The sequence below is a fragment of the Nycticebus coucang genome, chromosome 22 (genome assembly GCF_027406575.1).
Source record: "Nycticebus coucang isolate mNycCou1 chromosome 22, mNycCou1.pri, whole genome shotgun sequence".
Lineage (NCBI taxonomy): Eukaryota > Metazoa > Chordata > Mammalia > Primates > Lorisidae > Nycticebus > Nycticebus coucang.
Window position 1 is genome coordinate 51,530,671 of NC_069801.1, and position 118,275 is coordinate 51,648,945.

Genomic DNA, 118,275 nt, shown 5'->3' on the forward strand with positions numbered 1-118,275 from the left:
TATGGGGTGCACGGCCAGGAAAGGGGATGGATACAGCAGTGAAATGTTTTTCAAAAAAAAATATTTATTTTCAGTTTAAAAAAATTTCATAATGGGGCGGCGCCTGTGGCTCAGTCGGTAAGGCGCCGGCCCCATATACAGAGGGTGGTGGGTTCAAACCCGGCCCCGGCCAAACTGCAACCAAAAAAATAGCCAGGCGTTGTAGTGGGCGCCTGTAGTCCCAGCTACTCGGGAGGCTGAGGCAGGAGAATCGCCTAAGCCCAGGAGTTGGAGGTTGCTGTGAGCTGTGTGAGGCCATGGCACTCTACCGAGGGCCATAAAGTGAGACTGTCTCTACAAAAAAAAAAAGAAAAAAAAAAAATTTCATAATGGCTTGGCACCTGTGGCTCAAGCAGCTAAAGTGCCAGCCACATACACCTGAGCTGCAGGTTCCAATCCGGCCTGGGCCAGCCAAACAACAATGACGGCTGCAACCAAAAAATAGCTGGGCATTGTGGCAGGCACCTGTAGTTCCAGCTACTAGGGAGGCGGAGGCAGGAGAATCACTTGAGCCCAGGAGTTGGAGGTTGCTGTGAGCTGTGATGCCACAGCACTCTACCCAGGGTGACAGCTTGAGGCTCTGTCTCAAAAAAAAAAAAAAAATTTATAATGTTGTAGGGCTACAAACATTTTGTAGCCCTACATGAATTGCTTTTGTACAGTTTGAGGGGAAGTTATAAGCATGCTTATCACCCAGATGGTGTGCATTGTAGACATTAGGTGTGAATTTGCCCATCCCTCTTCCCCTTCCAACCTGCTTGATTTCTTTCTTTTTTAAAGAAAATTTTTTTATTTTTATTTTTATTTTATTTATTTATTCTTTTTTTGGCTGGGGCTGGGTTTGAACCCACTACCTCTGGCATATGGGACCAGCACCCTACTCCTTTGAGCCATAGGCTACCCTTTAAAGAAATTTTTAGTTTTTTGGGCGGCGCCTGTGGCTCAGTGAGCAGGGCGCCGGCCCCATACACCGAGGGTGGCGGGTTCAAACCCAGCCCCGCCCAAACTGCAACCAAAAAATAGCCGGGCGTTGTGGCGGGCGCCTGTAGTCCCAGCTGCTCGGGAGGCTGAGGCAGGAGAATTGCCTAAGCCCAGGAGTTGGAGGTTGCTGTGAGCTGTGTGAGGCCACGGCACTCTACCAAGGGCCATAAAGTGAGACCCTGTCTCTACAAAAAAAAAAAAAAAGAAATTTTTAGTTTTTTATTTGTTTCAAGTAGATTTTTAATTGCTTGTTAAAGCATTTTTGTGATGACTGTTTTAAAATTCTTATTTAAATCAATCTCAGCTCAGCACCTGTAGCACTGGCCACATGCACTGAGGCTGGTGGGTTTGAACCCAGCCTGGGCCTGCTAAACAACAACGACAACTGCAACAACAACATAAAAAATAGTGGTCCCAGCTACTTGGGAGGCTGAGGCAAGAGAATCGCTTAAGCCCAAGAGTTTGAGGTTGCTGTGGGCTGTGATGCCACAGCACTCTATCATGGGCCATATAGTGAGACTCTGTCTCAAAAAAAAAAAAAATTCCAATCTCTGATTCATCTCAGTTTTTTTTTTTTTTTTTGTAGAGACAGAGTCTCTCACTTTATGGCCCTCGGTAGAGTGCCATGGCCTCACACAGCTCACAGCAACCTCCAACTCCTGGGCTTACACGATTCTCTTGCCTCAGCCTCCCGAGCAGCTGGGACAACAGGCACCTGCCACAATGCCCAGCTATTTTTTGTTGCAGTTTGGCCAGGACCAGTTTCAAACTGACCACCCTCGTTATATGGGGCCACTGAGCCACAGGTGCCGCCTATGATGAGTAATTTTTATTGCATTCTTGGATTTTAGGTATTAAGATACTCTTGATCTTAAATCTTCTATTTTAGCAGGTAGTCAGCTGTTAATGTTTAGTGTGAACTTCCTTGTCTACTTTTGTAGACCGTAGTTCCAATAATAATTTTCAGAGTCCTGGTCTGCTTCATTTTGCTGGCATTGCTGGGGCTCCTGTCCATTCCTGGTAGTGCTCCTTCTGGGGAAGAAGGTACTTCCCCGGGACACCTCTTATTGGGGGCAGGAGCTCTGAGGTCTACTAAGATCTCTGATGCTGGGCAGAGGGCCCAGAGGTTCAGGGCTTTGTTGACATTGCTTATTCTTTTTTTTTTTTTGAGACAGGGTCTCACTATGTCACCCTTGGTAGAGTGCCATGACATCACAGCTCACAGCAACCTCAAACTCTTGGGCTTAAGGGATTCTCTTGCCTCAGCCTCCCAAGTAGCTGGAACTACAGGTGTTCACCACAACACCTGGCTATTTTTTTTGCAGTTGTTTAGCTGGCCCGGGCCAGGTTCAAACCTGCCACCCTTGGTTTATGTGGCTGGCACCGTAACCACTGTGCTATGGGCGCCGAGCCAGACATTGCCTTTTCTTGAGGCTGGTGGGTTTGCCTACACTGGCCCGGGTATGAAGTAGGGATTAAGATTCCACTTCGGAGGTTCCTCTCTTTGGGCTTCCCCTTTTCCTAGTCCTTTGGCTGAAGAGAGCAAGCTTTTCTTCTATTTTTGAATATACATTTAGGTGCTTGGAAAATCTGTGCTATAGGCCTCCCTGGCACCTAGCTTGGAATATTTGGAATATAAAAAAAAAAATCCCAGGGAACTCACCATCGTGTCCCCCCTCAAGTCCTGAGGTGGCCTAAATATCTATCCTAATGCCAGTATCACACTGTTTCATGCAATTTTATTTGAGACAGGGTCTCATTCTGTTGCCCTAGAGTACAGAGATGTCACCATAGCTCACTCTAATCTCTAAATAACTCCAGGCTCAAACGATCCTCCTACCCCAGCCTCCTGAGTAGCTGGGACTGTAGGCATGCATCACCATGCCTGGATAATTTTTCTGTTGTTTATAGAGACTGGGTCTCTTTATGTTGCCTAGGTTGATCTTGAACTCCTGGCCTAAAGCAATCCTACCTTAGGCTCCTAAAGTGCTAGGATTACAGGTACGAGGCACCGTGCCACGCCTCATGCAGTTTTAAAAGAAGATCCTTATGGCTTATTTCAAAAAATATTTTGAAGGGGAGCTGGCCCAGGCAGAAGAATCCCTGCTGAGCAGGCAGTTCTTCAGATCCAACCCTGAGGCAATGGGAAGTGGCCCGGACTCTGGTAGTGGCGATGGAGAGGTAGGGAGAGATTTGGGAGCTGTTCTGGATCCAGAATTTGAAGAATTTGGCCAAAATTGGGTGCCGCAAGTAAGAAGGAAAGGAGTCAAGGATAATACTGTTTCTAGCTTGGATGGTGCCAGTTCCTTGTAATGGAGAAGAATGGAGGGGTCTTGTTTGGGGGGAAAACGGATAGTTCTGTTTTGGATTCTCTGTTAGATGTTGCGTGTGTACGAATGTGTGTATTTACACAACTGCCTAATACTTTCTGGGCCCATACATCTGATGAACATGTCCTCAATGAAGAACTGGCTGCTGTTTTCAGTTCCACACCCTGAAGGCTTTAGCAACCCATCCAGGGCCTGGAAGGGTTCATTGAGATGGCGGAGGGAGGATTGGACAGGACTAGCTGTTTTGTGGCCAGACTCTGCTCTCCGTTTGGGAGCCCAGGATTTAGGGGTAAAGGCCACTAAGTGGTCTATGGTTGACTATAGTAAGTAGTGAGCTCTTTAACTTCCTTGGGTCCCACCCAAGCCCCTGAACAGCCATTGCTCCTCCCAACTCACAATGTCCACTTGGTGGAGGGCAAGCCGGGGGCTGCCCAGTACCAGCAGGCACTTCTGAAACCCTGAATGTCTGTTGTAGGAGGAAGAGGATGGGGAAACAGGAGAATAGGGGGCGATGTGATCTTTTCTTATAGAAAAGGAAGGGTCAGCCAGGGTCAAGACCTATGGCCTTCTGCCCAATGACCTGGTATTGTGTGTGCATCTGTTGAGTTGTGTGGTAATAAATATTACTCTCTTCCTCAGCCCACACAAGTTAGGTCCTTGAAAATCCTACTCACTGTATTGTGGGCTGCACAAATGCATATTTGTTCCCTGGTTGCCTCCCTTTGGTAGCTGCAGTCTGGGTGTATGTGCGTGTGTGCGTGTGTATAGGCGGGTGCTCATGCCCGGGAGCACGTGCGCAGGTGGTAGGGATGATAGAGGGAAGATCCAAGCATCTCCTTAAGTTAAAAAAGGCAAAATTATAAACATATAAATAAGTACCAGACTTTGGAAAGGGACTTTGAAATCAGGGGCTTTCCACAAATAAATTATTAGCTTCAGGGTAAAACCATTTCTGGTGCTGGTGGTAAGGGGACACTTCCCGCTTCTGAGGCAGTGCAAAATGGTGCGGGAATCACTTGCTTGGAATGAAGGCAGCTCCCTCTGGGTGCTGAGAGCCTCAGCACTCTGCCCACAGTGCCTAGCAGACAGTAAAAAGCAGCTACCATTTAGGTAAGGCCTTCCGTGAGCTGTGTGCTCTGTGCCAGGCACTGTAGCTATAGCCACCCAAGGGCAGAGGGAGGGCAATGGAAGGTTCTATGTTCCCAGTCTTAGAGATCAGGGCCAGAGGGGAAAAGTCACTTGCCCAAGTTCACCCAGACTAGCAAGAGAATAAGCTGGGGTTTGAACTCAGGGTTATGTGACTCCAACTCTGTGGTCTTTTCAAAGCCAAGCTGTAAAGATGTACAGCCAAATTTATGGAGTGAGTAAATGATTTAGTGAATGAGTTAGCATATGAATGAATAACAATAAATGATGAAATGAGCTAGTGAAAGAATGATCAGATGAAGAAGAGAGAAAAGTAAATAATGAAATAATGAACTCAAACCTGCATCGAGCGATTACTGTGTTCCAGGTGCTAAGCCAGCCATCAGAGTCGGCAGACAGCTAGGCAGACGCCGCCTCTGCTCTTCTGGGGCTTGTTGGCTAGTGGGGGAGCCAGATACTATGTGTCAGGAAAGGGGATATGAACAAGGTGGCCCCAGAACTTACAGGTGGCACTCACCTGTCTAGGGGACCCAGAAGGCTTCTAACATTTGAACTGAAATCTGAAAGGCTGGAGCTGTAGGCACCAGCTGGGGAAGGGGAGTGGAGAAGATGTGCCCAGTCTGTGGCCATAGAAGGGGCAACAGTGTGAAAAGGGGGCTGGGACCAGACACAGGAGGGCCTTTTATACCTGCTAACAACTGGGGACTCTGTGCTGAAGGCAACGGGAAGCCATGGAGGGGTTTAAGCAGGGGGCTGGTATACAGATGGTATTAGCTGCCTGGAAATCACGTGGGGTGAGTGACCTTTTTCTCCTTGACCTTCACGTCCTCATGTATACAATGGGGCAATGATATTTAACTTCCAGGAGTAGGCTGGGCAGTAGGTGTCGAAAAGACAGTCTTCCCCTGACTTGGTTTCCCTCTGCCTCTCCTCCCAGGGGCCCGCTCCTGCTTAAGAACACCATGCACGCAGGTGAGCTGTCCCTACGGTTCCATGGGGAGGGTGGCCAGCATGGGGGTAGGGGAGGATTGGGGGGTTCATCCAGCAGCTCTGGGTTGTGGCAGGCTGTGCTTTTGATAACTGGCTCCCTGCTCTCCTCCGCATAGCCTGTTTCTCCCAGAACAGGCAAACTATGAAGGGCTGTAGGCAGCTCTGCCAGTGTTTATCTGGGAAGCTACTGCCACACCCACTTGCAGAGTAGTTCTAGCAACGTAGGGGTTTGTCTCTGTCTTGGAACAACCCAGTCTCTGAAGGCTCAGGGCTCCTTGCTGATGAATTTAGGTCCCAAGTCACATGCAGCCACCTGGAAGTAAGGTAGCGCATAGGAGGGTCTTCCTTCTCTTTTTCCGCCTTAAAGTGGAAGAGGTTCCTCATTGGTCTGTGGACTTCTAGCTGTGTACGACCCTATGCTAGGAGCTGGGGACACCCAGGGATTAAGATAGACACAATTTTTGCCGTCACAAAGATTGTCTCTAGCAAATGCTAGAACACTAAATGAATCATTAGAGCAAAGTGTGATGAGCATTTTGCTAAAAGGAGTGGGACTGGCAAAGGATAATGGGAGGAGGTTCCAAGCCAAGGGAATTGTGTTTGTTCAGGGCCCTGATCTGAGAGGAGGCAGGTTGTGGTCAAAGAAGGGAAATTCATGGGTTATGGCTGGAACTGAGAGAGCAAGAAAGGAAGTGAGGAGGGATAGCTGGAAAGGGGGGCTGGGCACAGCCACCAAGGCCCTTGGAAGTCACAGCAAGGATTAAAGATACTGGGACCCCTAGAAAGGCTTTAAGGGGAGCGGCATGGCTGCATTCGTCTTTTCTCTCTCCCAGGAGTACCGCAGGGAACACAACAGCTGGCTGTTGAAGAAAAGAGGGCAGTGGCATTGAGAGATCTTCAGACCAGACATGGCTCTGTATCCAGGGGCTAACCTGGTCCTCCCTGAGGACCCAAAGATGACCCCAAGTCTCAACCTCTGTGGGTCCCCAGGTGTAGGCCCTGGTACCATCCCTGGGCCCAACCCAGACATGGGTGTTGTTCCTGTGTTGAACCCACCCCTAAGACCAGGCTTAGCTCCCGTGCCAGATCTTAACACAGCTCTGAACCCTGCCTCAGGGACCAATAATAACACCCCCAGGCCTGATGACAGCAGGGCCATGGCTCCTGACTCTGACCAGGTCACCAGTTCTTGCTCTGGTGAAGCCCTGGACCTGGATTCGAGTCACATCTTGGGGGCTGACTCACAGGGGGCTCTCTGTCCAGCCTCAAATCCCACTCTGAGCCCTGGATCCACTGAGGCCACCACTCAGAGCTCAGAGAACCACCCTGGGTCAAATTCTGAAGAGACTTCCAAGTACCTCTCAAGCAAAACTTTAGATTTGGGTCAGAGCAACTCCAATCCTTCCCGGCCTGAATTAAACCCCTTTTTAAGGCACCATTCAAGAGAATCCCTGGTGATGGACCACTGTATCTCCAGGCCAGGCTCCAAAGCACTCCTTATTCCAGCCTCGGACACTTCTCTGGATCCTGACTCCAATCAGCTGCTCAGTGTGGGCTCTAGAGACCTCTCCAACCTGAACCTGAGTGTAGCTCCAGATTCTGGGACCCTAATTCTGGATGCAAACAAGACCACCACGCTGGCTTCTCATAACATCTGTGGGTCAATTTCAAAAGGAGCCTTTGGTGCAGCCTGGAGCACAAGTTCCAAGGGGACCATCAATGTGGCTTCAAATGGATATCCCAGATCTGATTTGAACATGACGGTTACTCAGGCCTCGTGTGTGACCCTGATGCCTGGCTCCAGCGAAGGCATCAGCCTGCACTCCAGCACCCATGAACCCAACTCCCCCGTCACCCCCGCCTCGTGCATGACCCTGCTTCTGGGCTCCAATGAGACTCTGAGCCTGGGCTCCAGCCTCATGTTCAGTGATACCTCCACCTTAACACTGAGCAGCCAGCAGGACTATTCTGAGGACACCAGCATCCGTACTGTGCCCCTGGAGGAGAACCTAGAGACCTGGAGTGAGATGGCCAGTGTCAAGATGAGCCAGTTCCCACTGGGGCTCCCCACCTGCAATGCCACCAGCAAGGACATGACCTTCCAAGACATCCCTGAGGGTGAGTAAGGCAAGGGCCACACAGCCCTACAGAGGGCACTGACCTGGAAGGACTCTGTCTCCAGACTCATAGGGCAGGGAAGGACAGAAAAGGAGAGAGGAGAGGAGGGACAGCAGGAAATAGATAACACACAATCTATTCATTCCGCACAAGACATCTAGTTCTTGGCTTTCCCATCGGGCTGACTTGGGATAAACTACTTAATCTCTGTGAGCTTTCTTGTCCTTAACTGTAATATCACTATGTGGTGACACTTCTAGTCAGCCCCAGTGATAAGTCTGTTAACTAACTGTGCCTTCCATTCAAAATGCCTTTCTTCCTGAATAAATTTGAGACCTGGACTCTCAGGCCAAAGTGTGACCAGTGGAGCAGGCAGGCTCTGGGCTCAGCTCAGCTCTATGGAGTCTCTGTCGTCCCCATCCGGGCGAAGCCTTGGAGCCCTGTCTGGATGGAGCTTGTGTCTCAGGTCTGATATGCAGGAGTTCTCTTGGTTTTTGATACTGTAAATATCTTCTTCCAACCAATTATTTATTCATATACAACACTATATTAGTATTTTAAAAATTACCATGGATGGCAGGACTGGATATATTGCAAAAAAAAAAAAAAAAGAAAGAAAATTACCATGGCTTGTGAATATGTATTCATATCTGCTAGGATGAGACGCCCTCTTTAAAATTCTCCTTAAAACTGACCTAGAACATTTTAGAATGCATTTGTTTAGTCAGCATTTTTCTTTTTTCTTTCTTTCTTTTTTTTTTTTTTTTTGCAGTTTTTGGCCGGGGCTGGGTTTGAACCCACCACCATTGGTATATGGGTCTGGCGCCCTACTCTTTTGAGCCACAGGTGCCACTTTTTTTTTTTTTTTCCAAGACAGTCTCACTGTGCTGCCCTTGGTAGAGTGCTATGGTATCACAGCTCACAGCAACCTCCAACTCTTGGGCTTAAGCGATTCTCTTGCCTTAGCCTCCCAAGTAGCTGGGACTACAGGTGCCCACCACAAAACCCGGCTAGTTTTTGGTTGTAGTTGTCATTGCTGTTTGGCAGGCCCAGATTGGGTTTGAACCCGCCAGCCCCGGTGTATGTGGCTGGCACCGTAACTACTGTGCTACAGGCTTTCTTTGATGCATTGATCTTAGATACTTTAAATATTTTAGTGATAGGGCGGCGCCTGTGGCTCAGGGAGTAGGGCGCCGGTCCCATATGCCAGAGGTGGCGGGTTCAAACCCAGACCCGGCCAAAGAACCACAAAAAAAAAAAAAAAAAAATATTTTAGTGATATCATGAATCATACCTTATTTTCTATTCCTATTTGTTACTGATGTTGCTGATAATGTAGGACTGTGTTTTTCCAAATTTATTTCTTTCTTAAACAACTGTGGAGATATAATTCACTGTATAAATATAATTTGCCTTTCAAACTATACAATTTAATAGCTTTATTATATACACAGAGTTGTGCAACCATTGCCATGATCAATTTTAGAACATTTTAATAATCCCCCAAATAAACCCTGTACCCCTTAGAGATCACCCGAACCCATGTTCCCTAGACCTAGGCAACGACTAATCTACTTTCTGTCTCTATGGTTTGCCTGCTTTGAACATTTTTTGTAAACGGAATTGTGTAATCTATGGTCTTTTTTTTTTTTTAGAGACAGAGTCTCACTTTGTTGCCCTCGGTAGAGTGCCGTGGCATCACAGCTCACAGCAACCTCCAACTCCTGGGCTTAGGTGATTCTCTTGCCTCAGCCTCCCGAGTAGCTGGGACTACAGGTGCCTGTCACAATGCCTGGCTATTTTTTTGTTGCGGTTTGGTTGGAGCCGGGTTGGAACCCACCATCCTCGGTATGTGGGGCTGGCACCCTACCCACTGAGCCCCAGGTGCTGCCCCAATCTATGGTCTTTGGTGTTTGGTTTCTTTTACTTAGTAGAATGTGGTTAACGTTCATTCACATTGTAGTGTCTATGGCTGAATAATATTTCACTGTATGAACATACCATTTTTTTTTTTTTTTTGGTTTTTGGCCAGGGCTAGGTTTGAACCTGCCACCTCCGGCATATGGGACCGGCGCCCTACTCCTTGAGCCACAGGCGCCGCCCATGAACATACCATTTTTTGTTTATGTCAGTTTGCTACCATTTGGGCTGCTTTTTGACTATTTTATTTTTTCAGTTTGGGCCGGGCTGGGCTTGAACCCGCCATCCCAGTATATGGGGCCGGCACCCTACTCCTTGAGCCACAGGCACTGCCGGTTTTGACTATTTTAAATAATGCTACTATAAATGTTATGTACAAATTTTTGTGAGATATGTTTGCACTTTTCTACGGTATAAACCTAGGGGTAGAATTGCCGGGTCATGTGGTATTTATATGTCAAATTGTTTGCGGTATTGCCAGACTGTTTTCGACAGCAGTGTACCACTTCTCATTTCTGCCAGCAGTTTATGAGGATTCCAGTGTCTTCCATGCCCTCATCAACACTTGTTATTGTCTTTTTTAGCATAGCCATCCTCGTGAGTATGAAGTGCTGTCTCCTTATGGCTTTGGTTTGTGTTTTCCTGGTTAATGATTTTGAGCATCTTTTCTTTCTTTCTTTCTTTTTTCTTTGTAGAGACAGAGTCTCACTTTATGGCCCTCGGTAGAGTGCCGTGGCATCACACAGCTCACAGCAACCTCCAACTCCTGGGCTTAGGCGATTCTCTTGCCTCAGCCTCCTGAGCAGCTGGGACTACAGGCGCCCGCCACAACGCCCGGCTATTTTTTGGTTGCAGTTCGGCCGGGGCCGGGTTTGAACCCGCACCCTCGGTATATGGGGCTGGCGCCTTACCGACTGAGCCACAGGCGCCGCCCTTCTTTCTTTTTTTTTTTTAGAGAAAGAGTCTCACTGTGTCACCCTCGGTAGAGTGCTGTGCAGCTATTTTTCTTTTGCAGTTTGACGGGCGTCGGGTTTGAACCCACCACCCTTGGTATATGGGACCAGTGCCCTACTCACTGAGCCACAGGTGCCGCCCTTGAGCATCTTTTCATATGCTTGTTGGTCATTTGTATGTTTTCTTTGTAAAAATATCAATTCATTTTTGCCCATTTTACAACTTGTTTACTTGTCTTTTTATTATTGAGTTGTAAGAGTTCTTTATGCATCCTGGTCAGGTGCAGTGGCTCATGCTTGTAATCCCAGCACTCTGGGATTGCTTAAGCTGAGGAGTTCAAGACCAGCCTGAGCAAGAGTGAGACCTCTGTCTCTACTAAGAATAGAAAAACTAACAGGACTCTGCACCTGTAGCTCAGTGGCTAGGGCACCGGCCATATAGATTGGGGCTGGTGGGTTCAAACCTGGCCGGGCCTGCCAAACAACAACTACAACAATAAAAAAAAAAGTAGCCAGGCATTGTGGAGGGTGCGTGTAGTCCCAGCTACTTCGGATGCTGAGGAAAGAGACTCGCTTAAGCCCAAGAGTTTGAGGTTTCTGTGAGCTGTGATGTCACAGCATTCTACTGAGGGTCACATAGTGGGACTCCATCTCAAAAAAAAAAAGGAAAGAAAGAAAAACTAACCAGGTGTAATGTCACCCGTAGTCCCAGCTACTTGGGAGGCTGAGGCAAGAGGATTGCTCAAGCCCAAGTCTGAGGTTGCTATGAGCTTTGATGCCACAGCACTATACCCATGGAAACAGAATGAAACTCTGTCTCAAAAAAAAAAAATTGTTTATCACAACTCAGTTTACGACCATCAAGATGTGGAAACATCCTAAATACCCATCAATTCAGGAATGGATTAACAAACTGTGGTACATGTATGCCATGAAATACTATTCAGCCACAAAAAGATGGTGACTTTACATGTTTTGTGTTAACCTGGATGGAAGTGAAACACATTCTTTTTTTTTTTTTCCAGAAAGTATGCAGTGGACTCTTAAAAGCAAGTTGTAGCATTCTATATACTTATTCAAGTAGCATATGAAAAATGAATAAATGTGTGAGAAAGTCTGAATTTCTTTTGCAAGTATGATTGGTCAAACAGTTATATTCAAAACAGGTTTATTCTAAAAAAATAGGTTTATTCTAACATTAATATGAATACAGAATATTTTCTTTGATATTAGCTTTTTTTAATTGTTAAATCATAGCTGTGTACATTAGTGCAATCAAGGGGTACAATGTGCTGGTTTCATATACAATCTGAAATATTATCATCAAACTGAAACACATTCTTCTTGGTAAAATATCATAAGAATGGAAAAGCAAATATCCAATGTACTCTATACTAATATGAAGCCAGTAGATGATCTAATTCACACCCACACAGAAGTAAAACTCAATTTAATTCAAATTGAAGGAGGGGGTATGAGTGATGGGGGAGAAGGGAGGGATTGGTGTGCTCCCACTTAATGGGCACAATGTAGGGGTGTATGGCACACCTATTGGGTGTGGGGCACAACTACAAGATGGACTTTACCTAAGAAATTAAAAAAAAAATTTTTTTTGAGACAGTTTCACTATGTCACTCTGTGTAGAGTGCTGTGGCGTCAGAGCTCACAGCAACCTCAAACTCTTGGGCTTTAGTGATTCTCTTGCCTCAGCCTCCCAAGTAGCTGGGACTACAGGCACTTGCCACAATGCCTGGCTATTTTTTTGTTGCAGTTGTCATTGTTGTTTAGCTGGCCCTGTCCAGGTTCGAACCCACCAGCCTCAGTGCATGTGGCTGGCACTGCAACCATTGTGCTACAAGCGCTGAGCCAAGAAATTCAAATCTTATGACCTGGGTGTTTGTACCCTCACATTAATTTGAAATAAATAAATAACTAAATAAACAAAAAAATAAAAAGAGTTCTTTAGGTATTCTAGATAAAGATCTCTTGTTGGACACATGATTTGCTAATATATTCTCCTGTTCTGGGGTTACCCTTTCACTTTCTTGATGTATCCTTTGAAACATAAACGTTTAAAATTTTGACAATGTCTAATTTATCCAATTAATATTTAATTTTTCTTTCATTTTATGTGATTTAGCGTCACATTTAAAGAAACCATCGCCTAATTCAAAGTGATGAAAATTTATGACTATGTTTTCTTCTAGGAGCTTAATGATTTTAACTCTTATTTCTTACTTTTTGAGATAAGGTGTCACTCTGTTGCCCTCACTAGAGTGCCATGGCTTCATCATAGCTCACTGTACCTCAAATTAGTAGGCTCAAGCGATCCTCCTCCCAAAGTGATAGGATTACAGACATGAGCCGACGCTCCTGGCTTCACTCTTGCTTTTAGATCTATGATCCATTTTGAGTTAATATTTATTGATTTATTTGTTCTTTTTTTTTTGTAGAGAGAGAGTCTCACTTTATGGCCCTCAGTAGAGTGCCGTGGCCTCACACAGCTCACAGCAACCTCCAACTCCTGGGCTTAAGCGATTCTCTTGCCTCAGCCTCCCGAGCAGCTGGGACTACAGGCGCCTGCCACAACGCCCGGCTATTTTTTTTTGTTGTTGTTGCAGTTCGGCCGGGGCCGGGTTTGAACCCGCCACCCTCGGTATATGGGGCCGGCGCCTTACCGACTGAGCCACAGGCGCCGCCCTATTTGTTCATTTTTTAGAGGCAGGGTCTCTCTCTGTTGCCCAGGCTATAGTGCAGTGGCTTCATCATTGTTCACTGTAACCTTGAGCTCCTGGGCTAAAGCAATCCTCCTGCCTTAGCTTCCTGAGTGGCTAGGAGTATAGGCACATGCCACCATGTGTGGATAATTAAAAAACATTTTTTTTGGTAGAGACTGGGTTTCACTATATTGCCCAAGATAGCCTCAAACTCCTGGGCTCATGAGATCCTCCCACCTTGGCCTGCCAAAGCGCTGAGATTACACTTGGATGTACCCGATCTTGAGTTAGTTCTTGTATATAGTGTGAAGTAGGGGTCCAATTTCTTTTCTTTTTTTTTTTTTGCATGTGAGTGTTCAGTTATTATCTCGATATAATTCACAAACCATACAATTCACCACTTAAAGTGTTATTCAATAGTTTGGGGGTGTATTCTATTCTTTTTTGTTTTTTTGAGACAGAGTCTCATTTTGTCACTATTGGTAGATGCTCTGGCGTCAAAGCTCACAGCAACCTCAAACTCTTGGGCTTAAGCGATTCAGTCGCCTCAGCCTCCCCAGTAGCTGGGACTATAGGTGCTTGCCACGGCTATTTTTAGAGATGAAGTCTTGCTCTGGCTCAGGCCGTCTTGAACTCGTGAGCACTTTCGTAATCCCCAAAGTGTGAGGATTATAGGTGTGAGCCACCACACCTGGCCTCTATTATTATTTTATTTTTATTTATTGATTGATTGATTGTTGGAGATTCATTGAGGGTAAGAGAAGCAGGTTACACTGATTGCATTTGTTAGGTAAAGTCCCTCTTCAAGAGGTGTGTCATACACTGTGACCCCACCCCTACCTCCTTCCCTCTCTCCCCTTTTCCCTACCCCCTACCATGTACTAGGTCATTAATTGTCCTTGTATCAGAATTGAGTACCTTGGATTCTGGCTCCATTCTTGTGATGCTTTACTAAGAAGAGTGTGTTTAACTCCATCCAGGTTAATACAAAAGATGTAAAGTCTCCATCTTTTTTAATGGCTGAATAGTATTCCATGGTATACATATACCAGCTTGTCAATTCATTCCTGGTTTGGTGGGCATTTAGGTTGTTTCCACAGGTTGGCAGTTGTAAATTGAACTGGGATAAACAGTCTAGTGCAGTGGTTCTCAGCCTGTGGGTCACAACCCACAGGAACTGAATTAAAGGGTTGCGGCATTAGGAAGGTTGAGAACCACTGGTCTAGTGCAAATGTCCTTATGATAAAAGGATTTTATTTTTTCTTCTGTGTAGATGCCCAGTAATGGAGTTGCAGGATCAAATGGGAGGTCTAGTTTGAGTTCTTTGAGGATTCTCCATACTTCTTTCCAAAAAGGTTGCATTTTACACCAGCAGTGTAAAAATGTTCCCCTCTCTCCACATCCATGCCAGCATCTGCAGCTTTGTGATTTTTTTTTTTTTTTTTTTTTGGTAGAGACAGAGTCTCACTGTACCGCCCTTGGTTAGAGTGCCGTGGCGTCACACGGCTCACAGCAACCTCTAACTCTTGGGCTTACGCGATTCTCTTGCCTCAGCCTCCCAAGTGGCTGGGATTACAGGCGCCCGCCACAACACCCAGCTATTTTTTTGTTGCAGTTTGGCCGGGGCTGGGTCCAACCCGCCACCCTGGGCATATGAGGCCGGCGCCCCACTCACTGAGCCACAGGCGCCGCCCAGCTTTGTGATTTTGTGATGTGAGCCATTCTCAATAAAAAAAATTTCCCCCGATTTCTATTACAGTAAAATACACATAACATAAAATTTACCATTTTGACCATTTTTAAGTGTACAGTTAAGTGGTATTAGATATATTTACAGTGCTGTGCAACCTCCACCACCCTCCCATCTCCACAACTCTTTTCATCTTATGAAACTGAAACTCTTGGCAGGGGATGCCCAGTAAAAAATAACTTCCCATCCACTGTCCCTTGGCAACTGTCAACCATTGTCTCTAAGATTGCTGGCTACTCCAGCTCCCACATACATAGTATATCAACTTCATTCTTTTGCAAGTGGATATCCAATTTTCACAATGCGATTTGTTGAAAAAACTGTCCTTTATCAGTGACTAATCTTAGCATCTTTGTCAAAATAAATTGACCTTGTACGTGTGGGTTTATTTCTGGGTTCTCTGTTCTACTCCACTGGTCTATTTGTCTTTCCTGATGCCAGTATCACACTGTTTAGATTGCTATAGCTTTATAGTGAGTTTTGAAGTCAGAAAGTGTAGCAGACCTTATAGCTCATGGTAAGGAGAAGGGAGAGCAAAGCTCGGGACACAGTAATCATAAGAAACACGTGTAACATCTTAGTAATATAACACCTTGGTGATAAGGGCATGGGGAAGGGTTTCGGCTCTCAACTGGAGAACATGAGAGCTCCCAAGACCAGAGCATCAGGGATAGCAGTCTCTGGACCTGTGGCTCAAGAACCACAGGATTGTATCCTCTAAGAAGCTGCAGGAAAAGGCAGTCAAGGAGAGCCCGTTCTTTCACGGACCCGCTTACTCTGACTCTTTTGCTCTGCCTGCATCTCTAGGAAAGACTGCTGAGATTCATTCCCTTTCCAAGACTGCTTTTCTCCCTCTGATGTGTGAATGTTTCTTGTGCGGGCGGTGCAGCAGAGATTAAGCCTGCCGTGAAATGTCAGGGAATAAGGAAGGCTGAAAGCTTGCTCAGGCAAACAGCGACTTTATTCCTTCCACCAAAGCTTATATGGGTACATAACTTAATACAAACAACTTAAACCTTGGCTCCAGGCCTCTTACTGCCTGGCACCTATGGCCTAGGGATTAACTGATAACTACTTCACTAACATTATCTAAAGCTATTCTTTTGTTTTGCGGTTTTTGGCCGGGGCTGGGCTTGAACCCACCATCTCCAGCATGTGGGGCCTGCGCCCTACTCCTTTGAGCCACAGGCACCACCCATCTAAAGCTAGTCTTATGGGCTGTTTAACGGGATTAAATGATAACCACTTCACTATCGTTATCTAAAGTTATTCTTATGCTAAGTAATCAAAAATAAAACCACAAAACAAGGTTCTGGGGAAATAAGCTGTTTGAATGCTTGACCCTTAACAGACCATTCGGAGGCAGTTAATCATGTTTAGGGAGTAGTCTAGAAATTGCTGAGATATACAGGTACCTGACTGTATAGGCCACAAAGCTCAGCCGTAAATCACTTCTACCTGATTAGGCCTTAAGTCACATGTGGAGTTCTATCCAGGGTCTTTCCCTTCCAACTCACAAAAGACTTCACACTTGCCTTCACAAAATGGAACCATTTAAAGGTTTACATATAGGCTTTTCGCCTATACCCTCAAAGAATATTTCTCTCTCCTTTCTGTTAAGGCAGACAGTCCTCAGTCCACTTCCTAACGTCCCACAGAGCAAATTTGCCCTTGGTTGATAAGCACTGCCCTGGAGGTAAGAATTCTTCTCATGCATCAAATCCTTGTAGACCAGTTCTGCCTGTCTTGAGCTTATTGTTGATAAAATAATAAGGTATTTACGGTTTTGTTTTTTTTTGGTTTATAGGAGAGATTTATTTGAAGAAATATTACAACATATAAAAACTCATAAAGTCTTAATTTCTGCTCATACAGTGGTAGATTTGATATAATAGCACAATAAACAACTTAAAATCCAGAACACACGAGGCACGGCACAATTTAATCACTAAGTCCTTAGCTGATAAGCACCTAAGGGTAATTGTTCTCCAGCGAGAAGAAAGTATGATTCCTCCAACTTTTTTTTTTTTTTTTTGAGACAGAGTCTCTAGCTGTCACCCTGGGTAGAGTGCCGTGGCATCACAGCTCACAGCAACCTCCAACTCTTAGGCTTAAGCGATTCTCTTGCCTCAGCCTCCCAAGGCACCCGCCACAATGCCTGGCTATGTTTTGGTTGCAGTTGTCGTTGTTTAGTGGGCCTGGGCTAGATTCGAACCCGCCGGCTCCAGTGTACGGGGCTAGTGACGGAGCTGCTGAGCTATAGGCGCTGAACTTCAACTTTGTTCTTATTTCAAGTTTGTTTTGGCTATTCCAGATCAATCTTTGTTTTTTGTTTTTGAGACAGAGTCTCCCTATGTTGTCCGTTGTAGAGTGCTATGGCATCACAGCTCACAGCAACCTCAGACTCTTGGGCTTAAGCGATTCTCTTGCCTCAGCCTCCCAAGTAGCTGGGACTACAGGCGCCCGCCACAATGCCCAGCTATTTTTTGGTTCTAGTTCTCATTGTTTGGCAGGCCCAGGCTGGGTTTAAACCCGCCACCCTTGGTGTACCAATCTTTGTTTTTTATAGGAGCATTTTGTCCATTTGTATTTTAGAAAAAAATATATTTTCAAATTGTATTAATCTTTTTTTTTTTTTTTGTAGAGACAGAGTCTCACCTTACCGCCTTCAGTAGAGTGCCATGATGTACACAAGACTCACAGCAACCTCTAGCTCTTGGGCTTCCGCGCTTCTCCTGCCTCAGCCTCCCAAGCAGCTGGGATTACAGGCGCCCGCCACAACGCCCGGCTATTTTTTGGTTGCAGTTCAGCTGGGGCTGGGTTTGAACCCGCCACCCTCGGTATATGGGGCTGGCGCCTTACTCACTGAGCCACAGGCACCACCCTAATCTTTTATTTTTTTTTAATTTATTTATTATTAAATCATAGCCGTTACATTAATGCAATCATGGGACACCATATACTGTTTTTATATACCATTTGACATATATATATATATATATTTTTTTTTTTGGCCGGGGCTGGGTTTGAACCCACCACCTCCGGCATATGGGACCAGCACCTTACCCCTTTGAGCCACAGGTGCCGCCCCCAAATTGTATTAATCTTTTAAAAAAGTTTTTGAGGTCTAGCAATCTCCAGCTCTTGGGCTTAGGCGATTCTCTTGTCTCAGCCTCCCGAGTAGCTGGGACTACAGGTGCCTGCCATAATGTCCGGCTATTTTTTGTTGCGGTTTGGCTGGGGACGGGTTTGAACCCGCCACCCTCGGTATATGAGGCTGGCGCCCTACTCACTGAGCCACAGGCACTGCCCGTGTCCTACTAATTTCAAGTATACAGCTTAATGAATATTTGCCTGAGTATACACTCTGGTAACTACCATTCAGATCCAGATATAGATCTTTTTCAGCAGCCCAGAAATTTCCCTGTGTTCCTTTACAGTCTATATGATGTCTCCCGGGACAGGATTTCCCAGCTTTGGCACTACTAACATTTTGTGTTGAGTAATTCTTTTTTTTGTGTGTGTGTGTTCTATGCATTGTGTAAGATGCACCCATCCCTGGACTCTACTCAGTAGACACTAGTAGCAACCTCCCACTGCCACCCCTAAAATGTTAAAACCAAAATGTTTTTAGACACTTCCTAACGTTCCACAGAGCAAATTTGCCCTTGGTTGATAAGCACTGCCCTGGAGGTAAGAATTCTTCTCATGCATCAAATCCTTGTAGACCAGTTCTGCCTGTCTTGAGCTTATTGTTGATAAAATAATAAGGTATTTACGGTTTTGTTTTTTTTTGGTTTATAGGAGAGATTTATTTGAAGAAATATTACAACATATAAAAACTACATAAAGTCTTAATTTCTGCTCATACAGTGGTCGATTTGATATAATAGCATAATAAACAACTTAAAATCCAGAACACACGAGGCACGGCACAATTTAATCACTAAGTCCTTAGTTGATAAGCAGACTACTGTTCGTTTTTTTTTTTTTAATCTGGAATGCCTTTATTAAAGAACATTTTAACCCAGCTTTTCCAGCATAAATTTAAAAATCAATTACCCTAGGCGGTGCCTGTGGCTCAGTGAGTAGGGCACCGGCCCCATATACCAAGGGTGGCGGGTTCAAACCCAGCCCCCGCCAAACTGCAAAAAAAAAAAAAAAAAAATAGCCGGGCGTTGTGGCGGGCTCCTGTAGTCCCAGCTACTCGGGAGGCTGAGGCAGGAGAATCGACTAAGCCCAAAAGCTGAAGGTTGCTGTGAGCTGTGTGAGGCCTTGGCACTCTACCGTGGGTGATAAAGTGAGACTCTGTCTCTAAAAAAAAAAAATAAATAAAAATAAATAAAAATCAATTGCCTTTACAACTAGTCGAGGCTGGGACCCACTCCCCCAAAGTGGTCTCTTTCTGTGGTTGCTCTTATTTGCATAGTAGATTTCTTCCAGGCTTACTCTGGGGTAGGATGATCCTACTTACGGTTCTCTTGTCAACTTTTGTTTCTACTGTTGTCTATGAATGCGTAACTCCTCAAAATCGCAGGTCTACTACTGATGTCTTTAGCTTTACTCTCCTATTCTGATTCTGAAGTTCTTTCCTTTCCTTTTCTTTTTCTTTTTTTTAAATTTCGGATTAATTTCTTTTTCTTCAATCATTTGAGAATAAGTTGACAAATGATACCCCACCACCTCTGGATTTCAGAGTGTATTTTCTTACACAAAAGGACAGACATGTAGACATCATCATCATTGAATTGGTGCACAGCTAACATCTGATCCTCAGGCCCCATTCAAAGGTCACTGATTTTTCCATTTATGTTCCCTATACTGAAAGGGTCAGGTCGAAATCACCCACTGACTTTTTTGTCTAGTCCATTCTGTCTCTTGTAATCCTCAGCTTTTCCTTGGCTTTCGTGTCCTTGATACCTTTGACCATTATAACCCAGCTGTTTTTGTGGGATGTGCCTGAGTTTGGGTCTGCCTGACATTTCCTCATGATGAGATTGAGGTCATTTTGTCCTGTCTGGGGGCGGCTGACTCTGGTTTGCTCCATACTGATGTTTATTTCAACCACTTGAATAGGGTGGTGCTGCTAAGGTTCCCCGTGTAAAGTCACCTCTTGCCCACAAGAATCTTGTGGCAATGGCTCAGAGCCTGTGGCTCAAGCAGCTAAGGCACCAGCCACATACACCTGAGCTGGCGGGTTCAAATCCAGCCTGGGCCCGCCAAACAACAGTGATGGCTACAACCAAAAAATAGCTGGGTGTTGTGGCGGGTGCCTATAGTCCCAGCTACTTGGGAGGCGGAGGCAGGAGAATCGATTAAGCCCAGGAGTTGGAGGTTGCTGTGAGCTGTGAAGCCACCGCACTCTACCCAGGGCGACAGCTTGAGGCTCTGTCTCAAAAAAAAAAAAAGAATCTTGTGGTGAGGTACTTTGGAACTAAGTAAATAATCCTGTTCCTCATCAAGCTTTCAATTTATTCATTTTTAAATTATATTAGTATGAACTCATGGTTTCTTATTCAATGAGCTATAATCTGTTGCTACCATTATTTATTGTGAAACTCAAAATTTCTCAGTATGACCAATGGAATGCCCTTCAAGAAAGCTTCTGTGTCCCTTTGACATGTCCCCATCATTCTTGGAGCTCCCTTCCTTGTTTTCTGGTATAAGATGTCTCAGGTTCATCCTGAACTTTCCCTGCTCAAGTCCTGGCATCCGCCATTTCTCAGGGAGCTTCATTCCTTTCTGGGAGAATGGTACTCTGAAGCTAAGCTCTTGGCACCAGCTGTGTTCACTATGGTTGGAGTGTCTCTCCATGCCCAGGATGAGTTCCAGGTTCTAGTGGCCCCAACAAACTTGGCCTCAGAAAGAGAAAGATGTTCTCCTTCGGTGTCTCCCTCCACCCCCTTAAATAAAGGGCTTTCCATCTCTGGGCCAATCACTGTGGTGGGGGCAGGGGTCGCTCATTAGCTAAGCTTGAGTTTCAGGCCCACCCCTATTTGAAGAGGGGGTGGTGTGTGGGTCTTGCACAATTCAGCCTCACCTGGCTACGTGGAAAGGGTAGCCTGCGGGAAAGAAAGGGGGCGATTGGGGTGAGCAGGTACCTACTGTAACAAGTAACTAAGTAAGTGTTTAGTTACAAGTTGTGGTAACTGCCAAGAGAAGAGGATGGTGCTCTAGAGGACTACAGTGGGCCTTTGCTTTGTCTGAGGCTGGGGGAGGCCTGTGTGAGGAGCTACCGGCAAGCCGAAGCCTGAAGCAAGGGAGCCCAGAGGGGCAAGAAGGTGTGGCTGGGCAGGGCAGGGCAGGTAGAGGAAATAGCAGTCCCTGAGGAGCTGGAAGGGGGCTGAAAAGGCCAGAGCACGTGAGCCAGAGGAAAGGAGGGGAGATAAGGATGGGACTGGAGGGCCCTGTGCTCCAGCAAGGATGCCAACTTCATGCTCAAGAAAATAGGGAGCCACTGCAGGTTTTTGGGAGGGGAGGTGACATGTGCTAATTTATACTTTTAAGGGTTCAATGTGGCTGCCAAGAGTGGCAGGTAAAGATTGGATGGGCCCAGAGGGGGACGGGAGGGTGACAGCACCCCAGGTACATCACATTGTCATCTACCTGCTTCTCTCCTTATTGAAACTGTGACATGCAGGAGCCTTCAGTGAAATGGTGAACGTGCCAGAGAAGAGAGAGGATGGCAACAAAATGGCTCTGGTATGCCCCCCGCACCCTGGCCCATGACTGTCCTGGGACAACCCCTGCTTCGCCTGCCCTGCCCCAGCCCCACCCTCAGTAGCCCTTTCTCCGTGGCCCTCGTCACCATCCCTGCGCCACACGCTTTGCTTGTCCTATCTCATTTCTGTTCGTCTCCCCCATGAGAACACATCCTCCGTTCATCAGAGATTTGTGTGTCTTGTTCACAGCTGCATCCTCAGCATCAGGCACACAGTAGGTGCTCACAGAAGTTTTTATGCAACTGAATGAAGTGTGGGAGGGGCTCTGAAAGGAGTAGAAAGGCTAGGAATGGCCTTGTTCAGGACAAAGGCCCAGGTCTGGGCCATGCAGCAGGCTGGGGAGGCCAAAGAAGGCCAGTCCAGCAGGGGAAGCACAGCCTTCGTGGGACTCTGAGGACTGGGGTGGGGGCAGGCTGGACAAGGCAGTGACCTGAGTGTGATGCATGGAGCAGATCGTGGGCAGAACCTGGATCCAGCGAGGCGGGGACACTGCCCCCAACTGCTTCGGAGACAAGCTCCAGGGCCTGGGCAGTGTAGGGAGGGGCAGGCATATGTCGTCATCCCAGGGCGTTCTTCTCAGCGTCCACTGTGCTCTTGCCGCGCCAGCCCTTTTCTGCTCCTCACACATTCCAAACTCATTCTTGCCTCAGGGCCTTCAGCACTTGTTCACTCTGTCAGGAAGGTTCTTCTCTTCTGTAAAATGGGCACAGTGCAGTTGAAGTGAGGCCTATGTTAGGGAATACATGTACCGCACCGAACGTGCTGCCTGCACATAGAAGGGTTTTTTTTTGTTTGTTTGTTTGTTTGTTTTTGAGACAGTCTCACTCTATTGTCCTGGGCAGGGTGCCGTGACGTTATAGCTCACAGCAACGTCAAACTCCTGGCTCAAGCAATTTTCTTTCCTCATCCTCCCAAGTAGCTGGGACTACAGGCTCCCGCCATAATGCACTACTAGTTTTTCTATTTTTAGTAGAGACAGGGTCTCACTCTTGCTCAGGCTGGTCTCAAACTCCTGAGCTCAGGCTATCTGCCCACCTCAGCCTCCCAGAGTCCTAGGATTACAGGCATGGGCCACTGCAACCAGCCACAAAATTTTTTTATTCCTGTTGTAAAGACCAAGCAAAAACTGCCCCTTCAATCTCTGGAAGTTTGCTGAAAAATTAACTCACAAAAGGCAGATTAACTAAAGAAAAGGCATACAAATTTATTCATGTCTCTAGGAGGCTCAGGCTGGTGGATTGCTTGAGCTCAGGAGTTTGAGACCAGCCTGAGCAAACGGAGATCCTGCCTCTACTAAAAGTAGAAAAACTAGCCAGGCGTTGTGGTGGGTGCCTGTGGTCCCAGCTACTCAGGAAGCTGAGATAAGAGGATTGCTTGAGTCCAAGAGTTTGAGGTTGTTGTGAGCTGTGACGCCACGGCACTCTACCCAGGGTAACAGATGAGACTCTGTCTCAAAAACAAAGAAAAAACCCCCCCAAATGACGCTTTATCTTCCAAGATTTCCCTCCATGTGGCCTCTCCATAGGCTAGCATGGTGGCTGGGTTCCAGAGGGGAAAATTGAAGCTGCCAGTTCCCTTAAGGCTAAGCCAGGAACTGACGTCCCATTCATTCTATTTGTCAAGGCAAGTTGTGAGATGAGTCAAGATTCAGGGAGAATCCATCCATTCCTTTAACAGGAGGAGTGGAAAAGAACTGTGACCATCTCTACTCCACCATCCTCTCCATCAGATTAACTTGATTTTCCTTCTTTACTATGTGAAGTTAATTGACTTGTTCTGTAGTTATATTTTTTTGCCTTCTTCTGCCTGAGATAATGGGAACTGAGAGATAAACTGGATATTGGTAAATGTGTTCCTTCTCTGAGGTAGCAGAATGCCTTATCCTACTTTACATGTTAGTGGGACCCCTCGGTGTTGGAATCTCAGGTTAAGGTGTTGAGGCCTTTCTGTGCCCCCCGAGATGCCTGGATATCCTGTCCTCCTCCAAATGCTAGCCCTCCGGCTTGTCAATCCCCCCACACACAATTTTCTCCAATCTTTACTCTGTCCTGGATTCCCCTGGGGGGAACGTCTCGTTTCTCCTGGGCAGGTGCTGGCCCGCTTGCTGGTGCTGGGCAGCCTGCAGGTATGGGCCACCCTGAGGGCTGGGGTCAGTGGGGCTCTCGCCTGAGGCTTTGACCTGCACTGCTGCCCTAAGGTGGAGAATGTCATGGACCTCCAGACGAACGAGAATCAGCTGGAAGTGGAAGGAGAAAAGAAGACCATGATGAAGAAGATGATGGTGCGGGACCCACATGTGGGTCTGTGGCATTGGGGTGGGAGGGACAAGAATTCCTGAGGCCACCCACTGATGAGATGGGGGGGCGAGGAGTGGGGAGTTGAGGTGGGAAGAGGAAAGGACAAAGAGACGATGTGCCTGGCCTTGAGTCTGAGCTCCACTCCAACTGCCCTCTGCCTACTGAGGGAGCTCGGGCAAGTTACTTCCCTTGTGAGCCTCACTCTTCCTCATCTCAGAGATAGGTACACCTGTCTTTGGCTTGTTGGGGGGACCTAACTCAATAGTCCACCGTAAAGCCACGTGCACCTAGCAGCAGTTTTTATTATTCCTACTGGGCGATAGTAGAGGGTTTGCTTATGATTTTGATAAATGCAGGTACTTCTCAGCTATCCACCGGCATGAGTTGGGCAGGGATAACCACTGACGTTTCCAAAATTATACTTGGCTTTGTACCCCTTAAAGACCCCCCCCAAATTATTTATCTACTGTGTGTAGGTACTAGATCAAAGGTGAGAAGTAGACAGGACACAGTAGCTCACACCTGGAATCCCAGCACTCTGGGAGACCAAGGTGGGAGGATTGCTTGAGCTCAGGAGTTCAGGAGTTTGAGACCAGCCTGAGCAAGACTGAGATCCCATCTCCACTAAAGATAGAAAAACTAGCCGGAGGGGGGTGGGGCCTTAGTGTGTGTCACACTTCATGGGGGCAAGACATGATTGCAAGAGGGACTTTACCTAACAATTGCAATCAATCAGTGTAACTGGCTTATTGTACCCTCAATGAATCCCCAACAATAAAAAAAAAAAAAAAAGAAAAACTATGCGGGCACTGTGGCAGATGCCTCTAATCCCAGCTACTTGGGAGGCTGAGGCAAGAGGATCACTTCAGCCCAGGAGTTTGAGGTTGCTGTGAGCTACAATAATGCTGCTGCACTCCAGCCTGGGTGACTGAATAAGACTCTGTCTCAAAAAAAAAAAAAAAAGTGAGAAGTAATTAGAAGGACATTTTAAAGCAATTTAACAAGACAGCTTTCAAGGTCCACACAGTGTGTTTTTGCTTTGGGCTAGCTCCATGCTTTAAATATGCCTCCTGCCAGGAGGCTGCTATGGGAAACAATTCTTGCTGAGCTCTGAGTGTGTGTCACAGCTGGTTAGGATATGGGGTGTTTTTGGTGGCCTTAAACTGAGGGTTCAGGTTGGGTATCAGCAGCGAGCAGGCTCTCGGCCCCTGGAGGCCGGGCAGGGTGTGGGGCCAATGAGGGAGCTCTGCCGAGGGCCAGGCCTGCTCCCTGCGAGGAGGGGTGGCCTGAGCCCTGCTGGTCTGCAGTGGCTCTGCCTCTCACTGGCCCCTCTGGTCCCTTGTCTAGAGGCAGATCCAGGAAGAGCCGCTGGATTCCCTTTCAAGCTCTGTCCGCCGTCAGGCTATGGAGACCCTGACTCAGCTGAGGTGTCCACAACCTTTTCTGTCTCCCCACGCTGCAGCCCCTCTTCCCCTTCCCTCCGCCTCCACCTGTCCATCTTGGGGCCTCTGAACTGCACCCACACCCTGCTCCTGTGCCTTCTCCCTACCCTTGCCCAGTCTCTGCCTGGGGGCGGGGTCTGACCTCCACACCCCTCCCAGCCCCCACCTCACCTGGTCCTTCTGAGCATCTGAATGCCAAGCCAATGAGCCCCAAACCAGGGGTTCCCTGCCAGCCCTGGATCCTTGGCTATGGCCCCAGGCCACTCATGCCTCTGTCTCTCGCCTCTTCTGCAGTCAAACGCAGCCCATGCTGGGCACGCGGGAGAGGTCGGAGCTGGTGAGCACATGCGTGCGGAGTGTGTTCTCACTGCCCTCAGTGCAGGCCATGCAGGAGAAAGACGAGGCCAAGGCTGAGGCCGTCCAGGTGAGGCAAGGCCCCCCCACCAGTGGTGTCCTAAGAGCTGGTGTTCTGAGGACTGATCTGGATCTTAACCCTTCTATTCATTAATTGTGTGGCCTCGGGCAACTCAGTTCACCTGAGTAGGCACTTAATAAATATTTGGCAAATGAGTAAATCTTTTTTTTTTTTTTTTGAGACAAAGCCTCAAGCTGTCGCCCTGGGTAGAATGCTGTGGCATCACAGCTCACAGCAACCTCCAACTCCTGGGCTCAAGCGATTCTCCTGCCTCAGCCTCCCAAGTAGCTGGGACAACTGGCACCCGCCACAATGCTTGGCTATTTTTTGGTTGCTGCCGTCATTATTGTTTGGCGGGCCCAGGCTGGATTTGAACCTGCCAGCTCAGGTGTATATGGCTGGCGCCTTAGCCGCTTGAGCCACAGGCGCTGAGCTGTGAATAAATCTTTAGAATGAAGGTGCTCCTGTCTGAGGGTCCTGTCCACTTCTGGGCCCCGCCCTATGCAAGGGATATGGACAGATATTGGCATGGCCAGAGGTGGCGGCTCCTTGTCAAAACCTGAGCCATCAGCGCCTGTAGCTCAGCGGCTAGGGCTCCTGCCACATGCACTGGGGCTGGCGAGTTCGAACCCATCCCGTGTGTGCCAAACAAAAATGAAAACAACAACAATAATAACAACAAAAAAAAAAATAGCTGGGCATTGTGGCGGGTGCCTGTAGTCCCAGCTACTTAGGAGGCTCAGGCAAGAGAATCACTTAAGCCCAAGAGTTTGAGGTTGCTGTGAGCTATGACATCACAGCACTCTACCAATGGTGACATAGTGAGACTTTCTCTCAAAAACAAGCAAACAACAACAACAACAAAACCCCCCTGAGCCATGATGAGACATGGAGGGAACTGGAGCTGAGGCCAGGAGAAGCAGGACCTTGGGGGGCTCATCCAAACATATCCAAACCTCTGCAGGTGTTGCCAAGAGGAGGGGCAGAGGTGACCCTTAATGCAGGATGAGGGGAGAGCCAGGGTCAGTGGGAACGTTTAGGCAGAGGGGTTTCAGCTCACAGTGGAACACATTCATTTATTCTTTCATTCAACAAATACTGAGATATCCATCCAACGGAGATGGATACGATCATGGAATCATGCAAATAAGTGCAAAATTGCACCAATGGCAGATGCTGCAAGCAAGAACTACTTGTGCTATAAAGAACCTGGAATGGTTGGGCGGCGCCTGTGGCTCAAGGAGTAGGGCGCCGGTCCTATATGCCGGAGGTGGCAGGTTCAAACCTAGCCCCGGCCAAAAACCGAAAAAATAAAAAAAAAAAGAACCTGGAATGGGAGGACATGGTCTGGATGGGAGGCAGGGGCTGTGATTCTGGAGCTGAGAAGTTAAAGAAGAACTAATTAGCTGAAGGAGTTGGCAGAAGGAAAAACATTTCAGGCAGAAGAGCCGCCTAGCCTGTTCAGAGGCCGGGTATAGAGACAGCACGGTGACTGCAAGAATGACAAGAAGGCAGTGTGACTGGAGCCCAGATAATGAGGCGAGGGTCCTGCGAAGCAAGGGTGGAGAGTGGGTGGGGATCAGACTATGCCACATGGGTGGCTTGAGGGCTTTGGGTCTAGAGGAGAGAAGAGCGGAGGAAAGGAAGGGAATTCCCTGCTTGTAGGGAAGAGCGGGCAGCCCTCATGTACTACCAAGCCTGGCCAGCAGAGGCCAGTACTGCATAGTAGTTAGTGCAGCTGGGAGGGAAGGAGGAGGTAGGTGCCCAGTGAGCCTTGCTAGGTGGTTGTGGTGTAACTTTTAAGGACCACTGACTCCAGCTGTGTGCAGATGTAGGAAGCCTGGACAAGGACAACCTGGGAAGCAGACTTGGACAGGGGAGGCAAGGAAGAGAGGGTCTTCCCAGAGTAAGCTCAACCCCACAGCTCAGCCTTGAGTACGTGTAATGCCCAAACCCAGAAGACGTGGCCAATGGATGAGGGGCCTGGGCAGAGCAGAGATGGCTCCCTTAAGGGAAAACTTGGGAAACCCATTTGGGTCTTGGAGTAGCTATTCAAAAAAGAATCAGAGCACTTCCCCAGAGGTAATACAAGTAAGACTGATCCTTATGTTTACCTAGTTCTCTTAGTTCTAGAGCATTTTCCTATCCATCTCCTCATTTGCTCCTCATGGCTTGAAACTTCATTGTTGTGTGACCTTGGACAAGTACTTCCTCATTTGTAAAATGAGAAAAATAATTTTAGGACAAAGCCATGTGGTTGTGCAAATCACCAGGTACCCATCTGGCCTGGGGTAGATTCTCTGTAAATGCTGGGTCTCTGCTTCCTTCCCATTTAAGGTAGGAAGCATAGGAATCATAATTACTAATTTGTCAATATGAAAACTGTAGCCGGCTTGGTGCCTGTAGCACAATGGTTATGGGGCCAGCCACGTACACCGAGGCTGGTGGGTTTGAAACCAGCCCGGGGCCTGTTAGACAACAGAGATAACTGCAACAAAAAATAGCTGGGCGTTGTTGCAGGCACCTGTAGTCCCAGCTACTTGGGAAGCTGAGGCAAGAGACTGGCTTAAGCCCAAGAGTTTGAGATTGTTGTGTGCTGTGATGCCACAGCATTCTACCCAGGGCGATGTAGTGAGACTGTCTAAAAAAAAAAAAAAAAAAAGAGAAAGACAAAGAAAGAAAAGAAAACTGTAGCTGATGGAAGTACCATCAAGTTAGTCTCTTGGGTCCAGGTTCGCCTCACCTGACCTACACGGGGGATTGACTAGGGCTGGTGTCTACCCCAGAGGTCCCCTAGTGACTTGCTCCTCCTCTGTCCACAGACACTTTACCATCAGACCCTGGATGCCCTGCAGACACTGCTCAAGGCCCTCTTTATTGAGGACCCCACCCCCGCTGGGCTGAAGAGCATTTTGGAGGTGTGGAGGTGGGGTGTGGGGAGGGAGACAGAGGAAGGGTGGAAGGGAAAGAGCATTAGCTCAGGAGCGCTGGAGGCTGGACCCAGGAGTGATTTTATTTCAGGATGTCATTCTGTGCCAGTGTTCTGCCTCCTTGACCCTTTTGCAGGCCCTGTCCCAGACTCCTGCCTCCTTCCTCTCTCACTATCCCTCCCTACGTTTAGCTGCCCCTGTATCTTTGTTCTCTGCCTTCCTGTCACTGTTTCTCTTCTATCCTTAGGACTCTTTGCCTTTCATCTTTCTCCTTCTTGGCTTCCTTTTTCCTTCTAGTCAGTCACTCCTAGTCTCAGCTTCTGAGCTCCAATTCTCCCTTAAGCCCCCCAAAGAGGAGTACTGTGGTGTATGATCTTTACACCCTTTCTGGAAGTTTTCTGTTGATTGATGGAGGCTGGCATCAGGGGCTGGCATCTAACCTGGAGCTCTGAGTCTTACTCTTGTCCCCACAGCCTCTGGGGCCCTGGATGAACTCTGGGAAGGCCCATGAGCGCGCACGGGCTGTGAACAGCAATGTGTCTGTGTTGAACCACACGCTTCTGACTCTGCCTTTCTTTGTGAGTGGCCCCTGGGAGGGGTGGACACTCTTTGGGAGAATCTTCCCAGCTCTGAAATAGCCTGTGAGTCTGTTCAGGGATTCCTAGGCGGCCCTTGCTATCTTCAGAGGGCTCTATTACAAGCCCAGACCATCTAGTTCTCTGTTTACCACTTATTATATAGCATTACTGAACTTATAAGACTCAGTCCTAAGATTATGACACAAACAGATGTCCTCGGGGTTCCCGGCACTGGGGCTTCTGCTGGGGAGGCTCATCCTTCGCATCGGGGATCCTGATGAGGAGATTGGCCGGGAGGCTCTGGACGGCATCATCATCCTCTACACTATCCTGGAGCTCCAAAAACGTAAGTGTCCCTGAAGCAAGGCTCAGGTGGAGCCTTGGCAACTAGGCTCCTGTGAGCGATGGGGAAACCATCGCAGGGTCAGATGGGGCCTGTGGAAACTGGTGTGAAGCCTAAGTCCCACAAAGGGTACAAACAAACTTATTTTATTATTATTATTATTTTTTGAGAAAGAGTCTCACTGTGTCGCCCTTAGTAGAGTGCTGTGGCGTCACAGCTCACAACAACCTCAAACTCTTGGGCTTAAGTGATTCTCTTGCCTCAGCCTCCTAAGTAGCTGGGATTATAAGCACCTGCCACAATGCCTGGCTATTTTTGTTGTTGTTATTGTAGTCATCATTGTTGTTTAGCAGGTCTGGGCTGGGTTCAAACCCGGCAGTCTCAGTGTATGTGGCTGGCACCCTAACCACTGAGCTACGGACACTGAGCCATAAACAAACTTATTTTGACTTAAGTGTCCTTCTTCTATCTGAGATTCTCCTCATCTTTCCAGGCTTAATTTGTGACTGGGACCTTCACATTCCAATAACACCATGTAGAGTAGTCATGATGGTGATAATGTCTTGTTTTCTTCTGTCTTTCCCACTAGACTATAATCCCATGAGAATAGGGCAGGTCTGTGCCTTGGTCATTGCTGCATTCTCCACGTCTAGCCCTGGGCCTGGCACATGGTGGGGGCTCAGCGTATCTATTGAATTAATGAAAAAGAACAGGTCTTGTCTTAGAGTCTGGAGCAGTTAAAACCTGTAGATGGTGGGAGAACTAGTGATGTGATGTGGGCTGGCAGAGCAACCACCTGGCACCATACCCAGAGGGGCACAGTATCAGCTCTCACTTGCCTCCTTCCATTCTCCATAGTCCCAACTCTGCCCCACACCAGGGGACCTTGGAATGTGTTTTAAACTCCCCTGCCTCTGGAGGCAGAGTGACCTCAGGCAAGCATTTTGCTATGTGGATTTAGATTTCCTCATCTATAAAAAGGGTACCCTCAGATGTAATTCACAAGCTTTAGAAAGATAAAAATAGATCTTTTATAAGAGTATATGTAAAGAGACCAGCTCAGTGCCACACATTATAGGCACTTGTCAATTAGAGTTCCTTTTTCCCCATCCCACCAGGCTTTTGGGATCTGTGTGTCCCCATTCTTCTTGATCTCTAGCATTTGGGACTAAGATTTGGTCTCTGGGAGAGCTCCCCACTGACCAGGGCCACTCATGCATCCTGAGTGAGGGGTGAAGGTGGCATAAGCTATTTTAATGATCATCTTTAGGGGTAGGAATAGTATAGACCAAATTAGGGTTGCCAGATTTAGCAAAGAATATAGGACACCCAGTTAAATTTGTTGTTATTATTTTTTATAAACACCAGAAATTTATTTCTCACAGTTCTGGGGGCTGGAAATCTAAGATGAGGATATTAGAACAGTTGAGTTCTGGTGAGGGTCCTTTTACTGGGTTGGTAACAGCCACCTTCTCACTGTGCCTCACAGAGCAGAAATAACCAAATTTGATTTCCAGATAAACCATGAATAATAATAACAATTATTATTATTTGTATTAATATTTTATTATTACTAATATTAAATATTATTAAAACAATATTCATTGTTATTATTATTATTTTGAGGGAGTCTCACTTTTGTCGCCTTGGGTAGAGTGCCATGGTGTCAAACAGCAGCCTGAAATTCTTAGGCTCAAGCAATTTTCTTTTCTAAGCCTTCCAAGTAGCTGGGACTACAGGCACCTGCTGCAACACCCAGCTAGTTTTTTCTGTTTTCAGTAGAAACGGGTCTCACTCTTGCTCAGGCTGGTTTCCAATTCCTGAGCTCTAGCAATCCACCCGCCTTGGTCTCCCAGAGTTCTAGGAATATAGGTGTGAAGGACCGTGCCTGGCCTACCATGAATAATTTTTAGTATATTTGAGATATACTTTCATTAAAAATTATTTGTCAGCTTGGCACTCGTGGCTCAAGCAGCTAAGGTACCAGCCACATACACCTGAGCTGGTGGGTTCGAATCCAGCCTGGGCCCACCAAACAACAATGATGGCTGCAACCAAAAAAAAAAAAAACACACACATCCAGGCATTGTGGCGGGTGCCTGTAGTCCCAGCTACTTGGGAGGCAGAGGCAGGAGAATCTACTCTGGGTGACAGCTTTGAGGCTCTGTCTCAAAAAAAAAAAAAAAAAAAATTATTTGCCTGAAATTTGGAGTTAACTGAGTATCCTGCATTTTATTTGGTAACCGTAGGCCAAACTCACAGTCTTGGATTCTAATCTCAAGCAGTGAATCATTTTTCCAGGCCCTGTAATTGTAGGAAGCAGCAAAGCTAGAATTCAAACGTGGGTCTGCCTGACTCCAGATCTGAAATTCTTTCCTTTCACAACAGCACATACATTCCTCTGCCTCAATAACCCTTTCTTGAGCCCATGTCTTGCCTATCTTGAGGAGACCTACGTAGGACCCAGGCCAGGCCATAGTAAGGGCTCTGGAAGTGCCTGAAATGTGTTTCCTTCACCAGAAAATATGGAGCCACTATGAGCCAGGCACCATACTAGGCTATGGGGCCGCAGCAGTGAAGAAAAGAGATTAATTAAATAATCCTTCCTTGGTGAGATTACCTGAGACAGACAATGAACACAAACAAATGAATAATACACATAAGTAAGTCAGGTGATGATAAGTACTTAAGAAAATAAGTAGAATGACCAGGCTCAGTGGCTGAGGCCTGTAATCCCAGCACTCTGGGAGGCAGAGGTGGGTGGATTGCTGAGATCAGCTTGATCAAGAGGGAGACCTCCTCCCTCCCCCTGTCTCTATTCAAAATAGAAAAGACCAGATGGGCCTTGTGTTGGGTGTCTATAGTCCCAGCTACTCAGGAGGGCGAGGCCAGGAGTTTGAGGAGTTTGAGTTTGCTGTGAGCTCTGATGACACCACGGCACTCTACCCGGGTTGACAGAATGAAACTTGGTCTCAGGGGGGAAAACAAAGTTTGGCAGTGTCTCTTGTAGCTGAACCTATGACCCAGCAATTCCGCTCCTAGGTATGAGCCTGACAAACGAGTAGATGTAAATCACCCACAGACTCACTAGCATGTTCATAGCAGCACTATGCTAATAGCTGGCAATAAGCCAAATGTCTATCAAAATAATTAATTGTAGACAAATAATTGTAGTATATTCATACTATGGAAAATTATACAGCAGTGAGAATGAATGAAAGAGCTAATGTTATGCGCAACTGCGTGGGTGACCCTTGTCCACATAATGTTAACTGAAGGGAACGCGATACAAAGGATGACAGGGTACACGTGTTTGTTGATATAAAGCTGCAGAGCAAGGAAATCTGTCCAGGGGCTTAGGAATCAGAATGTGGTTATCTGGGCTGGAGGAAGGGATGGTGCCTGAGAGAGGTACATGACAGGGGTTCCCACCTTGACCTGGGCCCTGGCTACATGGGTGCGTTCACTCTGTGAAAATGTATCAAGCTGGTTGCTTATGATATGGGTATAAGTTTTTTATAAATAGGGTGGTCAGGCCTCACTAGGAATGTTCTTGCAGGAGCCAGAGATAAGGAAGAGACAAACAAGAAGGAGCTGTATGAGAGCAACAAGCGCTTCCTGGGGCCCTACAACCCCGTCAGCCCCTGCCAGAACATCCTGCGCGTGATCGCGGTGACTGCTGCCCCTCAGCCCAGGGCCTCCCAGGGGCCAGGGAGGGGACAAGGGGCAGTGCCACCTGCCCCTATGGCCTTCCACTCCCAGCTTTCCTGGCTGGAAGGCCCCTTTGCAGGAACCTTCCCTGGCCACGCAGCCTATCCCGAGTACCTCCTTACCCCCATCTGTGCCACAGCGCTGGGCCTTGACTTCCTTCCCCCTGACCTGCATGTCACCCAGTTCCCGGTGTAAGGATGTGCCCCCTCCCTGCCAGCCTCTGTGCGTGGGAGTCAGGCAGTGTTTGAGCCTTTGTGTGAGGCCCCTGTGGTTCTTGGCTGGCTGCTAGTCAGTGTCACAATCTCTGCCTCTTTGTTTCAGGAGTTTGGAGACTTCCTGGGACCCCAGCAGGTGAAGGACCTGCTGCTGGCAGCCCTGGAAGGGCTGAAAGGCGGCTCAGAGGCTCTGGGCAAGGACTCCGGGGAGATGATGCAGCTGGCCTCCGAGGTCACGCTCAGCTCGGTGCTGGAGTGGTACCGCCACAGGGCGCTGGAGGTGGTAAGGCTTCCTGGTCACTGCGGCCTGGGAGCACCCCACAGCCTGCCCATCACTGGGCACAGCTTGCCCGGGACAGGGCAGAGGCGGTGGCAGCTGAGTTCCTGGTGCTCCCAGCTTGTGCTTGTGGGTCTCCTCTCTTGCCACTCCGGAGAGAACTGACCTGGTGGGGGGTAGGGGGGGCCGGGGCACAGAGAAACTGGCTCCCTCCCAGGAAGGAGCAGGCACGCTGCTGGCCTCTTCGTCTCTCCCCTTCTCTCTCCTGCACCCCCTCCCTCCCTCTCCCCTGTCCTCTGCCCATTTTCCCACATGCCCCCTGCTCCTTTGGCTTCTCCATGGGCCATCACTGCTCACCACTGCCCTGGCTGTGTCCCAGATCCCAGAAATCATGCAGGGCATCTACATACAGCTGAGCCAGATCCAGGAACCACGGGCCCGGGAGGTGGCCCTGCTGCCCGTCTCACTCCTGGCCAGCTCCTTCATGACGGAGGTCGTGGTGGCCCTGCTCATGTGCCCCCTCCCGCTAGACAGGTACCAAGCAGGGGGGGTTCCCAGCTGCTACATCTCAGAAGGCGGAGGCAGCCCCCAGCCCGGGCTGTGATCTCGAGAACCTGTTGCCTGTCCAGTTGGCTCCTCTTTCTGGATCAGTAGCACTTAGGCAAACTCATGCACTTCCCGAGTACCACTTGGGTGTCAGAACTGATCAGTAATATAGTCCCTCATTCTTACAACACTCCCATTCTACAGATAAAGAAACTGAGGCTTGGGAAATATTCTTGCCCTAGGTACTCATTGAGTAAGAAACGGAACAAGGATCTAACCTCAGGGTTTTTGTTTTGTTTTTATTTTTTGAGACTCACTTTGTCACCCTCAGTAGAATGCCATGGCGTCACATGTCACAGCAATCTCAAACTCTTGGTGTTAAGCAACCCTCTTGCCTCAGCCTCCCAAGCAGCTGGGACTACAGGTGCCCACCACAATGCCCAGCTATGTTTTTAGACAGGACTCACTTTTGCTCAGGCTGGTCTCAAACTCCTGAGCTGAAGCAATCCACCCGCCTCAGTCTCCCAGAGTGCTGGGATTACAGGTATGAGCCACCGCGCCCGGCCTAAACTCAGGTTTGACTGATGCCAAGCCCAGGGCTCTTTCATGATGCCAGATACCAAAAGGGGGCCTGAGTGTTGGTTCTAACTCTGCCTCCATCTGCTATGTGGTCTTGGGTAGCCCCCGTGCCATTTCTGGGCTTCAGTTTTCCCTCATAGGCAAAAGGAGAAAATGAGCCCTACAGTCTCATCCCCGAGAAGCAGGCAATGCAGTAATGTAGCCAGCTGTGCCGAGCGCCTGCTCGGGCCTGGCCCATGCAGAAATATGCTCCATCCTCACTGCCTTAAGGGAACCCAGGGGCTGGTGGGAGAGGGGACTGTGGCCACGTGGTGAGCTTGTGGGCAAGAGAGGTCAGTCTGGCTGACCTCCTGGCCCGGGAGATGTTCCCATACCTACTTTTTGTTTGTTTGTTTGTTTGTTTGTGAGACAGAGTCTCGTTCTGTCCCCCTGGGTAGAGAGCCCTGGCATCATAGCTCAGAGCAACCTCAAACTCACGGGCTCAAGTGATCCTCTTGCCTCAGCCTCCCAAGTAGCTGGAACCACAGACATGTGCCACAATGCACAGCTACTTTTTCTATTTTTTTTTTTTGAGACAGTCTCAAACTGTCATCCTGGGTAGAGTGCTGTGGTGTCACAGTTCACAGCAACCTCCAACTCTTGGGCTTAAGTGATTCTCTTGCCTCAGCCTCCCAAGTAGCTGGGACTACAGGCACCCCCCACAACGCCCAGCTATTTTTTGGTTGTAGCTGTCATTGTTTGGCAGGCCCAGGTTGGATTCAAACCCTCCAGCTCCGGTGTATGTGGCTGGCACCCTGGCTGCTGAGCCACAGGCGCTGAGCCTAGTTTTTCTATTTTTAGTACAGACAGCGTCTCACTTTGCTCAGGCTGGTCTTGAACTCTTGCGCTCAAGGGATATACTTGCCTCACCGTGCCTAGCAACCCACCTACTTTGAATGAGTGAAACAAGGCAGTGGGTGATTCATACCTTACGATGGTTGTTCGAATGCACACATAATGAAATCATGCAGGGCTGTGCAGATGGGGTGTGCTCTCATAAGGATAGCTAGTGTCATCCATAGAAACCGAGATCAGTCGGGGCGGCGAAGGCCTGGTGGACACAGCCCATCCTCCCACTTAGAAGAACTGAGCCTTTTCTGCTTGAGGCCAGACTCATAAGACTACTGGGGGCCACACTTGCCATCTGAGTCACTCAGGATACAGGACAGTCTTCTCTGTGCAGGAGGCTTTGCAGCAGCCCCTGCAACAGACCAGACAGGTCAGCATTTCAGGAGATGCCCTCAGGTGCCAAGTCTGCACTCGCATGAGCCCAGGAGTGAGGACTCCGTAGATCCTGCACCTTGGATGGTTTACTGTCCTTGTCCTAATCCTGGCCCTGAGGCTGGGAGCTGGTCTATTGGGCCTCCCAAGTGAAAGCTCAGGTGTGAGGAGAAGAGACCTACAGGGTGGGTGCCAGAGCTACCCTACTAAGTGGTTCAGGGATCAATATTTCTTACAATAACTCTGTAAGCGTCACTTCCAGGGATCCCTCCGGGACAAGCCCACTACACCCTGGAATTGCCTCAGCACCCCACCCCATTGGTTCTTATAGTTAATTTATAGTTTTTTTCCCAGTCCAGATGCAATTTACCAATTGGGTCATTTTTACCATAAGCAATGTTGCCTGGAAACATAGTTAACATACTATCTTTACCAGGTTTCCAGGGGAACAGAGCTAGAAAGTGAATGGAAAGCCGAAAAGCTCCTGCAGAAGGGGGAAAGGTTTTGTTAACCCTTTAGTGCACTGGCCTGTCAGTGCTCTCAGCACCCCATGATAAAAACGTCTGCAGTCTGGTGATTGGTCAGGCACAGATGCTTCCCCCTGGCTGGTGGGCTGCCTCCTAAGGGACAGGAGCAGTGTTCCCTGATATTATATGACACGTGTAAGAAAAATCCTACCCCAAAGGGCTCAGCTATCTCAATTCTTGGTCCTTGGCTGGAGGAACTAGAACAGGCTTCGGAGACATCTGACCTGGCCACATCTTTTTTTGTTGTTGTTTTTTTGAGACAGAGTTTCACTTTGTCACCCTTGGTAGAGTGCCATGGAATCTCAAACTCTTGGGCTTAAGTGATCCCTACAGGCACCTGCCATAACACTCGCTAGTTTTCAGAGACAGGGTCTTGCTCTAGCTTGGGCTGGTCTCAAACTCATGAACTCAGGCAATCTACCCACCTTGGCCTCCCACAGTGCGACAGTGCTAGAATTACAGGCGTGAGCCACCTTGCCTGGCCTTTTTTTTTTTGAGACAGAGTCTCAAGCTGTCACCCTGGATAGAGTGCTGTGGCATCACAGCTCACAGAAACCTCCAAATCTTGGGCTTAAGCGATTCTCTTACCTAAGCTTCCCAAGTAGCTGGGACTACAGGTGCCCGCCACAATGCCCGGCTGTTTTTTGGTTGTGGTTGTCATTGTTTGGCAGGTCTGGGCTGGATTTGAACCCACCAGCTCTGTTGTATGTGGCTGGTGCCGTAGCTGCTTGAGCTATAGGCGTTGAGCCTTTTTTTTTTTGAGACAGAATCTTACTCTGTAGCCCTGAGTAGAGGGCTGTGGCATCATAGCTCATAGCAACCTCAAACTCTTGGGCTCAGGTGCCTGCAACTATGCCCAGCTAGTTTTTCTATTTTTTTTTTGTAGAGACAGAGTTTCACTTTATGACCCTCGGTAGAGTGCCGTGGCATCACACAGCTCACAGCAACCTCCACCTCCTGGGCTTAAGCGATTCTCTTGCCTCAGCCTCCCGAGCAGCTGGGACTACAGGCGCCTGCCACAAACACCTGGCTATTTTTTTGTTGCTGTTCGGCCGGGGCCGGGTTTGAACCCGCCACCCTCGGTATATGGGGCCGGTGCCTTACCGACTGAGCCACAAGTGCTGCCCATAGTTTTTCTATTTTTATTAGACACAGGGTCTCACTCTTGCTCAGACTGGTCTCAGACTTCAGTGATCTACCTGCCTTGGCCTCCCAGCGCGTGAGGATATGGGATCTGGTCATTTTTTAACTCTGCAGCTCATTAGCTGTGTGGTCTTGGACTGATGATTTCATTTCTCTGAGCCTCAGTTCTGCATCTGTAAAAAGGGATTAACAGCACCCACCTTGAGGTCCATTATGAGAATCCAGTGATCTTAAGGGGTTTGAATTCTTGTTCTCATCTGTATTCCAGAGATTTACCTGGTACCAGGTGTATAGTGGTGCTCAATTAATATTTGCTAAAGTAATATGTATATTTTATGGAAAGTGCCTGGCATGATAACCAGGAAACAGGTTGTTTTTTTTTTTTTTTGTAGAGACAGAGTCTCACTTTATGGCCCTCGGTAGAGTGCCGTGGCCTCACACAGCTCACAGCAACCTACAACTCCTGGGCTTAAGCGATTCTCTTGCCTCAGCCTCCCAAGTAGCTGGGACTACAGGCGCCCGCCACAACGCCCGGCTATTTTTTTTGTTGCAATTGTCATTGCTGTTTAGCAGGCCCTGGCCCTGGCTGGCCTCGAACCCACCAGCCTCAATATATGTGGCTGGCACCCTACTCATTGAGCTATGGGTGCTGAGCCAGGAAACAGGGTTTAAATCTTTGTTAGCCTCCTGCCTCTCGAGGAGTGTTTTCCAGACCATACCTTCTCCCTTCTGAAACCCTTTGGAGGGGAGTTGGCCCCACTGCCCTGGCCACCACTAATCCTCCCCACTCTGCTCTCTCAGCAACGGAGCAGAGATGTGGAGGCAGCTGATACTGCGCAAACCCAGCTGTGATGTCCGAGACCTCCTGGATCTGCTCCTGACTAGCCTGAAGGAGAAGCCTGTCACCAAGAAAGGCCGGGCCTCCATTGTGCCCCTAGCGGTGAGAACCCAGCCTGCCTGCCCCATCGCCATCCTCCTGCTGCACTGGGCACACTGTCAGTTGTGTGGCCATTGGGGAGTCTCCGTCCCTGCCTCTTGTGACCCACTGAACACTAACAGCCCGGCTGCCTATGGCAAATGCACAGCTGGGGATAGTGGAACTGGAAAGACTCAGCATCACAGAACTTAGCCTAAATCCTACACCAGAGGTTTTGGTATATTACTACTTTGTCACCTGGGTAAGCCACCTCACCTCCAGGTGGCTCGGTCTCTACATACAAAGATAGAAATAATAATAATATGTCTTACATGGCAGCTGCGATGATTAAATGAGATGACTGTTTATTCACTTAGGTGACCGAAAATGTTCATGTGCTTCTTACTGCCAAGCTCAGAGCCCTGGGAACACAGAAAGAAAGGCAGCTTTGGCTTAGGGAGCTGGCTGGGCTGCTTCTTGTCACCACCACCCGGGGCCACGCCAGCTGGATAATCCCCCTGCTTACCTCCCCACGTCCACTTTTACTCCTTCTATATGTATGTATAGTTGCAGTCAAAAAAAACCTCTGAGAAATGCCTGTCTCCTCTTCTCACCCACTCCATGGCCTCTGGTGGCCCTCAGAAGTGTCACAGTGCTCCTGCCTGTGCTGCGAGGCCCTACACTCCTGCTGGCCTCACCACACTCCAAGGTCCTCTCGCTTGCTGTGCTCCAGCCTCACAGGTCTTTGCCAGGACTTCATGCGGCACATGCTATCTTGCCACAGGGCCTTTGCACATGTTGCTCTCTCTATCTAAAATGCTCTACTAAGCTACCTTCTATTCATCCTCAGCATCACCTCCTCAGAGAAGCCCTCCCTGATTTCCCTGACCAGGTCAAATCTGTGCATCGTATGCTTTGCTTCACATACCTTTGTCTTGGAAGAGTTTACTGCGGTTATGGTTTGACAGTAGTGCGGGGATCATCTGGTTCATCCATGAGAGGCTCAGAGGCAGTGCCCATCCTGTTTCTCTCACCATGATAGCTCCATCATCTAGCACACACCTTGCACATGGGAAGCACTCAAAATTTTTTGTTTATTCGACAGATATTTATTAAGCAGCTACTATGTGCTGGTCATACTTATAGGTTCTGGGGATTTAGCAGCAAGATATTCTGATGGAGGGAAGTAAGTAAAGAGTGGCTGGGGACTGGGGGGTGTCATCCCATTCAGAGAGGAGCGTGCTGCTGCTTAGAGACATTCCGTGTCTTACCCCAGGGCACACAGCTAGCAAGTGGCAGTGCCAGGACTCAAACCTGGCATTAGATCTCCTTCCTGAAAATCCTGGGCTTGACCATCGTATCTCTTGGCCTCTGTTCCCCAGCCTTGAGTTCTCTTCCGAAGCCACCAGCACTCATTCTTTCCCAGTTTGGGCATTCATCTGCTTGTCACCGGCAACTATGTACTCTAAAGTCACCCATTTGTGCTCTTGTTCAGCAAGCATTGTTTGCAGGGATGCACGAAGTTTTTATCTTCCTTGCTGATAAATGGAGTAAGTTAGAGCCAAGGGCATAGCCTATGGCACATCACCAGGAACTTTTCCGTGTACAGCAGCCTGTGCTCTTTGAATACAATCACTCGGTTTGCATTACTGAAAAGTGCAAGGGCTTTGAGTCCCAGAGGCTGGTCTTAGCCCTAGCACCACCTCACTGTGTAACAGTGGTTGATCACTAAGCCTTGGTATCTTAGCTGCTGAGAACAGGGAGGTAGGGTGTGCAGAAGGGCTTCCTCAGCTGCCCAATACAAGTCAACTGCTGTTACTGTTCTCATCCCTCCCACATTAGGTCACTTATCTCCAAGGGAACGTGCCAGGGGTTCTTTCCCTTCGCAGTTAAAGGCTTTCCTCCTGGCCCAGCTGCGTGGGGTCTCTGTGGCACAGCTTGTGGCATTTCTTTATAAAACATCCTCCCCTCCACAGTCTCATTGAATCTTTATACCCCTGTCTGTGGGGCTGTCTGGGTGAGGATCAGTAACCCCACTTTTCAGAGGAGGAATCCGAGGCCTGAAGAGAGGCCAGGGAGTGGAGCAGCCAGATAAGTAATCAGGTCCTGTGAGCCCTCTCAGCCCCCATCGCCTACCTGCCAGTTAGAGAGAACTTATCAGACCAAATGCGAGGGTGGGCCCAGGGCCAGAGCTGGACTGGCAGGTGGAGAAGTTGCCCCAGGGACATGTAGCCCCTTGGGGGCAGGGCTAGGACTGAAGCCAGGCTCCTGCTCTAGGCTGAGTGGGGAGGAGAGTGGCTTAATGGCCCTGGGCGAAGAGGTCAGCCTGCTGCCCCCTCCCATTCTGTGTGTCTGTGCATGAAGGCAGAAGAGGCACAAGACGTGATAATAGGTATCTGAAAGGTCTGACTCTGCCCTCAAGGGGTGACCTTGACCCCTTGACTTGACCTGAGTATCCTTAGGCAAGTGGCTTCCCCCCTCTGAGTCTGTCTCCTCATTTGCAAAAAGGGATGAAGACTCTTTCCTTCTCAGCAGGTGGAAGGTATCTTTTCACGTGATTCTTCCAGTACTCCACAAATCTCAGAGAGCCAGGGGTCTGGGGTCAGGGCGAGGATCCGGGCTTTCCTGGGCTGGGCCAGAGAAAAGCAGGGAAGCAGTCCAGGGCCCCACCCAGCGTGCTGGGGAGATGGGCCAGGACACCCCACCACCCTCCCCTCTGCCCCCAGGCAGCCAGCGGCCTGTGCGAGCTCCTGTCCGTCAACAGCTGTGTGGGCCGTGTGAGGCGCATTTACCCGCAGCTGCTCCTGGCCCTGCTTATCCAGGTCCATTACCACATCGGCCTCAACCTGCCTGGCCGTGTGGCTCCTCGCAAGGACGCCAAGAAGGACGCCCAGCCCCCTGCCTTCGTACCTGTGCGGTATGCTCTGCCACCCTGGGAACCCTAGGAAGTCTTTAGAGCCAGTAATCAGTAGGAATTAGCTCTGGGAGAGGAAAGCACACTTTTATCGGAGCCAATGATTCATTCAACACCTGTTTTTGAGCCTTGGCCCTGTGCATTACACTCTGTGTAGTGCCGGACTGTAGGAAGGAATCAGCCCTCCCTCATGGAGCTCACTACTTAAGTTTTCTTCCTCCCTTCCTAGAGATATCATTAGTATTAGGTTTATAGCAAAGGCCCAACCATATTTAAAGTTTTAAATATTAACTAGAATAAGTAACGTAGGCACATGGAGACAGTAAAAGCAAATCTTTCAGCTCTGCCTTGTTCCCTTCCCCGAAGACAGCCAAACTCTTCCAGGCCCTTCCAGAGAGAACCACAGATATGCAAGGATAAGCACATTTGTTCATATTCTCTATTTTTACACCAATGGTAGCATACCTCACACAGTTGCATTTTTTTTTTCGCTTTTATAACATACTATATCTTGAAAATCATTACATAGACAGCTGTCTCGTTATTTTTTTGTCTTGTTATTTTTAACAGCCGCATAGTATCCCTATGTATAGCATTCCAGTGCACCAAGATTTATTTAACTGTGCTCTTCCTGATTTAAATTCGTCCTAGCCCTTTGCAATTACAATGCTGCAATGTGTCTGTTTGTTTATGTCTGTGAGTACACATGAGATTTTATATGGAGGATGAATTCCTACAAGTAGAACAGGCGTATCAAAGAGCTTCTGCATTTAAATATTACGATGGCACAGGAGTATGTGATGGAAAACTTCTGGACCGTGGAGTGATGATTAAAATGGAGTGGAGAGGAATTCTGGGAAGATGGCTGACTGGTAGCAACCCTCAGCAGAGGTTCCTGAGCAGAGGAAGAAAAACTGGATGAAATAGGACTCTATGAAGCCAAAGGTAGGGAGCTGAGCCAAGAAAGAAGTTCGGCAAGCTGTAACTCCAAGGAAGAGCATTCAAGAAAACAAATTTTAGGTACAAAGCCTATTGACTAGAGGATGGGAGACCCCTCCTCCAAGCAGGAGGCCTGCCGCAGGCTATCTGCCAACGATCAGGGAACAAAAGACTTCTCATTTTACCTCGCTGGAGAGAGCTGCTAAACTCTAGGTCTCTTTCTCCAGGGAGGTCCCTCTTATGAACCTAGATACCACCCTGCTAGGCATAAAATTGAACGGACGTTTTCCAAGTGCAAGATATTTTACAAGTCTAAACTCCCAGTCCACCTTTTTCCCCTTGCATGGCGGTCTGAAGTTCTTCCCCTGCAGAGCATAGAGTGTTTGGTCTTGTCCTGAGAGATCTGGGCATAGTGTGGACTGCCAACCATCACGACAGAATCTGTGACTAATGGGGAAGAAAGAGGGTGTGGGAAGAAAGGGACACTCAGTGGTAGGAGGAGCAGTCCCCTTGTTCTGACAATGCCTGGCCAGTGGTGTTGTTGACCCTCGGTTTGGGCTGTGTCTGGTGGGACAGAGTGCAGAACCCCCGGCTCTGATGGCACCCACAGTGGGAGAGTGGTTGCCCTGTATGGACTGAGTTTGGCAGACAGGGCTGGTCCCCAGCCCCTGCTGGGCCTGTGAGCAGAGGCTTGATAGGTGTGAACTAAGACCTGAGAGCAAGGGCGTGGTCCCCTGATTCCAACAGAACCCTCAAGCGATGGCTTGCTGGGTGTGAACCAAGACCTGAGAGCTAGGACGTGGTCCCCTATCTCCAGTGGGGCTGGTGAGCAGAGGCTTACTGGGTGAGGACTGAGACCTATGGGGAGGGTATGGTGCCCTGACTCTAACAGAGCCTTGCCATGACTGAGACTGGCAAGTGGGGTGTGGTCCCCTGACTCCAACTGGTCTGGCAAGCAGAGACTAGCTGGGTATGGACTGAGACCAGAGGGCGGAGCCAGTGCCCTGACTCCAACAGAGCCTGTGAACAGAGGCTTGCCAGGTAGTGGATTAAGACTGGCAGGTGAGAGCGTGGTCCCCTGACTCCAGCTGGTCTGGCAAGCAGAGGCTAGCTGGGTGTGGACTGATACCGGTGGGCAGGGACGTGGCCCCTGGCTCCAACTTGGCCTGTGAGCAGAGAAGTGGACAACAGTGTGGACTGAGTCTAGTGGGTGGGAGTGTGGATCCCTGGCTCCAATTGTACGGTTGGAGACCCTTGAACCCCTCTCTGTTGAGCAGGGTTTGCACTGCCTGAGACAATTTAATTAGAACCTGTGTCAGGGGCTGTCCACTTGGGGACATTCTGAGGTTGACCTTTGAAGTTCTGTAGAGGAAAAGAACTGAAGGGTGGGGGCTGGGCACTGCAGCTGTTTGTATCTCTTCACAGTCGAGATTTAAACCTAATACACCTAATACTGAGGCTTCTTAGGATAGGGTAGAGGTTGGTTGATATCAAAACAGAGCTAACTTGGGCAGTGCCTGTGGCTCAGTGAGCAGGGCGCCAGCCCCATATACCAAAGGTGGTGGGTTCAAACCCATCCCCGGCTGAACTGCAACCAAAACATAGCCGGGCGTTGTGGCGGGTGCCTGTAGTCCCAGCTACTCGGGAGGCTGAGGCAGGAGAATCGCCTAAGCCCAGGAGTTGGAGGTTGCTGTGAGCTGTGTGACGCCGCGGCACTCTACCGAGGGCAATAAAGTGAAACTCTGTCTCTCTAAAAAAAAAAACAAAAAAACAAAAAACAGAGCCAACTTGCGCCATCTCACAAGTAGGTCCTCAGAGTCTCCAGCCAAAACTCTGAAAGGGGCCTATGTAAGGTTGTAGGAGATAAGCCACAATTACGAAGCCTAGCATTTTGGTAAGGGGCTATCTCTACTTCCTGGGAACTCCAATTCAATCTCCTCCTATCAGTTCTAATAACCAAACAGTGGAAAATAAACATGGCGTGGACCCAACAGAAGAACTCTGGCAACATAAATAACCAGAGTAGATCAACATCCCCAAGACATGACAGAGGACATACAACTGAAGATGCCATGCGTAGACAAATGGCAGCAATATCAGAAGTCAAATTCAGAATACAGACTGCAAATAAGATAAGTAGAATGGAAGAAAAGATAGAAATTGAATTCCAAAGAGTAGTTCTAAAGTTGTCTCAATAAATTAATGAATTCAAAGCGCAAGTCACCAAAGATATGGACATAATGAGAAGAGAGATAGCACAGCTCAAGGAAATGAAAAAGTTAGTTGAGGAGCTCCAAAATACAGTAGAATCCCTCAGTGATAGAGTGGACCAGGCAGAAGAAAGGATCTCTGAAATTGAAGATAAAGCTTCCAAACATTCTCAAACACTCAAAGAGGTAGACAAATGGAGAGCGAAAACTGATCATTCCCTGAGAGAGTTGTGGGATCACTCCAAAACATCAAACATTCATCTTATAGGAATTCCTGAAGGAGAAGAGGATGGCCCTAAAGGTACAGACACTCTACTCCAAGAAATTTTGGAGAATTTCCCAAGCATTGCAAGAGATACAGAACTTCAGATAGCAGACAGTTTCAGAACCCCAGCAAGACTGAATCCAAATAAAGCATCTCCTAGACACATTGTGATTAAAGCATCTCCTAGACACATTGTGATTAACTTTGCCAAAGTTAAGACAAAGGAGAAAATTCTGAAAGCAGCCAGACATAAGAAAATCATCACCTACAAAGGGAGAAGTATCAGAATGACTGCAGATCTCTCAGCTGAAACGTTTCAAGTCAGAAGAAGATGGTCATCAACCTTCAGTCTCCTAAAACCAAACAACTTTCAGACCAGGATCCTCTATCTATCTAAACTGAGTTTCATTTGTGATGGAGAAATCAAATACTTTAATGACATAGACATGTTGAAGAAATTCCCCAGAACTAAACCAGCTCTCCAGGATATTCTCAGACCCATCCTCCACAACAACCAGCTCAATGCTCCACCTCCAAAGTAAACTCACCCAGAAAATGTTGAATTAAACTGAGCTTCCACAGTGGTGAAAGGATTAAAAATGTCCACTGAACATCTGAAAATAATGACACCAAAAACACAATGAGGCTTATTAATTCTCTCAATTAATGTGAATGGTTTAAATTGTCCTCTAAAGAGGCACAGGCTGGCTGACTGGATACATAAACTCAGACTGGATATCTGCTGTATACAAGAAACTCACCTTACCTTAAAGGATAAAATAGATTTAGGGTGAAGGGATGGACTTGTATAATACAGGCAAATGGAAACCAGAAAAAAGCAGTTGCAATTTTAATAACAGATATAATTTTGGCTTTAAACCAACAAAGATAAAGAAAGATAAGGAAAGTCACTACATATTTGCCAAGAGAAACACCCAACATGAAGAGATTTTGATAATTAACATTTATGCACCCTACCAGAATGCTTCTCAATTCATAAAGCAGACCCTAATGGATATGAACAACTTGATATCTTCCTGCACTATAATAGTTGGAGATTTTAACACCCCTTTGACAGTTTTGGATAGATCCTCTAAGAAGAAACTAAACAATGTTAGACTTAAACCTGACCCCAGAACAAATGGACTTTATAGACCTCTACAGAATATTTCATCCTAATAAAACAATATACATTCTCCAAATGTATATGGGTCATCCTCCAAAATAGATCATATTCGGGCACAAGTCTAACCTCAGCAAATTTAAAAGTATAGAAATTATTTCTTGTATCTTCTTGGACCACCATGGAATAAAAGTTGAAGTCAACAGCAACAGGAATCCCTATTCTCAAACAAAGTCATAGAAACTAAATAATCTTAGGTTGGACGGCACCTGTGGCTCAAAGGGGAAGGGCGCCAGCCCCATATGCCGGAGGTGGCAGGTTCAAACCCAGCCCTGGCCAAAAACTGCAAAAATAAATAAATAAATAAATAATCTTAGGCTGAGTGATAGCTGGATCAAAGATGAGATTAAGAAGGAAATCACCAAATTTTTGGAACAAAATGATAATGAAGTCACAAATTATCAAAACCTGTGTGATACCACAAAGGAAGTCTGAAGAGGAAAATTTATAGCTTTGGAAGCCTTCATTATGAAAACAGAGAGGAAGCCAACAACTTAATGGATCATCTCAAGCAACTGGAAGAAGAAGACCATTCCAACCCCAAACCCAGCAGAAGAAAAGAAATAACCAAAAATTAGGGCAGAATTAAATGAAATTGAAAACAAAAGAATCATTCAGAAGATCAATGAAACAAAACGTTGGTTTCTTGAAAAGATTAACAAAAAGTGATAAACCTTTGGCCAACCTAACCAGAAGAAGAAAATAAAATCTCTAATATTGTCTATCAGCAATGATAAAGGAGAAATAACAACAGATACTTCAGAAATTAAAAAAATCCTCAATGATTACTACAAAAATCTTTATTCCCAGAAGTATGAAAATCTGAAGGAAATGGACCAATACCTGGAAGCATGCCACCTTCCTAGACTCAACCAGAAAGAATTAGAAATCTTGAATAGATCTATATCAATTACTGAAATAGCATCAACAATATGAAATCTCCCAAAAAAGAGAAGTCTGGGACCAGATGGCTTCACATTCAAATTCTATCAAACCTTTCAACAGGAACTAGTATCTATATTATACAACCTTTTCCAAAGCATAGAAAAAGAAGGAATACTTCCCAACACATTTTTTGAAGCAAATATCATCCTGATACCCAAACCAGGAAAGGATCCAACAAAGAAAGAAAATTATAGACCAATCTCATTAACGAATATTGATGCAAAAATATTCAGTAAGATCTTAGTAAATAGGCTTGGTGCCTGTGGCTCAAGCGGCTAAGGTGCTAAGCATATACAGCTGAGCTGGCGGGTTTGAATCCAGCCTGGGCCCGCCAAACAACAATGATGGCTGCAACCAAAAAATAGCCAGGTGTTGTGGCAGGTGCCTGTAGTCCCAGCTACTTGGGAGGCAGAGGCAGGAGAATCATTTGAGCCCAGGAGTTGGAGGATGCTGTGAGCTGTGATGCGACGGCACTCTACCCAGGGCGACAGCTTGAGACTCTGTCTCAAAAAAAAAAGAGCAAACATAATTCAACAACACATCAAAAAAATTATACACCATGATCAAGTTGGTTTTATTCCAGGGTTACAGGATTGGTTCAACAGATGCAAATCTATAAATATAATACATCACATCAATAAAATAAAAAAACAAACAAAGACCATATGATTCCCTCAATTGACGCAGAAAAAGCCTTTGATAATATCCAGCATCCTTTCATGATCAGAACACTTAAGAAAATAGGCATAGAAAGGACATTTCTTTTGTAGAGACAGAGTATCACTGTACCGCCCTCGGGTAGAGTGCCGTGGGGTCACATGGCTCACAGCAACCTCTAACTCTTGGGCTTTCGCGATTCTCTTGCCTCAGCCTCCCAAGCAGCTGGGACTACAGGTGCGCGCCACAACGCCCGGCTATTGTTTTTTGTTTTTTTTTTCCTGTTGCAGTTTGGCCTGGGCTGGGTCCGAACCCGCCACCCTCGGCATATGGGGCCAGCGCCCTACTCACTGAGCCACAGGCACCGCCCAGAAGGGACATTTCTTAAACTGATAGAGGCCATCTACAGCAAATTGACAGCCAATATCATACTGAATGGTGTAAAATTGAAAACATTTCCACTCAGATCAGGAATGAGGCAAGGATGCCCACTGTCTCCATTGCTATTCAACATAGTAATGGAAGTCTTAGCCATCACAATCAGGCAAGAGAAGGCAATCAAGGGTATCCAAATAGGGTCAGAGGAGATCAAACTCTCACTCTTCACTGATGATATGATCCTATACCTGGAAAATCCCAGGGACTCAACTTCAAAACTCTTAGAAGTGATCAAGGAATACAGCAGTGTCTCAGGATACAAAATCAATACTTGCAAGTCAGTAGCTTTTATATATGCCAATAATAGTCAAGCTGAAAAAAATAATCAAGGACTCTATTCCTTTTATAATAGTGCCAAAGAAGATGAAATATCTGGGACTTTACCTAACAAAAGACGTGAAAGATCTCTATAAAGAGAACTATGAAACTCTGAGAAAAGAAATAGTTGAAGATGTTAACAAATGAAAAAACATACCATGCTCATGGCTGGGAAGAATCAACATGGTTAAAATGTCTGTACTACCCAAAGCAATCTACAGATTTAATGCAATCCATATTAAAGTACCATTGTCATACTTTTTAAAGAACTTAAAAAAATAGTACTTCATTTTATATGGAATCAGAAAAAAACTCGAATAGCAAATACATTACTCAGAAATAAGAACAAATCAGGAGGTATCATGTTACCAGACTTCAGGCTATACTATAAATCTATAGTGATCAAAACAGCATGGCACTGGCACAAAAACAGTGGTAGATTTATGGAATAGAATAGAGAAACAAGAAATGAACCCAGCTACTTATTGTCATTTGATCTTCAACAAGCCTATCAAAAATATTCAGTGGGAAAGACTCCCTATTTAACAAATGGTGCTGGGTGAACTGGCTGGCAACCTGTAGAAGACTGAAACTGGACCCCCACCTTTCACCATTAACAAAAATTGATTCTCACTGGATAAAAGATTTAAACTTAAGACCTGAAACTATAAAAATACCAGAAGAGAGTGCGGGGAAAACACTTGAAGAAGTTGGCCTGGGGGAATATTTTATGAGGAGGATTCCCCTCTACCCCTGGGCAATTGAAGCAACACCAAAAATACATTACTGGATCTGATCAAACTTAAAAGCTTTTGCACAGCTAAGAGCACAGTAAGTAAAGCAAATAGACAACATTCAGAATGGGAGAAGATTTTTGCAGGTTATGCTTCTGATAAAGGTCTGATAACTAGAATCTACAGAGAACTCAAACTAATCAATAAGAAAAGAACAAATAAACCCATTTCTGTGTGGGCAAGAGACTTGAACAGAAACTTCTCTGATGAAGACAGGTGCATGGCCTACATACACATGAAAAAATGCTCATCATCCTTAATCATCAGAGAAATGCAAATCAAAACCATTTTGCGATATCATCTAACTCCAGTAAGCCCACATTACAAAATCCCAAAATTACAGATGTTGGTGTGGATGCAGAGAGAAGGGAACCCTTCTACACTGCTGGTGGGAATGCAAGCTAATACGACCTTTTTGGAAAGAAGTTTGGAGAATACTCAAGGAACTAAAAGTAGACCTAGTGTTTGATCCTGCAATTCCTCTACTAGGTATATACCCAGATGATCAAAAATTATTTTACAACAAAGACATTTGCACCAGAATGTTTATTGAAGCTCAATTCATAATAGCCAAGACATGGAAACAGCCCAGTGCCCATCAACCCATGAATGGATTAACAAATTGTGGTATATGTACACCATGGAATACCATGCAGCCATAAAAAGGTGGAGACTTCATATCTTTTATGTTTACCTGGATGGAGCTGGAACATATTTTTCTTAGTAAAGTATCTCAAGAATGGGGAAAAAAAGTATCCAATGTACTCAATACTACTATGAAATCAATATATAATCACCTACACACTCATATGAACGGCAAAACATAACTATAGTCCAGAAAGTAGAAGGGAAGAGCAGAGAGAGGGGAGGGGAGGGGGGATTTGGGAGAAGGGAGGGTATTTGGGGGACCTCACCTGATGTGCATGATGCAATGGTACATTTCAAAACTATTAAGAAATGAGTATTGGCTCGGCACCTGTGGCTCAAGTGGTTAAGGCACCAGCCACATACTCCTGAGCTGGTGGGTTCAAATCCAGCCTGGGCCCACCAAACAACAATGACGGCTACAACCAAAAAATGCTGGGCGTTGTGGCAGGCGCCTGTAGTCCCAGCTACTTGGGAGGCGGAGGCAGGAGACTCGCTTGAGCCCAGGAGGTGGAGGTTGCTGTGAGCTATGATGCCATGGTACTCTACCCAGGGCGACAGCTTGAGGCTCTGTCTCAAAAAAAAAAAAAAAGAAAAAGAAAAAGAAATGAGTATAATTGTGACGGATGTGTTACTTAGTTCAATGTAAGCATTTCAAATTGTATATCGAAGCAGTACCCTGAACCCCACAAATGCATCAATGTACAAAAACATATCATACATAGTTATGATTTAATAAAAAAATAATAAAAAGTAAAGTAAAATACATACTGAAAAAAATAAAAGAAGGAGTGGACCTAAAGTGTCCCATTTGTGAAACTGCCTCCTGTAGATGGAGCTGCCCCCCATAATGTGGGAGAGTGCCTATTTCCCCACATCCTTGCAAACACAATGCATTATAAAACATTTCAGTTTTTGCCAGTCTGAGAGTTGAAGAATGGAATTTTGCTGTAGCTTTAGTTTGCTAAAACTAAATTTCTCTTCTCATATAGTTGAGGTTGAAGTGCCATTTGTTTCTGTGGGCAACCTTGTTCTTGTCCTTTGCCCAATTTTATGTAAGGTGATTGGGGATTTTTCTTTTTTTTTTTTTTTTTGTAGAGACAGAGTTTCACTGTACCGCCCTCGGGTAGAGTGCCGTGGCGTCACACGGCTCACAGCAACCTCTAACTCTTGGGCTTACGCGATTCTCTTGCCTCAGCCTCCCGAGCAGCTGGGACTACAGGCGCCCGCCACAACGCCCGGCTATTTTTGTTGTTGTTGTTGCAGTTTGGCCGGGGCTGGGTTTGAACCCGCCACCCTCGGCATATGGGGCCGGCGCCCTACTCACTGAGCTACAGGCGCTGCCCTGGGGATTTTTCTTATTCATTTGCAAGAGCTCTTTCTATAGTAAGGAAATGAACTCAGTCATTTGTATGCCAGTTTGTTGCTTAACTTGCAGTTATTTTATGGTGTTTTGCCATTTAGACATTTAAAATTTTTACATAGCCAACTTTATCTGTTTTTTTCTTTGACTCCTATGGTGTGTTATATTCAGAAAAGTACATTCAGAGGGGCAGAGGGCAAGCAGTTGTGAGTTAAACTTGAAGTTAGAAGGACTTGGATTCAAATTCTGGCTCCATCCTCCCTTTTTGTACTTTGTACACTAATGTAACCTCTTGGTGGTTGGTTTCCTTACCTACGAGATGGGTGATTCCTGTCCCATAGGGGCGTTGTGAGGGCCAGATAGGACAGTGTCCCAGCATGACACTATGCCAATGGTGTGACCCAGTCCAGTTCCTCTCATGCTTGTAGATTCTACCAGAGAACATCACCTGTGACCCAAAAGCTGATGGGCTCTGGGGAAAACACAAGAGGAAAGGAAAGCGGTGCTGGGGTAGGAGAGATAGGAAAACATACGCAGTGGAAAAGTTCTCAGCTGTGGAGTGATAAAGGACGTGGCCTGCCTGCAAGGAGAGCTTGGCCCAGCCTAGGACCACAAGGAAGACAGCCTGTGTGTCCCCCTCACCGCCACATCAGAAGTAGCCGGAAAGGCAGAAAAAACAAAGGCAGGCAAGTGCCAAACTGGAGGGGACCAAGAAAGCCAAGAGGTGCTGCCTGGGTGTAGTGGGCTGAATGGTGGCCCCTGAAAGATATGTCCACGCAGAACCCTATGACTGTGACTCTTATTTGGAAGAAGTGTCTTTGCATATGTAAGTAAGGATCTTGAGATAAGATCATCCTGGATTAAGCAGGGGGGCCCTGAATCCATTGCCACGTGGCCTCGTAAGAAGAGGAGAGATGCAGACACAGAGAGAGAGGCAGGCTGGGGAGACACAGGCAGAGAGTGAGTGACGAGGCTACAAGCCAAGGAGTGCCAGGAGACGCCAAAAGCTGGAAGAGGCAAGAAAGGTTGTCCTCTAGGACCTTCAGAGGGGATGGACCTGCTGGCACCTTGATTTTTGATGTCTGGCTTCTAGACCTGTGAGAAAATCCATTTCTGTTGTTTTAAGCCCTCTGGTTTGTGGTGATTTGTTACAGAACTCCTGGAAATTAATACGCAGGAGGGATCATGGGTACTCCAGCCCCTTGCGATGGCTGGGGGCTGCTTGTAGAGACCCTCAGAACACTCAGGTGGTCATACCCTCCTGAGAGGCGCTGAGCACAGCAATTAGCTCTGTGGACACCAACCCCGTCACAGTGGCTTGGTTCGGGAAGGTGGGTGAGGTCCTGTTAAGGTCGACACCACAGCTGTGGCCGAGAGTCATCCTGTGAAGTCTGGTTTCTGTGCCCTAAGGCAGCCATGGGCCCTAAGGCAGCTCCATGTTAAGTCCCTGGCTTCCTGGTCCTGGGCAGGGACAGGGAATGAGCGTTAAAAGGCATCCTTTGCTCCAGGAGGGTGAGATTTGCAGAGCAGGTGTTTGGGGACCAAAAGAACCACCTCACCACACCCAGTCTTCTTTCTGAGAGTATCATTTGAAGCTCTTACACTTATACCTTTGGGAGTGGGAGGGCCATTTTTGTTAAAATGTGGAGCCTGATTGAGGATGTGAGGTAAAGGATTAGACAGGACAAACTATAAATGACATAGTTTTGTGTTGAGAAGCTTTGGCCTAAATACATATTCACTCCAATTGCACAAACAAGGGCTGGGAGGATCTGTCCAAGCTTCCAGAACCGTGAAGCCAAGTCATTCCCATCTGAGGTCCCAGCTCAATCCTGTCCCCAAACCAGCTGGTGAGAAGGTGACTTTGGAGATGGGGACACAGGGGAGGAGAGGGTGGTCAAGTGTCCTGGAAAGCACACTCGAGTGCCCATTCTGTCGCAGTTGAAGGTACTAATGCTTGAGGCTGAAAAGAATAGCCCTTTTGGCTCGGTGCCTATAGCTCAGTGGTTACAGCATCAGCCTCATACACCAAGGGTGGCGGGTTCAAACCTGGCCCCGGGCCAGCTGAACAACAATGAAAACTGCAACAAAATATAGCCAGGTGTTGTGGCAGGCAACTGTAGTCCCAGCTACTCGGGAGGCTGGGGAGGCTGAGGCAAGAGAATCGCTTCAGCCCAGGAGTTGGAGGTTGCTGTGAGCTTACGGTACTCTACCGAGGGTGACATATTGAGACTCTGTCTCAAAAAAGAAAGGAAAGGGTAGCACCTGTGGGTGGCTCAGTGGGTAGGGCTCTGGCCCCATATACTGAGGGTGGCGGGTTCGAACTCGGCCCCGGACAAACTGCAACAAAAAAGTAGCTGGGCATTGTGGTGGGTGCCTATAGTCCCAGCTACTCGGGAGGCTGAGGCAAGAGAATCACCTAAGCCCAAGAGCTGGAGGTTACTGTGAGCTTTGACACCACAGCACTCTACTGAGAGCGACAAAGTGAGACTCTGTCTCTAAAAAAGAAAAGAATAGCCCTTTTTCTCCACGTGAACACCTGTAAATCTCAGCTGAGCCTTTCCGCCAGTGCTCAGAGTTTCGGGGGAGAGAGAGGAGGCTGGAGAATGGACCAGGACAACACTTGGAGAGGCTCGTCACTCTTCCTTCCTCTCATTTGTTAACTTTGAACTTTGAATTTGTCACTGACCACACATATTCAAAGAATCAGCACAGAGGTTGAATGATTCTGAAAGCTTCTGGCCTTAGGAGAAGCTTTAACATTTGCATAACGTTTGCACTGGATCCATATTCATTACAAAAGTAAAAACGTGAAAATTAAGAACGAATTCCTGGGCAGCTCCTATGGCTCAGTGAGTAGGGCACCGGCCCCATATACTGAGGGTGGCAGGTTCAAACCCGGCCCTGGCCAAACGGCAACAAAAATATAGCTGGGCGTTGTGGAGGGCGCCTGTAGTCCCAAATACTTGGGAGGCTGAGGCAAGAGAATCGCGTAAGCCCAAGAGCTGGAGGTTGCTGTGAGCTGTGACGCCACGGTACTTTACCAAGGGCGACAAGGTGAGACTCTGTCTTTCTTAAAAAAAAAAAAAAAAAAACGAACAAATTCCTGATCATTATCTGATTTCTAAAATGCTTTGCCTTCCATCATGAGAACCAGTACCCCTCAGACATCTGAGGTTATGTCCACAAAGTGCTTCATGAACTCCTTAAGCAAATGAAACTTGGTTGCAGTGTAAATTCTGTTCTACATACTGGCAGTTTTAATTTTAGTAAAAGAATATATATGTAAAACTATAGAACTTCGTCCAATTACAGACATAGACATTTGCGTCAGGGCCTGATGTCAGGCACACAGTAGGATGTCAGTTAATAGCCACACCCTGCAGGCACAGGCACCTTCAAAGGGAGGTGAATTTTGCTTCTGTTTCCTCTCTTGTTTGCAAAACTAATTATTTGTAAAAAGCCACCCTTTGCAGATGCACCAACTAGCACTAACTTAACAATGAACTCCCTGAATAGGAGCTTGCCAGGCTAGATGACAGCTGATGGGGGAAGAGGCCAGGCTCAGGGAGGCCTGCCCGGGGCCAGGTGGACACAGGGTTTCAGCTGCCTTGTCTTGGCAGCTGGGTGGTAAAAGTGGTGAAAACTCTACTGCTGAAGATGGGCTGCTCTTACGAGGCCACCTTTCTGGAGGACCGGGATGGCTGGGAGCTCATGGGGCAGGCGGAGAACCACCACCGTGGAGTGTCCCTGCTGGCAAGGTGAGGCTCTGGGACACCTGGGGGAGGTGTGGGGGAGAGGAGGCCTCAGGATCTGATTCAGACAGGCTTGGGTTTGAACATCCCTCTGAGCAAGCCCCTTTGCTCAGCCTGTCACCTCCTGTCTGTGCTGGGAGGTGTTAACAACACAGACATAATACTCACTCTTCAGGCTAACTTCAGTGGCAGTCGGGCAGTTCCCAGCACTTAGGTTATTTACAAAGCACCTTCCCTTACCTGACACAGAAACAGCAGGTAACTCCTGAGAGTGCGCCCTTGCAAACTGAATGTCTGCATCTGTACCCCAGCCTGCCACTTCCCAGCAGTGTGACCCAGAGCAGGTTACTTTCCCTCTGGGTCCATTCTCCCTCAGCAGTGTGGAAATAACACTACTGTGGAAATACTGCAGGAGGACCCAGCTCTGAGGGCTGCGGTGAGGATTAAGTAATGTGCTTTGAATAGCCCATGGTAAGCGCTCAGCACAGGGAGTTGAGTGTCATAGTCATTGGCGGCGCAGGGATTTGGGATGCACATGTTGGTTGCACAGGAGAATGCCCGAGTCCAGAATGTGCTGAAGTGATCTAAGCCACATAGACAGGGAGTGGCAGAGCTGAAAAATGACCTGCTGACCCAGCCCAGAGCGCTTCCCTTAAACACACAGCCTCCCCTGGGGCGCCTGGATTTCCATACTGTGCCTTTTGTAGGAGAGCCTGCTTCTCAGCCCTGCTCTCTGAATGCAAGGATGGCGCTCTCCCCAGGGTTCTCAGGATACAACTGCATTTACTTACTTTTTTTTTTTTTTTTGTAGAGACAGAGTCTCACTTTATGGCCCTCACACAGCTCACAGCAACCTCCAACTCCTGGGCTTAAGCGATTCTCTTGCCTCAGCCTCCCGAGTAGCTGGGACTACAGGCGCCCACCACAACGCCTGGCTATTTTTTGGTTGCAGTTTGGCCGGGGCCGGGTTTGAACCCGCCACCCTCGGTATATGGTGCCGGCGCCTTACCGACTGAGCCACAGGCGCCACCCTGCATTTACTTACTTTTTATTTTCTATATTTGTAGAGACAGAGTGTCACTCTATTACTCAGGCTGGAGTGCAGTAACCCCGTCACAGCTCACTGTACCCTAGAACTCCTGGGCTTAAGCCTTCCTCTTTCCTCAGCTTCCCAAGTAGCTGGGACTACAAGGGTGTACAGCCATGCCTGGATAATTTTCATTTTGTGTAGAGACAGGTTCTTACTATGTTGCCTGGGCTAGTCTCAAACTCCTGGCCTCAAGCAACTCTACTAGTCTGGCCTCTCAAAATGTTGGGCTTACAGGCTAGAGCCACCATGCCCGACCCCACCCGAATTTATTGAGTGCTTACTATGCTCTAGGCACCATGCTAAGACTCAATTTAATCCTCGCTATGACCACTGAAATAGTACTGTTATCATTCCCGTGTCATACACAAGGAAACTGAGGCCCAGAAAAGTTTAGTGACTTGCCTGAAGTCGCGCAGCTGGTGCTGGGGCCAGGCTGTCTCATTCCAGACTCTGAGCATCCCTGCCACACTTGGCTGGATTCACTGATTCATGGAGTGTAGTGCAGTGGTCCTCAGGTGTGCAGTCACCTACAGGACCTGTGTGCCCCCCAGCCCCTGGCCTGAGAGTCACTGGCTCAGTAGGTCTGGGACGGTGCACTACTAACAGGCTCCCAGGGGATGCTGGCACTGCTGGGTAGGTGGAGATGGAAACCCTGAGAGCCCCTGGCTGAGCAAACTGAGCAAGGCAGCTGGAAGGGGGAGCCCGTAGCTGGGATTCCCTCTCTGCCATTTTCTAGCTCTGTGATCTTGAGCAGTTCACACTTGGAGCTTCTATTTCCTCATCTATGAAATGGGGATTGTAACAGTAACCTGCCTTGAAGGTAATGCAAGGGTCAAACGAGGTAACACAGGACAGACTCTGGCTGCTGCCTGGCTTAGCTGGCCTGTCACCGCCTCCCGATGTGGTCTTGTGCCATCAGGGCTCTTCAGCTTGTCTCCTGGAGTGATATGCTCAGTGGCCTCAGGCAAGTTGCTTTCCCAATCTGGGTCTCAGTTTCCCCATCTGTAAAAGGAAGCAGTTAAACTAGATGGCTTCTATGATCCCCCTCAGGAGACCCTGGCTTGCCCGGGATATCTAGGGTCAGGGCCAAGCCCCCACCTGCAGGTGCCTCGGGTTGAAGAACCTGAGGGGCTCCCCTCCCCATCGCCCTGCAGGGCCATGGTGCACTACTCCTGCCAGGAGCTGTGCCGTGTCCTCTACCTGCTCATCCCACTCCTGGAGCGCGGCGACGAGAAGCACAAGATCACTGCCACCGCCTTCTTTGTGGAGGTACCAGTGGGCGCAGGGCACAGGGCGCAGGGTGGGGGTTCCTCATGCCAAACAGTCCTTTACAGTTTGCAAGGCCCTTCCCTGAGCATGATTTCTCTCGGCTGGGAAGCCCTCATAGGCCTTCCTCCCTGCTCTTGTCATCTCTCCACCCTCACCCCGCTCTGCTCTTCCCAGGCTCCCTTAGTGCCCCGGGCAACCACTAGCCTTCCTGAGCACCTCCGTGGGCCAGCCGTGCATTAAAATGCATGAGACTCCACCCTGCCCCCAAGGAATCCTTGGTGTAGCAGGAGAGACAAAGGACACCCCAATTATAACTTGGGGGTACCATAGAGAGACCTGTGCTATGGTGGGGAAGTCCAGGCTGTGGTGGGAGAACAGGAGACTTGAGGGAGACACCAGGGAGGGCTTCCTGGAGGAGGAGACACCTAAGCTGAATGTGAGAGGGAAGGTGCTGGGGAGAAAGGAATCAGGATAGGTGGGTAGAGACAGATGGGGGCAGCTGACCGGTACCAACACTGGTGCTTACCGAGCGGACACTGTGATGTCTCCAGGCACCCTCTGAGAGCTTTACACCTGATTCATCTCATCCTCACGCTAATCCCAGGTCAGGGACTCGAGCTTTAACTTGTCTCCGGAGCTGCCCTAAAGCCCTGAGCAATGGCCCTCCCTGTCTGAAACAAGAGTCTTCACCCGAGTTGAGTCTTCTCCCACCTCTCCAGAAGAGGTGCCCACCCCTGGCCAGAGTCAGCTGCACTATGTTTGCTGTGGCAGTTTGGCTGGCTCACATGTCCCTCCCCAGCCCTCTACAGCCCTCTATGCTGGGATTGGGTGTGTGTTTTCCCCTGCTGATGGCAATGAACTCCTCAAGGGAGCTGCGTGACCTTGGGCACGTTGCCTAAGTGCTTGTGCCTCCATTTCCTCACCTGTAATATGGAGCTAGCAAATTGCCCACCTCAGAGTTTCGATGAGGATGGGATGTAAAGTACTTAGCACAGTGCCTGGCCCACAGAGAGTGCTCCCAGGGAGTCGGCGATGCTACTGGTGGGATTCTCATCAGTCTTCCGCATCTCTAGTGCCCAGAACCCGGTGCAAGCAGGCCTGAGTCTGGGCTGTGTGTGGAGCCCCGCTTCCCTGCCTGCCACCTGAGCCACCCCACACCCTTCTCCAGACCTGCCTTTCCCCAGCTCTGTCCTCCCATCATACAGGCCTGTGGGCTCAGTGGCGGCAGCTAGGCAGGGGCACAGAGGGGACACGTGGTGAGGATGGTGCAGTCACGAGAAGGCATGCAGGCTGCCGGGGGCGGGGGCAGGAGGCTGGGAAAGAGGTGAGCGCAATGCCCAGGCTTGACCTGGACCATGGGGGGCTGATGGTGCAAACCCTGTGATGGGGAGCGCAGGGGCAAAGGCACTCCCAAGGAAGAAAGGAGTCAAATTTCCTGTCGGACCTGAGCTCAATCAAGTGTTCTCATGTTTGGTGACCCCGACCCAAGAAGGAACAGCTTGAATTTTGTCCTTAAGGAACTCTTCAGTTGGACAGGGGGATAGGGCACTCAGAGGCCCCCGAAGAAGGAGCCGGTCAGCCTAGAGGAGGCCAGGGGCAATGTCAAGTGTAGCTTTAAGGAGCTGAGTCTGGATAGAGCCCTGCCAGGTGATGGCGTCAGGGCAGAGGTGGGCCTCACACCAGAAAGATTAGCACAGAAGGGATGAGATGGCGAGATAGTTCAGGGGACGCTGGGCAGCTTGGCTAGAAGCTGGCTTGGTGGTAAGAAAATGTGCTGGAGGGTGGGCCTGTGCCTGTGAATAGGGCCCCAGAGGCAGGCAAGGGCCAGAAGGGAAGGGTCTTGTGGAGCTACAGGGACTCACAGCTGGACAGTGACTTGCTCAGCTTGGCCAGGAGGTGCTGACGGGCAGGAAACAGTTGGTTTCCCAAGTCTGAAGCTCCATGCAGAGGCTGAGCCTGTTTATCCAATGCATACTCTCAGTGTGTAGGACAGAGGGGCCTGTTGCTACCTTGCAGGGCAGTAATTACCACCTGCTCCCTCAGCTCCTCCAGATGGAGCAGGTGCGCCGCATCCCCGAGGAGTACTCTCTGGGGCGCATGGCTGAAGGCCTGAACCACCGCGACCCCATCATGAAGGTGTTGTCCATCCGGGGCCTGGGCATCCTGGCCCACAGGGCTGAGAAGGTGAGTGGAGAGTGGCGGAGGGCCTGGCCCAGCCCGCCCTGGGCTGGAGGAAGCACACGGCTTGGCTGTCACAGTTTCTTAGACTCTGGCAGGTGGAATCAGGAAACCAGTTCTATTCCAGTCTCAGTTGCCCCATCTGTAAAATGGATATCTCTTAATAACCTCTCCATGTTTTACTTATTTTGAATGGTTTCTAGTCCAGTTTTTCACAACGACCCTAAAGATGATATACATCAGAGGGGCAGAGGATGGCAGTAATTATTCCTATATATATATATTTTTTTTGTAGAGACAGAGTCTCACTTTATGGCCCTCGGTAGAGTGCCATGGCATCACACAGCTCACAGCAACCTCCAACTCCTGGGCTGAAGCGATTGTCTTGCCTCAGCCTCCCGAGTAGCTGGGACTACAGGCGCCCGCCACAACGCCTGGCTATTTTTTTGGTTTTGCAGTTCAGCCGGGGCTGGGTTTGAACCCGCCACCCTCGGTATATGGGGCCGGCGCCCTACCAACTGAGCCACAGGCGCTGCCCAATTATTCCTATTTTATAGATTAGGAACCTGAGGCCCAGATTGTTGATGCCTCATTAACATTTTTTTTGAGACAGTGTCTCATTCTGTTGCCCAGGCTAGAGTGCTGTGACATCAGCCTAGCTCACAGCAACCACAGTTTCCTAGGTTCAAGTGCTCCTCCTCTTTCAGCCTCCCACATAATGGGACTACAGGTGCCTGCCACCATGCCTGGCTAATCTTTCTAATTTTAGTAAAGATGGGGTCTCACTCTTACTCAGGTTGGTCTTGAATTCCTGAGCTCAGGCTGCTCACGCCTGGGCCTCTCAGAGTGCTGAGATTACAGGTGTGAGCCACTGCCCTCTGGTCTGTCTTTATTAGCATTTTCGTAAAAGGGCTTTCTTTGTTCTACTGGACTCTGTTGCAGCTCATGATGTAGCTGGGATGAAGGGGCAGGGCGTAGACTCAGAAAGCTGACTAACAACACAGGGTGTCATTTACCTAGAGCCAAGGAGGGGGATGGACAGCAAAGGGCCTTGGGACTCTAGGCCAGGAAGGGGCCAGTGAAACCAAAGAGGGCTTCCGGGAGCAGCGTGAGCACGGTGAGGGCACCCAGGCAGTGGGTGCATAAACAGAGGCCTGGGGGTGGGGATCAGGCTTGGGGTTCCTTTCAGTGACTCAGAGGCAGAGACCCCATCCCACCTGCCCCTGTCCTGCAGGCTGCCAAGGTGCAGGCCCTCCTGCCGTCCATGGTGAAAGGGCTGAAGGGCATGGACGGGATGCTGGTGGTGGAAGCCGTCCACAACCTCAAGACCATCTTCAAGGGGCAGGACCGGAAGCTGGTGGACAACTCAGTCTTTGTGGAGATCCTACAGGTCCTGCTGCCACACTTCAGCGACGTGAGGACTCCACAGAGTGGGAGGGGTCACGTCTCCCCACACAGGGCTGTCACACAGCACCTGGTCCACAAAGAGAGGGCATATTTTTTACTGGTCCCAGCAGAGAAGGGACCTTTCTTCTCGTCACTAAGGCACCTTTTAGGTTAGTGGGGGCCCTGGCTGGGAAGAGTGGAGAGAGCTCCAGACCCAGGCTGGAGGGAGAGGAGCGCTGGCCCCATGTCAGCCCCACCGAGTGGCCTCCTGGAGGAGGGAGCCTCCCTGAGCCTCCATTTTTCCCCAGTCACGAGAGGATGTACGTTCCTCCTGCATCAACCTGTATGGAAAGGTGGTTCAGAAGCTGCGGTTGCCACGCACCCAGGCCGCGGAGGAGCAGCTGATCAGCACCCTGGTGCCGCTGCTGCTGATCATGCGGGAGGGCAATGCCAAGGTGGGCCAGGTGAGCGGCGGGCGCCGGGCCTCTGCCCTCCCCTCGCCGCCCTGCAGCTGCACTTCCTTTATGGAAACTAAGCCAGAATCAGCCCCTGGGGGCAGTTACTCATGTCTAGCTAAGTCTGTTTTCCAAGAGCACCCATGTCAGAACTGCCCTTCAAAATAGCCAACTTCACTTTCAATAGACCAGCGGTTCTCAACCGGTGGGTTGCAACCCACAGGAACTGTACTAAAGGGCCGCGGCCTTCGGAAGGTTGAGAACCACTGCAATAGACGATTTCTCAAAGTCCAGTTTTCACACACTTTTTCTGGAACATGTTCTGGCTGTCCTGGACTTCCACAGCTCTGATATCTCATCCTGTTTGTCCTCAGAAGTGTGTGAAGACCCTGTTCCGCTGTTCTTGCTTCATGACTTGGGAGCTGCCCAAAAAAACTTACAGCCAGAAGCCTTGGGACAACCAGCAGCAGACGGTGAACAAAATTTGCAAGTTCCTTGTGAGTGCTTCTGGGGGCTGCTGGGGTTCCTCACACGTGTGATGGGGTGGGGGGTGGGGCATTCCATCCTCTACCCTCTCTCCTACGCCAGCACCCTTCCCAACAACTTCCATGACCACCCATGAGTTGGCTCTGAATGTTCACCCCATCTCTGACTTCTCTGCCCCCTTCTGGTGTCCCTGTGGCCTCCTGGACACCTTCCCCATGAGCCGCAGGCTCTTCAGGCTCAGCCTGTTACTTCTGAACATACGCCTTCCCTTTCAATTCTTCTCCATCCCTCTAGAACCCCAAAGCAGAAGCCTGGAGTCTTCCAAGTCCCCTTCATCTCCCTCTCTCTTCACATTTCATTACCCTCAAATATTCCAAATATCTCAGAGTCCGCTTTTCCCTCCACATTCCTCCTGTCATCACCCTTAATTTAGGGCATCGACACCCCTTGGTTGGGCCATGGGTCCAGTCACTCAAGCGTCCTCCCAGCCTTTAACCTCATCCTTTCCAATACATTGCCTGCCCAGGCCACCAGACTCTTCTTGTTATAACCTGTATTATACAGAGGGGGCCAAAAAAGTATACATATTTTAAGAAAGAAAAAAATATCTATATTAAAATTGTAATACGTGATACATACTGATAATGTTTGTTACCTTGTATCTCTTTTAATTGAAGAAGTCAAATGTAACTAGAGTATTAGAAGTTTAATACAGGGTGGCGCCTGTGGCTCAGCGGGTAGGGCGCCGGTCCCATATGCCGGAGGTTGCGGGTTCAAACCCAGCCCCGGCCAAATTAAAAAAAAAAAAAAAAAAAAAAGAAGTTTAATACAGTATTTTCCCTTCTTAAAATGTGTAGGGCAGCTCAGTTGCTCACACCTGTAATCCTAGCACTCTGGGAGGCTGAGGTAGGGTGGATTGCCTGAGCTCAGGAGTTCGAGCTAAAGTGAGACTCCATCTCTAAAAATAGCCAGGTGTTGTGACAGGCACCTGTAGTCCCAGCTACTTGGGAGGCTGAGGCAAGAGGATTACTTGAGCCCAAGAGTTTGAGGTTGCTGTGAGCTATGATGCCACAGCACTGTACCGAGGGTGACAAAGTAAGACTTGGAAAAAAAAAAATGTGTATGCACATGCTCTCTGTATTCCTGCCTGAAGGGCAGCATTGGTTCCCTTTTCTACAACATCAGTCCCTAGGGTGTGCTCCCCAGACATCAGTCTCTACAGCTATGTCCCCACCCCAGGGTGTGCTCCACAGGACATCAGTCTCACGAGCTATGCCCTACAGGGGAGAAAGTTCCAAGACAAGTAAGTTTAGGAAGTACTGAGATTTTCTTTCTTTTTTTTTTTTTTATTGTTGGGGATTCATCGAGGGTACAATAAGCCAGGTTACACTGATTGCATTTGTTAGGTAAAGTCCCTCTTGCGATCATGTCTTGCCCCAAGAAGGTGTGGCACACACCAAGGCCCCGCCCCCTCCCTCCTTCCCTCTCTCTGCTTTTTCTTCCCCCCCATAACCTTAATTGTCATTAATTGTCCTCATATCAAAATTGAGTACATAGGATTCATGCTTCTCTATTCTTGTGATGCTTTGTCTTCCACTTCCATCCAGGTTAATACAAAGGATGTAAAGTCTCCATTTTTTTAATGGCTGAATAGTATTCTTGTATACATATAGCACAGATTGTTAATCCATTCCTGGGTTGGTGGGCATTTAGGCTGTTTCCACATTTTGGCGATTGTAAATTGAGCTGCAATAAACAGTCTAGTACAAGTGTCCTTATGATAAAAGGATTTTTTTCCTTCTGGGTAGATGCCCAGTAATGGGTTTGCAGGATCAAATGGGAGGTCTAGCTTGAGTGCTTTGAGGTTTCTCCATACTTCCTTCCAGAAAGGTTGTACTAGTTTGCAGTCCCACCAGCAGTGTAAAAGTGTTCCCTTCTCTCCACATCCACGCCAGCATCTGCAGTTTTGAGATTTTGTGATGTGGGCTATTCTCACTGGGGAGATTTTCAATGACATCAGCACATGAAAGTCTCTGAGGTGTGTGCATCCGTTCAGTCACCAAACCCCCCTTTCTAGGTCATCCCTGTGAAATCTGTGATGCAAGAGTGAGCATACACACTGTGAAGTGCTGCACTGCAGGATATGGCCCCGTCCTGCACATGGCATTTGAGAGGCTTTAGCACCTAGTCCCAATCTACCTTCCCTGTTGCATGGGCAGATGAGATTATCACTCGGGAGGCTTATGAGGGACACCCTTGGCCTCAACATCTGTGGAAGGGAGGAGTGGGGGCGGGAGTGGCAGAGGGGACATCAGGCTGCGATGCACCTCCAGGGTGCCAACACCCCATGAGAGCTCCATGTTGAGGCTGGGGTCAGGGTTTTACACCCTTTGTCCATCTGCCCCTTGATGCCAGCCACCCGAGGAAGGGGCTCTGCCTTGGGCCAGGCAGTTCTCTTCAGCCTAGGCAATTCCCACAGTTGGGGGATACATCCTTCCCTTATGAAGGGAGCTGTGGGTGGGGTGTCCAGCACCCCCACACCCATCTAACATAAATATACAAGGTAATCGATTGTTACCAGTGATACTCAAAGTCTGTGCACTCAAGGGTCTAATATTATTGCCATTGCTTTACGGGGGGGAAAGGGGTCTGGAAGGAGTGTTTGGCCAGTGGCTTATTCAAGTGCCTACAGTGGCCAGTGACTGGGTGCATAACTACGAGTGACTGGGAAACAGTGGGCTTGAGCACCCAGGAAAGCCTAGGCCCTACTGAAGGCAGGAGTGGACAGCTTCAGCTCAACATGCAGGCCTCTCTTGACAGGTCCTCTGGTTTCACAAGAAGAGCGGAGATCCCACATTTTTTTTTTTTTTTTTTTTTACACAGTCTCACTTTGTCACCCTTGATAGAGTGCAGTAACATCACAGCTCACAGCAAACTCAAACTCTTAGAGCTTGACATTGCAGAGGTTGCAAAAGGGGAGTGATCATATCAGATTTCTCTTCATCTCAACAGCCCCTTCACTGCCTCCCAGTGTCTGCTTATCAAACTCAACCTGACCACCACTGTGAGACTAGTTTGCCCAAATGCTGCTTTCTCACTGTCCTAACAAGAGTGGAAACTTTAATCTGGATGCAGTGCCTCATACTTGTAATTTCAGCACAGGGGAGATTAGGCAGGTGGATTGCTTGAGCTCAGGAGGTCCAGACCAGCCTGAGCAAAAGCAAGACCCTGTCTCTAAAAATAGCTGGGCGTTGTGGCGGGCGCCTGTAGTTTCAGCTACTTGGGAAGCGGAGGCAAGAGGATCGCGTGAGCCCAAGAGTTTGAGGGTGCTGTGAGCTATGATGCTGCGGCACTCTACTGAGAGTGACTAAGTGAAGCTCTGTCCTCCCCACGCCCCCAAAAAGAGGAAGAATGGATACTTTCCTGGGAGGCGCCTGTGGCTCAGTGGGTAGGGCACCAGCCCCATATACCAAGGGTGGCGGGTTCGAGCCCGGCCCCGGCCAAACTGTTGAAAAAAAAAATAGCCGGGCGTTGTGGTGGGCGCCTGTAGTCCCAGCTACTCGGGAGGCTGAGGCAAGGGAATTGGCTAAGCCCAGGATTTGGAGGTTGCTGTGAGCCGTGTGATGCCACGGCACTCTACCAAGGACAGTAAAGTTGAGACTCTGTCTCTACAAAAAAAGAAAGAATGGATACTTTCCTATTTTCCAATGCATGAGTAAGCCCTATTCCTGTCTGATAATCTAGAGCTTTTAAGACTCCCCACCTCGGCGGCGCCTGTGGCTCAGTGAGTAGGACGCCAGCCCTATATGCTGAGGGTGGTGGGTTCAAACCCAGCCCCGGCCAAACTGCAACAAAAAAATAGCCGGGCGTTGTGGCGGGCGCCTGTAGTCCCAGCTGCTTGGGAGGCTGAGGCAAGAGAATCGCGTAAGCCCAAGAGTTAGAGGTTGCTGTGAGCCATGTGACGCCACGGCACTCTACCCGAGAGCGGTACAGTGAGATTCTGTGTCTCCAAAAAAAAAAAAATGAAAGACTCCCCAACTCTTCAGTGTCCCCCTTGCTCTACAATTTGAATCCTCCACCCTGGGTATACTTGTCTCTTATTATGTCCCTGCCCTGTCCATTCCCATCTCTAGCTGCGTTTGCATGTAAGGACTTTGCTTCTGGGCGGTGCCTGTGGCTCAGTTGGTGAGGCGCAGGCCCCATGTGCCGAGGGTGGTGGGTTCAAACCTGGCCCCGGCTGAACTGCAACCAAAAAAAAAAAAAATAGCCGGGCGTTGTGGCGGGTGCCTGTAGTCCCAGCTACTCGGGAGGCTGAGGCAAGAGAATCGCTTAAGCCCAGGAGTTGGAGGTTGCTGTGAGCTGTGTGATGCCACGACACTCTACCGAGGGCCATAAAGTGAGACTCTGTCTCTACAAAAAAAAAAAAAGGACTTTGCTTCCAGCTGGGAGATGGATTGGAAGCAGGGACACCCAAGGCGGGAAGACCCCCGCAGTGGTGGTTGCTATCACTACGAGGATATGCGGTCTGGCCTCTGGGGGATTGAGGAGGAGGGTTAGTTAGCAGAAATGTTTAGGAGGCAGGGGGCCAGGGTCACCCTTCCTAGCTTCAAGAGGCATGGATGGGTAATAGTCCTTTGGGGGTTTCTCTTTATCCCAGGTGAACACCTACAGAGACAATGCCTTCACATTCCTCAGCCAGAGCCTGGAGTACGCCAAGAACCCACGGGCCTCCCTCCGGAAGACTGCGGTCATGTTCATAGGTAACCTGCCCCTGCATAACTAGTCTTGCCACGGGGGCTCTGCCTGCTCTCCAGTTTGCTCCCTCCCAGGCTGCCCTCCCTTCTAGCACCTGGTAGATGCCTCCCTTTGGGTGCAAGACTTGGCCAGCAGATAACCAGGGTGCAAACTGTAACGTCCTTACCTGCTCTAAGATCACAGCTTAGCCTGAAGTCTTTGTGTAGGGCATGACCTTGGCAACTGCACGCAGCAGAACTTCTGTCCCTGATCCCCCCAGGGTACAGCCTCCATCCAAGCCCAGCAGGAACCTGTGCAAATCCCCTGTTGATTGTGGCCGTAAGGACCAATCAGCATGGTGGAAAGAGTCACATAGAATCTCAACTCCATGATCCTCTTTGTCTGTGATCCCAACTGGGTCATTTATTCCCACTGAGCCTCAGTTTCCTCATCTGCAACCTGGGGGCCGACTTCTGTGTCACCCACTGGGTGGGAATCATTTTTGAAAGGTGAAGCCTGGCAGGCCAAGGTGCTCAGTGAAGTCACCTTCATTCTATTTCCCACAATTTCAATCTCTGTCTTTCTGGAAAAAACAAACAGCCAATTCTCCACTGCCCAGAATCCCTCCACAGGACCCTTCTGACTGGGGGTGTCCCTCCTAGCTACTCACCCCTACCCCAAATAACCACATATCCTTCGCTGAGGACTAGGAGACCTTGTTGGAAAGAGGCTTGGAGATGGCACCCTTTGTGAAGGGGATGTTTCTTTCAGTAATGTTCCCAATTCATCTGCCGTTTTTCATCCATCCAGCAACCCATCTAGCCTCCCTTGGGTTAACCCCCTGCTCTGTGTTAGGCGTGATATTTAGAATAGAGAAACATGAGCCCTCATGGAGGTGGTGCTGGTGGGGGAGGGACGGGCGGATGGAGGCTGTGGCCACTGACATGATCAGTGTTGGGACAGAGGAGCATTGCCCTGGACTGGGGGCATCCCTCAGTGGGGGATGCTCGGAGGCAGCTTATCTCATGGAGTGACTTCTATTTTCTATATGCTGGTTTCTTTCTCCTTTTCTTTTTTTCTTTTTGTTGAGACAGAGTCTGAAGCTGTCGCCCTTGGTAGAGTGCTGTGCTGTCAGCCTCAACCTCTTGGGCTTAAGCGATTCTCTGCCTCAGCCTCCCAAGTAGCTGGGACTACAGGTGCCCACCACAATGCCCAGCCATCTTTTTTGTTGTAAGTTGTTGCCATTGTCATTGTTGTTTAGCTGGCCCAGGCCGGGTTCGAACCCCCCAGCCTGGGTGTATGTAGCTGGCGCCCTAACCACTAAGCATGGGCACCACCCCACATGCTGATTTCTTTAAATCATGCTCTAAATGAATCACCTCTAAAATCGTTAGTGCTTAGCACCTGGGAATCTTCTCTGTGCCGGGGCCTGTGCTGGGGCACAAAGCTGAGCAGAGCCTGGACCTGCCTATAGACAGCTCCCAGCACAGTGCAGTGACTCGTGAACTCTTCAGGGTTATGAAACTCCCGTGAGCATGCTGAAGATGGCTATTAACACTTTCCCTAGAAAAATGCATGTCTGTGTGACTAATGTTAGTGTCCTCAGACACCACCCCTCCCCCTCTCACCACCCAGTGGTCTGGCAGGAGATAAAAGTTTATAAATCATAAGTAAAATACAATACAATACATGCAGACAGAGAAAAGCTCTGATACTCTGGGAACCCAGAAACCATCTAACCTACCCGGTGGGTAAGAGCAGCCACTTGTTAAATTGACTATTCAAGGACGAATAGGAATTAGGAAAAAAAGGGAGGGAAGGGCCTTCCCAGAGATCCAGCCCATTCAAGGACCTGCAGGTACTGTGCCGGCCAGGCACCGCCTGGGAGCAGGGAGGCCTGAGTAACATGGTAGAGGAGTCACTGGGACAGATCTTTGACCCAGCACTGCTGAGTCTCAGCCTCCCCAGGAGCCCCACTATGCTGTGCCTGATGGGTTTGCAAGGTGCTCTGATCTTGCATGTTACTGCTGCTCTAACTTGTATCACAGATGAGGAAACTAAGGCCCAACCTGGGTAAGAGACTAGCCTAGGGCCTCACAGACAGAGTCGGCTGCAGCCTAGATCCTGCCCCCATCCTGGGGCCATCTCTGCCCACTGGACCAACCATCTCCCCCAGGGCCCCGTGGGGGGAATCTGCCCCAGGGTCCAAATGAAGATTTTCCTTTGTGTCCTCAGTTGTGGGGCTGGAGGATGGTGGGGAAAGCTTCGCTGAGGAGGTCTGGTCTGAGGGCGGCTGTGGCAGGGGCGGACTCAGGAGAGGAATGCACATAATATCTCCTGAATTATGCTCAAGGGTCCCTGGTCCCCTGCATGGAGAGCATAATGACAGAGGATCGTCTGAATGAGGTGAAAGCTGGTAAGTCATGCCCGGGGTAGGCGAGATTCCAGGGAGCATGAGAGAACGAGGATCACAGTGGGTAACAGGGGAAGGGGAGGGATATGTCCAAAGAAGGGCTTTTCAGCTCAGTTCAGTTGTGCTATGCCTTATCCAGAGTGAACAGCGTCAGGAGCCATAGGTTTAAGAGACAGAACACACTCCTCCAATGGTAGCTTACAATCTCATTATGAAAATGAGACCAAAATGTAGTGCAGGGCAACCAGTTCAGATTCTTAAGGGGGCAGGTTCATTTAGTAACTGGGGAAGCTGGAGGAAATCAAAAGTAAAATACAATACAATACATACAGACAGAGAAAACTCTCAGATACTCTGGGAACCCAGAAACCATCTCACTTACCCTGGGGGGGTAAGAGCAGCCACTTGTTAAATTGACTATTCAAGGACAAATAGGAATTAGCCAGGAAAAAAAGGGAGGGAAGGGCCTTCCCAGAGGTCCAGCCCATTCAAGGACCTGCAGGTACTGTGCCAGCCAGGCACCGCCTGGGAGCAGGGGAGGCCTGAGAAACATGGTACTAAGGTAGGCTGGAGTAGGCTGGAAGAGTCCAGGAAGGCTTCCTGGACGAGGCAGGTCTTGATTCAGACTTTGGATGATGTGAACAATTTGGAGGGTTGGGAGGAAGGTAATAGGAGGGGATGTTGAGCAGAGGGTGCCTATGCCAAGGCACAGAGGTGGGAAGGAATGATGTGGTGTGAGAGCCATGTGGGGACCTGGTCTCTTAACAAGTGGCCTCTCCCTGCCCCCTGCCCCAGCTCTGGAAAACTTGAGACATGACCCGGAAGCATCAGTCTGCATCTATGCAGCCCAGGCCCAGGACCACATCCTGGCCAGCTGCTGGCGGAACTCTTGGCCACAGCCGCATGGGGACCTGTGGGTGTGTGACCCGTCTGCCACGCACCGCTGGAGCCCTAGCTGTGAGCACCTGCCCACTTCCCACCAGCAGCGCTCCTGGATCATGCAGGCACTGGGCTCCTGGAAGATGTCCTTGAAGCAGTGATGTCCCTCCTCAGGGTGGCTGAGCCCCAGTTCAGTATAAATGCCACGTGGCCCAACTCTCCATCCTGAGCTCTTCTTCCTGGGGGGTGCCCCGGGCTCTGGAGCAGCCGTCACTCTGTGTGACAGTCTGTGAGAGACGCATGCCTTCATTGTTAACTCAGCCAGCATTTACTCACGCATACAGGTTTGTTTTGTCCACATTGAATAAATGGGGAAACTGAGGCTCAGAGAGGTGAAGTGGCTTGCCTAAGGCCTCACAGGAAGTCTGCTGGATCTTTCTGTTTCCTCTACCCACATTATAAGAACAAAAGGAGATGACAGTTTGGGTGGCTCTTGGGGGAAGAAAAGGAAGGGAAAGAAGAGACACCCTCCCCCCACGACATCACACGCACACAGAACCCTGACCTCTGAGTCCCACCCCTGGCACTCTGCCCAGTCATTGGCCACCACTGATTCTAGCACCTACCCCAGACCAGGCCTGCTCTGGGTGCCAGGGACTCCACAGATGAACGAGACCAGGCCAACTTCTCAGACCCTGAGAAGCTGATGGTTAGATACAGAGGTTCTCAACCAAAGGTGATTTTCTTTCTTTCTTTTTTTTTTTTGTAGAGACAGAGTCTCACTTTATGGCCCTCGGTAGAGTGCCGTGGCCTCACACAGCTCACAGAAACCTCCAACTCCTGGGCTTACGCGATTCTCTTGCCTCAGCCTCCCGAGTAGCTGGGACTACAGGTGCCCGCCACAACGCCCAGCTATGTTTTGGTTGCAGTTTGGCCGGGGCCGGGTTTGAACCCGCCACCCTTGGTATATGGGGCCGGCGCCTTACCGACTGAGCCACAGGCACCACCCTCTGCCCTGCTTAACACCCCTCAGTATCTTCCTGCTCCTCTCCAGAGGACATCGTCCTCCTTAGCACAGCCTCAAAGGCTAGCAGCCTGGCCCCTGCCCTCCTCTCCCCCTCTCTAGGATCCATCACACAACATATCTGCAGTGGGTCCTTGATCCCGTCCCCTGCTCCCATCTGTACACTCTCACCACCTGGTCACGGTGTCCTCTGGCGCCTTACGCCACAGCCCTCTACCAAGGGCGATAAAGTAAGACTTCACCATGTGAAGACAATGAAAAGGAGATGGCATCTGAGAGCAGGAAGCAGGCCTACCGGACACAGCTACTCGGGAAGCTAAGGCAAGAGAATTGCCTAAGCCCAGGAGTTAGAGGTTACTGTGAGCTGTGTGAGGCTACAGCACTCTACCAAGGGCGATAAAGTAAGACTCTGTCCCTAAAAAAAAAAAGAAAAGCAGGGCAGAGATGTGGGCAGGGCAGATGTGTGCTTTAGAAAGCCTCTTCCTCATGGGGATACTGGAACCCCCAGGCACTGCTGTGAGCACCTGCCCACTTCCTCGGGTAAATAAAATAGGTGGAGCTATTCTTCTGGACCAGGATCAGTCATATAAAGTTTCTGCATACCCATAAGCCAGTAATTCCACTCATGGGCACACATCTTGGGGGAATCTTCTACAGGTCCATAAAGAGATGGATGAGGAAATCTATGGGAGTTCTTTGCGGTGTTGGGGAGAGAAGGCGGCCTGGGTGTCCACCCCTGGGGAGAGAATTTGCTGTGGAGCCCCACACAGCAGTTAGAGGTGGTGAGGGTATAGGCAATACCAGGTTTGGGACCTAAAACCCAGTGCTGTGTGAAGAAAGTACAAAAAAATCCAAAACAAAAAATGTATGCACAAAAGCATTCACATTTTGCAAGGATGTTTACAAACTGAGAAGACACATTAAAATATACTAGAATGATTGACTAGAGTTGGGGGTAAGGAGGAGGGCTCACTCTGCAGTGGAGCAAAAGGACTGGGTGGAGGTGCACACACAGGGAGACCTGGCCAGAGACTGCTGACCAGGCAGTGTGGGATGAGTGGGTAGCTGGACCTGTGCGAGGGTGAGGAAGGGGAGTTTCACAACCTGGTGGTTGACAGGTTGGAGGAGGGAAGAGGTGGTGTTGAAGATGGCTCCTGGGTTCCTGGGTGAGTGACTGAGCCAATGGCCCCCCGCATTGGGTGGTGATGAGACCAGGAGCAGGTCTGGGGTACAGGGCATAAGTTCAGTTTGGACATGGTGAGCTTGAGGCACTGTGCAGCAAGCTAGTGGAGACAGCCACGGGCTGGTTAGCTGCTGCAATGGTCTGAATGTTTGTGTTCCCCAAAATTCATTTGTTGAAATCCCAACCCCAAAAGTGATGGTATGGGGAGGTGGGGCCTTTGAGAGGTGGTTAGGGATTATTGAATAGGATTAGTACTTTTATTAGAGATACTCTAGAGAGCTCCCCTACCCCTTCCACCATGTGAAGACAATGAAAAGGAGATGGCATCTGAGAGCAGGAAGCAGGCCTACCGGACACAGAACCTGCCAGGCCTTGGCCTTCGACTTCCCAGCCATCACATTTCGGTCAGAAATAAATGTTTGTTGTTTATGAACCACAAAGTCTATGGTGTTCAGTTGCAGCTGCCTGATGGACTAAGATAGCTGCAAGGGGATGGAACTCAGGAGAGGGGGCTGAGAGGGAAACAGACTTGGGATTCATCTGTGCATGTGGGTTGGGGTGGGAATCCCCCGGGGGAGGCGGTAGAGTGAGAAGAGACATGGCCTCAGGAACACCTACTTTAAGATCCTGTTGGGGATGAAGAACCCACAAAGTTGACCATATAATCCAGTAAGGCTTTTGGGATTCTGGGCCTGAGGAAGAGCAGGACATAGGGAGGGTCCCATTTGGGCAACCTTTTCTATTACTAAGAATACTCACAAACACTGCCTGCTTGGAGTCTCATAGTAGCCCTATGCATTGTGAGCAAGGCAGACCAGCTTTACTGCCCACCTTCTATAGATAAGGAGATAGTGTATAGAGGGATGGGCCTTGCCCAAGGACACACAAGGGAACCCATGGGAATGTGGGTCCCAAGGGTCTCCCAACTCCCATGCCCCAGGCCTTTCCTCCTAGAGATGATGCTGCTTTCAGTGGCCAGAACGCCATACTAGGGTGGCCCTGACAAATGACAACTGCTGTATTCTGGGTCTGGGACCGGGTCTAGGTGGACTTAGAGCACAGCAGAGGCTGCCTGGCTCAGTTATTGGCCACGGCCCCTGAGTAATCTTGAGTTGGAAGGTTCAAAGAGCACTAGCACATCCCTTCTCTGAGCCTCCTCTATTGCTACCTGTAAAATGGGTTGGTACCTCACAATGCTCTTGCAGGAATCAAATAGAAAAAATGGAAGCAAAGGACTCCATAGGCTCTGCACTCAAGAAGGGAAAAGATGTTGAACAGGATAAGAAGTGTGGAAAAGGAGATCTGTATTTGGAGGGAAGAGAGAGCCTGAAGGAGAACCAGGAGTTCTGCTGGGAGTGGGAAAGTTAGAAGGGAAAAGACAGAGTCCTGGCACTGGATGGCTCAAGGTCCTGGTGCGTCATCCTTAGCCCAGGAGTCTCCCTCATCCCCGTATCAAAGAATGGCAACCTGCCAGCTCCACTGCTGGGCTTCAGCTCTCCCTTCTCCTTTGGTCTCTCACCAGCAGCCTCTCCTATCAATCCTTCACCCAGCAGCCTAGGGCAGCTTTCCTAAGACAGACATGCTCTTGGCCTCCCTCCTCTTAGGTCAGTTTGGTGGACAAAGGCCAATGGGGCAGGCAAGTCTTCTTGCTGGTCACACCTCTTAACTTGTCCAGTACCCAGACCAGCGAGCTGGCACACACCTCATGCCTCCCCCTGCCTGAAATGCCCAGCTTCCCTCCAGGCCTCTGGCCATCTGCAGAGACCTTCGTCAACTCTACTCTCAGCTCTGCATCACCTTCCTGTGGAACCTTCCTGAACCCTACCTCTCAGTGCCTCCACTAAGCAGACTTGCCACCCAGTGCTGGTTTAAATCCATCCGCTTCCTGTCTGCTCCTTGTTCTAAACCAGGATAGGAGTTCCCCAGGGCTGCAGCCCTGGTACAGTGCCCTGTGGCCTTGCTGCAGGAAGCCACGGCAGCTGGGTAAGCAGGCCTGCTGACCTGGGCTGGACCCATGCTTCTAGTGCAGCCGTGGGGGTTACAAGGTGGCTCAACTCAGAGACAGAAGTCTCATCAGTCACTCCTCTCCTCAGAACTCTTCAGAAGGTCCCATCCCACTCTGAGGAAAAGCTGAGTCCTCATAATCACAGCCCCTTGGTCCCCGCCAACTTCATCATCTCTCGGTCCTCTTCCCCTCACCGGCCAGCCACACTGGCCTCCCTGCAGTCCCACAACCCTGCCTGTTCCCTGTCTGGGGAATGCTCTTTCCCGACACCTCCTGGTCACTCGCAGGCCTCTTGTGTCTTTGCTTGGATGCCTGCTCACCCTGATTACAACTCTCCCCACCTACAAACTCTTACACCTCATCCGTTTATTGTCTGTCTCCCCTCTGCCTCAGGAACTGCTAAAGGGCAGGGATTTTACCTGCTTTGATCATAATCGAATACGCAGTGAGTAGAACAGGCCAGGAGCACAGAAGGGGCTTAGTATGTGTGAACGAGTGAATGTAGTCATAGTGGGGGTTTTGTGGGGCTTGCACTTATCTGCTATCCAGAAAGCACCCAGAGTTGAAGGGGCCAAGGCACCGCGAAAGTGTGTCTGGGGCGGGGGGCGGGACTTGTCCGGGGAGGGGGCGGGGCTTGCCCGGGGAGGGGTGGGGCCGGCCGGCCCCGCTTCCAGGATGGCGGAACCGGAGGCGCGCGCGCGCGTGGTAGCAGCTCGGAGGATTGAGGGACGGACGCCCGCGCTGCGGAAGTGGCTGTTAGTTTCACGCCGTCTGGACCTGGACTGGCCGGTCACGGTCGGCCATGGAGCAGCCTGAGCCGGACGTCGCCTCCGACGACGCCATGGATGCGTTCCTGGAAAAGTTCCGGAGCCAGCCTTACCGTGGAGGCTTCGACGAGAATCAGTGGGAGGAGGTGGGCGGTCCCGGGGGGTCCGCACGTGTTTGGGGGCGTCGTCCAGGCTCCGGGGGCTCTCTGAGTTGGGGGTTCCTCTCTTCCTCGCAGGTGCCTGGCGCTGCCAGAGGATACGTGATTACTAGTTGAGTATTAAAAATTGGCCTCGCGGTTTTGGGAGGACTTCTTATGCTATTGGAACAGTTAAGTCCAGGACACCTGGATTTAATATGGCTTTAAATCTTTAATTTAACTTACTGGCTCTGATATGAGTCAGAGCCACCCTGACTCTGACTTTGAGCCCGTTTCCTTGTCTGCAAAATTGCCCTTACTATAGCATTAATCTCGTAGGGTTGTGGCAACGAAGAAATGAGATGGTGGGTAAAATGCTAGGAACGTAAGGGCGTTTGATTAATTGTGATTACTACCGCTTTTGTAGCGTGTGAGAACTGAAGGAATCCTGAGAGGTCGCTATCCTACGCTCTCATTTTACAGACGAGCAACTGAGGCACGAATAGATACAACCAATCATGATGATTTTGCAAATCATGATGAGTAAGAAAACGTTGATAGCCGTGGAATTGGATTTGCTCAGTAGAAAGTCTTATTCATTTAGTTTGTTCTCTTAATTTCCAGGAATTTGAAAAGGTCCCCCTATTTATGAAGAAAGCCCCATCTGAAATTGATCCCAAGGAGAGTCCTGACTTGGCTTGCCTCCAGTCAATTATTTTTGATGAGGACCGATCTCCAGAAGGTATCTTACAAGAGTAACATTTGTGTCACCACTGAATTGAGATAAAGCGTGAGTCTGATGGATAATAATATATAGTTAGCCTGAGCTAACTTGTTATAGTCATTGCACACTTACTTTTTTAAATTCCTATTAAGTACTAGGCATAGGGGATGCAGGGATAAGTAGGACACTGTTCTGCCCTCAAAAGTCAGTTTTCAGTGAAAAGCCAGATTGTCCCAGAGAATCAGGATGAGGTGTGTGATAACTGCCAACATGTAGCTGCATGCTATAGCTGTATAGTAGGTGCTGTTTGGGGCAGAAGTAGGCTTATAACAGATTGGACGTGTGAGTTGAATCTTTTTTTTTGAGACAGAGTCTCAAGCTGTCACCCTGGGCAGAGTGCCGTGGCATCACAGCTCACAGCAACCTCAAACTCTTGGGTTCAAGCGATTCTCTTGCCTTAGCCTCCCAAGCAGCTGGGACTACAGGCGCCCACCTCAATGCCCAGCTATTTTCGAGTTGTAGTTGTCATTGTTGTTTGGCAGGCCTGGGCTAGATTTGAACCTGCCAGCCCTGGTGTATGTGGCTGGCGCCCTAGCTGCTGAGCTATCGGTGCTGAGCCCCAAAATCTTAACAGTTTTGTAAAATGATGAGGGAAATTTGCACTCCTGAGAATGAAACAACATAAGCAAAAACATGCATAATTCCACCCCAGATCCCATTTTTTCAGTAATTAAAAAAAAAAAGTCCTTTCTTCAAGATCTAGGATAGGTGTACTTTTTCCCTTTAAGCTTCTGGGTCTTGTAAGCACTTAGTAATCTCCCATATCAGGTATTTGGAATTAGCATGACTTTGTTTCTCCATGTTGATACTCATTTTCATCATAACATTAATTTTTAGTTTTCTTTCCTTATTGGTTTCTTTCTTTGGTTTATCATATATTACATTATTGCATGATTTAGAATCTATTTTTAAGGAGCCTGTTAATAAGTAGGAAATAGTGATTATTTTTCCTTTTCTTTGCAGAACAGGCCAAGACGTATAAAGATGAGGGCAATGATTACTTTAAAGAAAAAGACTATAAGAAAGCTGTGATTTCTTACACTGAAGGATTGAAGAAGAAATGTGCAGATCCTGATTTGAATGCTGTCCTTTATACCAACCGGGCAGCCGCACAGTACTATCTGGGTAATTGACTTCATTATTACGTGCTTTCTCAAGAATTAATGTTTGATAAAACCAGTATGATGGCTGGTGAAGGTTTGAGAGTGTCAGAGGAAGAAGGACTGTTTATCTCAGAAATTTAAACTAGTTTACTTTTACTGAACTCTGATCTTTCAGGTAGATGTGGTAAAAAGGGAAAGGTGATAGATTGTGTACTCATTACTGTCTGAACTAAAAACGTGACTTAGTCACTCTGGTGAGGTATTTGATGTATGAGTTAGTAGACTATGAGATTTTTGAGCCCAAATGCTTCTATTCTCTCAGAAAATATATATTTTTTCTAGCCTGTTACTCTCTTTTTAATAATGCTGGAAGGATTGGCTCTGCGCCTGTAGCACAGTGGTTATGGCGCCACCCACATACTCCGAAGCTGTTGGGTTCAAACTCAGCGGGGGCCAACTAGACAACAATGACAACTGCAACAAAAAATAGCTGGGCATTGTGGCAGGTGCCTGTAGTCCCAGCTACTTGGGAGGCTGAGGCAAGAGAATTGCTTAAGCCCAAGAGTTTGAGGTTGCTGTAAGCTGTGATACCACGGCACTCTACTGAGGGTGACATAGTGAGATTCTTTCTCAAATAATAATAATGCTGGAAGGATTAAGGCAATCGAGATCTCTGAGTTAGAGTAGCTATATTAATCTAAAGGAGAATTTCTCAAAAGAGTATTTTGTGGGATCCTTTTTTTTTTTTTGAGACAGAGTCTCAAGCTGTCGCCCTGGGTAGAGTGCCATAGCATTACAGCTCACAACAACCTCAAACTCTTGGGCTTAAGCGATCTCTTGCCTCAGTATCCCAAGTAGCTGGGACTACAGGCACCTGCCACAACGCCCGGCTAGTTTTTTTTGTGTTGCAGTTGTCATTTTGTTTAGCAGGCCTGGGCTGGGTTCGAACTTGCCAGCCTGGCGCACTACCCACTGCGCTACGGGCACCGCCCATACTGTGTTTCTTACATACAGATCTGTCTCATTCTTTTAAAGAGCTCTATAGTATGGATTTACCATAATGTATTTTAATTATTACCAAATTGAGGATATTTTAGACTATTTCCATCTTTTCCCAATTAAAAGTAACACTACAGTCAATACACTTTGGCATTTATCCTTGCATATTTTTACAAGTATTTAAGAATAGTTTCCTAGAAGAAAATTATTGGGTTAAAGCAAATGTACAGGCCCTGAGCAGTGGCTCATGCCTGTAATCCCAGCACTTTGGGAGGTGAAGGCAGGAGGACGCTTGAGGTCAGGAGTTCCAAGACCAGCCTGAGTGAGACCTCATTGTATCTCTACAAATAATGGAAAAATTAGCTTTGCGTGATGGTGTGTACCTATAGTCCCAGTTATACAGGAGGCTAAGGCAGGAGGATGGCTTGAGCCCAGGAGTATGAGGTTGCAGTGAGCTCGATGATACCACTGCACTCTAGCCCTGGCAAGCTTATGAGATTCTGTCTCAAAAAAAAAAACACATACAAGTGCAAGCTAAGCTGCTCTCTAATTTAGCCCATGTGTCTTTTTTCCATATCTTTATGAGTACTGGATATTATGTCTTTAATTTTTCATAATTTCATGTAAATTTTAATTTCCTAATCATTAGTGATATTAAACATCTTTCAGGTGCTTACTAGCCATCTATAGTTAGTGTGTACTTTGCCTAATGTTATAAACATTTTTAAGGCTTCTGATAAACACATCATATTTTTCTAAAAACAGTTACACTGATTTATATTTCTCCAAGATTGTTCAAGAGTGTCTTTGTCATTACACACAAAATTTTGCAAACATTTTGATGCCAAAACTTGTTCTCTCTTTCACTAAATGGGTTTTTTTTAGGCAATTTTCGTTCTGCTCTCAACGATGTAACAGCTGCCAGAAAGCTAAAACCCTGCCACCTCAAAGCAATAGTAAGAGGTAAGTCTTGTAGAACTATGGTATATAGTTTAGAAAAGCTAGCACTCACTGCACCAAAAATTGATATTTGAAGCTTTGATACCAAAGTGCTAGGATACTAATGAAGTCACGTTATTTTTGTAATCTTGATATTAAATTGCTGTTCCTTATCAACAGCAACATGCCACTTTTAAAAGAATACCTTAGAGAATGATCTAACCCTTTATATTTTAAGAATTTGTAGAGAAATTTGAAACGCCTTTAAATTAATAATGAATAAAATTAATTAAAACAAAGCAGCTCCAAAAGTCACATTCTAATTGTTTCTCAGAGTAGCTGATTGAAAGGTGAGATCCTCAAATGCCATGTTAACATTAATTAAAAGATAAGTTATGGGACCTTTGCTGATAACTCTGATGCTTTAGTGTTCCCAGATTATTTTTTTCTCCTGTAGTCTGACCTTTTTGTGTAATAACAGTGCTTTTATTACTTTTATACTTCACCTTTTCTTTGAGAATCTCATAGAAAATCTCTTTGCAAACTTTAATTTATTCATCACATATTAATCTCCTCTATCCCCGTGGACCTGCTTAAAATGCCTTATTGAAGTTATGCCTCTTTAGATGCTCCTGGGTAGGGAATTGTAAGTAGATCCACATCCCTCAGTTGTAGGGAAAGAAGTTACTGAACAAAGATTAGCAGGTAAATTAAGTGTAGTCCTGTGGAATTAGCCTCAGGCTGGGATTGTATAATCCTTGATTCAATTGTTAGTTTTATTTTCCAATATGATGTTGGTAAGATATTCACTCTGAGTATCAGTTTACTTATCTCTGGAAGATGAGGTTAGATTCTGTTGACATCTAAGCCCTTACTATTCTGTGATTGTGCAATTTTGTGGAAAGCCTAAAAAGGTTAATTTAAGAAAAATGAACGTCATTACACTAATTTTTAATTTTTCTTTCTTTCTTTCTTTTTTTTAATTTAAAGACAAGGTCTCACTCTGTTGTCCAGGCTGGATTGTGGTGGTGTGATCATAGGTCACTGTAGCCTCAAGACTTCTGAGCTTAAGCAATCTTCTTGCCTTAGCCTCCCGAGGAGCTGGGACTATAGGCATGAACCACTATGCCTGGCCTAAGAAAATTCTTTTTAGAAAAGAGAGGCAGCTTTTGTTCTCATAAAGAGCAAAATTAGGAGAGATCTAATGTCTTTGGATCTTGCCAATACCTTGACAAATGGCTGAGGCAAATTCTTTCTGGTCTCCATTTAAAAAGTCATCTGAGATGGGCTTTTTTCTTCCTATTTGCAGCTGAGGACCCTGAGGCTCAGAGATACTTGGTTCTTTGCCTAAGGTCTAGTTCAGCAGTTCTCAACCTGTATTAAAGGAACTGTATTAAAGGGCTGTGGCATTAGAAGGTCGAGAACCACTGGTCTAGCTGGTACATGACTTGCCAGATCTGTCTGATTCCTAAGCTTGTGCTCTTTGTCAGTAAGCTGTAGCTTTCTCTACTTTAAGAGGCCTTAATATGAAGGAGACTTATAGGAGTTTTGAGCTGAATGGGGTCTAGGGGTCTTTCTGATGTAGGATACAAAAAAATACTCTTCCTTATCTGGGGACAGCAGTAAAAGGAGAATTATCCTGGGAGGCACCTGTGGCTCAAGGAGTAGGGCGCCGACCCCGTATACTGGAGGTGGCAGGTTCAAACCTGGCCCTGACCAAAAAAAAAGGAGAATTATCCTTCATTTTCCCATCAGGGTGCAGCTGGAAGCCGGTATGGTGGGAGTCCTGCTGTGGCAGGTTCTTTCCATGCGCGTTTTTCCTGGATTTTAAGGGTTCTGGGTCCTACAGGTGCATTATGCCATCTGGAACTGAAACACTTTGCTGAAGCTGTGAACTGGTGTGATGAGGGGCTGCAAGTAGATGCCAAAGAGAAGAAGCTTCTGGAAGTGAGGGCTAAAGCAGACAAGCTAAAGGTTTGTGAAAGTTAGCAGCCAATTAGCATTAATTATTTTTTCCCAGATTATGTCTCTCAGGTCATTGTAAATTTTTTCTTTAAAACTTCGTTTCTTTACATCAAAAAACCCAAGCTCTACATGGTGGTTCCCGCCTGTAATTCTAGTGTTCTGGGAAACTGACTTGGGAGGATCACTTGAGGCTAGGATTTTGAGACTAGCCTGGGCAACATGGCAACACCTCATCTCTACAAAAAAATTAAATTAGTTGGGTGTGGTGGCATGCACCTGTAATCTTAGCTACTGGGGAGACTGAGGCAGGAGAGAATCACTTGAGCCCAAGAGTTTGAGGCTGTAGTGAGTTGTGATTGAGCAACTGCACTCCAACTGGGGCAACAGAGCGAGAGAGACTGTCTCTAAAAAACAACCCCCACATCCGTCCCTCACTTTGGAACTCTGTGGAGGACACAGACAATAGTAACAGAGGTAAAGCAAGGACATGTGGTACAGATAGGAGTGGCATGCGCCTGGGCCGTGTAGCAGTGTTTTCAGTCAATAGCAGACCACGTATATGACAGTGGTCCCGATACAAACTGCAATGCTATATATATATATATTTTTTTTTGTAGAGACAGAGTCTCACTTTACTGCCCTCGGTAGAGTGCCGTGGCGTCACACGGCTCACAGCAACCTCCAGCTCTTGGGCTTACGTGATTCTCTTGCCTCAGCCTCCCGAGCAGCTGGGACTACAGGCGCCCGCCACAAAGCCTGGCTTTTTTTTTGTTGTTGCAGTTTAGCCGGGGCTGAATTTGAACCCGCCACCCTTGGTATATGGGGCTGGTGCCCTGCTCACTGAGCCACAGGCACCATCCTATAGATTTATTTATTTATTTTTTATATTTCTTTTTTTTTTTGTAGAGACAGAGTCTTACTTTATGGCCCTCGGTAGAGTGCTGTAGCCTCACACAGCTCACAGCAACCTCCAACTCCTGGGCTTAAGCGATTCTCTTGCCTCAGCCTCCCGAGTAGCTGGGACTACAGGCGCCCGCCACAATGCCCGGCTATTTTTTGGTTGCAATTTGGCCAGGGCCGGGTTTGAACCCGCCACCCTCGGTATATGGGGGCGGCGCCTTACCGACTGAGCCACAGGCGCCGCCCTAGATTTATTTTTTAAAAAGAGTTGAGCTCTTACTCTGTTGTCCAGGCTAGAGTGCAGTGGCTTGATCACAGAGTACTGCAGCTTCCAATTCCTGGGCGCAAGTGATCCTCCCTTTTTAGCCTCCTGAATAGCTGGGACTATAGGCACACATCATGGCACCCAGCTGTTGTTTTTATTTTTATTATTTTTTTTGTAAAGTCTCACTCTGTCACCCTTGGTAGAGTGTCATGGCATCGCAGCTCACAGCTACCTCAACCTCTTGGCCTTAAACCATTCTCTTGCCTCAGCCTCCCGAATAGCTGGGACAACAGGCGCCCACCACAATGCCTGCTATTTTTTGGTTGCAGTTGTCATTGTTGTTTATCAGGCCTAGGCTGGGCTCAACCCCGCCAGCTTCCGTGTATGTGACTTGTGCCCTACTCACTGCACTACAGGCGCAGAGCCTGTTTTTATTTTTTTGTATGAGATTGAATGTAAAGAGGCATGAGGGATGTTTCTAAAGGTAGAAAGGTTCTCTACCTCGATTGGAGTGTTGGGCACTCAAATGTATACATTTGTCAAGACTTATTGAACTGTACACTTAAAATCTGTAGATTATACTTCAAAAAGTTGATTTTTTTCAAAAAGGAAACCCAGCAGTCCAGGTTACTCTGAATTGGCAGACATCCTACATTATATGGGCTGCCAAAATCCCAAATTTTAGATAAGACAGTAAGAGGCTGTATTCTGTAAATCAGTAAAAGCAATTTGGGACAGTATTCAAATCATCCATCTTAATCATTCTCTACTGTGGACTAGACACTGTGGTCAGATCTAGCCCCTCAGTGAAGGCAAAGTTGACCATAGTCTTTGACCATTTCAAGGGGAACCCTTGGATGTGGGATCAAACTTCTTGACAAATATTAACAGCTCTCCCTTGACAGACTGGATTGGAGAAGAATGGCTAAGAATTATCAGTCACTATCTGCCTAAAAGGGTAGATTTAATTCACCAGAAAAAGACCTGTGTTAGCCCTTATAGAAAAGATGAGGGATGTTTGGTGCTGTATTTGAGAGCAAGAATCAGCAAATTTGATCCACAGGCCAAATCTAGTCTGTAGCCTGTTTCTGTACAGGAACATGTTCTTTTATTTTTTTTTTAAGAGACAGGTTCTGTTCTGTTGCCCAGGCTAGAGTACAGTGGTGCTTCCATAGCTCATTATAACCTTGAAATCCTGGACTCAAATGATCCTCCCACCTCAGCCTCCTAAAGTGATGGGATTACAGGCATGAACCACCACAGATGGCCCCATCTGTCACATTTTTTAAAACATTATAAGCAAAACTGATAGTATGCTACTGAGACCATGCATGGTCTGCAGAGCCTAAAATATTTACTGTCTGGCCCGTTACAGAAAATGTTTGCTGATTCCTAGTAATCCACAATCCTGAGGCTAAGAGCAGGGGTTTGTGGTATATCACCAAGGAAAAGAAATCTAAATTATATTTCTGCCAGATTGAGTAGACTGATGGTAGTTTCCTCTCACGGATTATAATTGTGCAAAAAGCAGAACCTCTGATAAATTCTTGACCTGGGTTTTTCTAGTGTATTATCCAGTATTCCAGCCATATCAGAGAAGTTGATATTTCCCGTAGGCTACTTGTCTGCCCAGGTGCCAGTTCTGCAGAGAACACCTTTGCTCGTTTATCTGGTGGAATCTCCTGTCTGTGGAAGGGAGCAGCGTCAGTCCCTCCCTCTCAGTGTGTCGTAGCACTCAGTTCATACCTCCAGGGTGACATATGGCACATCGGTTACACTTGGCTCTTCACTCGTCTGTTCCCTCAACCCCTCTGTACACCAGGCTCCTTAAGTACAAGAACTGGAGTTTAAATTGCTGCTGCCACTGAACCTGACACCTACGATGTGCTTTGTAAGTGTTTATTGAACTGAATCTGGCCGCTAGCATCCCTTGACACAAGCACGGGGCAGAGATCAGAGATAGTAATTCAGAGCAGGCTGGGGCCATAGAAGAGGAAGTCAGGCGCCTACAGCTGATGTATCCGAATTGTATTTTTAGCGAACTGAACAAAGGGATCTGAGGAAAGCAAAGTTGAAAGAGAAGAAGGAGCAGAATCAGAATGAGGCTTTACTCCAGGCCGTCAAGGTGAGTTCTCAAACTGAGGTTCTTGGTGTCCTGCTACATCCACTGATGCTGCTAGGCTGTGGGTCACCTCTCTAGGGGTTCTTTACCCGACTGAATTTGTTTGTTTTCTTTCTGCTTTGGTGAAGCAGTGACAGAGGAGCTCATGCTCTAGTCAGCTCTCCCACTGTGTGCGTGTGTGGGTCTCTGTACCAGGCACAGTAGCCTCCCGTGTCCAAGGGAGCTGCTGTCTCAAGCCCCCAGTGGATGCTGAAATCTCCCATAGTACCAAACGCAATTGCTGTCAAACACAACATGTTTCTGTTCATGTCTTCCATCCACAGATCTAATGCGTTTTCCACCTTAACTAAGCACTTAGCATGCACCTTAGCTGTGCCTTTTGCAGTGTGAGATTCAAAGCAAAACTAGCATGAGTTTCTTTTCCTGCTTCACAGTTTCATGGATAGAAGATTCATTCTTACCTTAGCAACCTCAGCATATGATTTTTTTTCTTATTTTGTTGAGAACTTGCACTTTTTCACTTAGAGCAAGCACTGTAAGGTTTCTGTCTGGCATGTCCAAATTGCCAACATCATTGCTATTGTGTTTTCAGGTCATGATTAAGTAAAATAAAGGTTGCTTGAACACAAGCACTGTGATACTGCAATAGTCAATCCGAGAACTGAGATGGCTATTGAGTGGCTAATGGGTGGTTACTTAGTATTACTGTCTACAATTCCGATATGCTGGAGAACAGCTGATTCAGAACCTGGGTGGGATGGAGCAGATAACATGAGATTTCATCATGCTACTCAGAACAGTATACATTTTAAAACTTACTGTTTGTTTCTGGAATTTTCCATTTGATATTTCAGACTGTGATAACTGAAACTGGAAAGTGAAAGCATGGCTAAGGGGGGACTGCTGGACTGACTTTTTCCTCTGGGTTAAATGTTATCTTATTTAATCTTCTGTTGTAGGTCTCCTTGATCCTGTTTTGCTAGATGATAGAGGGGAGAGGAAACCTCACACAGCTTGTGTCAGAGCCAAGTCCTTGTTCTTAATGGCTGTATTATAATGTATCTTGAGACCAGCCTGAGCCAGAAGGAGACTCTTGTCTAAAAACAGCCGGGCATTGTGGCGGGCGCCTATAGTCCTAGCTACTTGGGAGGCTGAGGCAGGAGGATCGCTTGAGCCCAGGAGTTTGAGGTTGCCGTGAGCTATGATGGCACGCACTCTACTGAGGGTGTCAAAGTGAGACTGTGTCTCAAAAGAAAAAAAAAAAAAAAAGCATAGAGTGACAACATCTCTACAGAAAATGTTTTAAAAATTACCACCACATAGCAGCACATACCTATAGTCCCAACTACTCCAGAGTCTGAAACAGGAGGATGGTTTGAGCCCAGGAGTTTTTTTTTTTTTTTTTTTTTGTAGAGACAGAGTTTCACTTTATTGCCCTCGGTAGAGTGCCGTGGCGTCACACAGCTCACAGCAACCTCCAACTCCTGGGCTTAGGCGATTCTTTTGCCTCAGCCTCCCGAGTAGCTGGGACTATAGGCGCCCGCCACAACGCCCGGCTATTTTTTTTTTGTTGTTGTTGCAGTTTGGCCAGGGCTGGGTTTGAACCCGCCACCCTTGGTATATGGGGCCGGCGTCCTGCTCACTGAGCCACAGGCGCCACCAGAGCCCAGGAGTTTTTATAGTGAGCTATGTTCAGGCCACTGCCTTCCAGTCTTGGGAAAAAGTTTGCTAAGCTCTGATTTAGAGGATATCATCAAAGGTAGTTTTGGTTACATATAATTTCCTCTTGGGTGCTAACCTTAGGAACCCTCACAGATATGTAAGAGGTGACACCACTTACTATTCAGACCCTTGCTTTACCCTCATTTCTATGAGACAGTCAAGATTAAGTCAGCGTACATTTTTTCTAACGTTCTAATATTTCATCTCCAGCTAAACCGAAACATTTGACATTTTTATACAGCAGGTCACACTCTTGATCTTTTCTGTGCTTTTACACATGCTGTTCCTTGGTATGTAATGCTTATCCTCCCAAATGTCCCACCCCCAACTTCTGTGCCTTTCAAAGTCATTGCTCAAGGCCTAGGATCTCGCAGTCGCCTCCCTCCCCAGGCTGAATTAATTATTCCATTGTGTGCATTTCCACGGCTCCGCTTCTCACCTTATATCATAGTTATTTCCATAGCTGTCTCCCCACTGGCCTGTGAGCAGAAGCTTGAGCTCCGGGAGCCCTGTCTAGCTCATCTCCGTGACACAGGGTTCAGCACGTGGTAGATGCTATGTGAAGGTGCATTAAACAAGTGGTGCCTACTGTGTGCCAGGCCGCAGTGATAATGAAGATGAATCTTGTATAGAGCTGGCCTCCAGGAGCTAACATTGTTATGGTTTCTTTATTTTTCAGTGAAATGGGTTTCCATCCTCCACACAGTAAGGTTTTCGTATTTGTGTGTTCCTCCCTTCAACCCAGGCTAGGAACATCAGGCTCTCTGAAGCCGCCTGTGAGGATGAAGACTCAGCCTCAGAAGGCCTAACTGAGCTTTTCTTGGATGGACTCAGCTCTGAAAACCCCTGTGGAGCCAGGCTGAGTCTAGATGACCAGGGCAGGCTGAGCTGGCCCGTGCTCTTCCTGTACCCGGAGCATGCCCAGTCAGACTTCATCTCTGCTTTTCACGAGGACGCCAGGTACTTACTGCCCCAGACCTTCTGCTCCTGCTGGCTTGCTGTCTCCTTGTTGTGGCAGGAGGGGCGGGTGGATTTTTGGTTGAGGAGGAAAGAGATAGTTTAGAGGGTTTCACACAATCTTGTTTAATACATGCATAATCTCTCCATCCTGTAGCTGACTCAGCCTTTACTAACTAGATTTGCCTTGACAGACACAAGTGTCCACTTCATACTGGCTAGGTTAATAATACCACAATATAGTGTTTATCAAAGAGTGGCGTGTATCACCAGCAAAATATGAAATCATTTTAGGTAGTACATGCATAGTAATTTAAGTACATCTTAGAAGAATATAACTAGCAAACTTAACTTGTAATTTCCTAGGGTCAGTGCTTAGAATGTGGCTGAATGTAAAAAATGTTTTAAGCCTGAGTCCACTTAAAGAAAATTATGCCATCATAGGACAAGCAACAGATAGATTTGGGGCACTGCTGTGGAAATGGGTTAAGCTTGCATTTCATGTGTTATACATTCTAAATGGCTCTGGTGAATTGGCATCTGGGGACTGATGTGGGGAAATAGATCATGAGTTATTGATACTCAGAAAGTACATGTTACATCCTTAGGTTTATTGATCATCTAATGGTGATGTTTGGTGAAACGCCCTCCTGGGACTTAGAGCAGAAGTACTGCCCTGATGACTTGGAGGTAAGAGAACTTTTCTTCTGTTCCTCCATGGGATATTTTTTGGAGGGCAGGCTCGGGGGATTGAATGCTCAATTTTTTTTTAAATTGTGGCAAAATATGTGTGACATAAAATTTATCATTTTAACCATTTTTAGATGTTCAGTGCCATTAAATACATTTACATTGTTGGTGACCGTCACCATCAACCATCTCCCAGACTGAAACTCCCCTCCTTCCCCTCTGTGAGGCCTGCCATTCCACGCTGCCCACTGTACCACTTTGTTGACTCTGATTTGGTCATTCTGAGCGCCTCGTGTGTGTGGACTCCCACGCCGCGTCCTCGTGTGTGTGGCTTATTTCACTCAGCGCAGCGTCTGCAGGGTTCATACATATTGCAGCATGTGTCAGAATTTCCTTCCTTTTTGAGGCTGAATAGTATTTTCTTGGGATTTTTTTTTTTTTTTTAAATCACAGTTTATATTGTAAAGAATTTAGCCTCTGGCTTGGCGTCCATAGCACAGTGGTTATGGTGCCAGCCACATACACTGAGGCTGGCAAGTGCAAACCCAGCTTGGGCCAGCTAAACAACAATGACAACTGCAAAAAAAATAGCCAGGCATTGTGGTGGGCGCCTGTAGTCCCAGCTACTCGGGAGGCTGAGGCAAGAGACTCACTTAAGCCCAAGAGTTTGAGGTTGCTGTGAGCTGTGATGCCAGAGCACTCTACTCAGGGCGACAGTGAAGACTCTGTCTCAAAAAAAAAAAAAAATTATCCTCTAATCACTTGAGAGTAAAATGACACCTGATGCTCCCCATTGCCCCCGAATACTTCAGTGTATTTCTCACTTTCGTCCTACACAAGATGTTTTTCTTTATAATCCCGTATAGCCATCAAAGTCAGGGAATTAGCATGGATATAGTACAAGCTACTCCACACTCCGTTTAGATTTCCCAAATTCTTTATAGCCAAAGGATCTCGTTCAGAATCTCATGTTGTATTTAGTGATCTTGTCCCTCTAGTTTCCTCGAGCATGGAAGAGTTCTTCAATCTTCCCTCGACTTCCCTGATCTTAACACTTTTGAAGATTACAGACCATTTACTTTGAAGATTACAGACCATTTACTTTGTAGAATGTCTGTCTGTGGGTTGCCTCATGTTTCCTTGTGGATTATGGGTGTTTAGCTGGAGTATCGTGGAAGTGATACTGTGATTTGTATCATATTAGGTGGTCTTTGTCCCATACTGATAATGCCCATTCTAATCATCTGATTGAGGTGGGTTCTTCTCATCTTCTCTGTTACAGAGTTACACATTCTCCTTTATGATTAATAATAATTATTTTTTTTTGAGACAATCTCAGTAGGTTGCCCTCCGTAAAGTACAATGGCATCACAGCTCACAGCAACCTCAAACTCTTGGGCTTAAGCGATTCTCTTGCCACAGCCTCCCAAGTAGCTGGACTACAGGCGCCTCACACAACGCTGGCTATTTTGTTGTTGTAGTTGTCGTCGTTGTTTAGCAGGTCCGGGCCAGGTTCAAACCCGCCAGCTCTGGTGTACGGGCGCCCTAACCACTGAGCTATGGGCACCAAGCCGATTAATAAGCATTTTATGAAGAATTACTTGGAAATGATGTAGATATCCCATTGCTTATCAGACCTTCAATGTATTTATTTATACCAGTGGGTTTATGGCTTCCTGTTTCATTCAATGTATATAATCTATTATTACAGTGATTATTTTATGCTCAAATTTGGTCAGCAAATTCAGATTTGGTCAGCAGGAATCCCTTCAAATTTGTTTCTGTGTCCTTTTGACTTTCTCTATTTCTTAAGCACTTGTTTTCTGGCACAATGTGTTCCAGGTTTAAATTGTGCTTTCCTTGCCCCTATTCTAGAATCAGCTATTGTTTCCAAGGAGCCCTGGTTCTTTTTTTTTTTTTGAGACAGAGTCTCACTATATTGCCCTCAGTAAAGTTCTGTAGCTTCACAGCTCACAGCAACCTTAAACTCTTGGGCTTAAGCCATTCCCTTGCTTCAGCCTCCCAAGTAGCTGGGACTACAGGTGCCTGCCACAACGCCTGGCTATTTTTTTGTTGCACTTGTTTAGCTGGCCTGGGCTGGGTTCAGAATCCACCAGCCTTGGTGTATGTGGCTGGCACCATAACCACTCTGCTTTGGGCGCCGAGCCTTCTTTTTTTTTTTTTTTGACAAATCTTTCTCTGTTGCCCAGGCTGGAGTGCAGTGGTACAATTATAGTACCTGTAGCTTCTTAACTCCTGGGCTTAAGCAGTCCTCCTGCTTCAGCCTCCTAAGTAGCTAAGAATCCAGGTGCACACCACCATGCCTGGCTAATTTTTTTTCTTTTTTTTTTTTTGAGACAGAGTCTCACTATGTTGCCCTCAGTAGAGTGCTGTGACGTCACAGCTCACAGTAACCTCAAACTCTTGGGCTTAGGCTCAGCACCTGCAGCTCAAGCAGCTAGGGTGCCAGCCACATACACCAGAGCTGGTGGGTTCGAATCCAGCCTGGGCCTACCAAAGAACAATGACAACTACAACCAGAAAATAGCCAGGCATTGTTGTGGATGCTTGTAGTCCCAGCTACTTGGGAGGCTGAGGCAAGAGAATGGCTTAAGCCCAAGAGTTTGAAGTTGCTGTGAGCTAGGATGCCACAGCACTCTACCCAGGACAACAGCTTGAGACTCTGTCTAAAAAAAGAAAAAATTCTTGGGCTTAAGCCATTCTCTTGCCTCAACCTCCCAAGTAGCTGGGACTACAGGCGCCCACGACAACACCTGGCTATTTTTTTGTTGTTGTTGTGGTTGTTATTGTTGTTTAGCTGGCCCGGGCTGGCTTTGAACCTGCCAGCCTCGGTGCATGTGGCTGGCACCATAACCACCATGCTATGGACGCCGAGCCCGCCTGGCTAATTTTTAAAAATATTTTTATAGAGATAGGGTCTTGCTATGTTGCCCTGGCTGGTCTAAAAGTCTTGGCCTTAAATGATCCTCTTGCCTTGGCCTCCCAATATGAGCCACTGTACCCTCTCCTCTGGTTCTTTATAGTGAAGAATGGTATTTAGAAGCCAAGATCTCTGTGCAGTAGGTGTGTTGATTAATACTCAGGAAACTGGGGACAGTCTAACTGCCTCATTGCCTTCTTAGGGTCTCACAGTGAGGAGAGTGTGTGTGTGTGAGAACACAATGTCTCACTGGTATCTCCAGTTCTAACCCAACACCACAAATTTGTTTACTCCTTTCCTATATTTGTAATAGTGGCTTTGTTATTAATACATTTATTTGTTTGATCTTTCCCCTTCTCCCATTGCCATTGGCCCCTCTTCTACATGGAACCTTCCTCACTCGGACTCTGAACTCCCCAGGTCAGGCTGCCGTCCCAGAGCACGTGCCTGACTCATCCTGCACAGACTCTGACCTTCTGAACTGCTTGGTTACCCTGCGTGAGCAGCCTCCTCCTCACCCTGCGTGGAGTGAGCCTGCCTGCAGCGGCCGCTCCCCACATGAGTAGTTATCTTCCCCACCCTAGCTGATAGGGAGGCAAGTTAGTTCCCTTCTCTGAGCCTTGGTTCTGCCTTTGGAAAATGGAGCTGATGATCTTGCTTTCAGTGTTATAGGGAGTACTAACTGCAAAGCACCAGCCCTCCAACTATGTGAAGTAAGCATTCAACTAATAATTATAGCCATCTCTTTAACTTTTCCCTAGGTTGCCGTCAATGTGCTTCGAGCTGCTGAAGCCTTTATTGTCTCTGACTCTTGCGCCTCTGTTCATCTTTCAGGTCTACTTTGAGGATGAGGATGGGGCAGAACTCTACCGGGTGCCTCCCAGGAGCACCCTGCTGCGGGCACTGCAGCACCCCAGGTGCGTCACCTTAGGGGCTGTGTATTCTGGGCAGGATGCTCAGCCACAGTCCCAGGGGTATAGGCACTTTCTCTGATTAATTGCCTCATACTCCCCTCCCTTCTGCCCTGGGCACAAAGCTGTATGAGACAACAACTGTGGAGTCTGCCCTGGCCTGTTAACTGAACCACTGTCCAGAAACGTCACAGTGTGATGACACCCCTAGGCTGGGCGAAGTGTGGGGGGTTGGTTTGAGTAGGGAAAAGCTGCCTGGCCTTTGTGTTTGAAAGCAGCTGGGATGGCCTCCTTTTCCTAATTGAAGGTGTGTCTCCTGATAACTGTTATATGAAAAGGGCATTGGCTCTGTGAAGACACCATCATTTACTGGCTGTGTGACTTTAAGCACACACTGCCTCTTGGGGGCTGTCTTCTCATCTCTAGGATGGGAATAACTCTTTTTTTTTTTTTTTGTAGAGACAGAGTCTCACTTTATGGCCCTCGGTAGAGTGCCGTGGCCTCACACAGCTCACAGCAACCTCCAACTCCTGGGCTTAAGCGATTCTCTTGCCTCAGCCTCCCGAGCAGCTGGGACTACTCAGCTATTTTTTGGTTGCGGTTTGGCCGGGGCCGGGTTTGAATCCGCCACCCTCGGTATATGGGGCCGGCGCCTTACCGACTGAGCCACAGGCACCGCCCGGGAATAACCCTTGCTTACATATTTCTCAGGCATTTGGGAGCCAGTGAGAGAGCGAGAGTCAGAGTGTAAGGGCCTGCCCACCGGAGAGGGCATGTTTCTCCTCAGCAGTGGCGTCAGTTGCCTCCCTGCCACATGGAGGTGTCCCTGGACTGGGAGGGAAATGAGTGCCCTCAGCAGATTTCCAGGTTGACCCGTGCACCACCTTTCCCTAAGCTTTGAGCATAGTGAAGAAGAGAAAAGCAAATGCCTTTGTACTTACGCTAAAAAAGCCCAAGATATATAGGAAAGAAGATAGCTGGAAATGGTAAGAAATGAGGCTAGAAAGCTAAGTCAGGGCCGTGCACAAAGGCTAATACCCTTCTAAGAAGTACAAACTGTCCTGACGTGAGTGGGGTCACAGAAGAGTTGACGTAAGTAAGGTGTGCAAGGTGAGGTGCAGATTTGAAGTACACTGTTCTATGGTGAGGCCTGAAGTAGGAGGGGATGGGTTAGAGAGGTTTGGGGGACAGATTGGATGGGCATTGGTTTGTTAGGGTACCCAGCTGGCATTAATTTTTCTGCTTTGGCCTGATAGACAGGAAGGGAAGATTTCTCCAGATATGACTGATAATTTCTTTAAAAAAAATAGAGATAGGGTTTTGCTGTATTGGCCAGGCTGGTCTTGCACTCCTGGCCTCAAGTGGTCCTCCCACCTTGGCCTCTCAAAGTGCCAGGATTGCAAGAGTGAGCCATTGTGCCCAGCGGAAATGATTACTTTTTAAATTACTAGAATCAGCAAGAGGATACCCAGGACTGGTTTCTGGCAACTTCAGATCCTGAACTGGGTGAAGCCAAGAAATAGACCCTTCTGTCCAGAACCAGGCACACTGGGTGATGCTGACACCTTGAACCCTGGAAGGCCCAGGCCTGTCCCCCTCTCCAACCAACGTCCCTCCTTTTGTTTTTATGGTCCAGCAGTAGCAGATGCTCTGGTTACCTGTATCTCCTGGCTTTTGCTCCCCTACTCCCATCAGCACCCCTTCCCCAAATTAAAGCCAAGTTCAGACATGGCATCTTCCATGAAGTTTCCCCGGTTCCCTTCCCTCTAGAGGGAATCGTGCCTCCTGGGACTAAGACTGTGCCTTGCCGGGTCTTGTACAGTTGTGCCTCCCTGTCATTAATTGGATCCTTACTTCCCTTTCCCCAACTGAACTTAAGCAACGTTTTGTTTATTTTGTTTTTCTTCAGAATAGTATCCATTATTTGTTTAGAATCTCTTGTGTTTTCAACATAGGGACTGGCTTACCAGGGGCTCTCACTGAATGTTGAATGAATGCATGAAAAGCATTCTGTAGTTTCATGTGTTTAACCACAGGCATGCCTGATGCTGGAGGATTTGGCTAGGTTATAAGGGCCAGAATGTCACGCTAATTTGTTAGATTTATAAACAACCAGGTAGCTGTGCTAACCTTGCATTTCAGTGTTAACTCACATCTAAAGGCTCACCTTGAATGTTGCTGGGGAGGTCCACGGATGATTAAGATTCTAATTCAGTTAACCACCACTCTTCTGTTGTGTTTTCGGCAGGTACTTTGTCAAATCCCTGACACCAGCATTTTTGGTCTGTGTGGGATCCTCTCCTTTTTGGAAGAATTATCTCCAGGAGAGAAAGGTGCACCAGATAGAGTGACTGAGCCAGGCTGTGGGTGCCAGGCCCCCTAGGCTCCCCCTCTCTTTCTTCTGCCTGGAATCCAGCATGCCTGAGGCAGCTGGACACATTCCTAGAGTCCAGCACTTTGTTTCTGTCACCTGGGGATGGTGGGGGAGGAGCTGCTCGCTTCCCTGAACTGCAGCCTTTCTGGCCCAGTGCTGCCCTCCAGCTGTCTTATGTCTTCAGCTGCTTTGGTCACAACGTCCTTGGACTCCATCTCTGAAGGGTCATCTGAGGTTACCACAGCAAATGACCTGTGCGACTCTCTGCCCTTTGGAGACTGACTCAGGATGCAGTTATGTGGTTGTGAACCTTGTGCAGTTAGACTCCTTGTTCTGCATTTATAAAGACTGTACAGACTGGGATCCCTGGTGCCCCTGAAGAGTCTGCCGGTTTTGCTCGGCAGGGTGAAATGCACTCCTGTTGTCCTGGCTATTCAGGAGGCTGAGAGTGAAGTATTACTTGAGCCTTGGAGCTCAAGGCCAGCCTGGGGGACATAGTAAGACCTCATCACTTTATAACAACAACAAAAAAAAGTTTGTCAGTTTTCCTGATCTTTGCAGTATGGAGAATTGGACAGTGGCCTCTGAATTCCTCTGCAATTTTCACATTTTAGGACTTTGTGTCTTTTAAATTCAAAAATCTTCTCATGTGTTGGGTCATCATATTTTGTGTGCAGCTATTTGTCACCCCTCCCAAGGATTTTATACATCTTTACCCATAGCTGTGTGGGTTTTTGCAGTGCCCACTGCATGAGCACTGTACATCCCACATGGGGAGCATACTTCCTTTCTCCCCAGGCAAAGGGATGTGAACAGGCATCGACACCCCCCACCCCAATGTCCAGGCAGAAGCTTGCAGAGCCCTTGAGTGGTGGGGTCATGTGCCTCTGCCATGAGAACATGTCTCCCGTGTTGGAGCTGTTCCTTAGCGTGGGTGCCAGAATGTAAGACGTGGAACAGAGCTAAAGCAGCTGGACTGCAGCCCTTGACTGTCATACAAGAGAAAAACGTTTGCTGTAGTGAGCCCGAGATTTGGGGGTTATATGTTACCACAGCAAAGCTGCCTAATACATTATTAAACTAAAACCAGCTGCTGTCCTTCAGTTGGACTAATTTGAGTTTTGTGTTGTAGACTTCATTGTTATTGAAGGGAAGCTGGCTGTGGAATTCTTAGAACTGTGCGGCTTTCTTTCCAGGTGCAGGTCCCTGCCTGTGGCTTGTGGTCAGGAAGCTGGAGTTCAGCCTCCTTCCTAAGCTTTGTTTTGGTTGCACTTGGGCCATTCTCTCTCACTCCCCAGCTAGAGCCTCCCCAGCTCTCTCTCTCTCTTTTTTTTTTTTTTTTTGAGACAGAGTCCCAAGCTATTGCCCTGGATAGAGTGCTGTGGCATCACAGCTCACAGCAACCTCCAACTCTTGGGCTTAAGCGGTTCTTTTGCCTCAGCCTCCCAAGTAGCTGGGACTTACAGGCGCCTGCCACAACACCTGGCTATTTTTTTTGTTGTTGCAGTTGCATTGCTGTTTTTAGCTGGCCGGGGCTGGGTTCGAACTCACCACCCTCAATGTATGTGACGGGTGACTGAGCTATGGGTGTCTCCCATCTCTCTCTTTTTGTAAGAACTCAGAACATTGCGTAAAGGGACTAACGTTTGACTTGCAGAGTTCTCTGTGGCAGCCAACACCAGCCAGCTCACTCTCCCGGGGGCTGAGCAGGCTCCAGTGTGCCTTCTGACTCAGCTCTGACTGGACAGCATATGCAGCCCCCTTTCCAGGCGCTGTGAGACTGAGACAAGGTGCTGGGTGCAAGCAGGTTGTACATGAAAAGAACTGGGACATACCACTTGAGAAAGGTGTTCCCTGCCACCTATCCTCAGCACCTGGCAGGCCGAGAGTCTTGACGAGGCCAAGTCATCAGCCTGCTTCTTTGTGGAGCCTACTTTATCTATAAAGGGACTCACAAATGTCTGACACCAAACAGGCTTGTCCATGGTACTGTCGTACAGATATTGTAATACCGTATGCAAAGGACCCACCCCAGCGCCTGGCATAAAGTTATTCAATAAATCATGCTTATTTTATTGATTGATTGATTGATTGAGACAGAGTCTCACTATGCAGTCCTCTGTAGAGTATCACAGCTCACAGCAACCTCAAACTCTTGGGCTTAAGCAATTCTCTTGCCTCAGCCTCCCAAGTGGCTGGGACTACAGGCGCCCCATAATGCCCAGCTATTTTTTTGTTGCAGTTGTCATTGTTGTTTAGTTGGCCCAGGCTGAGTTCAAAACCACCAGCCTTGGTGTATGTGGCTGACGCTGTAACCACTGTGCTACAGGCACCAAGCCAATCATGCTTATTTTATACATATGCAGACTGGTAGCACCAGACGAGTGATTTTCTCCCCAGGGCACATCACAGCTTGGTTGGGTACTGCTGGCACAGTGCACAGGACAGCCCCTATGACAAAGTTGTCGGTTGTACTGAGGTTGAGATGTGCTGCATTAAACCAAAAAGAAAAAAAAATATTCAGTCACCAGCCTGTGCTATTATTTTTACAGTAGTAATCCTTAAAAGTACTTTGTCAGCCTTTCCCAGGTCTAATGGTAGGGGGTGCATCGGGGGCTCCCTTAAGTTACCAGCACACAGATGGGAAAGGAAAGGTCTGACCCTGCTGAGACATGACCCGGAGAAGCCGGACCCTGTTCCTGCCCTGATTTACTGTGTGGGTCACACAGTGATCTTTCTGAGTGTCTGTCAAACGGAGAGGGGAAATGGAGAACTGGACATTTGCCATATTCTCTCTTGACATGGGGGATGGAGCTTGCACGCTTCTGTCCAAACTCAGTGGGCAGTCCTTGCGGAAAGGCCAGAGAGAATGGGGCCTGGGACACGTGAACACACAGGGTCCGTGGCATGGCTGCAACCTTTGTGGCTAGAAGCAGGCCCACCCTGAACCGTGGGTCAATTGAGAAAGCTGGTGGCAGCCTCCTTACTGACCTCAAATAGAAAGTTTACATGGCCTGGCTGTGTGTCACCTGGAGGGCCCACATGATGGGCCTCTGCTCCCCTTGTGTTAAACAAGAGCGCTGGAGACGGTCCCTAACTTTCCTTACAGGTGTTTTGTTTTGAGATGGGACTTCATTGTGTTGCCCAGGTTGGAGTGCTGTGGCTGTTCATAGGTGTGATCAGCACACACTGCGGCTGGAACTCCTGCTCTCAGGCGATCCCCTTGTTTCTGCCTCCTGGGTAGTTGGGGCTACAGTCACACGCCACTGCACCTGGATAGGAACCTGGAGTTACGGTTCTGGTGGCTCAGCACAGCAGGGTTGCCAAGGGAATCCCCTGCCCCAGCAGTGCTGGAGGCTCACTTGGGAGAAAAGCCACATGGAGAGGTGGGTGGCCAGGTAGTGTAGCCCAGGTTGCAGAGGGGTGAGGGGCAATGGTAGTGGGTGAGCTGGCTACAGAGGGGCTGGTGACAGGGCTTGGTGGCTCAAAGGCAAGTGTAGGACTTCTGGAGAAGAGACTGATGTCACGGCCATAGCTCTCTTCATTGACATACATGTCACCCATGATGTTGGTCATTTGCCCAAACCACTGGGCATTCAACATGGCCATGCACAAACAAGGTGACCAGCTAAAGCAAGAGAGGAGAGGAAAGGTCAGGACACGACTTTAACACAAGGAGTTACAAGTGGCGGCTGAAAGCTATGGCCCCAGCAATTCATCTGTGCTGCCTCGGGCAAGTTCCTTAAGCTCTCTGAGCCTCAGAATCTTCTGCAAAATGAGGTTAATAATGGCAGTTGCACTCAGTAACTGATAGTGATATGTGGCGGGTGAGAGCATCAACCCAAGTCTGTACTCAAGTCTGTGGGGCACGGAAATGGAAGATGGCTTCCTTGCCCCGTTTATGACACCTGTAACCCAGGACACCTACCTCAGTCCATAGAGTGCTGAAGGTACTCTTGACTGGAGTGCAGCGCCACCCACTGTTTTGGAGGTTATTTGGACATTTCTGCCCACACCAGGTAGGCTGGGAGACCTATGCTTGTGCCATTGAGCCACAGCTTCACTGAGGCTGGCTCTTGAGTCAGGTCACTCTGGGCCCTGCTCTTGAGCTCCCAGACCATCAGGCCATCAGGGAGGGTGATGTGGAAACTAACCAGGATGAAACGGGGGTGCAAAGCAGACCTAAGCAGCACCGTCCGGGCAGAGGTGGGAGGGCCTGATCTTGAGGGAGTAGGAGTGGGGAGGTTTCTTGACCTTGGGCCCTTTCCAGGTGTGGTTCCCCACATCCTTGTCTTAGCCCCACACATCACCTACTCTAGGACGTTTGGGCCTTTTTCCTGCCAGACCGCGAGCTCCCTGAGGGCCAGGCCTCTGTCTGATGCCTGCACACCCAGGGGCCTCAGCACCTAGCACAGTGCAGAGAGTAGGGGGCGCCTCACTGGCATGTTTGAGGACAAGTGAGTGGAAATACTGTGGCAAAGAAGAGGTGGGACAATGGCAGGAGTCTCCCTCGATCACTGGGCCCAGACTCCAGCCTGTGTCCCTGAGCAGCCACAGTGTGTTTAGATCAGAGACTGCTATGCCCGGAGAGGTTTTCCTAAGCTGTGTCTGGCAGCCAGTGTGGGTGGGCCTGGGAGGGCAGGTGGCTTCCATACCTGGGGTGGGGGTCTCTTCCTCCTTAGGGATGACAAAAAGCAGAAGTAGAGGGAGAGACTGCTCCAAATGAAGCTGCTGCCCGTCACAAAGCCTGCGGGACACAGTGGGTGCAGTGTAATAGCTAGCAGTGATGACGGTGGGCCCAGGGACCATCCACATCCCAGGTCTGTGGATACTGACACACTAAGAGAGTTGGAATGTAATGCTTAAGAGCATGAATGCTTGAGCGTGCCAGGGTTCAAAACCCCAGTTCTGCTACTTTATAGCTGTGTGAATCTGAGCAAGTTTCTTAACCACCCTGTGCCTCAGTATCCTTTTCTATAAGGAGGTTTAACACTGGGTCACTATGAAAGTTTTGAGACAGATTGTTATGGTCCATTACGTCACTTGCATGAAACATAAACAGCATCCTTTCTGACTCACCCATGCAAGTTTCAACTTGCCTGGCTTATCAATGTTGCTGGGAGGGAGGATTTTACATTTCTTGATTTTTGTGTATGTCAGAACTTTTGTAATGACTCATATAATATGATCTACTCACAGGACTGTTTTGAGGATTCCTGGCACACAGTAGGTGCTCAGTAAGCATTGGTTGGTATGGATGCTGTATGGGACAATCCTTTGCCTAGGATGATTCTCCTCCAACTTGCCCCAGATGAGGGATTGCTGTGGCTTTATGACCATGCATGGTGGGCCTCTCCAGGAGTCATTCCCCCAAATCCTGGGTTTGAGAGGTAGCCAGACTGAGAAGGGCCCTGCCTGCACAAGAGACAGTCCTGGATAGAAAGCAGGAGGTCTAGGCTTGGTCCCTGTAGCTCAGTGGCTAGGGCTTCAGGCACATACACCGGAGCTGGCGGGTTCAAATCCACCCGGGACCACCGAACAACAATGACACTACGACCAAAAAATAGCCGGGTGTTGTGGCGGGCACCTGTAGTCCCAGCTACTTGGGAGCCTGAGGCAAGAGAATTGCTTAATCCCAAGAGTTGGAGGTTGCTGTGAGCTGTGATGCCATGAAACTCTACCCAGGGTGACATAGTGAGACTCTGTCTTAAAAAAAAAAAAGAAAGCAGGAGCTCCAGGACCTGCTGTCTGCCTGCCCTCCCTGGGCCTCCATCTAAAAAGTGGGAACAATACACTAGAAATTACTGCATCCTTGTAAAGGCTTACCATTCTTTTAAAACAACATATAGCATAAGCCTTCACCAGAGACAAGTGCTGTAACCTACGACAGAACGGTTCTTGATATCTGACAGATACTAGTTTGAAATCTGGCTCTGCTACATAAATACTGTGCGCAAGTCACTTAACCACTTGGAGTCCCAATTTGTAAATCTGTAAATTAATCTGTAAAAAAAAGTCCCAATTTTGCCTCTTCTATAAATCTGGGCAAAAACATCCCCAAATATGGGAAATTGGGAGTGCTGTGATGCCTCCAGAGGTTGAAGTATGTTCAGTGCTTCAGCCTCATGCCCGGCACACAGCAGGTACTCAGTAACCCTGGGAACCAAACCAGAGTCACAGGCTGGACAAGTCTCTTCCCTGAGATATATTTGAAATAAATGTCACCCAGATCTGCATGCCCTCCAAGGTAGTGAGGAAGACCAGACGCAGGACTGACGAGATCTGTGGGCTCCCTGTGCATGGGCAGGGTCCCTGCCACCAGCAATCTCAGTACATCCAGGCCAACTGCAGCTGCACTGAGGGCCTGGGGTACCCTGGATTGTCTTATTTAGTCCTAACAGCCACCCACTGAGGCCTGGGATCCCAATTTTCTAAATAAGGAGCTGGAAGCAACAGTCACACCACCAGCAAGTGTCAGCGCCCACCTTCCTCCTCTCGTGTCCCTTCTTCCCTGTGCTTTACAAACATTACACAGGCAGAGCATCAAGGCTGAAGGGCGTTGGGTAAGTCTAGGCTCACACCTGTAATCCTAGCACTCTGGGAGGCTGAAGCAGGTGGATAGCTTGAGGTCAGGAGTTTGAGGCCAGCCTGAGCAAGAGCAAGACCCTGTCTCCACTAAAAATAGAAAAACTAGCCAGGCATTGTAGCAGGCACCTGTAGTCCCAGCTACTTGGGAGACTGAGGCAAGAGGATGGCTTGAGCCCTAGAGTTTGAGGTTGCTGTGAGCTGTGATGGCACAGCACTTTACCAGGGTGACAAGAGTGAGACTCTGTCTCAAAAAACAAAACAAAAGAACACAACAACAACAAAAACAGTAAGTCTAACCACTGGCTGGGAACTGCTCCTGTGAGGAGAAATACAGCCACACAATCAATTCTGTCCTGGTCCCTCTTTTGAGCCCGCAATGGCTCCTCCTCCCTCCTCAGTGCTCCTGCTGTGGCAGTCAAGGTCCTTCGTGGTCTGGGCCCTCACCACACCACCTGTGCAGCTTTCTTAGCCCACCCACCCTGGAGCGGTTCAGCAGGAGGTGCGTTGGCAGAGGGTACTGGCTGCCTGCACTTCAATCCTAGCTCTGCAGCCTGAGGCTTTGGGCGCTTTGCTCAGGCTCTCTGGGCTGTTTCCTCCTCACCTGCAGCACGAGCTCATGCAGGGCCTGTGAGGAGCTGAGCTGTGTGAAGGTCATGGAATCAAGCTTGCCCCCAGTGAGTTCAATCTATGATGCTTATTTTTATTCCCCAACACTGCTGTGCTCTCATAGCCTTGGGCCCCTCCTCTGCCTGTACCACTCTTCCTGCCTGCTGTTCCTCCCTTCACCACTTAACACCTGGCCCTCAGTAAGGTCCCACTGCCTGCCCAGGGAGCCCTCCCTGGCTTATCCCACCTGTCCTTGCCTGTGACCCCTGCGCCATCACTGCTCTCACCACACTGCAGCGTAACTGTCTACTTGACCGTTCCCCTGCTTCTCTGTAAACTGAGTCAGGGCCTGGGACCCTGCACTTCTGTACTGCTAGGGCCTCGGACTGCACCTGCTTAGCGCATGGTAGGGGCACAGCAAATTGCTATGGGCTGATAGCACAGAGGGAGGGATGAACAACTCTGAGCAGGTCAGGGCTGGAAGCCACCACGGATGCTGGACATGAGCTATGAAGTTGAAGAAGGAATTGGGGGTGGGTAGGGCAGGAGGGCCTTCAAGCAAAGGCAGGGAGCCTTGAAAGGGCATCTTCCAGGGGTAGCGGGGACAGCTGCCACCTACTGAGCATTCAGGCCCTGCTGGGCAGCATTTGAGGTGCTTTATGTGGCTGGGCCCAGTACCTCTAGGAGGCAGGTGGTTTTACAGCATCATTTTACCAACAGGAAACGTAGCATCAGAAAGTGTAAGTAACTTGCTCAAGGTCAGCTACTTAGTGAAGAGTAGAGCCAGAACTTGAATTCAGGATTCCCCTGAGCTCTTTGGGAGATGCCAATATTAACAAGACCGGCTTCTGCCTTCAGGGAGTTTGCAATAGACCCAGCTGCGCTTACCTTGCTCATGCCAAGCTAATGGTTAAGTCCTAGCAGCGTGACATGCAGTGTTCCCAACCTGGCTGCCTGCGTAGAAGAATCCACTGTCTGCACAAACTCCTGCCAGAGCCCACAGCCAACACCCCACAGTACCCAACACCCTGCCAACGGGGCTCCTGTCAACGTACATGCTTTCCCAGTGAGCCTCGGCAGCAAGTTCTGCCCTGGCAAACAGGCGTCCTCAGTTACCACGAACTGGCAAGTGGCTTCTTATTCTCCTGGCCCTGAACAGTTTTAATTAGCTAAGAGCAATTTAACTTTAACCATGGGAGCACATTAACAGCCTTAAGAGTCAAGCCTTAAGGCTTGACAGGAATGGACATAATCCCTGCACCAGGATGGTGCCTGAGTGTGGGGGCCTAGAGGTGCCACCCCAATCTGCTGGCTCATAGGGTACCACCCACCCCCCTGCCACGTACAAAGTATCACTTAAAATAAGGACAGCTGCCACTCACCAAGCACCTGCTGGGAGCCGGGCACTGTTGTCCCCATTTCACAGATAAGGAAGCTGCAGTGCAGAGACTCTGAGGAAGTGTCTTGAACAGGGTCACGTAGCTAGTAAGTGTCCCAGGCAGTCTGACTCCAGAATCTCTAGTCTCAGTTACTACAGTGTAAATCATTATTTTAAATTAAGTACCTTGATTTTTTTTTTCAAACAAGACTTACATTTGGGCTCGGCACCCATAACTCAGTGGTTAGGGTGCTGGCCACATGCACTGGGGCAGGTGCGTTTGAACCAGGCCCGGGCCTGCTAAACAACATCACCACCACCAACAAAATAGCCGGGTGTTGTGGTGGGCACCTGTATCCCAGCTACCTGAGAGGCCAAGGCGAGAGAATCACTTAGGTCCGAGAGTTTGAGGAGCTATGACGCCACGGCACTCTACCAGGGGCAACATAGTGAGACTCTGTCTCAAAAGAAAAGCAAAAAAAACTTACATTTGTAATAACATCATATTTTCCCATTTTCCACATTTATAAGAAAACTTAAAAGCCCTTTTCCTTTCTCTATGTGTTTATTTTTGAGACAGAGTCTTGCTCTGTTGCCTGGGCTAAAGTGCAGTGGTGTCATCATAGCTCACTGCAACCTCAAACTTCTGGGCTCAATGACTCTATTGCCTTAGCCCAGATGAGTTTTCTATATTTTGTGGAGACCGGGTCTCACTCTTGCTCAGGCTGCTGTTGAACTCCTGAGCTCAAGCAATCCTCCTGCCTTGGCCTCCCAGAGTGTTAGGATGACAGGCTTGACCCACTGTGCAGGCCCTTTTCCTAACTCTAGAACAAAGCCTCATGCGCCCTTACACACACAACAATCCATTCTAAAAAGCATGCTGGCATCTTAGTAAAGAAATGCACTGTGGGAGCTCTGAGGAGACCCGGCACTCAAGTAGTTAAGGAAATGATGATTTCAACAGCTTTCTGTAAAGCTTCTTTATCGATAGCCCAGCAGGTGTTTCTTCCATTAAAACAGAATATTAATGGCGCCCTTGATTTACATTCTAAGCTTGATTTGCACAATGGTTTTGTTATGCACCAGCCTTTGTCCCCAAATATTAATTCTGCTAAACATTTCCCAGCCAGTTGCTTCTAGATCTCCCCAAGGAATGAGAAATGATAAGATAGCCTCTACCTGCTATTTTGCCAGCATTCCCATTTCATCAATTTATGGCAAGAAGTAAAATGGCAAGTTCAGAAATGACAGAGTAAGGTACAGTTTGAATACTTGTCTTTCCTCTAAGGAGATGAAACCATTCTGCAGGCGTTTGCTCGCAGCATTCCCCAGGAAAGTTGTAAAGCATCATAGCAAGAAAACAAGATCCAGGTCTTGAGATAACAAAGTTAACAGCAGAACCTGAGCTCCCAATGGGGATTTCCTCATTCTCCTGGTGTAAATGAAGTGTTTTTGAGCACAGACTAAGGATTAAGCATTTCACGCAAGTGAGCTCTGTCAACCCCCAACCACCCTACACCCCATTAGTCAAATGAATGTCTTATGATGAAGATCTAAGACACACAAAGGGCAAGCAGTCTGAGGCTACCTCCCCACTGAGTAGGGACTCTAGGATGAAGTCTCTTCAAGGCTTGGATCTTCCCCCCAAATCACATTCCCCTGGCTACTTAAAGAAACACTGGCATAGTGATCAGGATACTTAGGTTTCATTCAGCCTGACCCTGGACAAATTACTATCCTTCCTGGGCTTATCTCCCTACTGTGAAATAAAGAAGACAGGTCCCTGTTTCAGAAAATCTAGGAAGCTTTGTAGCTCAAAGGTAGACCTGGCCACTCCTTAACAGAATTGACCAGAGGGGACATGGCACCTGGCCTGCATTTTGCTAGGCAGATGACATGTGGCAGGTCCATTCCTGCTCCAGGCCTGCTTCCCATTTGTGAACCGAGGGGTGGAAAGATTGGCTCCAGGTTCCCCTCCATTCTAAAGTTCCAGGATTCTACATCCTCTTCAAATCATTTTAGGACTCACTCATTTACAAAGAGTTTAAAAGTAATTGGTTCTCGGCTGGGCGAGGTGGCTCATGCCTATAATCCTAGCACTCTGGGAGGCCATAATGGGTGGATAGCTTGAGCTCACGGGTTGGAGACCAGCCTGAGCAAAAATCAAGACCCCTGTCTCTACTAAAAATAGAAAAACTGAGGCAAGAGTTGGAGGAACCTCTCGTGGAACCGTGCAGTGACACATACGTGGGCTTTACAGATCTAGTTCCATGTTATTGTAACACAGATACAAGAGTTGGAGGTTGCTGTGAGCTATGATGCCATGGCATTCTACCCAGGGCGACAGCTTGAGACTCTGTCTCCCAAAAAAAAAAAAAAAAAAGAAAAGAAAGGGTGGCACCTGTGATTAAGGAGTAGGGCTCCGGCCCACATACCAGAGGTGGTGGTTTCAAACCCGGTCCCGGCCACAAACTGCAACACACACACACACAGAGACACGTACGCACACACACAAAGGTTCAGCGTCTGTAGCTCAGCGGCTAGGGTGTCAGCCACGTACACGGGAGCTGGCAGGTTCGAATCCAGCCTGGGCCTGCCAAACAACAATGACAACTACAACCAAAAAATAGCTGAGTGTTGTGGCAGGAGTCGATGGTCAGGAGAAAAGGTGTAAGAAGTCATCGTACTTTTAAAATGGCACATGTTAAAGTATCCAATGTCTCAGTCTTATTATGAAACCAATTTATAGCTTTCTTATGAAAGCTATAACCCAATTATAGCCCAAGAAGAAGGGGAAAGGGGAGGGGGGCAGGATGGGTGGAGGGAGGGTAATTGGTGGGACCACACCTATGGTGCATCTTACAAGGGTACATGTGAAATTTACTAGATGTAGAATATAAATGTCTCAACACAATAACTAAGAAAATGCTGGGCAGTGCCTTTGGTTCAGTGGTTAGGGCGCCGGCCGCATACACCAAGGGTGGCAGGTTCAAACCCCGCCTGGGCCGAACTGCAACAAAAAAATAGCCGGGCGTTGTGGCAGGCGCCTGTGGTCCCAGCTGCTCGGGAGGCTGAGGTAAGAGAATTGCCTAAGCTCAGGAGTTTGAGGTTGCTGTGAGCTGTGACGCCACGGCACTCTACCGAGGGCGATAGAGTAAAGACTCTGTAAAAAAAAAAAGAAGAAAAAGAAAATGCCATGAAGGCTATGTTAACCAGTTTGATGAAAACATTTCAAGTTGTATATAAAACCAGCACCTTGTACCCCATGATTGCATTAATGTACACAGCTATGATTTAATAAAATAAATAAATAAAATGGCACGTTATCACTGTTTTAAATTAACATGCAAGGCTCATTCCAAAAGTTTGACTTTATTCGATCAATAGAACATGATCTCAGTGCTTAAGCTGCCTCAGTAGGGCCAGGTCTCTGGAGGTAGTTTGGAGCCATCAGCTAATTCCATCAACTTTCTGGGAAACTTAGGCTGTGGAGGATCAGAGGAACCAGACCTGCCTGTCATGAACCTCTCGTGGAACCGTGCAGTGACACATACGTGGGCTTTACAGATCTAGTTCCACGTTATTGTAACACAGATGGGGAAACTGAGGCTCCAGCAGGGAAGGGAATGTGTCCAAGTCACCAGTGAGTTGGTGGCAGTCAGATCTCCTGATTCTTTTTTTTTTTTTTATAGAGACAGAGTTTCACTTTATCACCCATGGTAGAGTGCCGTGGCCTCACACAGCTCACAGCAACCTCCAACTCCTCAGCTTAGGCGATTCTCTTGCCTCAGCCTCCCGAGTAGCTGGGACTACAGGTGCCCGCCACAACGCCCGGCTATTTTATTGTTGCAGTTTTGGCCGGGGCTGGGTTTGAACCCACCACCCTCGGTATATGGGGCTGGCGCCCTACTCACAGAGCCACAGGTGCCGTCCAGATCTCCTAATTCTTCTCCCCATACTCTCAGCCCAACTTCTCAGAAGAGGGCTGGGGGGCTTGTTCTCTGAACTAAATGCAACAAGAGGCCTGTGGTCAGGGCATCAGGCATCTCCCATCCTCCATGTGCGAAACTCAGCTGAAAGAAAGGAAGGGATTACCCAAGGGGTCGGGACTAGAACTCAGGGCTCGTTCTTGATATTTAGCTTTCTAATAGAAACTTCCACAAAGTAAGGTTATTACTAGAAGGAATTGTATATAATGGCATGATCGTCCAGGGAAGAGCAAGTCAACGACTTTAAATACAAATCATATGAGAAAATGACTGCATAGGACTTGGTTTCACTAACACGGTCTCCCTTTCTGGAGAGAACAGCCCTGGAAAGGTGTGTAGGAATGGGCGTGTCAGAATGACCAGCAAGGCTGTGAGATGGGGCATGAGTGGGCGGGGCTTATTTAGACCATCTGCACTTGGGTCAGCAATTCCACAAGGCCTTCTTTCGTGAGGAAGACCACCTCTCCAGTATTTTGACACCAAACCTCAAAATGTGCAGGGTCCTCCAGGGCCCTTTTGCCAGCAATTATCACAAAGGGGTAGCCCAACTTATTGGCGTCTTTCAGTCTGTTTCCGATGGTCAGATGGGTCCTGTCATCCAGCAGCACCTCCCCGCAAAGCTGAGGCACTGCCTCTGTGATGTGGTCATACAGGTGCCCCGTTAGCTCGGCAGCCTCCGCCTCCCTGCTGCCCTTCTTCGGGGGGATGAGGCAGACTTGGTACGGGGCCAGGAGGTGGGGCCAGCGGATGCAGTCATCTGTGGAGAGAACTTCGATGGCAGCAGCCAAGATCCGTGTCACACCCAAGCCGTAGCATCCCATTTCAGCCAGGGATGGTTTGCCTTGGACGTTGGTAAACTGGGCGTTGAAAATGGAAGAGTACTTGGTCCCCAGGTAAAATGTGTGCCCCACCTCAATGCCTTTGGTTTCAGTCAGTGGGCTCTGGCAAGCCGGGCAGTTCATTTGTGACAAGTCTAGTGTCTCCATGTTGGCTGAGAAGCTGCAGCTGGGACAGATGGCAAGATGGTCCTCTCCAACATCCACTGGGAACTGGAACTCATGGGACATCGTGCCCCCGATGCTGCCCACATCTGCCTGGACCTTGATAAATCGCAGCCCCAGCCTGCCGAACAAGCTGCAGTAGGCGTCACACACCAGGCCGTAGGTCTGCCGGGCGGCCTCTGGGGAGGAGTCAAAAGTGTACATATCCTTCATGTAAAACTCCCGGCCACGAAGAAGACCGAAGCGGGGCCTCGGCTCATCCCGAAACTTCCTCGTCACTTGGTATAGCAAAAATGGAAGCTGCTTGTAGGACAGTTGTTTCTGGGAGGCAATCAGGGCTGTAACAGCTTCCTCGTGAGTTGGTCCTAAGCAGTATTCCTTGCCATGTCTGTCTCTAAGTCTTAGCAGCTCCTTGCCCATCAAGTCCCACCGGTTGGTGGCTTGCCAGAGCTCTGCCGGGCTGAGACTGGGCATGTTGACTTTCTGCCCCCCAATGCCCTGCATCTCCTGGTCTATCACCCGCACGAGCTTCTCCAGGGCACGGACGGTGTAAGGCAGGAGGTGGTAACAGCCGGGGCTTGCGGGGTGGATCAGGCCTACCTGCAGCATCAGCCGCTGGCTCTTACAGGTCAGGTTGCTAGCTTTGCCCTCCAGGGAGAGCACCTGGTCTTCCCGCAGGTTCTGTGGCTGGAACATTCGAGACAGCACCAAGCGCTGCCCTCTCCCTGGGGCACAGTGGTGAAGCCTGCGAGGGACATACCTGGAGAGCTGGCAGCTGCAGGTGGCCAGGGTGGGCAACACTCTGCATCTTGTCAGCAGCCCTTCCATGATATGCTGGCACGGGGAAGCACTTGCACCTGGTGAGAAAAGGGGTGTATGGAAATGACCATGACCTGTGTTCTGACACCATGCAGCAGTCAGTACAGTCTCCAACCAACTCTACCCAGGGTGACAGCTTGAGACTCTGTCTCAAAAAAATAAAAATAAATAAAAACATACTGTGGACTGTGGAAAGCCACCATCGTGTACTGATCTCACAGGCTCTGGCTCAGGCAGCCTGGATTCCACTGGAGCTTCCCCAGGGCTGCACCCTGTGTAGCCAAGGACATGGCCTTTAACCCCTCTCTGAGCAGTTTCTTCATCTGTAAAGTGGTAATGACAGGACCTACCACGTTGGTTTATTTGGGAATTTAGAAGACTAATGAAAAGTTCTTAGAGCAGTAGCTGGCACACGCTATGACCTCAAGAAGAAAATCAACTATGATCACTTGGCCTAAAAGCTGCTGACATTCTGTTTCCATGACCTGCCTCTTTTGCAAGCCCTGTTGTTTGCACACCAATGCTGAGGACCTTGAGCCAACCCCTCTCCTGCATATGTGTCTTGTCTCCTGAGCTTCAGCCCAACACATCCAATAGCCTTCAGGAGAACACACCACACAGGGGCTTCAAACTCCACCTGCCACACTGAACTCAGCATCGTGCCCCAAACCCACGCCCCCTCCAGTGCTACCTGTCACTCTGAACGGCACACAAGCTGCCGGTCACCCAACGCTGAAACCTGGGTTCACTACTTTGCCCTCTATGCCCCACGCTCCCCTGCCCTCTCGGCCCTGTCAGTCCTACCTCTGCACTTCTGTCCCCTCTGTCCCTCTCCTCTCCACAGCCTCCACCAGCCCAGGGCACCATCTCCTCTCACCTGGGCTACTGCCACAGCCTCCTCACTCATCTGCTTCCACTCCTGCCCTCCGTCAGTCCATTCTCCATGCTGCAGTCATAGGAGGACTTCCAGTGCACGGATGCTAAGAATTTTTCTTGCTTAAGGCCAGGTGTGATGGCTCATGCCTGTAATCCTAGCACTCTGGGAGGCCAAGGTGGGTAGATTGCTTGAACTCCTGAGTTCAAGACCAGCCTCAGCAAGAGCAAGACCCGGTCTCTAGTAAAAAATAGAAAAACTGAGGCAAGACGATCACTTGAGCCCAAGAGTTGGGAGGTTGCTGTAAGCTATGACGTCATGGCACTCTACCCAGGGTGACAGTTTGAGACTCTTGTCTCCAAAAACAAAAAATAATAAGGTCTAAGCTTCTGACCTTCCAGGTGTGTGGTGGCCTGTCTTTCCCCAGACACAGCCCCACGTGAGCTGGCCCCTCAGGCCTGTCTCACCCCCACCCTCTCCCTGATCCAGCTGTGCCATGCTCGCTCTTAAACACACCATCCCTTCGGCATACAAAACCTCTCTCCCTTTTGTGTACAAAAACATCTGTCCATCCTCCAAACCTCAGGGTTACCATCCTGTCCTCTAAGAAGTGCTCCTTGTTCCACTCCCCCATTCCAAGACTGGCTTCTCCTGCACAGCCCACTCATCCCCTATCAAACCCCAGTCCCTCTGAGGTTACTGCTCATTTGGTGGCCTGTCCTCCCCCCAGACACTCAGGACTGTATCCCCAGCACTAGCGGGGACTTATTAGGTATTGTCCACAGGCAAGTATGCTTCTCTGAGATTTTACAAAATAGTCACACATTTCTAATGGCAGTACAGCATTCCACTGATTGACCACATAAAAAATGATTCTCCTACCACCAGCATTACTGGTTATTTCTTTTACACATAATCTACAGTAAACAGAATCCTTTTTTTTTGGGGGGGGTATATATTTAGGACAGACTTTCAGAAATGGAATTACTGAGTGAAAAAAAAATTTTTTTTTTTTTACAGTTTCAAGCTGTCGCCCTGGGTAGAGTGCTGTAGCATCACAGCTCACAGCAATCTCAAACTGGACTTAAGCGATTCTCTTGCCTCAGTCTCCCAAGTAGCTGGACCACAGGCACCTGCCACTACGCCCAGCTGTTTTCTTGGTTGTGTTGCAGGAAGACAAGGAGAGAAAGAGAGAAAGAGCACCCAAACACCACGTTAAGAGGAAGGGCTTTATTCACCATCTGGGAGCTTAGGGCATAGAAGAATTCCAAATGGCCACGCTCCCCAATTGGCTTGGTCTTTCCCATTTTATCAACAGTCAGAAAGTTCCACCCCATAGGTACCCTTCTCACTGGCCAGTTTGAATCAAGCGGGAGATGCTATTCCAGCCCCTACAGAACTACAGGATTTCATAGAACTTGGAAATTTCCAAGTTCTAGAAAGTTAAGTTTACAAATTCCTAAGAGCTTAGTCACCATGGAGAGGACCATGCAAGTGTATCCTTGTGGTCTCCTTGAGAAGACCAGTTCTCCTAGACCTCACCCTTCTTGGGTACCCTCTCTCAGTTGTAGTTGTCATTGTTATTTGGCAGGCCCAGGCTGGGTTCGAACCCACCAGCTCTGGTGTATGCGGCTGGCACCCTAGCCACTGAGCTACAGGTGCCAAGCCTGAGTGAAATGTTTTTGATAAATTGTTGTGTGCCAGATGTTGGAAGTGAATGATGTTTCACGTCCTCCATTAAACTGAGTTCATGAAGTTTTCTACAGTGTTAGAATTCAGGATCTAGCACAGTACCTAATATTTAGACTTTGGTTAATAATGTTTGTTGATTAAATACATTAATAAAGAGCAAAGTAAATGGGTACAATTATATAATTTTTTTTTTTTTGAGACAAAGTCTCACTATGTCACCCAAGGCAGAGGGCCGTGGCATCACAGCTCACAGCAACCTCAAACTCTTGGCCTTAAGTGATTCTCTTGCCTCAGCCTCCCAAATAGCTGGGACTATAGGCGCCTGCCACAACCCCTGACTATTTTTGTTGCAGTTGTCATTGTTGTTTAGCTGACCTGGGCTGAGTTTGAACCCACCACCGTCGGTGTATGTGGCTGGCACCGTAACCTCTGTGCTACAGGCGCCCAGCCTACAAGACATAATTATCTGGAAAATTTAGATAAGAGCTCCCATCCAGTATCTGCCTCTGTCTTCAGACCCCCTCAGCTCCAAAAAGCAGAATAAAAATTTATCTCCAATTTTCAAAATTATCCAGAGACAATATCTCTAAAGCAATATATTAATTAACATGTGCAGCATTTCAGATTCTGGCAAAAAGCCTCTAAGTCATTCAGTCAGTCAGCAGACGTTTTTAGTACCTTCTCTGGTGTGTGTCAGCCCTTCCAGCCCAAGCCTTTTGGAAGATTATTTGACTCACAATTGCCCTGAAATCCAATCAGGAAAGTTGTACATGAAGCGTTTGCAACAGTATGTGGTACATAGTAAAGTGCCATAAAGCGCCTGCCATTAATATTACAGCTGACTCGTAGAAGAGAAAGACTCTGAGTTGTGAAGTCATTTGTCTCAAGCGACCCTGTAAATGAGTGCAGGGTCACTGGAAGGCAGGGTCCCCGCCTCGAAATCCCACCACGGAACGTGCTGTATAAAACAGCAATGAAAGCCCAGACCTAGTTCTGAGACCTGGCTCTCCTTCACTGGCCGGGTGCCCCTGGTCCAATCACACCGCTCTCCGGACCTCCGTTTTCCCTTCCCATACGTGAAAGGGGAAGGCTGGCTGGCCCCCCGAGTTATTCCGAGGGCCTTTCCAGGACAGACCCTTCTAGAAACCCGGCGAAGTGGGTCTAGGAAGTGCTGAGGACACTGACCCTAGAAGACTGGCACTATCCAAGAGTTTGCGACCGACCAGTACAGCCCCATTCAAGGACAGGACGTACGTGGGAAAGCTGACAACGGGGCCCTAGGTCTCCGCGCCCAGAACCGGGTCTTCGCATCTCTCCGCCAACCCCGCTGGTCCCTCAAGCCTGGCTGTCACCCTAGCTCACCAACTGCAGTCGCAGTCCACGCCGCCTCCAGATCGCCAGGCTGGGCCAGCGCGCCTGCGCCTAGCCCCGCCTCCTATCCTCGCCAATCGCAAAGCCGCGCTCACGGGGCGGGGCGCTATGGCCCCACCCACTCCAGACGCACGGGAGGGGGGGGGTTCTCGGAAGTTTGGCCTAAGAGATTGGCCTGGGCAACAGTCAGTAAATCACCTTTCCGGAAGTGCCTTCTAGGAACTACGGAGGTGTAACTCTATGATCAAAGCCGACCTTCTAGCATTTGAATCTAGTGTTCCCTCCCACTGCCAAGCCCTGTCCACTCCCCAATAGGAGGGCGACTATGTTACCAGGACAACACGCTGGGCAATGTAGTTTCTAATCCACCCTTTGATTTTACAAACTTTCAGTTTAAATAACTTTAAAATTGTGAAATAGTTGGAGAAAGACATCTGTATTGCAATGCCCAAGATAAAGACACGAATTCAAATTTTCATTCACAAATTTTTGAAAGAGAAATAGTGTTACTTTAGTAAAATACTAAGTTTATTTCACATGTATATTTTTGTCTCCCCACCATTTCTATGTCTGACCACCATTACTGCTATGTCCTATCATAACATTCCATACATTCCATTCCACTTAAAACTAAGTGAAGGATGGAATTCCATCTTTAAAAACTAAACAGGTGGCTTGGCGCCTATAGCTCAGCGGCTAGGGTGCCAGCCACATACACTAGTTTGGTGGGTTCCAACCCAGCCCGGGCCTGCCAAACAACAATGACAACTGCAACAACAACAACAACAACAACAACAAATATATATATATATCTGGGTGCTGTGGCGGGCACTTGTAGTCCCAGCTACTTGGGAGGCTGAGGCAAGAGAATCGCTTAAGCCTGAGTCTGAGGTTGCTGTGAGCTGTGATGCCAAGACACTCTACCCAGGGTGACAGCTTGAGACTCTGTCTTAAAACAAACAAAAAACTAAACAGGTATTTTGGACCACACATCTTGGCAATGAATGGAACCTGGGAAACATTTATCAAATGGTAGGGAAAGTTCTCACTCTGCATTATAAATTATAAAAGGACAGCCAGGTATCAGCTGTTACAGACATGAAATAAGGTGGAATTATTATTATTATTATTATTATTATTTTTTAGCGACAGAGTCTTACGTTGTCATCCTCGGTAGAGTGCTGTGGCGTCACAGCTCACAGCAACCTCCAACTCCTGGGCTTAGGTGATCCTCTGCCTCAGCCTCCTGAGTAGCTGGGACTACAGGTGCCCACCACAAAGCCCAGCTGTTTTTTGTTGTTGTTGCAGTTTGGCCGGGGCCAGTTTTGAACCTGCCATCCTGGGTATATGGGGCCTGCGCCCTACCCACTGAGGCACAGGCACTGCCCATAAGGTGGAAATTTTTATTTATTTATTTATTTATTTATTTATTTATTTTGTAGAGACAGAGTCTCACTTTATGGCCCTCGGTACAGCAACCTCCAACTCCTGGACTTAGGTGATTCTCTTGCCTCAGCCTCCCGAGTAGCTGGGACTACAGGCACCCACAACGCCCAGCTATTTTTTTGTTGCAGTTTGCCGGGGCCAGGTTTGAACCTGCCACCATTGGTATATGGGGCCAGCGCCCTACTCACTGATCCACAGGCATCGCCCAGGGTGGAAATTTTTAACAAATTGTTTAAACTATTTTCTTTTTTTTTCCGAGACAGTCTCACTATGTTGCCCTCTGTAGAGTGCAATAACATCACAGCTCACAGCAACCTCAAACTCTTAGGCTTAAGGGATTCTCTTGCCTCAGCCTCCTGAGTAGCTGGGACTATAGGCACCTGCCACAACGCCCGGCTATTTTTTGTTGCAGTTTGGCCGGGGCTGGGTTTGAACCTGCAACCCTCGGTATGTGGGGCTGGCGCCCTACTCACTGAGCCACAGGCGCCACCCCCGAGAAGGTGACATTTTAGCAAATACCTGAGGAAGTGAGAGAGCCTTGCAGATATCTGGGGGAAGAATGTTCCAGACCCAGAGAACAAGAAGTGTGAATGTCTTTATTTATTTATTTTTTTTTTGTAAAGACAGAGTCTCACTTTATGGCCCTCGGTAGAGTACCATGGCATCACACAGCTCACAGCAACCTCCAACTCCTGGGCTTAAGCGATTCTCTTGCCTCAGCTTCCCAAGTAGCTGGGACTACAGGCGCCCGCCACAATGCCCAGCTATCTTTTGGTTGCAGTTCAGCCAGGGCCGGGTTTGAACCCGCCACCCTCAGTATATGGGGCCAGCGCCTTACCAACTGAGCCACAGGCGCTGCCCAAGAAATGTGACTGTCTTGAGATGGGAACTCCATATTATATAACTCTACCTAGTAACAACTACAGTTTACTGAATGCCTAAAATGCACAAGACCTAGTGCAAGACACTAGTGATTCTGATACTGGCCCCAAGAAGCTCTCAGCCCACCATGATCTTCCAGGAACAACACTGGGTAATCAATAGTGTGATGGGGGATGAGAAAAGCCCTGTGGGAGAATGGAGGATGGAGAAGGGCTTCACCAAGCAGCTGACCTTTGTGGTGAGGCTGAAGAATGAGTGGGGTGGCTCGGTGCCTGCAGCTGGTGGACGCTGGCCACATCCACCGAGGTTGGCCCGGACCTGCTAAACAACAATGACAACTGCAACCAAAAAGTAGCTGGGTGTTGTGGCGGGCACCTGTAAGTCTCAGCTACGTGGGAGGCTGAGGTTGCTCAAGAGTTTGAGGTGGTTGTGAGCTGTGATGCCATGGCACTCTACCAAGGGCAACATAGTGAGACTCTGTCTCGAAAAAAGTGAGGAGGTGGTGTCTGTGGCTCAGTGGGTAGGGTGCTGGCCTCATATTCCAAGGGTGGTGGGTTCAAACCCAGCCCTGGCCAAACTGCAACAAAAAAACAGCTGGGTGTTGTGGCAGGCGCCTGTAATCCCAGCTACTTGGGAGGCTGAGGTAAGAGAATCACCTAAGCCCTGGAGTTGGAAGTTGCTGCAAGCTGTGACACCACAGCACTCTGCTGAGGGCAATAAAATGAGACTCTGTCTCAGAAAAAAAAAAAAAATAGAGTGAGGTTTATTAGGACAAGAATGGCAGAGAGAGTGGAGTAGAATGTCCAGGCTGAGGAACTGGAACGCTCAAGGGCACAGTTCAGGAGAGGATGAGCCAGTGTGAATGAAGCATGGACTGCAGTGTGGTTTGCATCTTTTTTTTCTCACAGCTGCTAATGTTATGGAAGGAAGAGGCCAACCATCACTGTCAGCCAATATCTAGAGATGAGGCTAGGTCCATAAAACTTTGTCAGAAGCCAGCAATTCTGGAGAACAGTGAGCGTAGCTTCTCTAAGACTGTTCTGTTCTTTGATTTCTACAAAATCACAGTTTTATACATAAAGATTCAAAGCAAAGACCACACTAACCCTTCTTTTAAATAATAATCAACATAACTCAGTGACTTATTATAACATTTCTAATTAAAAAGACAATTTCCAAAATCAATCTTTTTTTTTTTTTTGAGACAGAGTCTCACTTTGTCACCCTTGGTAGACAAAGAGCAGCATCACAGTTCACAGCAACCTCAAACTCTTGGGCTTAAGCAATTCTCTTGCCTCAGCCTCCCAAGTAGCGGGACTACAGGAGCCTGCCACAACACCCGGCTATTTTTTTTGGTTGTAGTTGTCATTGTTGTCTGGCAGGCCCGGGCTGGGTTCAAACCTGCCAGCTCTGGTGCATCTGGCTGGTGCCCTAGCTGCTGAGCTACAGACACGTAGCCAATCAGTCTTCCTAAACTATTTAAGATGGGCATCTTTAGGGTGGGAGCTAAATTTACAAAACAATAACGGGAGACAGGCCCTGGAGATGACTCACTCCTATAATCCTAGCACTCTGGGAGGCCAAGGCCTGTGGATTGCTTGAGCTCAGGAGTACAAGACCAACCTGAGCAAAAGTGAGACCCTATCTCTACTAAAAATAGGAAAGCTACCTGGCTTATTGTACCCTCAATGAATCCCCAACAATAAAAAAAAAAAAAAAATAGGAAAGCTGAGGCAAGAGGATCTCTTGAGCCCAGGAGTTGGAGGTTGCTATGAGCTACAATGCTACGGCACTCTACCCAGGGTGACAGCTTGAGACTCTAAAAAAAAAAAAAGAATGGGCAATGGGAGGTGAAGGTCAGGTCACATAGGACCTAAACCGACCAGACCAGTTGTCATGTCCGCCCTAGCCTGACAGACTCCATCTTACTCTCCTGACAGCGTGTGCTCTCACTGACACAGAGGTGACATACAGGCCAGAGCAGCGCTTCTCCACCTCGACTACCGTGCAATCACCGTGTGCATCCACACGCATTCCCTGCCTGAAGATGATGGTTGTCAATTTGCGTGCGGTGGGCACAGATATCAGCATTTGATAGTTCCCCAGAAGACCCTAATACGCAGCCTGGTTGGATCTGCCAGTCTAGAGGACAGACACTAAACTTTCCTCTAGTGGGGTGGAGAGGCTAGAGTATAATCCTCAGAATTTCTCAGGATCCGGATATCCAAAGTAGCCCTTCATTTCTCCCTGTTCCCTGTGCACACTGTTACATCCCTTCTAAACCTGGGAACGCCTGGCAGCTGTCCTCTGCACCCTGAGGTGTTAATTACTTCTCAATTAGCAGTCCCCAGCCTGTAAAGCATAATGGGTGGAGAGGCCTAATGACTGCTGTGTTTATACACCCCCACATCTTCAGAGCACTTTACCAATGGTAACTAATTAATGCTCACGACCCCTTTGGGAGGCAGGCCAAGAAAGCTGGATTTCACTGTGCGTGTGCAGGGGCTCTGTAGCCTGGAGCTGCTGAAAAGCCTGGTCAAGACTGCCATGGTCAGAGTGGATTTGCTCTGCATGGAGGAAGTGCGGGGTGGTGAGGCCCCAGGGTAGTGGAGACCCAAAAATCTAGGCCTGTCACTGCTAGTAACTTCCTGTGCGACATTTCAATCCATCAATTGATCAATGATTTATTGTATGGCTTGATTTATAGAACTCATTCACCACCCTATTAGCTCTCCCTCCCCAAAAAATGCCCCCACACAGAAAAAAAATTCATTTGTTCACTTATTTGTTTGTTATCAAAAAAAAAAAAAAAATGCTTGACATCTGTATCTCAGAGGCTAGGGCGCCAGCCACATACACCAGAGTTGGCAGGTTCGAATCCCACCCGGGCCTGCCAGACAACTACAACAAAAAAATAGCTGGCCGTTGTGGCGGGCACCTGTGGTCCCAGCAATTCCGGAGGCTGAGGTAAGAGAATCACTTAAGCGCAAGAGTTGGAGGTTGCTATGAGTTGTGACGCCATGGTACTCTACCCAGGGCAACAAAGTGAGACTCTGTCTCAAAAAAAAAATAAAAGGAAAGAAAAAGACTCCACATCTGCCTTGGTGCCCGACAGCCCTGGGGACACACCATATACATAGTAGTTTCCACTGGCCACTGGCCAGACCAGTACTACAGGGCAGGCACAGGGCTGACTCTTTTCTGAATCCTTAGCCCCCAACAGAGGGCATGGCTCAGTATTGGGGCTCAGTGAAGGGCTTTGCTTTTTTGTTTGTTTGCTGTTTCTTTTTTTATTATTATTTTACTTAATTTTATTTTTTCAGAGATAGGGTCTTGCTCTATCATACAGGCTGGGGTGACACAATCATAGCTCACTGCAGCCTCAGTGATCCTCCCACCTGAGCCTCCCCAAAACGTGTGCCACCACACCTGACTTGTTTTCATTATTTGAGACTGAGTCTCAACCTGTTTTTACTAGGTTAGAGTTCCGTGGCCTCAGCCTAGCTCACAGTAACCTCAAACGCTGGGTTCAAACAATCCTCCTGCTTCAGCCTCCCAAGTAGCTGGGACTACAGGCACCCACCACTATGCCTGGCTATTTTTTTTTTGTGGAGACAGAGTCTCACTTTACCGCCCTCAGTAGAGTGCCATGGTGTCACAGGACTCACAGCAACCTCTTG

General features: G+C 48.3%; 3 protein-coding genes across 10 annotated transcripts; 2 read left to right on the plus strand and 1 right to left on the minus strand.

Moving 5' to 3' along the window:
• Nucleotides 1–6,394: 6,394 nt before the first annotated feature.
• Nucleotides 6,395–70,373, plus strand: MROH7 (maestro heat like repeat family member 7). The gene is made up of 22 exons (XM_053576939.1): nucleotides 6,395–7,604; nucleotides 21,585–21,646; nucleotides 23,864–23,947; nucleotides 25,311–25,390; nucleotides 25,700–25,829; nucleotides 28,643–28,738; nucleotides 29,224–29,328; nucleotides 29,539–29,674; nucleotides 33,231–33,343; nucleotides 33,704–33,880; nucleotides 34,254–34,408; nucleotides 38,731–38,869; nucleotides 41,572–41,762; nucleotides 55,140–55,277; nucleotides 57,516–57,630; nucleotides 59,674–59,814; nucleotides 61,043–61,222; nucleotides 61,503–61,658; nucleotides 62,024–62,146; nucleotides 66,793–66,895; nucleotides 69,223–69,285; nucleotides 70,078–70,373. Exons 1-22 carry the CDS (start codon nucleotides 6,395–6,397, stop codon nucleotides 70,320–70,322), a joined length of 3,942 nt encoding a protein of 1,313 aa, XP_053432914.1. The 3' UTR covers nucleotides 70,323–70,373.
• A 4,667-nt stretch (nucleotides 70,374–75,040) lies between these two features.
• On the plus strand, nucleotides 75,041–96,011 carry TTC4 (tetratricopeptide repeat domain 4). Of its 3 annotated transcripts, none has more exons than XM_053576959.1 (10): nucleotides 75,043–75,286; nucleotides 75,902–76,019; nucleotides 77,025–77,186; nucleotides 79,049–79,126; nucleotides 80,952–81,076; nucleotides 84,271–84,357; nucleotides 86,822–87,036; nucleotides 87,642–87,723; nucleotides 91,499–91,581; nucleotides 93,824–96,008. In XM_053576959.1, the coding sequence occupies exons 1-10, from the start codon at nucleotides 75,176–75,178 to the stop codon at nucleotides 93,924–93,926; spliced, it is 1,164 nt and encodes a 387-aa protein (XP_053432934.1). In that variant the 5' UTR covers nucleotides 75,043–75,175; the 3' UTR covers nucleotides 93,927–96,008. The 3 variants fall into 3 exon arrangements, with proteins under 3 accessions (XP_053432935.1, XP_053432934.1, XP_053432936.1); XM_053576961.1 differs by lacking the exon at nucleotides 75,043–75,286 and adding an exon at nucleotides 75,297–75,410 and having other exon boundaries at nucleotides 93,824–96,007; XM_053576960.1 differs by lacking the exon at nucleotides 79,049–79,126 and having other exon boundaries at nucleotides 75,041–75,286; nucleotides 93,824–96,011.
• A 7,300-nt stretch (nucleotides 96,012–103,311) lies between these two features.
• Nucleotides 103,312–112,284, minus strand: PARS2 (prolyl-tRNA synthetase 2, mitochondrial). 6 transcript variants are annotated; one of them, XM_053576953.1, is made up of 3 exons: nucleotides 112,259–112,279; nucleotides 109,208–109,420; nucleotides 103,312–108,368 (listed from the first exon to the last, which is right to left on the minus strand). In XM_053576953.1, the coding sequence occupies exon 3, from the start codon at nucleotides 108,337–108,339 to the stop codon at nucleotides 106,912–106,914; it is 1,428 nt and encodes a 475-aa protein (XP_053432928.1). In that variant the 5' UTR covers nucleotides 108,340–108,368; nucleotides 109,208–109,420; nucleotides 112,259–112,279; the 3' UTR covers nucleotides 103,312–106,911. The 6 variants fall into 6 exon arrangements, with proteins under 6 accessions (XP_053432928.1, XP_053432927.1, XP_053432924.1 ...); XM_053576952.1 differs by lacking the exon at nucleotides 112,259–112,279 and adding an exon at nucleotides 112,151–112,252 and having other exon boundaries at nucleotides 109,208–109,444; XM_053576949.1 differs by lacking the exon at nucleotides 109,208–109,420 and having other exon boundaries at nucleotides 112,259–112,284.
• Between the last annotated feature and the right edge of the window lie 5,991 nt (nucleotides 112,285–118,275).

Excerpts from the sequence above, each read along its gene's own strand:
- PARS2 (XM_053576949.1), bottom strand. The coding sequence starts at position 108,339 with ATGGAAGGGCTGCTGACAAGATGCAGAGTGTTGCCCACCCTGGCCACC.
- TTC4 (XM_053576959.1), top strand. The coding sequence starts at position 75,176 with ATGGAGCAGCCTGAGCCGGACGTCGCCTCCGACGACGCCATGGATGCG. Across the intron at positions 75,287-75,901 it reads ACGAGAATCAGTGGGAGGAG|GAATTTGAAAAGGTCCCCCT; the intron begins GTGGGCGGTCCC and ends CTTAATTTCCAG. Across the intron at positions 87,037-87,641 it reads GCTTTTCACGAGGACGCCAG|GTTTATTGATCATCTAATGG; the intron begins GTACTTACTGCC and ends TTACATCCTTAG.
- MROH7 (XM_053576939.1), top strand. The coding sequence starts at position 6,395 with ATGGCTCTGTATCCAGGGGCTAACCTGGTCCTCCCTGAGGACCCAAAG. Across the intron at positions 21,647-23,863 it reads ATGGCAACAAAATGGCTCTG|GTGGAGAATGTCATGGACCT; the intron begins GTATGCCCCCCG and ends TGCTGCCCTAAG. Across the intron at positions 66,896-69,222 it reads GACTGCGGTCATGTTCATAG|GGTCCCTGGTCCCCTGCATG; the intron begins GTAACCTGCCCC and ends ATTATGCTCAAG.